Source organism: Lytechinus pictus, chromosome 16 (genome assembly GCF_037042905.1).
Source record: "Lytechinus pictus isolate F3 Inbred chromosome 16, Lp3.0, whole genome shotgun sequence".
NCBI lineage: Eukaryota > Metazoa > Echinodermata > Echinoidea > Temnopleuroida > Toxopneustidae > Lytechinus > Lytechinus pictus.
In genome coordinates, this window is record NC_087260.1 from 8,445,412 (window position 1) to 8,575,578 (window position 130,167).

Genomic DNA, 130,167 nt, shown 5'->3' on the forward strand with positions numbered 1-130,167 from the left:
AAATAGAGAATGAAGACGTGATTGGGTGCGTACTTTATTCAACGCAATAACGAGCTTGGATTGAGAGGTTTTCTCATGCAATCTGAAAGAAGGCTCATCTCTCTTTGTTTAATGAATTATATCGCATGAAATTCAAGCCAGTTGTATGAAAAATGCTAATCTATATTTACATAAATTGTATACAATAGGATTTAGTAATTTCACATTATACTCAGTTAAAGTGCCATTAACATGTTTGTGGGACACGCTGTAGTGTACAATGATTGGTATGATCATGGAGCTACTCCATGTTATGATAATCCTCTTTATAACAGGTGGTGTAGTTTTAACATTGCTGTTTTTTTTAAACAACACACAAACAAATAATTCTTGTTGTGGCCGTATGCTCATGATTGACAACACTCAAAATCTGAAGAACAGAAAGTGGTTGTAAACAAAGTCCTTGATAATTGTGAAATCAATTCAATCAAATCCACGTTTTATAAATATTAACAGTACAATGCACCCAAAATTCAAAAGTTCATAGCGAAACATGATATCATCATTGGTGTCTGAGCTTACATTCAGTGAATCAGAGCAAAGAGTCCTGCAATTGTTCAGTTTTCCGTAGATTGAGAATTGCAATTAAGTAATTGCAGTATACACGGTAGACATGGTAGAGCAAGGCTATTTTCAGCCCGGCGTATGATCGGTGTCAAGTGTTTACAGCATTTTAAAAGAGATATATTTATATACTGTAACCTCTGCTTGTCATATTTACATCAGCACCCCCAGTCAAGAAATCGATCCCCTGGCCCGGGGGGGGGGGCAGGGGCAGTTGCGGCCAGAAATTTTGTAACTCGCTTTAAAGGACAAGTCCACCTCAACAAAAAGTTGATTTGAAAAAGAGGAGAAAAATCCTACTAGCAAAACACTGAAAATTTCATCAAAATCGGATGTGAAATAAGAAAGTTATGACATTTTAAAGTTTCGCTTAATTTCACAAAACAGTTATATGCACATCCTGGTCGGTATGCAAATTGGCAGACTGATGACGTCACCCACTCACTATTTCTTTTGTATTTTATTACATGAAATATGAAATATTCTAATTTTCTCCTCCTTTTCAAGTGAAACAAACTTTTATTTTTTCCTGAACATGTGGAATTACCATTATTTTAACAGTTTATGGTTAAGTTAAGTTGGTGCTTATTGTCAAATCTTTAAAATTGAAAAATTGTATTATTCAAACAATAAAAAACAAAAGAAATAGTGAGTGATGGACATCATCGACTCTCTCATTTGCATATCGCTGAGTTGTGCATTTAACTGTTTTGTGAAAAATAAGCGAAACTTAAAAATTTCATAACTTTCTTATTTTAAATCCGATTTCGATGAAATTTGCAGCGTTATGTTTGTTTGATTTTTCTCTATCGATTAAAATCAACAATTTTCTTGGGTGGACTTGACCTTTAAGTAGTGTACTTATACATGTAATTGTGTTTATTATGTACGGTATATTCAATTTTACCTTCAAAATGACCACCCGATAAATTATGCATGTCCCCTTTCGGATAACATACCATGATATATATTCCATCTTACTTGAAAAATCTTTAATATTTGTGACATTATAGGACGATTGATATACATTCAATAGACAAATGCATTTAAATCGAAGAATTTAAGTTGTAAAATAAATTCGAATTATTGAAAGTTTTCACAAACTTTTATTTTGAGTATTAAAAAGACGATTTTATGTTTCATATTACCATCATGTGTGTGTAATATTCCAATTTGAAATGTATATTTATTCGACGTATAATTTGAAACTCCAAATAAGAATGATCGCATATCAGAGGTATAGTCAAACTTTAACATATTCCGTCAAAATATCCAAATGCATTATTTACGACATTCTTTCAGATTTTACGCTAAAAATGATATTTTCACGCAAAAGTGCACTTAGCATCCACCCGGACGTTATTCCTCAGTATTTCCGCAAGACTTTAAAGGAGGGAGTGAACTGTGTGTGGTCAATCATTGACTGTGTGTTATAGATGCATATAGTCTTAAAATATACGTTTTCAGATATCTACTAATACAACAGATAATAAATTGAACTATAATTGTATTTGTATAGAGAAACTAAAATGTTTTGAGAGGAAGGGTAATTGTTCTACTATAACTACTGCGGTATAAATGTACTGAGTAGTTAATTAGCATGTTATCATTCAAGTGGGTCTATATTACTAGACTACACAAGCTTTATGGGTCAGGAAACTGGCCAGGTATGAATAGTTGAGGACTTGAGATGGCGCTATTGGTTCGTATCTGCTTTAAGCTTGGATGCCAAGCTGGGATGCAAATTTTGCTATCCAAAGTATAAAAACTCTTAGTATGTACTTACACATGTCATTATGTACATAATGTACGGTATGTTCAAGTTTTCATTCAAAATGCGCACATTGTAAAATACACATTGTCTCCTTTCGGATAACATGAAATGAGATATCTTCCATCTTATTTAAAAATTCTTTTAAAATTTGTGGCATTAGGACATTAACTATACATTCGATGGATAAACGCATTTAAATCGAAAAAAATAAGTTGTAAAAAACTTCAAACTATTGATAATTTTCACAAACTTTTATTTTGAGGAAATCGCGGTTTTATGTATCATTGTGCCATATATGTGTGTGTAATATTCAAATTTGAAATGTTTATTTACGAGACTTATATTTTGAAAAACCAAATAAAAAGAATTGCATATCAAAGATAATAAAAAATGTTAAAATATTCCGTCAAAATATCAAAATGCGTGATATCCAACATTCTTTCAGATTTTGCGCTAACAATGACACTTTCACGCAAAAGTGCGCTTGGCATCCGGCCGTATACGCAATTTTGGGGTATTTTTACAAGACTTTTAGCTGGGATGCCAAGCATGAGCAAGCATTAACAAATTTTGCCGTCCAAAGTATAAAAAATCGTTTTGGCCGGTCTACTAAGAAAAGAAGATAAGTATGCTTAAGACCTCAATTTCCTGCCTATTTAAACAGTTTATAATGCATAACTTCGCGAATGGTCAGTTTATGTCTTAAGTACCCAAAATGACCCTCGTAGGTCAAAACTGACAGAATAAATTATATGAGGTCGATCTTTATGATCCAGCCCACATAAATATGGATTTCTAAAGACATCCAATCATTGTTCTGATCAATATTTTGTAACACATTTAGGACAAAAAATCATGAAAATTGTCATTTTTTGTGAAAACATGGCCAAAATGACCACTTCTTTTGAGATTTGGCAAATGAAACCACTTTATCTGGAATCTGTGTGCATTTTTACTTAGGATACACCCTTTTAATTGGATGTGGTTACAAAAGCATTCTGTTAAGGGACCATTTTCCAAAGAGTGGTCAAAATGGTCATTTTTGGTCAAAAATTTGCCAAAATGGCTAAAATGTCGTGAGTACGGTAAATAAGACTGACATTTTTTAAATCAGCACACAATTTTACCCCGGATAAGCCTGTCACACCTTCCCCACCAAAACTTCTGAATAAAGTCCCCTATCTCCTAGACTATATCAGTGAGTGCCGCCCTTCAAATCAACATACGCTACACCCACTGGCGGATCCAGGGGGGGGGGGGGACACATCCAACTCGTGCCCCCCCCCCCCCCCACCCTCCGGCTCCCTTGAAAGCCGTAATCACAATTATGAATGTATTAAAGTAAATATGCCATTTTTACCCAAGTTTGCCCCCCTCCTTTCCCCAATCTCTAATCCAATGCCAAGCGCCAATCCACTCGTCTTCAGATGAATGGATTGGCAGTGGATTAGAGATTGGGAGACATGTGCCCTCTATGTTAGCTTTGAGAAAGGGAACTTCCATGATTATACCAAGGTCCAATCTGGACGAAAGTTGATGAATTCAGGGCACTGGGGACGATTTTTTTTGGCTGGGGGTGCTGAAGTAGACCTCAAGTCAGGGGCGGATCCAGCTTTCGCCAGTAGGGGAGGGGGGCAAAAAAAATTCACCCATATTTTCCCCGATCGGCCACTCAAGGTTATTTTTTGTTTGTTTCTTCGCAACAGTCACTTCTGAGCTATATTCTTATAGTAATCTCATAAGCCATATCTAAATAGTGCGAGCGCGAAGCGCGAGCTAATTTTTGTGTGGAAATTTCATGTATTTTGTCCTGAAAATCGAACACTTTGGGCAGTGTTTGTGATCCTGAACAAAATGCGTAGGTAACTGATCGAAAAGGACTGATTGTAGTTAGCCATGAAGCAATACTTATTCAAAAATCAAATAAAGTGAGCGCGAAGCGCGAGCTGAAAATATTTGATATACCGATCTGCAAAAGGATCACTTTAAGCACTAATTCAAGCACTTGTAGGAAAATTGGGTATTATGGATCGCTCTTATTAAATGATGCGAGCGCGAAGCACGAGCTGATATTTCTATTACTTTTATTTTGACTTAGGACCGGGACACTCTAAGGACATTTTGTCATCATATGAAAATAATGAGTTTCTTCATATTCCTCTTCCTAAGCGCGAGATATTCCATTCTGAAAAAAAGACAATTTGATTATTAGGAATTCATGAAAATATTTTTGTATTTATTAATCTAATAAGCCTATAATGAAAGCTCGAAATTTATTGAAATTAAGGCCTGAAAACTGGACATTTTAAGCACTATGATGTAATTATGAATATGATGCAAGGGTTAATCTATTTTTAACAAATAATGCGAGCACAAATCGCGATGTCATGAAAAGTGGATTTTAAGTAGTTTGTTACAGATTAATTGATTATTATCATAAAGGAAATTGTTTAAGTATACATTACTCACCAATCAAAATGCGAGCGCGCAGCGCTGGTTGGCTCATAGGTTTTGACAATCAAAACCTGAAAAGGGATATTTTGATAACTTTATGGAATACACGAAGAGTATATAGGTACCTGACAAATCAAATAACGCGAACGCGCAGCGCGAGCTGAAAATACTGAGACAATAAAACATACATTTTGCAGCACTTTTTGAAAATCAATTTGTAAATCGAACAAAATAATGAAAGTTCGATGTCGGATATGAAATATATTTTGACTTCAAAACGTTATGTTTTAAGCTCCATATGAGTCTATTGAGGAAGAATCTTATGTATAGGCCTATTATCAAACATGTAATGCGAACGCGAAGCGCGAGTGAAAATTTGATATAGTGACATGAAAGATTTTTATGATTTTATTTTCCAAGTCTTCCCCTCACCTTATTTTTATTCACTCTTCCTCCTCTTAATTTCTCATCTCTTTTCACTTCTTTTTCTTTTTCAAAAATTCCTTTCCCCTTGTTTATTTTTTTTTGCTCCTCCAGATTTTCACCCAAACTTGGGTCGTAGATGTATTTACAGGAGACCTGCATGTTATGGTGCAGTCAGAGGTCACATTGTAAGGTCAAAGGTCATTTTCAGGTCAACGTTAAAGTTTATACGCAAGACTCTCTTATGACACATTATTCCACAACCGTCATTCATTTTTTCACCAAAACTTGGGTTGTAGGTGTATTTAGGAGACCTGCATATCATGGCGCAGTCAGAGTTCACATAGTAAGGTCAAAGGTCATTTTGAGGTCATTGTTATGACATAACTCCGCAACCTTAAGTCACTTTTGAACCAAACTTGGGTTGTAGATGAACTTAGGAGACCTGCATGTCATTGTGTTCAAAGGTCACATGGCAAGGTCAAATGTCCTTTTTGAGGTCAAGATTAAAGTTTACGTTCAATCTAGACTCTCATGACAAATGTTATTCCATCCCAGTTATTTTACAATGAATTTTTGATACAATTCTGCTGTGTGTGCCCTCGCAAATCACAATATTTCTGGTTACATTCACAAGTGGGCGAGACACAACATCGCCTATGCCTTGTTTATAATGTTGTCTCTATATACTTTTTACAGGCAGCATGAATAGTCATGATCTAAAGTCAGCCGAGACGTATGGTAGGTTTAGCAAAAGCTATTTGACACAACTTCGAAAGAGGGGCATGATCGAACTCGGATTCGACGAGGATGACATCGTTCTCGACGTCGGCTGTGGAAGTGGAGAAGCTAGCAAAGAAATATCAGCCATGGTTAAGAGCGTAACAGGTATTGTAGGCAACGATGGAAGACTGCTTATTCCATGTAAACTTTTAACTTATGGATTATATGGACAAACAAGTTGCAAGTTGTTGAAAAAAGCAATCTTTATTACTGATGCTATGATCATTCATTTTCAACAGTGTGGTCAATTATCATACACTTTTCTGGCTTTCTAGTTATACTGTTATGAGTATCGACCAGGTAAATTCGTCTAGGGGCTGCAACTTGCTTAAAATAACGATTTTTTTATTGCAGGGGGGACGGCTTCTAGAACATAATAAATGCATTAAAAATGCCCGTCGAATCACGATTAACTGCTGAGAGGTCTTTGCCGGAAATTGATGTAGCAGGACAGCAGATCGTCCAAAGATACTACTACTACTACTACTACTACTACTACTACTACTACTACTACTACTACTACTACTACCTCTACTACTACTAATGATAATAATGATAATAATAATACTGATAATAATAATAATGATAATAATAATAATAACGGCATATTCACCCAGGGTAGCCAGTTCCGAAAACTTTTCTCGCAGCGGGCCCTGCTATTATTATTACCCCGGCTATGGGAGCTGACCAGAAATCGCAAATATGTCGTTTGTCCAGAGTCACGGACGACACTGCTGCTTTGATTCACTGATTTTTGACAAAGCCTGCATTGTCATAAAGGGCTTTTGACAATAGACTCTCTCCGTTCCAGAAAGCGTCTGCGCAGTATTTGCGAAATATAGCTCACTCATGCTGCAGTTACAAAACTTTCATTTGAATATAATCTTTGTCGTCGTGATCAATTTGACTTATCATCTCATTTCACTTATGCTTAATATGCTATATTCCTAATGTTTTCAAATAAAGAATATATTTGACCAGTAGTTTCAAAAGGTGGTAAATAAGAGAAGCTATTCTAAATTTTCATTTCTCTTAAAGTCTATTCAGCATGGTTTGCCCAAATCCGCTTGACGTTATTAAGGGCTGTTATATGGCCATTATTTTTGGACGTCTACTGCCGCCACCATCCCGCTCAACGCAAAAAATATATATTATTATCATTTTAATATTGTGTGGGCGCATCGTGGTCGAGTGGTTCTCGCCTTTCAAACAGAGGGTCGCGAGTTCGAATCCCAGCCATGGCGTGTTTTCCTTCAGCAAGAAATTTATCCACACTGTGCTGCACTCGACCCAGTTGAGGTGAATGGGTATCCGGCAGAATGAATTCCTTGAATGCACGAGCGCTGAAAGGCAGCTCGAGCTATAAAGCCGGGGTAATAATAATAACAATGCGCCTCGGAATAGATTGTTTCTAGATAGATGGCTGTTATATCATTATCATTATGTCAAAATATCTTTTAAAAATGAGATTTTTGTATCAAAAAGGTAAATTACTTGTCCACTCGCTCAGAACTTTCTCCTAATGAAACAAAAAATTAGGCTTACTATATTTTGCCCCATACGCGATGTATGGCTCCATGTAATCCCCTTTTCGAATGCTCTTTACACCACTGGCTGTCGGCCCCTATATATCATTTTATCATAATTCTGATGCATGAATGTTATTCTTCGTAATTTTCTGAAATAGCATTTGATGCATCTCCTGTCATGGTCGAGACCGCGAAGACACTGAATGCAGCCGACAACATCGACTACCACGTTGCCGACGCCCACTCCTTCGACGACCACCTCGACGAATGGAACCACACCTCATTCGACAAGATCGTTTCCTTATTTGTTTTCAACTGGTGTCACGACCCTCGGAGGGTTCTTCGGAATGTCAAGAGTTGTCTGAAACCCGGTGGACGAGCTTTGCTCGTGTTCGTTCTACAGACGCGGATTCTGAGCTTGAAGTGCTCGTACGGGGAGACGGCAGACTCGTGGATTCGGTGCCATAAGAAATGGGGACCATACATGAAGGTAGTAGTATTGGGCCAATGTCGTGTTATGATTATGTTAATAATAACGGTTACACTTCGTAATTCCGAAGGTTCTTTATTCCGAAGGTTCGTAATTCCGAAACACGTAAATTGCCTGTACCTCGATGTTCGTTAATCCGAAAACGTAAAAGGGTTCGTTGATCCGAACATTTGTGGCGTTATTCCGAAGGTTCGATAATCCGAAAACGAAATAAGGTTCGATGTTCCGAAGGTTCGTTAATCCGAAAACGAAATAAGGTTCGATGTTCCGAAGGTTCGTTAATCCGAAAACGAGATAAGGTTCGATGTTCCGAAGGTCCCGGCCGAAGGTTCGTTAATCCGAAAACGAAATAAGGTTCGTTAGTCCGAAAACGAAATAAGGTTAGTTAATCATTTAGTTTTCGGACTAACGAACCTTCGGAATTACGATACTCATTTCTTTTTTGGATTAACGAACCTTCGGAATTACGAACCTCACTTCGTTTTCGGACTAACGAACCTTCGAAATTACGAACCTCATTTCGTTTTCGGACTAACGAACCCTCGGAATTACGAACCTTCGGAAATACGAACATTCGGAATAACGAACCTTCGGAATATCCGAACCTTCGGAATAACGAAGCTTCGGAATAACGAATGTATGCGAATAAACATGGTTTTTTTAATAGCACTCGTCACTGTTGGATAGGCACCCGACTGCAGGGCATCGGTAGTGTGATACAATATAAGCCTAATATCTTAAATAGTGTGAAGCACTATAATGTCTTATGATCTAATAGCATGATGTAATATGATATCATATAGTAGCATGATTTCATATTATGTCATAATAATAGCATGATGTATTATAGCACGATATATTATCATTGTTTGTTTGTTTATTTATTTATTTATTTATTTACTTATTCATTCATTCATCTGTACATTCATTCATTCATTTTGACAGGATAAAAAGATCAGAATGAGACTGTTTGGGACACCGTTTCATAAAAGCGATTGAATAGCTAGTATAGTGACGTCATAGCAACCGTACAATTGGCTATACGATCTGAAACCACTTTGGCCTTTACTAAAAAAAAAGTTTGCAATCAATTTTATATTAGTATGCTTACAGTTCATTCCACCCCTCAAATAAAACGATACGTTTCATTCACATTTTCAGAAAATAATGAAAATATGATTTGTTCCCAAATCGGATCTTAGACCAATCGTATGTAAGGTGTGCGGAGGCCTTCTTCGGCACCCACTTTTTAGAGTTCGTATTTATCAATTTTTACTTCCTTATATGGAACGGCATACTTGCACGTGTTTTACTCACATTTCATTACTTACTACAGGACTACGTTCATTTCCAAAAGGACTGGGAAAATGGGGAGGATTTTTTGGAGGTTGTGAGATCCGTAGGGTTTGATGTCTGCAAATCGGCAATCGAAGAAGTGTGTGTACCAAACCAAAGTGCGGCAGAAGCTAAAGGTAACACAAAATCTGTGGCGTAACAGGGGTCGGTGGCCAGGGGGGGGCAAGAGCCAAAAAATTCCCGGTCATATCATGGTATGAACATGATTTTTTATGATTGTGCCCTGACCATAAGGGCGAAGCTCAATGCGTGATAAGTACCCCCCCCCCAAAAAAAAGGGGGGGCACATCGTGGCACGCGCAGCAAAAAGTTGCTTCATATAAGTTCCGAGCGAGCAAACCGAGCGAGAAAAAAAATCAGCTTCATATGAGAATCTTACTTTGAGATTGATTTTGACATGGTATTCAGAATATAACATCATATCTTACATCTTCCTTTATTCCTTTTCTTTCATCCTTTCTTTTTTGTTCTCAGTTGTAGAACTTTTGGGGGCCTATGCTATGCGGATCGGGTCCGGGGCAATGGCGGCCCCAGGATTTTTAATCTCGGGGGAGGCAAAAGAACATTTGGGGGCGGGTCAACACACAAATATTTTGCCTATTTCTCAAAATCGAGCAAGAAGCGCGTGCTATTATTTTTTAATGCAGACCCTACTGACTTCAAAAGTGGCCTGTAAAGAACTAGCTGTTTGCATCGGGTCATGAAGATGATATCTCACCAAATAAAGAATGCGAGCGCGAAGCGCGAGCTAAAATTTTTGACATCCTGAGATAATAATTGAAAGTTCTATAAGCAATTTTTGTAATCATGAACTGGATGGCTATCTAATTAAACTTTTAATGCGAGCGCGTAGCACGAGCTGAAATTTTTTTATTTATGAAAATTGTGAGTACGCAGGATGCGTATCTCGCAAAAACGAATATTAAAAACTTTAATCACGAGAAGCATATTGACTTCAACATTGGATTTTTAAGCCCCATTTGAACAGATAATTTTCTTATCTGAGTCAACAGCTGCGAGCGTGTATAGCGCAGGCGACATTTTGAATTTTGTATAAAATACCTGAAATATTTTTGTTACTAACAAAAACTATTGGGAGCTAGCAGTGAATGGATGAGAAAATTTTCAAAATGTAAGAAACGAAAAGGCTGTTTTGGAGCACTATACAGCTTTAGTAGGACGCTTATGACAACATTTACTGTACATTTTTTATTTTTCATAATTTCGGGGGTGGGGCCAATTCACTGGAGGCAAATCCCTCCCGTGTCTCCACCTTGGTGCCGCCAATGGTCTGGGGCGGATCCCCCGGAACCCCGTGATATTTCTTAACATTGCAGATGGCCACTGTTCAGCAAATCGCGGGTACATACACAACACATATTGACTTCAACGCAGTAACGTTGTGGATAATAAACTAAATGTTTTGAGGCAGCACAACAGAGCAAATGTGGAAAAATTTGTAAAAGTTTCCAGCGAGCGAAGCGAGCCAGAAAAAATGGCCTTTAAAATGGTTAAATTCTACTTATTTGATAGTAGCTTTTGAAATTTAGCCAAAGTAAACAAGCTTTTTTACGGTAAATCTAGCCAGCGCAAACCTATACTTAGGTTAAGACATAATACAGGGTGATATAACTAGCCCTTGGCTAACCCTACTTTGGCTAAGGATTTTTCCCGGGATTGTTTGTCCTGACTGTGACCACTATTGCATAAAAATTTAGCAAGCTTATAACAGACGCCATCCACCTTTCTTCCCGTTCTTTCTAAGTTTCAATCCTCGGCAACCTGGTCGTGTTATTAGTTATTCTCTTTTTTTCTCGTCCCTTTTCTCATTATTCTGATTTTCCAATCAAGCTTTTGGTTCTACCTTCATTTCCCGTTTCTTTCGGCCTTTTTCTCCCATTTTCCCACCATTCTTGCCGTGCCATTGAGTCATATCTTTTGATTTTATATCCCTCTCTTGCTAATCATGCTAATGTATTAGTATTTCAGGAATTTTGAACTTCCTCACATGTTCTTTCCTTTTCCCGCTTCCCTTCAATTTCCCTATTTATGTTCTTTCTTCCCCTTCCTTTTCATTTTTTCCCTTTCCCTTCCCCCTTTTCCCTTTCCTCTTTTTCTTTCTTTCCCTTTCCCTTTCTCTCTTCCCCGGGCCCTTTTTTCTTTTTCCCGTTTTTTTATTTTCCCGGTGAAATCCGCCAGGGGGGCAGCTTGCCCCCCTGCCCCCCCCCCGCCTGTTACGCCACTGCAAAAAATGATATCCTTTTTAATTTCATTTGCCTCTTGTAACTTTCTTTTGAGATGAAGAGAAAATAAAATGATATCGGAATATTGAAACTTTGCAGCACACGCTCGCGTTTGTCTCATCTATTAATAAAATCATTATCGGTCAATATCTAGAAAAAAGGAATATAAATATAGCTCGCGCTACGCGCTTGCAATGTTTATTGAGATACATATCTTGTTCTTTTTTAATATGTGTTTGTTTGTTCAGATTTTCCAGTATGAATATAAACTTTTTATTTAGCTCGAGCTTTAACTGTTTAGTTAGATATCTATCATGTTCAGGATTTTAGAATGGTCAGTTTTAGGTTGGATATCATTTTCTGCTCGCGATTCGCGCGCGCCTCTTTCATTTATTAGGTCCATCCTATTTGTAGTTACAAAAGGTGCCTAGAATGTCTAGTTTTTATGTCTATTACAGGATTCATCTCGCGCTTCGCTCTGGCATGAATAATTGTTTAATAGATACGCATCTTATTCAAGATTGAAAAAAAATGCTTAGAATGCTCAATTTCCAGGTTCAACTTCATGAAATTCCCCAAACCTTTAGCTCACGCTTCGCACTCGCACTAATGTTTTAGTCTTATCAAAGCTAAGATGTACTTGAAACTTCAGTCTTTAGTTAGCCTCTCAAAAATCAGCAAAATCAGCTGGCCGATCGGAGAAAATGTGGATGAAATCTTTCTGCCCCTTCCCTGTTGGCGAAAGCTGGACCCCCTCCCCATTTGACAGAACATGTGACTGAGGACGAGAAACAACACTCTCATCACTCGTGTCATTTGGCGTAAAACGGTTGGATTGGTCGTGGGACGTAATCGACACCGATATCTGTCGGTGGTCAAAGGCCTCCACCCCCCTCCCCCCTCACACACACACACGAGAAAAACGCTATCTACGCCCCTGGACATAGGCCTACAGTACAAGACTTTATCATCAAAATATTGCATTCTGGGTAATGCTCCATAATGTTTGGGGCTGGTGATGTCCAATGTGTGCCGGATTTGACAGAAGTATGTTTCTTCTTTTAAAAAATATTTCCCATTGTTTCTCAACAGCTGGTCTACGCACACTCTTGGGACATCTCAGTGCTATTCCAAACGATCTACGGGACGAATGCGTGGATGACGTCCATCGATGGCTGTGTGACGTCACACCGAAACATGAAACCGGTTACATGATGGGGCAGGGCAGTTGCATCACTGCAATTATAAGCAACGACCAAATGACATGAGAGATGTTTGTTTAATTGTTTGTTTTTTTAAATCCCGAAATCATAAAAACACAAAATAACATAAACAATAATGATAATGCTACACGGTTGGATAGCCCATTTTGGAGTTTTTAGCATAACAGCTCTGTTCTCACACTGGGCCAAATATAATGACAATTATAATAATAAATGCTATAACATAACAGAGTAATTCAATAAAACACTATATCAGACTGAACATGAGTTTATTTATTCTACGGTGAAATAAAAATATCGATCCCCTCCAAGAACTATTCTGAAAGTAACCCCACCCTTAATATTGGGTAAAAGTGCTCCATGGGGTAATTATTGGGCATTTCTTTGGGGCATTTTTATTTATCCAGTGCGATGAAAATTTTGCCCATTCTAAAGTAATTGCTGCTTATTTTTTTTTACCTTACTGGTCAGGACAATTGTGTCTCCCGCTTTGGGTAAAATACTGACCCAAATTGATTGGATACATAATTACCCTCGTGATGGTAAAAAAATTTACCCAACATTTTTTTTACAGTGTATAACCCACCCATCTAACAGGTGATTTTCATCGTTTTACATAAATACTCAATTAAGTCGACGTCTGTTATTGCGATGAAAAATGTTTACGGCTACTGGACTTGCATGTAATTATCCAGCTCACATTTGTCGCATTTTTTGTGCAGTGGTATATGAATTTTACAACTTTTGATTTTGAGGGAACCATACATGCACTCCATCTGTTATTGATTTATTAATTACATATTATTATTTAACAGATTTCCGTTGGATAAGCTTTTAATACATAAGAATTGATTCCATCCAATCCGACTCTTTTATTATTCTTTAAGACTGTAAACTTCTTTCAAAACATCTGTTTCTGAAACTGAAGATAGCTTAAATTTATTTCATGACAAATGTGGGTATAACAGCTTTCCCCATAACATATTTCATAACCTTATATACGCTTGTGAGCATCATTATCTGCATGTAAAACATTGGGAACATTGGCTGAATGGTTATTAAAATCATTTTTATAAAGGTCATTTTATTTGGAATGGATTGCCAATAATAATAAGATAGAGTCCGGCGCTGGATATTTAGTAAATGAAAACAAATTAAATGAAATGTTATCTATTACGTACCCCGCCCCCCCCTCCCCCGTCTTTGAAATAACATTTTGAATTTTTAACCAAATATAGATCTATGCGTGTGTGTATGCGGGTGTGTGCGTGTGTGTGAGGGTGTGTGCGTGTGTGTGTGTGTGTGTGTATGGACGTTGATGTATGTGTGTATTTTTTTTACATGTAGGTTGAATTAGTTTTACCTAATAATTTTAAATCAATTTTAGTGTAAATACAATGAAGTTCGGTTTTCTATATAAGGCTCAGTCTTTTCTTTCATTGTATATTGATGTTACTTGTTTCAATTTAATTATTTATCCCATGTCTATATCTGCTTTGTTTGTGTGTATATAATTTATGTAAATATTGAATAAAATGAATATTGAATTAAAAATTGAACTAAACATGATTTACAAGTTTACATTATGAGACAAATTCGATATAGATGATTGAGAAGTTTTGTTTGGTAGGAGAGGTTATTAAAGAGTTGGCAAAGTAGTTTCAGGCAGCTTTTCGCCAAAGCATTTTCTTTCAAGATTTCTCTTTTCAAATGCTACTTTATTTTTGAAGTGTCATATTTTTCTTCAATATAGATCATTATTAAAAGGTCAAGTCCACCCCAGAAAAATGTTGATTTGAATATAAAACGAGCATAACACTGAGAATTTCATCAAAATCGGATGTAAAATAAGATAGTTAAGACATTTTAAAGTTTCGCTTATTTGTCACAAAACAGTGATATGCACAACTCGGTGACATGCAAATGAGACAGTTGATGATGGCCCTCACTCACTATTTCTTTTGTATTTTTATTGTTTGAATTATACAATATTTCATTTTTTTACAGATTTGACAATAAAGACCAGTGAACTTGATTGAACCCTATAGTATTAAACAATGCTTATTCAACATGTTCAGGGAGGAATTAATCGTTGTTTCGCAGGACAAAAGGAAGAAAATTTTAATATTTCATATAATAAAATACAAAAGAAATAGTGAGTGATGTCATCAGTCTCCTCATTTGCATACCGACAAGGATGTGAATATAACTGTTTTGTGAAATTAAGCAAAACTTTAAAGTGTCATGACTTTCTTATTTTACATCCGATTTTGATGAAATTTTCAGTGTTATGTTTGTTGGATTCATGTCTTTTTATTCAAATGGACTTGGGTGGACTTGTCCTTTAACTTTTGCCTTATGTTTTATTTCACCTCGTTTCTTCATCTATTCAAAAATTTATTGTTTCTTTCTCACTTGTTTAATTTTGATTGACATGTATTTATTAACTACACCCAAAAGAAAGCTCGTGTCATCTATATTGTCGATTTCCTTCACAACAGACTAGCCAACATCCATGATTTTTGAAAGGGATTAAATCTACATCTTTGAATTTTGACTGTGACGAATTTGGGATTAGAACACTTATGAGAGGTCAATATTTCAAAAGGTCATGGAGTGGACACTCACTAAGACCATTATGAATTAAGAATATCACTTTATCAACAGTTTTTAGGTTTATATGGTTATCATGGTTATAGCATTGGTCAATATTTATGACTACTTCTTGTAGACCCGAGATGGCGTAGTTGCTATATCATGTCAAATCTCATGTTTTGATTTGAGGGGCTCACTTGTCTCTGGGCAACTTTTTTTGAAAATTAGCTTTGCGAGCCCTGGCCCATAATGTATATAATAATGTTTTACTCTCCTACTTTTTCTGTCGTTTGAATTGATATTTATTAAATATTGGTATTTACATTGTCGAAAAAATTGGGATATATTAGATAATAAACCATATCTAACAATCGAAGTTAATACACTTTATTTAGAGTTGCGCTTCCAGAAGAGAAGGTTTAACTTTCCAAAAATATTATTGCCCCCCCCCCCCGGCACTGCCATTGGACAGTGCTTGGGCAGCATCCGGGAGAAGAAAAAAAAAACGCTGAAAAATTAGTGGTGTTTTTCGCGGGTAGGCACAAAACGCGCGGAACGCGAATAGACCGAGTGTCAAAAACAAAACATATAGAGGAAAAATTAATATTTCACGATGGCCTAACTCGAATAGAGTATGTAGTTTGCGAATCTGGGACATCTCCACAAAAATCCTCGTTTATAGTGTGCAAATCTGAGATATCTCCACAAAATCCGTGTTTAGGGTGTCGTAAAGGTCTACCTTGAATTCTCGTTTAGGGGGCTGGGGTGTGTGTGTGTTTTGAAGGGGGGGGGGCGGGGACGATTCTCCCGGATGCTGTCCACTTTTCAATGGCAGTGACCCCGCCCCCGTACCACTCTTAGTATAGAATAATAATAATGATAATGATAATAATAATAGTAATAATCAAGGGCGCCGGAAGCGGGGGGTGGGGGGGCTGGGGGGGCACTTGAAAGTGGTTCACCAATGCATGCTGGCATAAACGCGCGGTCGCCCAGGACCGCTCAGACCGGACCCGATATCACTAACGCGCGTGAGTTCACGCTAGTTACTCGAGCAACATATGGAATCTATGTCATAGCAGTCAAGCCCAGAAACCATAACATCTCGATGTCGTCATACATTACTCTAGGACCTACTCTCAATCTTCCATTTTTTTTTCTTCGGAAGAAGTAAAATTGATAGGCGAGAAATTGGAAGATTGAGAGTAGGTCCTCGAGTAATATTTCTTGAAAATGTGAGTAGTTCTGTAAATGACTGTACAACAGGCTTGAGTTGTTGGATTATTGGAGATCCCGGGGAGAAGATCCTAGCTTGAGTCGGCGAATTGAGTGCAGAGCAGGAGTACTCATCTATCAACTACTCAAGCCTCTTCAATTCTTCAAACTTTCTGGTTTACTGTCTTTTTCAGGACTATGCTCATTTAAAAAAAATACTCGACGATCAACTGTCCACTTCATCCCCTATCAATTTCACTTCTTCCTCTATCCACTTTTTCGAAAACTCCACATGGTGTCCCGTCAACTACATCCGCTATTGGAATGTAATTGTTTTCTTCTAAATAATGTTACATAATGTACATTATGAACTGCGGTAGTTTCTTAATCAGTTTATGATTATTTACAAATGAATATTTCCTGGAATTTGATATTCATCATTTCCTAGTTATGGTCACATTTTCCCCAGAAAATATGTAAAGAAAAAAGAAGATTTTGAAGGAGTCATCCAAAAGTGCTTCCCGGCCATATAAAACATGCAAAAGGAAACACATAAATCGAAATGTTTTAAACTTCAATGATTTTTAGAAAAGTATTAAATGTTAGACAATTAAGCTTGTCATATTTCTTTTTCCTCCAGTTACAAAATATGAAACGTGTTGCCCATGCATGGATAATCAGGGACTATCTCCGATGCTGATGTCAGAAATGATTTGCATAGAATGGGGATTTAAGTGCTTATCGACGTCTGCCACGTCAGAACAGTATGCCATTTTGAATTTGAAAAGACAGTCATTAGAATGTCTTTCATGTGTTTCTGTTGTTACGCTTCTTCTGCTTAATACACTCCTTGTTCTGACAGAAATCACTTGAAACTTATATTGTGCTCTCTCGCGTCGTCCGTGTATGTAAATGTACATAAATAAATGTTTCTGAAAGGATATTGCATGAAAAATGTTATTTCTGGTATTGTGAGTCAATATAAGGGTAATACGTAATTTAATTGATCAGACATGAAAACCACATTCCGAAGCGATCGTTTTGCGCGTAGATTTCATAGGTTTTCATAAATTGTGAGTATAGTTTTTCGTAGTGAATTCTATGTTTAATTCTCAAGAAATTTATTTTTTGAATGCTCTTAGAAACGCAACTGTTATACTCTATTTTACACAAAGTCTTTACCATGGGGGTCCCACACCCTCTCCCGCTCGATCGCTTCGGTATCTCACGCTGTCAAAAATATTGTGCCCCCCTTCGGGATTTTGCCCCCCCCCCAAAAAAAAAAAAAAAAAAACTGAAAGTGTTCCGGCGCGCCTGGTAATGATAATAAAGATATATTTACCCAGGGTAGCCACTTCAGTTCCGAAAACTGTTCTCCCAGCGGGCCCTGCTACTGTTACCCCGGCTAAGCTAGGCTACTTATTCAGGTGCACACAGCTTTTTGGTGAATTATTTCCTGCCGGTACCCATTCACCTCACTTGGGTCGAGTGCAGCACACTGTGATGGGTGAATTCTTTGCTGAAGGAAAGTAGGCCATGGTTGGGATTCGAACCCACGACCCTCTGCTTCAAAGTCCGGAGTCTAATCCACTGGACCACGACGCTCCACATTCCACTATACGTGCTTCAAGTGAGAGCTTTAGGATGTGGTCATCTTCAGCAGCCGAATTGTTTGAAAAGATCTATTTATATTGGATGAAAGTAGGGTCATCTGAGCTATCCCAATTTAAATATAAAAAAAAAACAAATCAGAAAACGAAGATTCAATTCAACGAATGGGTTTGCTTTAATTACTCAAGGAAATATCTCGATATGGATGGATGTCAACCATGTGAGTTTATAACAAGACCAGTCAGACCAGTTGAGTTGCAGTTTACAACACCAGTAAGACCAGTGGCGTACCTAGGATTTTCCACAGGGGGGGGGGGGGCAAATTCGTCCGCCAAAAAATTGTCAAGCCAAAAAAAAAGGTCTTCAAGTTCAAAGGAGCGGGCCAGGGATCAGTTGTGACTCGTCAGGGGGTGGGGGCAGGGTCAGGGATATGTCCCTTGCATGGGTTGTGACTCGTCAGGGGGCAGTCTGCCCCTCTGCCCCCCCCCCGTAGGTACGCTAATGAGTAAGACCATTCAAACCAATAATAATAACTGCAGTAATCAAGACCAGTGTAATTTTGAACTAGAATAATTTCAGTCCGACCAGTATGCCCAGTTAGACCAGTAAACGGATGTTCCAATATCCAGAAATACCAGCTGAAATTCTACTAGGTCAACTAGGTCAGTTGAAGGGGTTCTTCATTCTGGGAATAGTTGTCACCCCCCCCCCCTTTCTCAGACCAGATCATGCATGAATCTGATATACTCTACCGAAATAGAATAAGAGATTTATTCTATTAAACTCTATTATACATATTTGAGGCTTTATATACCTATATAGGTCAGTGACTCACTATCGAACAGAGATAGATATATAGCTAATGATGTTTGTCATGATAATGCCGTGTACTCATGCGTGCTTGACGGTAAGTGCAGATATAGATGATCCGTACTTGCGACGCAATTATTTAAAATTCACCTGCAAATCAAAGGTAAGTATGTGCCTGCAGTGAAGGGTTGCGAACCAGGGGCGGATCCAGCTTTTTATAAAGGGGGGGGGTTGGGGTGGTATGCGAGGGAGCATAGCGACCGAGTCCAAGCGAGCGGAGCGAGCGAGGGGGAGGGTGTGGGAGGGGGGGTGTCCCCCCTCCCACAGTAGGGAAAAATTTTGAAAATCTGTGTGTGAAAATGGCTTTTTCTTGCATCTAAAACACCACTCTTTTTGGTATAGAGGTCGTTGCCAAATTAACCCCCATGAAAATTTGTAAAATTAAGTTGCATTTTCCTGCAATGTAAGGCCAGTTAACAACACAGATACAAAGAATTTGGGAAATAATAATAATAATAATAATAATAATAATAATAAATGAAATAAATACATAGAAATAGAATAAAATAAAATTACAGGTTTAAAAAAAAAGATAAGATTTAAAAAAATGGTCCCCGGATTTTTTTTTTTGGGGGGGTTGCAACCCCCCCAACCCCCCCTCTAGATCCGCTTCTGCGAACAAGCCAAGGCGGATGCTGCTGTATCTATTCAAGCAATCATAGAAAATGGTGCATGAACTTGGGATTAGACATTGTAAACCTGGACTGAATGCGGAACACATAGAACTTGAATCTTGTTCAAGATCCTGTTGCTAATAAGAAAATATTATAGAGGCGTATAGGCCTTCGTGGTGAAAGGTGATCAATCGATCGATATAATCCCTGCAGACGGTCGTGTACAACTGAACTGTACTTTTCTTTGCGAGCGTAAGAAACCCTTTCACAATTGGGTGTAGCATTTCTTGCCTGGAATATCGATTGGTCAGCGCTGCGTGTATTCTTCAAGCGAGTTTGAATATCATATGCCCATTTCTTCGATACATCGTCACCATGTTGGTTTAGCATTTGGTGACCATTCGACCGACTATTATGATTTATCCTAGAAGTCTGCATATGTACAGAGACTAATAATGGATTATATATGGAACAAGGAGAGAGCAACATTTTTCGTGTTATTTTGTGGACTGACCATCTTCACTTTCTTCATCATTGAGGATGATCTCCAAACCAACATCAAACGTTCGAGAGATAAAAAACCGCCAAGGATTGGAGACTTCCTACAGAATACAACAAGATCCAAACAGGAAGGTAATATGTTCACGAATGATCGAGACAACTAATTCAACTTTTAGTAATATTATTTAAAGGAAAAGTCCTCCCTAACAAAAAGCTGATTTGAATAGAAAGAGAAAAAATCAAACAAGCATAACATTGAAAATTTCATCAAATTCGGATGTAAAATAAGAAAGTTATAACATTTTAAAGTTTCGCTTAATTTCTCAAAACAGTTATATGCCCATCCTGTTCGGTATGCAAATGAGGGGACCGATGACATCACCCACTCACTATTTCTTTTGTATTTTATTATATGAAATATTTTGATTTTCCCCGTCATTGTCATGTGAAACAAAGTTTAATTCCTCCCTGAACACGTGGAATTCCATTATTTTAACATTTTGTGGTTCAAGCAAGGGGGACCTAATTGTCAAATTCTTAGAAATTGAAATATTGTAGAATTCAAACAATAAAAAACAAAAGAAATAGTGAGTGAATGACATCATCGACTGTCTCGTTTGCATGTCACTGAATTCAGCATAGAACTGTTTTGTGAAAAATAAGCGAAACTTTAAAATGTCATAACTTTCTTATTTTACATCCGATTTTGATGAAGTTTTCAGCGTTATTCATGTTAGATTTTTCTTTAGTTATTTAAATCAACTTCTGGGGTGAACTTAATCTTTAATATTCTCTCAATCAAAAACACATAGGCCTAACCTTAAATGAACGATAAAGTCATAATAACATTCGAAAAATGCGCAAGTTGTTCAAAAAGTGAAAAATGATTAAAGCTACGTTTTCTTATGTCAAAGTGTTGATTATCATGGCGACTGAAGATTGATTTTACCTTATGGGGGTCATCGTATACTTTCGGGGGGGGGGGGTAAGATAAGATAAGATTGATTTTATTTATACACAGTTAAAAAGCCCAAACAGTTCAACGACTGATATCCATTGGGGCCGGGTGGAACATAACATACAATTGACACATTATAAAAACCAGTGTCTAACGAACAATATAAAATAAAAAATTATAAACATGACCAGAAACATCAATGAAATATTACAGAGGGATCAAACGAAGATGAAGATATGAAAAGAAGAAGACGACGAAGAAATATGGTATACCGTTCACAAAGACATCGAAATGAACTGTGGTTGCGTATCTATCGAGTAATTAAAATAAAGCGGTGCATATACAAGGTAAAAGCGAATGTGAACAATTAAAATGTCAAGGACTATAGGACAAGGTATATTATTGTTTCTGTAATGGACAATCGAGCATAAGAAAATGAATACATGATTTATCAGTGCTAATAACTAAACACATAAAAATGTACGATAACTAAACACTGAACACAGAAAACGATAAAAACTTGATAAATAGTAATACTTAAAATGTAAAACTGATTGCAAAATTATGAGTACTAAAGCGAAACCTATGAAACAATTACAAACTAGTAAAACTTCTAGGAAACAATGATTAAAAATGGTTATCTGATAACACAAATTAAACAGAATGATCAGTGGTGTAGCTATGGGGGGAGGGGCACGTGCCCCCCATCGGCTGCCCCCCTCCCCCCCAAAAAAAAAAAAAACGGAGGAAAAGGACAAAATGGAGAAAGAAAGAGAAACGTAGTGGGGAAGAAGAAATTATTGTATATACTATCATATTATTTTACATTATATTATATATCATATTACATAAGAAATGTATTTTTCATCACTTTATGAAACATAATTTGCTTAGGGCGTATAGAGGGCCTATAAGTTTATCATTCCTGGTGCTCGCATTGTCTGATTAATGAGATATATAAAGTATATAATCATATTGTACTAAAACATCCCGTTTTCAAGTCAATAAACACCAAATATATTTCCTCGCACTTCGAGTTATCATTGTTTTATGTAGTGACATATGCTTTTTTTTCATGACTATATACTTAAAGTGATTGTCCCCTTTTAAGGTCTGAATATGAAATATTTCCAGTCCGTGATTACAGTCGTTATCATTCAATGATAAGTATGTAACTATATAGTAATAACAAACATTAGCAAATAACCCTTTACTATGAAAGACACCAAATATTTTTTATCAATGATTGATCTTTTACATAATTGTGTTTAGGTTAATCCCTAATAATTATGGCTTCCAAATGGAGAAAGATTGGTTTTAAGGTGAGTTTTCTAACATGCAACAAGTATTATTATGCAAATGATATGGAACCCATAAACATCGTTTTTGGAAATATAAACCATATCATGAGGTAGTGTAATTTGATCAAGGTTTTACGTTTTTAAGCATCTACTATAGTATTAGTACCTCTCAAACACATTACCATACGGCTGCAGAAAGCATGTTACTTAGCAACTGGTACTTATCATGGGCGGGTCAACATGGTACATGTTCCTGGGTTGTTGTGATTAATGTATTAATGCTTGAATAGAAAAGATGTGGTGGCTCATATAAATTATAACCATAAAAACACCCTATAAGTATTGGTTATTGAGGAAAAATGATACCTAGCAACAGTTTCTTTGGTGCTCATTGGGCATGTTTGGTCCACCTATCATGCCTATGGAAACATTCATCACATAATGAATCTATGGGCCAAAATTTATTTCTGAGCTCTTCTGAGTAAATCATAATGATCTGAAGTACGATAAACAATTGTTTCTATCGAAAAGGGTCTCTTAGCAACCGTTGTTATGAATAAATGGATCAAAACTGTTGGGATACAAAGAAATATGCTTTAGATTGAAATTTATGTGAAACTGTTCCTCAAGCCCAATAAAGCTCAGTTACTAAAGTAAATATGTTGCCTAGCAACCGTTGCTATATTTGGGAAACTCACGTTGGCACCCCCTTCTAAACATGTTTAGGATAGCTCACTCTACTTTTGTGCCAATTGTCATGCTTGTACCATTTTCTGAACATTTTTTTTTCACCAATCACCTAGACTATCTTGTTCTCATCCTATATACAGACGTACCTGCAACCAAAGAGGGGTGCGAGGATACGCGTCTTATGCCGAACAAAACCTTCCCAACTATAGCTCTTGCCAGCTTTCCAGGATCGGGCAATACGTGGGTCAGACACCTTATCGAGGCATCGACCGGATATGCCACCGGAAGCGTCTACAATAGCAGGATTCTCGCAAGCCAAGGTATTGATCCATATGCGCCCTATCCGAGGGGCACTTGGACACTTTTAATCTAGTCTCCTCTGTCTATTTCATTGACATTAAGCTCACCTCGTTATCAAAGGACAAGTCCATGCACCCCAACAAACAGTTTATTGATTACAAAGAGAAAAAAAATAATCAAAATCGGATGTAGGCCTACAATAAAGAAGTTATGGCAGTTTAAAATTTCGCTTAATAAGAAAAAAAAAAACAGTTATATGCACATCCTGGTCGGCATGCAAACGAGGGGACTGATGACGTTATCCACTCACCATGCTCACTATTTCTTAAGTATTTTATTGTATGAAATATTTTGATTTTCTCCCCATTGTCCTGTGAAACAATGTTTAATTCCCCCCTAATCATGTTGAATTACCATTGTTTTAAGATTTTATGGTTCTGCCAAGTTGTGGTCCGTACTGTCAAATGTGTAAAAAATGATATATTGTATAACTCAAACAATAAAAAACAAAAGAAAAAGCGAGTGAGGGATATCATCGACTCTCTCATTTGCATATCACTGAGTTGTGCATAACTGTTTTGTGAAAAATAAGCGAAACTTGAGAATGTCTTAACTTTCTTATTTTACACCCGATTTTGATGGAATTTTCAGCGGTTTCCTTGCTTGATTCTCTCTGTTGATACCAGTCAACAATTTCCTGGGGTGGACTTGACCTTTAACGTGAAACTCTTATTTTTCGGCTTGCGTCTCTTTTTTTTACAGAGTAAAACCTCCATTCATGACATAATTATGGATCCACCCTTCCCACCAGAGGGGCTGGGGGCCGATGCCCTTAAAATAACAAGGGGTATATGATACAAACTTTTTCTTCTTCTCGTATTTATCAAGCCTTCGATTCAAGGGTAGATCTTCATCAGGACTATAGTCACCTTGTCTGGAGACATGTCCGCGGTAAATTGCCAATACGTCCACTGTCATTAACTCGTCCACTCACCACATGGTCTACCTTCATTTAGTCTAATGCCATTCCTTCCATCAACATTTCGTCTAACAGCCATTTGGTCCAATAACCATTTGGTCAATCATCACTTCGTCTCATTCCCAGTTCATCTTTTACCATTTCGTCTAATAACCAGTTGGTCTTATACCCATTTTCTTTTCATTCATTTTGCACAATTAACACTTTGGTTTAATTAGGCCACCTTGTATATGGGCTAAATGGCTATTGGACCAACTGCCACTGGTTATTAGACGGAATGGCATTAGACTAAATGAAATTAGACCATGTGGTGAGGGGACGAACTGATAGACCAAATGATAGTAGACGAGTTGGCAATTGGACGAAATGACATTAGACGAATTGGAAATAAACCGTCTTCGCGACGACTCTTCAACTGACAGAGGTGTCTCGAACACCTCGCGACGACTAGAAAAGGGTCCAACATGTCTCAATACAGTGGCGTATTAACTATTAAGCCAAACTTTTTTTTTTTTTTGGGGGGGGGGGGCTTGATATGGCGTATCGCGTAATATTGATAAGAAGTTCCGAGCGAGAAAAATGTCGCCTATGTTCGCTCAATAGATGGAGCATGTTTCATTTTCTTGCGAAACTTTGGACACCCCCATAATCTTCATAGCAGATGTCTCGGAGTCCTTGCAGAGATGTGCAACTATAGCCAAATCTGGGCCCCGTCTTACAAGGAGTTACGATTGATCCAATCAACCACAACTATGGCAAGCCAGCAACGTCAACCTCTAAAATACATGTTTGTTCAAAAAAAATATCGATATGATGTATGTTAATACATTCACTGTATTCTTGGCAATTTAGTATGCCTCTCTTCGTTTTCAAAGGACCTTGTGCAAATTTCCTAAAGAAAATAATTATGACATTGATGGATTTCTATATATTTGAGGCTGATCGGATCAATGGTAACTCTTTGTAAGACGGGGCCGTTGTTGCATGCCTAGTGAGATACACCCTTCTGCATGTTTACCCTGGCTCAGTTGGTGCTAAATAGAGACCTTTGAGGCCCCATCTTACAAAGAGTTACTATTGATCCAATCAATCGTAACTCTATGGAAATCCATCAATGTCATAATTTTTTCTACAGGAAATTTGCACAATGTCCTTTGTAAACAAAGAGAAGCACAGTGAATTTTTAAGAAAAAAATGAATGAAATGAATAAACATCCTGGTTAGAAAATATTTTGAACAAACATGCTTTAGAGATGTTGACGTTGCTGGCCGTCCATAGTTGTAATTGATCGGATCAATCGCAACTCTTTGTAAGACGGGGCCCCGTTTTTATCTTATTATCATCATTATCACGTGATCTACACTGCAAAAACTCTGGTGTTGATTTAACACCAGCCCGGAATCTATATATGTCCACACCAGAGAAGTGTTAAACAACATCAGTTCATTTTGGTTTAACACCAGATAGGTGTTTATACAACATCAATTAGTATTAAAACAGCATCGGTTTGATTCCAAACTGGTGTTGTTTCAATACTTCTCTGGTGTGGACATATATAGATTCCGGGCTGGTGTTAAATCACCACCAGAGTTTTTGCAGTGTATATGCTGTGGTTTTTAAAAATGTTGATTCTATTCCCAAAATTTATACATAAATCCTTGTTTATGAATTCCATTCACGACAGGTTTTATTGGTGAAAAGGAAGATTTCCGAATTGGAACGACTCTCACGGTGAAGACACACTATAGGCTGAAGGGCACAATGGTCGGTGCCGTGTTGATTGTACGCAATCCATATCGAGCTTTGTTATCAGAATATAACAGAAGAAAGGGTGGAAAGACGGGACACGCCACCTTGGACGATTTCCAAACTGAAGGTAAATTGTTGATAGATTGGCAATGTCTATCATAATTCTAGCTCGACACCCAGGTCTATGGAAAGCCAAGCTTGACGATAATCGTCTGGAAGCATAATCAGAGAGTTTTCGTTCGTGTTCAAGAACGCAGTAAATGATTTTTTTTAATAAAAAAATAAATAAAGCTAAATCTCTTGCTCTTTATATAATTATACTCACTTTCAAAACTTTACCTTATATCGGCTAATTTAGTTTGCAATAACCGCATGCAAATATTATTTTCAGGGTTGAAATGTTCTAATTTGTTTATCGCTGCATACGGTATATTTCGTATATATTTTAAGTAATGTTAAGTTTGTCGATTCATTATAATCCCTCCCTATTTTCCGTTTTCATCCTCTTCTCTGCTATCCCTTTTTGATTTGAATTAATTTATCTCACTATTAAATGTTGCCTTAAACTAAGTTTCATTATTATTACTATGTGAAATTTTACCATGTGAAAATACTTTTGTAATCCAATGCACAATTTAGTTCTCAAACTACGACGCATGGAGATATGTACACTTATTGTTTATTTTTTTTTTAAATTCAAATAAACCATTTATCTGTCTATCTAAATGTATTGAAAATGCCTGCATATGAAAACGAAAAGCTGGAGGTCTTTGTCGAAAATTGGTGAAACGGAACAGCAGCTTCGTCCTAATAAGTTTCGGAGCTGACGAAATATTGCAAAAAGCACATAGTTGGAATGGGACAAGTGCGCGTACACACATTGGTACATGAGTGTTGATCATAGAGATATAAACTAGTAATATATCTCTATATGGTGCTGATAATGTTGATGAAAAAAGAGATTTGTTTATTGGATATTTTCATGTATTACAACCATGTCGTGATTAAAGTGTCTCAGTTAGTAATGATAATGCTCTCTACATATGGGTTGCCGAACTGGGGGCAGGTTTCCAAAACCATGTAAAAAAAACACCTTGATTTAAAGATTAGTGATTGTGATTTTTTTATTTGCATGTTTAGCCCCCCCCCCCCCCTTTCCCCTTTCACAACAGTTCCGCGACCCCTACTCCTCATGCTGCCGGCTACGAGAGTGAGAAGACAGGGGCGGATCCAGGATTTTTCAAAAGGGGGGGGGGCACATTTTCCCGAGGAAAAGTTTGACAAAAAAAGTCTTCACTTTTGAAAGGGGGGGGGGGTTAACGGCATTTTTACGTTACAAATTTTAATTGTGCCTCTCAAATCAAAAATAGGGGGGGGTACGGGCCGGCTGTGCCCCCCCCCCCCCCCCCCTTGATCCGCCAGTGGTACAAGATACATTAAACAGGTGTTAACGTTGTTCTCATGTTCGATCTAATACCACTTTCCATGTACTTTTTTTCTCTTGTGTAGATTGGCATAGATTTGTAGAGAAATCATGCCGGAAATGGATCGGACTTTCTGAATATTTCATCACGAGATGCGGTACCAAGGGGGAAACGTGCAAGTCAATGACGGTCGTGTATTATGAGCAACTCAAACTTCACATCGCGGACGAGATGCGACGGATCCTAGCCTACCTCGATGTGCCGGTCGACGAGGAGCGTCTTGCGTGTACAGTTGCCAATGCGGAGGGAAAGTTTCACAGACACAAATCAAATACAAGTCTGGACCCATTCACACAAGAAGAACGGACTAGGATTGATGGATATGTGAAAAGTTATCTCGATTTAACTGACAAGTGGGACCTACCGAAGCCGCCGCCATCTGTCGTGTCATATCCCACTGATTTGCATTTATGATATTATTTAAAGATGGAAAAAAATTTTTTTCATTCTCTGCTCTCGGCTGTTTATTACGAAGCATTTATGACAAGGTAAATACAACCCGGTAATGCCGCATGGATGCATAATGCAACCCCAATAATGTCGCAGAGTGCGACATGAGGGAGACTTCGCTCCACGTATATACGTAGGGAGAATGTAAGAATACTCTTATTTGCATTAAAAATGCCGTCAAATGACAAAGAACAGTTGGGAGGTCTTTGTCGAAAATTGGGAACCGGAACCGCGGTTTCGTGCTACCGAGTTCCGGAGCTGACGAAAAATTGCAAATAGGCCCTAAATGTAGTTTGTCCAGAATGAGAATCGGATTTTGAAAGAGTATGCGGGCGTGCGGTCCCAAAATCTGAAACCATAGAACGCGGCCTGGATTCGTTTCCAACTGGATATCGTGCGTGCACACTGTGGATGAATATATAAAATTGAATTTTGCCATTTTGCTTTTTATATTTCAACTTGGCGAGATAACGTTTCTCTCCACTTTGACGTACGTTTCAAACATTTCACTTGACGAGTTAACTCGTCGACTTGACGAGTTAACGTACCTCGTCATGGTGACATACAATTTGTGTATGCCGACTTGACGATTTATCCTTTGCTTCAAACGTAAATCCTTTCTTCATTTTATTGTAATGAATATTCATAATTTGCAGTTCCCATGCCTTTGTTTGTATATATTATTTATCGTTGCTTTTTACTCATTGAACTTGATGCTAATCGTTGTAATATGTATAGGTATGAAATGAAAAGAAATAAATATAAAGATCGTATCTGTTTTTATCTGATATTATTTTGGTTTCTCTTATTTCGTAGATATATTTTTGGCATCCACGTTTAAAACAATATACATACTCAGTGGCGTAACTACGGGGGGGGGGGGCATGGGGGCTGGCAAAAAAAAAAAACGGGGAAAAGGAGAAAAAGAGGGAAAAAGGAAGAGAAACGTAGTGGGGAAAAAATATATTATTGTTCATTATAATGTTATATTGTGTTACATTACATAAGAAGAATTTTTTCATAACTTTATGAAACATTATTTGCTTCATTGTGTCTTCATTGTTCCTGGTGCTCGCATAGACTGTTTAACAAGATATATAATCCTGTTGTACTAAAACCTCCCGTTTTCAAATCAATATACAACAAATATATTTTTCATCGCGATTCGAGTTACTATTGTTTTATGTAGTGACATATTCTTCTTTTTCATGACTACTTAAAGTGATTGCCCTATTTTAAGGTCTTAATATAAAACATTTCCTGTCCGTGCTAACGTTCGCATTAGTGGTTTGGTGAGATTTCTGCTCTTCACGAACTCCTAAAATCAGTCCTTAAAATGACAATTTTTCTGATCTGAACTAATATCAAAAATTTTCAGCTCGCGCTTCGCGATCGCATCATTCGGTTAGTGAAATATGTAGGGTCTTAGTGAATTCCTACAAACAAGCCTTAGAATGCCCCTCTTCAGGTCTGAATTTCCTAAATTTTCAGTTCGCGCTTCGCGCTCGCAGTATTTGATTAGTGAGATGCGTATGATAATCATGATTACAATGACTTCAAAAAGTGCTTCATGATCTGTGTTTAGATGTAATTCTAATTTCTAACAAAATCAGCAAGCGCTTGGCACTCGCATTAGATGACTATGGTGAGATATGTATACTCTTAAAGGATTCCTAAAAAACATAGTCCTTAAAATATCCATGTTTGAGGTCAATATATACAAAATTTTCAGCTTGCGCTTCGCGCTCGCATTATTTGGTTAGTGAAATACGTGCGGTCTTAGGGAATTTCTACAAACAAGCCTTAGAATGCATCTCTTCAGGTCTGAATTTCCTAAATTTTCAGCTAGCGCTTCGCACTTGCAGTATTTGATAAGTAAGATGCGTATGATAATCATGATTACAATGACTACAAAAGGTGCTTCATGATCTGTGTTTAGATGTAGTTCTATCAAAATCAGCAAAGGATGGCACTAGCATTAGATGACTATGGTGAGATATTTATACTCTTAATGGATTCTGAAATATAGTCCTTAAAATTTCCCTGTTTAGGGTCAATATATACAAAAAAATTTAGCTCGCGCTTCGCGCTCGCATTGTTTGTTTAGCGAGACAGTTATGTATCATGATTACAAAAAAAATTGCTTATAATGTCCGTTTTTAGCTCTGAATATCAAAAATTTTCAGCTCGCGCTTCGCGCTCGCACTATTTAATCAGTGAGATACATATCCGTTTAATGGCACTGCATGTCCTTAAAATATCTCTATTAGGTCAGTACTGATACCTGACAACTGAGCGCGCTCCCTAAGTGACTCGAACTTTTTGCTGGTGCCCCCCCCCCAATGCCGTGACCCACGGTACGCCACTGTACATACTGTATTAAAAAAAAAACTTCTGTGTGAGCAGCCTAATAATGAGTCCATCTGTGACAGCAGCCTGTAAATCAGCGCAAAATGAATATAGTCATGATAGCGGGGAATCGTAAAGCAAAGATCGCCCTCTATCGATTAATGTTGCACCTCAATATGCGTGATGTGAATATATATAGTCCAGGATGGAAAATGCGAGAGTTTCTGCATTTATAGGCCTATTGATAAATCAACAGTGTTAACAATATCTTTTCATACAATTCATAAGGTTTAATCTAAAACTAAACAAAAAATTACATGTAATCAAACATGTGAAATAATCTTCAAACTTCCATAGCAGACCATGTAGGCCATCATAGAGCGCCAACTATCTTAAAATCAAGTTATTCTTACTCATACACAGTGCTAAATACAGCTCACATATGTTATTATTTAAAGGTCAAGTCCACCCCAGAAAAATATTGATTTGAATAAATAAAGAAAAATCAATTGAGCATAACGCTGAAAATTTCATCAAAATCGGATGTAAAATGAGAAAGTTCTGACATTTTAAAGTTTCGCTTATTTGGTGCCCCCCCCTGAAAAAAATTGGCAGAGCAAAAAAAAAAAGAGAAAGAAAAGAATAAAAGAAGAAGGACAGAAGAAAAAAATAAGAGGAGGAAGACGAGTGAATGAAATAATGTGAGGGGAAGACTTGCAAAAAAAAATCTTTCATGTTACCATATAAAATTTTTGCTTGCGCTTCGCGCAAGAATTGCCTGTTCGATGATATTCATATCTTGCTCAATAGGCTGATATGGAGCAAGTTTTGAAGTCAATATACTAAACATATTTTAGCTCGGACATCGAGCTTTCATTATTTTTTTTTCATTTACAAATTTAAGTGCTCTGTAAAATGTCCGTTTTATGGTCTACATATCAGCATTTTAAGCTCACGCTGTGTGGTCACATTGATTTGCCAAGTTCATATTGTCTACGTGTATTCCATAATGTTCCATTAAACAAATGTATTCAGAAGGCCCCAGATTCTAGGTCTAAATCTAAAACATGCGCGATAGCCTGCATGTTCTTTATTTAAAATGTACTTAAATTATCCTGTTTCACATCAGAATATCAATAATTGTCTGCTAACGCTTCACGATCGCATTATTAATGATACCCCATTAACTATATCCTATTTATGATTTACAAAATATGAATAGAGTGTCCCGCTTTTAGGTCTAAAATCTCAATTTTCTTCCTCTCGCGCTTCGCGCTCGCATCAATTGTTTAGTTACATACCTATCCCATTTATTAATACAAAAGTGCTTAGAATGACAATTTTTAGGTCAGAATGTCAAAAAATTTTGCTCGCGCTTCGCGCTCGCATTATTGAAATATATACCGTCTCCGTGGGTAACTGTAAGCAGTCCTTAACAGGTCCCTTTTCGATAATGCTAGAACAGTTAATAAAATCTTTTGCTCGCGCTTGGCGTTCGCAGTAACCATCTTGTTCAGGATCACACACAACATTGCCCAGAATATTACATTTTCAGGACAAAATACATGAAAGTAAAAAAAAATCGCCCGCGCTTCGCGCTCGCACTTTTTATGAGATTATTTCATGTTTATGTTGTTTTATAAGAATAAAACTAAGAAGTGACTGATCGGGGAAAATATAGGTGAAGATAATTTCGGGCACCGTCCCCTATTGGCGAAAGTCGGATCCGCCCTTGTGACACATACACACACACCGGAAAAATGGTGCCCCCCCTGAAAAAGCAAGGACCCCCAGTGCCCCCCCCCCCCCAGGGAAAAAATCCTAGCTACGCCAGTGGTTGGTCCAATGGCCATTTAGCCCATATACCACTTAGTCTAATCAGACTAAGTGTTTGTTTGGCTAAATGAATGAAAACAAAATGGATATTAGACCAACTGGTTATGAGACGAAATGGTCATAGACGAACTGGTGCTTTGACGAAGTGATGATTGGACCAAATGGTTGATTGATGAAATGTTGATGGACGGAATGGCAATGCATTAGTGTAAATGAAGGTAGACCATTACTGTGATTAGTGGACGAGTTGACAATAGACGAATAGGCAATTCCCCCCCCCCCCCCAGCACTGGTAATTGGGCCGCCTCTTTCCCAGTCTCGTTTTATAGCGTAATGATTGCTTACGTGTTCCCATCACAGACGATTACTCTTTAGATGGCATGTCATCAAAACTTACCGAGTAAAAATAATTTATGACTAGGTAGGGAAAAGCTATGCACGAGCCTTTTTATGTCCTCAAACACACTGACGGATCCAGGGGGCACATCCGGCCCGTTCCCCCTCCCCCTTTGAGAGGCATAATAAAAATTTGTAACGTAAATATGTCCGCTAAATATTGTTGTTATTATTCTTACTATTTTCTCCAAGCTCCCCACGGTATCACTTTTTTTTTAAATGTCGCATTTTGAAATTATACTACATTATTGTTGTTTCTCTTTATATATTCATCATCAAATTTTAGTTATTTTGAATTATTGGTATCACAACGCTATTTAATTCTGTTTATTTCAGAATTGAAAAATATTTGTCCTTTATTTTATTTAGGAATGGGGTGGGGGTCCTGCACTGCAGACTCTCACTCCACTCACCCGTGATAATTATCCTCCTTTTGGTAGTCTGTTTTATCTAATTAAATTTAGTTTGATTTGGGCTTAGTATAATTTACATATTAAAAATTCGTGCAAAGAAAATTTCTAAAGAAATAAGAAAAACATCTAATTTCACATATGCTATAAGAGACCAATTATTGATTTGAATATGTATTGAATATGTTTTAGGGTTAAACATGGACAATTAATTGTTAACCATGATTTGTATATGACGTATCTTTTTTTAATGTTTCTTAACTATTATCTGTAAGGGCCTCTATGTTACTATATATACATGTATATCTCTCTCTGTATGTCATATTTATTCATGTAATTGATCTGTAACTTTGTGTTTCAATGTAGTTGTCCATAAAAGTAATATTAATTTCATTAAGAATGATCCAATATGTGTGGACTTTAATCAATAAATTTAGAAACTATGCCGTTTTAAGTGTGCCCCCCCCCCCCTTCGAAAGCAAGGACCCTTTTTTTGCTTGTAAAAATTCCCGTGGACGAAATGACCTGAAATGTTGGGTGAAAACTTTTTTTTTTGTCAAATTTTTCTCAGGAAAGTGTGCCCCCCCCTGGAAAATCCTGGATACGCCCCTGCAAAAACGAATACGAGTAATGTCCCCTGTGTGGTCATAATTACCAAGGCGTGCTCCGTTTCTCTTTGATAAGCATGATAAATTCGGATAGAAGCATGGAATAATTTAAAATAATTAATTACTAAATGGGGGGAGGGACATTAACGTCAAGATTCATGACGACTTTGATTTTATTTAGCCGAGCGCATGAGAGTATACGAACTGAAATATTATTTTCTTCCCATTAAGTTGAAAACGAGACATTTCAAGCACCATGTCGTCCCCATGAAGAGGATCGACATATCTCATTTTACTGGCAATGCGAGCCCGAAGCCCGAACGATTTTTTTTATTTGATGTAGCAAACTGAAAACGGTTTGTAATTTGTCCATTTTCGCCCTCCTCTTTCTCTCTCTTTTTTTTTAAATCCGTTAATTTCTTATTTTCTTCATATCACTTTTCTCTCGTGTAATCTATTTTCTCTTTATTTGCAACGCCAATAGTGACTGCAGCCGCTTGCCCCCCCCCCCCTCCCCTGGACCCGCCTGTCTATGGCACTCACTCCTCTATTTTTGTAAAGGAGGAGGAACGGCTATTAGGATCCCAGATCCGCAAATTTCCCTTTTACACTCTCTCTTTCGGCCCATTTATTTTCTTATTCCCTTTTAGTTAGTGCTTTATTTATTTGTTTCTTTCTTTATTCTCTTTCCATTCTTTTCCCCTTTGTCTTCCTTTATTCTCCCCTCTCTCTCTCCCTCCCTCTCTCATGCTCTCTCTCTCTCCCTCTCCCCCTTCTCCATGGTGATTCCCTTTATTTCACACTCATCCCTACTTGGACTGATCCCACATAATCTTAAATCCATAAAATTGTCAGAGTGGCTTTTAATCTCTTAAAACACTCGGTCCATTACTGAAACAGTTCCAATTAATTTTAACTCAGGTAATCATTTTCTTCCTATCAATACTCATTTAGATTTTAAAAGGAATGTAAGATAAATACGCGGTAACTTTCGCTCTCTACTGTTTACACATCTAAAGTAGATGCATGCCAATATATTTTGTCTCCATTCATTTGACCTCACGAATATACTGGTAATAAAAACCAATAACAGTTTTTGTCAAATAATAGCTAATAATAGCTAATGTTTATATAGCGCTTTTCCCATAATGGCCCAAAAGCGCTTTACAGCATATTATTACCCCGGTCATCGGATCCTTGCATGCCCGCATACAATGTATGCACCTTCTCCACTCCCTGGGGAGCATTCCAACAAGAGTTCCAAGACTCAGTTGCTATAGGCATACCACATAAGCTTTCGCATCCTATCGGGTACCCATTCAGCACCTGGGTCGAGAGTGGCAAAGTGTGGATTAACGCCTTGCCAGAGGACGCTAGACCGTGTTGGGATTCGAACACACGACCCTCTGTTTCCAACTATTCAATACTTCATTAATATAATCATTTCAACCCTCTCCTTTCGGTATTCTAATTTATTTCAAAAGGTTTCTAATATACGTTTCACGAAAAATCCCCGTTCTTTGAATAAATTAACTCCATGATCCGATGCGCCCCTCTGCGACTTCCAACTGCGGCCCCCACCTCCCAACTACCCCACCCCTCTCTATTAATATTACCCCATTACTCCTCCAAGCTAAGAGTCTGAACTCTTCCTGATTGTTTCATTAACTCGCTTCATGTTGACAAATTTGCTTGCAGACTATTCGAGTGTATCGAACTGTAAACGATACCTGGAGAGGCGTGTACATTCTACTATACAGATCATCAACATCTTAGTCCATTGTATACGATCCCCTACTGATCTATCATGTTTGCCGACGCAGGACAGATTCAAGAACACTGTAAATATATGTATGTATGTATATATATATATATATATATATATATATATATATATATATATATATATATATAAATATATATATATTGTAAAGAAATGAATGAAGAGAACAATGGTAGGCGTAGCTTAAATCAAGGTTCCCCAGAGCTATCTACCCTATATATATATATATATATGTACGGCATTTACTAAACCTTTTGTGATTATAATATATATATATATATATATATATATATAATGTGCAATTAATAGATTATATATATATAATCTGAAAAATCACTTGATTAATGAAGTTTGATGATTAATATGAGTTTGGAATAATAAAAAAAGTCAAAGAAAGTTGTTTTAGTAAAGTAGATTTATTGCACTTTGATCCTTTTGGGGGAACCATTCTCGACTAGCACTTGTGCTAACTTTTGGTTCTCCCTTTAACAGCATTTCTTTTGGTACAAAATCACCCATACCATTTAAAATTCATGTTCATGCATACGATCAATTTTTATGGTGATTTGCTTCTTGTCAGGTGAAACTGCATCAAGACAAACCACATGACGTTACTCTTTCGTATTATATATGCTGATATCACATGCGGTATCATATTATGCTTTTATATAGACTATGCTTATGTTATGAATTGCATTTATAATGATGATTCATGTTATACAAACACATTCTTGTAAATATGTTAATGTTGTTAATAAACTTAACTCAACTCACACACACATACATATATATATTTTTTTTTTTTTTTTTGGGGGGGGGGGCTCACACGGGTATAGTGTCATTAGTTTACTCATCAAGTTTATGGATACCAGATGGGCTCTTCTGTAGGCAGGGTCACGGCTACCAGCTATATTACGTTATTATCATCATGATCGACATAATCAACATCATTATCATCATCATCATCATCGTCGTCGTCATCATCATCATCTTCACCCTCACCATCTTCGTCATCGTCATCTTTATCGTCATCGTCGTACTCAGTAGAAGCAGCAGCATAGTCGTTATTGTTAACATTATTCCTTTCCTATTAATTATGCAATTATTGATGAATATCTATTTCCTTTATTCAATTTATCCATTCATTCTCTCGGTAATTCATACATCCATCATTCATATTCGTAATAAATTAGATCATGTCAAACCTACTGGCGTACAGATGGGGGAAGGTGTGTGTCAGTGCCCCCAAAATGTTCCACGGCCGAGAAAAAACAGTAGAAAGGGTAAGATATCTTATCTTCTGAGTATTACATCAAAATCTATCACAGAATTAGGTTTTTAGTTAGCTTGCTCGCTTGGGACTTTTACGAATTTTTTTCACACACATCATTTTGTGCTTGGCGAGCACATTTTATTTATTTATTTATTATTATTATTATTTTATTTATTTTTTTATTATTTTTTATTATTATTATTATTATTTTTTTTTTTTTTGGGGGGGGGGGGCTCATATTCCACGCTACTGTTCAAAGCTAGCGTTCGATTTCAGTTTAGGTCAGTTAGATGTAAAGAAAGTACTCAAATCTGTTTTATATATTAACATAACATAATAAGTAACCATCTTCAAATTTAGACCGAAGCTTCATTCTCTTGTTGCGCTATCGGTTGTTCCGCTGAACTACATTGGCTATAAACATACCTAGTAATAGCCAAATATCAGAAATTGTGTAATAAAATAAATCCCGAGAAAAGGCGGTTAAGGCCTTTTCCTGTCTACTTCAGATTAGTCAACCATTCGTTATTCCATTCTTCCGTTCATTCTGTAAGTCATACATCCATTCAAAACATATTTTTGTCATGAGGGTGTTCACGCACTGGTGCATCTAGGGGGGGGGGCACTGCCGGCCCGTGGCGCCACCCCCCCCTCTATGAGGCACACTCCAAATTTGCAGTGTAAACATGCCGTTCCAAAACAAGTGTTGGTTTTTTTGTGTGTTTTTGCCTGTCAAACTTTCCCCGGGAAAATGTGCCCTCCCCCTTTTGGAAAATCCTGGATCCGCCACTATATGATCACTTTCACATTTCCAAGTTCCAGTTGACGAAAAAAGTAGATTTGAATATGGAGGAGTGTGTGAGGGTGTGTGTGTCTAAGAGAGCGAGACAGAGAGAGAGAGGGGGAGGGGGAAGGGAAGGAGGCGAGGCAACAGAGGGAAGAACATGAAGATGATTTATTCAAAGAAAGAGGCTCTATCGTATCAGAAAGTTATTCAAAAGGGAATTCGGAAAGGATCTAGTGGCATATGACACGATAAGATTACTGAATCATTCAATAGTTGGACGAAAACGGGCACCAGTCTCATATCAGTATATTCATGAGGACAAATGGTAATTATACTGGTAACTTTTGTAGTGAGTTGTTGAATTCAGAGAAATGCGTTGAAGCACTGTGATATATATTCATCTACTTTAGATGTGTAAACACTATGGAGCAATCTAGTTGCCGTTTGTTGATCCTGAATTCGATTCGAAATGTAAATGAGCATTGATAAAAAGAAAATTTTGAGTTCCATTAATTTGCAAAATAATGTTTTAGTAACGGACAAATTAGGGTTTCCAAAGATAAAGAGCCAATTTGGCAATGTCATGGATTAAATAATTGGGATAATATAAGGAGGTATATAGACATAATAGTAATAGACATAATCAAAGCAATTAAATCAATGAAATGGAGATGGGCTGGCCACCTTGCAAGATCACATGATAATAGGTGGACCAAACGCATCACAGAATGGAGACCATGGCTAGGATCACGAAATCGGGGTAGACAAAAATTGAGATGGACGGTGACGAGCTCACAAAATTCATTGGCATAAATTGGATTGCATCAGCACAAGACAAGCACCTTTGGCACCAACTTGAGGAGGCCTTCGCCTTGCAGTGGGCTGAACATGGCTGATATGATAATGATGATGATGATATTCAAATGAAATCAAAGGAATCACGATGGATAGAATATAGAAAAAGAGGGGGAGGGGTGCTCCATACATTATACACATAACCATGGATGGCAATCTTGAGGAAGGGGGGGGGGGTCGAATTTGAAAAGCAGCCTATATGGGCGAAAGTTGTCCCCCCCCCGAAAAAAATCTCACAAAATAACATTCTTTCATCATGTCTTAGTGTAAAATACAAGAACGACTAAAGGTACAATAATTCAATTGGAGCGGGTATGGTTTTGCGATGTGAAAACAGAAGGTATTTCGATCTCTACCTTTAAACCCTCTTCGCTGTGCATGCTGTATATAAGGACCACTTCTTGACATCGATTGCTTAATCAGTGCATGGCATCAAAGAGCGAGAGAGAGAGACAGACAGAGGGGGGAGAGAGGGGGAAGTGGGGGGGGGGGTGGAAACGAGGGTTCACTGTTTTTCTCGTTAATTCTTTCACGTTTCACCCCCATTCTTGTTCTTCATCTCTCCCTCTAACTCATCCTTTTTCTAAATTACCCCCCCCCTTTCTCGCCTCCTCCCTCTCCACCGGGATTCTTTTTATCCAGTTTGACATTCTGAATATGCCTAAATTCATACCTACTTATAATCTCACTAATGTTAAACCCATGACAATATCAACATTGTCAAAGTGACTTTTTTAATCTTTGGAATTGAGCTTTTTAGCTTTATGTGTTTATCCTATCAATCATTATGAATTGCTATATCTCATAATAGTATAAAATGCATAATGCATTTGTTAATATAAATTTGGCGAATAAAACAAATGATAGACAAACAAACAAATCTCTGAACCCTTGGTCTGCTACTGAAACAGTTCAAATTAAACCCCACTCAAATAATCATGTTTTTCTGTCAATGCTCATTTACATTTCTAATTGAAATCAAGACCAATAAACGCCAACTACAGTATTGTGGTCTAAAGTGTTTACACATCTAACGTAGATGCCTAGATATCGCAGTGCTTCAACGTATTCCTCTGAATTCAGCAATCCGCTACATTCTACTATTATAATTTATTATTTATAGGATTCCTTCCATTATTTTGACCTCATGAATATGCTGAGAAGGAATACTATAGCGCCCGTAAGTTCCTGCGACTATTCAATCATTCATTAATCTAACCATGCCATAGGCCCCTCTACTTTCAGTATTCCCCTTCGAATGACTTTGTGATTATACGTCTCAGGATAGTATAGGGCTTCGTTTTTTTAATAAAACAACTCCAGGTTGAATGTTCCTATGCTTTCCTCTAAGCCCCCCCCCCATCTCTCACTCCTTCTCCCCCTCTCTCTATCTACTTCTCTTTAATTCATTATCTATATCTTGCTTATGTCAATAGTGGTGCACCGGCACTGGGAAGAAGGGGCTACCCTAAAATCTCCGGTCCATTAAAGGAAAAAAAAGTAGTATTCCCTTCAAACTTTTTAATTTCGTATTACTGTTTGACCTTTATCTTATTACATAATATAATCGGCCACTTAGCCACCCCTTTAACAAAGATCTTTGTCCACTATACGCATCTGTTTAACCCATCTTTCACATCTTTCTCTCTTTGTCTGGCTTCGGGTACCCCCCCCCCTTGTACATCTTTCTTATTGCTGCTAAACATGATAAAAAATTAAAACAAACTTTTAATAATATTATTGTTGAGTTCCACAATATTGCATAGAAGCATGGAAGATCTCTACATAGTCATATGCATTTCAAATAGATAAGGGTCGTAAAGATATAAAACCATTAAAGTTTAATTCGCATGTAGCCTTTGCGCGCATGTGACAGGATACCGGGAATCGAATGTTAAAGTATGATGAAAACATCAATATATTTTAAATGGTGAATTTGATTTTAAAAAGGTGGTTTTTATTCAATAATTTTCACACCAAGAGAGGCGTCACTTATCATGGTTATACAGACCACAACATGTTTTGTTATTCGTAATTACATTTACATGCATGTCAGTGCTGCCCTAGATATGTCTTCGTGAAGAAAGTATGGCCATTTTCATCAGTTTTCTATATAAATGCCCATGGGGCACGTACATTGTCCCAGACTTTATACCCATGTTGCCCTTTCAATCATTATTTTACAGTACACAAGTTATAGTCTCCAATTCAGACTCCATCAATCAGCAGAAGCCTTCCCCGAATCTCACATCACGCCCGAGACGTAAATACCTCACGCTTTCCATCACAACAGTGTCACAATGAAACCCCAAAGCCAACGCGCGAGAGATGGGATAACGCAATGGATTATGGGAAGGAAATACCAAAACACCCATGTTTTCCCGCCAGGCCGACCAAAATGGGTTTGTGATGACAGACTAGTTATTAGGAGCACGCGTGCTTGAGAGAATGGTCTGATTGAAAATTAGCCCTCGAAATGCATCTAATCAGCGTGTGGGGGTATATACGTGGATGCAGGCTTCCATTTATGCATGGCTGGATGACATCTTGACTTGGCTTCATCTCGGCATACATGCAGCATCAACACAATATTTACATTTATTTGGCGACGAAGGCTGCATGGCGATTGCATCCAGGCTGTGTGGATACTATACTAAATACTATACCCGTTTTATCTGTGCATACTATGCAGGAAAGGGCAAACTGAGAATGAAAAAAAGGCCAGAACAGTAATTGATTTATGATCAGTTTTGATACATAGGCCTATACCAAGGCACCCGCCGTCCTTAAAACCAGATCATTTTCCATGAACTGGAGTGGAAACTGCTTTAATATTTTCCCAGGGAATGTGGCACATTGCTAACAATATTTTCGTACGCTTGCTATACTCGACGAAAGTCCGACACTTGCACACCACAAAAAACAACAACTAAAATACTCAATTATTACGTTTCCCATCATGTAAAACAGACGCATTTACTGAGAAATTATTTGAGATCCAGTATAAACAAGATAAACAATAATTCCTAAAAATAAATTAGATATATAATACGTTACATTTAGCGTATGGCCTACAGAAAAAAACATTTAAGCACAGCATTAACACAATATGAGTAGGCCTACAGATCAAAAGACATGAAATATACAGATTGATAAAATGACAATATAGGTTGTTATATTTGTGTGCCATATCTTTGAAATTTTGAGCGTTATGCTTGTTTTATTTTCCCAATGGTTAAAATCCACTTCTTTCTTGGGTGGACATGACCTTTGATTAGAGGTTTGAGGCAAGCTCCCGTGCTAAGCTATTGGTTCCACGAGTTCCAACTATATTCAGAATGATCATTATGGTAAAGGAAAATATATCACGCAATGCGCGTGTTGGTTTGTACACGGCTTCTTAAAATAATCATAATTATTTTCCCATTTATCGCCCCTGATCACCCTTACACTACAGTGTAGCTTCCACCGGGTCTTTCGGGATGAAATTATAATATAGGGCCTATACAATAGACTGTTATATATATATATATATATATATATACAGTACATGCTTTTTACTGCATGAACTACTCTTTTAATAGAATGTGAAAAACCCCTAATTAATCAAAACCAAAAAGTCCTGACAATGTTTGTTTGTACATAATTCAATGAGGACTATAAACTCTTAATTTCAATGATTTTTAATGCATTCAGATCGGCTGTAAATAGTGAGGCTGAAAATTATATTTAGATAAGTCCTTGAGGATTTGTATGTAAAGATAAAAGATTGAATTCAAAGTCTTTTGAGATTTAGAAGTGTATCCATAGGATTTAAAATCAATCACATTTTCGACTGGCTTATATTCACAGCCAATCTGGATTAATTTTTTTCAAACCTTGAAATTTAGGGTGTATGTATTGTCTTCGTTAAATAGACGAGTGTTAATACTCAGAAATGCATCGTTTACTACTCCAGGATTTACAATGGTCATTCGTATCATACTGGCTTTCCTTCAACACACTCGGTATATACACCATGATAAAGTCATTTTAGTCAGCTCAGCGCGGCAGCGGGAATAAAGCACGCATCGCGAACAGTTGCCTTTTGTGTGGAATGATAACTGATGCTGTGTGTTGTGCGATGCGACGTACATTCTACACACATTCACCGATTTCATGTAAACAACAGTATCCATGTCATTTTATCCAGATGTTTTACGAGATCTGTATTCCAAAGGCGTCATCGCCTAATGCAAAATGCATCCGAATTATCACGTGTATATAGGCCCCCTATATACCTGAGTTATTGAAAGTGATATTTAGTTGATGAATTATGACAATGCAAAACAAGGTTTGTAGATAGGTGTTTGCTTCATTTGTAGTAGGCCTAACACTATCAGAGTCCCGAGCCATTTCATTTTAACGAACAATATTTAATATATAAGAACATATTCAGTCTTCAAAATATCTTACAGTCACCTAACGCACTACATTTTCCCTGCTGAAAAGAACACATAGCGCAATCAGTGTGTTCACATATAGTGGACGTACTAGGGGACAATATTATTCACACTGTTAAAATATGCTCATATTCCACAGTGTGAAGATATTTTCACACTGTGGACACCTCGACAATGTGCGTGTTAACATAGTCTACTATGTGAATTTGTAATTCACACTGCCGAACAGTGTGAAGGTGATTTCACATTGTGTTCCACACTGTGAACAAACTGTGGCACACACTGTGGGGCACTGTGTTATTTTTTCGATAGGGTTGGTTGAGTAAAATCGTATCATGTCGACCTAATGAAGGTACCGTTATAGGCCCGTATTCTGAAGTCAGGTTTAACTAAGACCATGGTCTAACTCTGTGCTAGAATTATGGGAAGCCAAAAGTGTCAAAATTTTTAATAAGTTGTATGTTTCTCATATTTACTGTGCGCTTTCCTGATTCTTCGATGGTGAAGACAATCATCTATTTATAATTTCTAGACAATCATGAATGATTTGAGAGCCAAATGAGATGAAATATAAAATCTCTACTATTAGTGATTTATGTAAGAATTGGCTATATCCATACTTAAACCACAACTTTAAACCTGAATGTAAGTTAAACCCGACTTCAGAATACGGGCCATAATGTTTGTTGAGTAGCATCGTGCCATATTTGCCAAAAACAAAATCATTTTACACATTATGCATTTCTCATATTTACTCAATCGCTTCACAGAGAAAAATAAACGCTGTTTGAAATGTTATACAATGCTCTTAACTATATGAACCATACAGTAGTTAACAATTCAAACAACCATGCATGCTTAATTAAGAAATGGATATAAAAACATAAACTTTGTTGTTCAAGATTTTTAAACGCTTGTTTAAACCGTTTAAACAACTACTGTAAGGTTCATATAGTAAAAAGCGTTGGATAAAAAATTAAAAACAGTGTTTTACCGTGCATGTTTTTACTCGTGTATAATACACGTCTGTTTAATGTGTCAACATCTACTTAAGATGTAGTGGTTTCTGATTCCTATTAATGGACATGTATAAAGCAGAAAAGTTGATGATTGATACTTGACGAAACATGAAATATCTCTAGGCCTATACTGGCTTTTTGTCTCAATTGTATGGGTACAACCTCTCTTGACTTCATTCCAAAATTGCCATTCCAACTGTATTTGAATGTTAAGATTTTTTTTAGCCATCAAGGACCATTGAAAAAATGAAATTTATGCATTTTATTACATAACATAATGGGCAGCTGCTCGTGTATGACGTCACAAATCAGACTCTTGAAATTCAAATAACTTCCCTCAAAACCTCACCAATATGTTGGGCTTTCTGGTATTTTTACAAGTAACGTACTTTTCGTCAGGGTGAACTTCCCTTTAAATATTAATAAATTGCAGGTTTGTGATTGACCTGCCATGCGTTCAGAATAGAACAATGGACCAGGTATATTTGTCAACATGAGTTTTATCTTGAATAAAAAAAAATCACGATTATACAATAATATAAAGTGTGCAATAAAATTTTACTTGTTATTTTCTTTGTATTAAAAGATTGCCTATTAATGATGTTTGGCTATTCTTATCTTAGTGATTGTCATTATTTTTGTCTCCATCACCCAACCTTAGTATTCTAAATGAAATGTGCACAGGGTTGTAAAAATTATATAGGCCTATAGAAGAGAACACCTTGTAAAAAAGGCAAAAAGAAAATAAATTAGGTCTACCGTAAATTCCCCCCTAAAAAGTTGGTCACGTCATTCTTTATAAATACAATATGTCGCAGAACCGAAAGGGGGTGGGGGACTTCAACCTACCCCCCTTCCTTTCCGCTGCCTCTGATAGAGTGCTTTTAAATCCAGTCCAATAAATATTAGGAAGAGATATGATTAATATTATTGGAATATAATATATACAAGGTTTGAATTTAATTCATCGACCGTTAGTCACTTGAAATTATGCGCCCTTCAGGCCTACATTCAAACAAAATTACTACGAACATGTCGAAACATCCATTCAAATGTTTACATAAAACCATACAGAAAAGTCAATACCCAATTTAGTTCACATTCGTGCTTAATCCAACCAATACGCCGGTGAATGAGTCTCGCCAAAATTAGTGGTCAAAATAAATCAAAATTTTAGAATATATTCACCAATTTTTTTTACCATTTTGTGGTCGGGCACGTCATTCACCAACGCATTAGTTCTTATAAGCAATTACTTTTACGAGTGTATATGACATAAATATAATCAAAATAGCAAATTTAACTTGGTAAACACTAAAAGTACACGTACAAGGTAACCAAAATATCACATCTTCAATAAACATTATAAATGCGAAAATTGACACATTACATTACAAACAATTTTACGTATATACAAATTCTATCAAATCGGATAATCATGTACTTTTTATATCTCCTCATAATTATGTTTTAAGTCATTCGAATCTATATCCAATTCTCTAAAAATAGTTGATTTATACAAATGTGAAATTTCATGGAAACTAGCCAAACTTGGCGAGTAAAACAATCTGTATAAAGTAGGTAGGATGTCCGGACACCGAAGCAGATACATGTATAAAACATGCATCATCTATTCCTCCGGACTTTCTCAACAGTTATGCATTAAATAGCAAACATAATTATGACTACTAATGTCCATTGTACTATTGTCTAATATAATTTTCAATCGAATAGTGAAATACTGACCGCAAGTTCTCGAGATTACAGTCTTGTCCGGAGAAAACAAACTGTCCAGATATAATTTTTTTTTTTTTTACTATCTACGTATAAATCATACTTTTTACTCAACTTATACATTCTGTAAGAAATAAATTTATTTTGGTTCACTGTAACTACACTATAAAGTGTGTTATGACCAGTGGTTTATAATGACACAAAAAAATCGGTAACGGCCAAGTCTTGGTGCATGCCTTAATCCTTATATCTTGCGGGCGAGCCAGGCGAGTGATAAAAATGAAATGTCAAACTAGTGAGTCTAATTATTTTCTTTTTTTTTGCATAGATTTAACACGTAAATCTAAATCGGCAAGAAATTTAATGAAATAAATGGAAATGTCATCTTTAAAACATACAATACAATGAAATATAACAGAACATATTTTTATATATACATATACACTATACAGTATATTTCTATAAAGCAGGGAGTGGGTTAACTTAAGCCCCTTCCCCGCCCGGGGTGGGGACACTCATGTATAATGGCAGGAGTGGTATATGCGGCCCTTCCCTTTCCAAATCCGAGTGCCCCCCCCCCCCCGAGTATTTCGCCGTCCAAGGCGAGCTAGGGTGGGTAAAAAGCTACCAACTCGTTCCGAAAACTTTGGCATATCAGATGGGGCTGCTTCCCCCTTTTGTAAAAGGATGATAACGAGAGCATGCATGCGTGCAAAATTATCATTATTGTCTCACTCTGAATGTGAAATATATATTTTTTTGAAAAATTGTACATGAACATGCTAAATACTTAACTTTAATAATTTCTGTGCAAATGTTAATGTACAGTGAAGAGAATATATTTCATACTTTTGATATAAAGATGAATAACTGAACATTTCGTCACTGAGTTCACAATAATGAACATTCAGTATCCATATAGCAACATACTTTTGTAATGAAATGCATTTACAGCGTAGAAAAGTTACATTCTTTCAATCCTTCAAGTTTTCGTATAAAATAATGTGCCCGGATATGTTTGGATAATCGTTTATTAGACAAAGGCGTCAGCTAAGTGAAGAATATGAGAAGCGCTTTCATGAAGAGGCAAAATATTTTATTTCAAAATGTTCTTGGCTTATACATGCAGAACAATTTATCAATTACACAGAAAATAAATGTGTATACGTCGTTAAACACGAAGAAGTGCATGACCAATACAGGTATAAAAATCATTTCTAGAGATTAAAGATAACATAATCATATTTCTGTTTTAACAATGATATGTATATATTGATGAACACCTGAAGCACTATGCATGGCGTATACAAGCTTACACGAGAATGGATTTAGTTGAGGCAATTAGAAGGAAAGAGAGGGTTAAATCATTTAATGAACTATCAAATTGCAAGGCCGTCATGTTTAAAAAAAACAGGAAAAGGAAAAGAAAGACTTTTGAAATACTTCAAAGAAAATATATATTATAAAGGAGAATTTATCAAAAATTATTAAGGTTGGAGTGAAAGATTGTATTGAAATAATTTACTTGTGGCTGCTCCTCCATTATTTTTCTCAAGTCATTTTTAAAAGGTTTCGAAGGAATCGTAAACGATTGGGTCTATTTACAAAAGTAAAGGTACCAGAAAATGATAGTCACAGATGCTCACAAGATTCCTGGATAATAAGGAATTCACGGCTATTTCACCCAGCTGTTGAGGAGATCAATCGGGAGTGGGAAGATGATAGTAGAGTTCTTCTCTGCAGAGATTGTGTTGAGGGTTTGAAGATATCTTAGCTGCAAAGCTGCAGGAGATTCGGCCAGGGTGTCAGCAGCTTCCTTGAGAGCCCTGGAAGCATTCTGCTCTCCCTCTGCAGCAATGACCTTTGCCCTAGCCTCCCTGGAGGCTTCGGCCTCCGCAGCCATGGCTCTCTGGAGCTGGACAGGCAGACGGACATCCTTGATCTCTACTCGTTCCACTTTAATTCCCCAAGGATCGGTGTCCTCATCAAGGTTGGACTGCATGTACTGGCTGATACCCTCCCGGTCGGACAGGATCTCTGCCAGGTTCTTGGTGCCCAGGACATTCCGGAGGGTCGTCTGAGCCAGAAGCCTGGTAGACTTGTTGGCATCTTCCACATTGGCGATGCTGATGGTTGCATTCTGGACGCGGAAGAACACCACCGCATCCACAGAAATGGTCAAAGAATCCTTGGTGAGGATCTCCTGAGGGGGGACGTCAAAGGAGATGGTCCGGAGGTCGACTTTGGTGTAATCCTCGATGCAGGGCAGGATGAAGAATAGACCCGGGCCTTTGGCACCACCGGACAAGAGGCGCCCAAGCCTGAAAATGACAGCTCTCTCATACTCCTGGACCACTTTTATGCAGATGAAGAGTGAAAAAGGCAAGGTGCATATGACTATGAGCCAAGAGAGAATGGTGAGCAGAAATCCACAGCAGCCCATACCTTCCTCTGAAGCGTTTGCACCAATGACTTCCACCTGGCCGTCGTTATTGGCCCGATGGTTAGCATTACCTGTGTCCGCCATCATCAACCCAACTTCCAAGTCGTTCTTCTGTCTATTGTTGCTCATTAATGAATGTGCAATAGTTCAACGGAACCAGTATCAGATATGATGAAGAATCCTTAAAGAGCGTCTGATTAGCTCGACAGTCTACGCAAGCGGGTATGAATGATTGATTGCACGGATAACATCAATAACAACTCTCCTCCCGCGCTCAATCCACCACACACACAGTACAAGGGGCGTATAATGACGTAATGGATGCCACTCATATCAGTGCACAACGGATTGGGCCAACATCCATCCACATTTCCTTTTGAGATGCCGTCGATCGTCTTCAAATCTAACAATTCAGATTATAGATCCAATTTTTTTTTAGATAATGTATATTCCCGAGACACAAACTGTGTGTATATTTATTATCTCAAACTGAGGCGATATGAGATGCTAAAATGATGAGGTCGAACCGTCAAACCAGTCAGAGGCTTTTCTTTGAATGACTGTGGAACGTTTTATACGCCAGGCCAGCGAGCTAGCTGAGCTGGTGAGCTTTATGCATAAATTTCCTCATCCATACCATTCGTCGTGCATGTAGATAGCGTTCACTGAAAATGACCGTTCCATTATATTTGTAGGGGGAAAAAATTTGATACTGATGGGATCATTAATTATTTTCATGTATGCATATTTCATCATTATTATTGTTACGCTAATATAAAGGACTTATAGTATAATTTCACCTTTTTTACTATTTAATTGGAGGAAATGGACTTTTATATAACGTAAATATAAACAGATACCCTGCTGTCAGCTTTGGAATCGTTTCTCAATATTACCAAGTCGAGAGCCAGGAATTAAACTTGTTGTTGGGGTCAGAAGATAAAAAAAACCTGTAAATAAGTGAGTAAGTGAATTTATTCGAACGATAATAAATTGTTGACGGTTAGGATTCTCTCTTGCAATGATTATGTATAAATCTAATGTAAAATCAAGTGTAAGGCTAAGCTTTTATATGAATGGCTCGCGCAACCGTGACACAACTGTGTACGAACGTTTAGCGGTTGTTGGATATCAGCTAGTCCGACACTGTGGGCGTGGAGTGTATTCTCGGTCCGTTGTGTCCGTTGTCAGTTAGCAACGGGGTACGCCAGCCGAAGTCGACTCGGCTCATCATGTCTAGAATCTAGACCGAAAGCTTCGGTCTCTTTGACGAATAGTGTATTGGTTTTAGCGTGCATAGGTTTCAGACATCATTCCTGTTCAGGCCTGCCATCCTCACCTTGGTGTCTTGCGCTCCTCTAATAAACTGAATCGCGCCCATGAGATCTTTCAAAAGAAAAGGGTAATAAGGCCCTGTACAGCTTGACAGGTACTGGTGCTTACCGGAGTGGTTTGTCCCCTGTCATTGTTTCCTCACTGTGGAAAACATTCTGTACGCCCAGAATGTTGTACGGAACTGAGGCTCTTAACCTACCGGATAGAGATAAGAGGGCCTTGGATGTGATGCAGAGCCACCTTTTCAAAAAGCTACTTGGTCTTCCAAGGACAACTGCACAGGAGGCTGTTCCTTTGCTTACAGGGATTCCCCTTCTATCTGACTCAATTAATCTCCTACATCTGCGTCTTTTGGGAAAGATTATCTCTCTACCTCAGGATAGAATTGAGCACAGGATCTTTTCGAGTGTTGTCTGCCAGGAGCCTACTATTCCTACCATTAAAGTCCTCAAGGTTCTTCTAGAGAAGTACAATCTTCCATCTCTACCGGATCTCCTGCAGCAAGGTTGCTCGTATCTGACATGGAAGAAGAGAGTAACAAATGCAGTGGAAAGTAAAGTCCTTGCATCCCTCTCCGAAGAAACCTCCCTTAAGTCGTCCCTTCTTCTGTTCCATGATATTGACTTGGTGCTTCCCTATCATGTATTCCCGTCCGTCATTCACCCTGCACATCTCCGGATAGCCATCAATATGAAAGCTCAGCTTCTTACCAGCACCTATCTCACCCAAAGTCGACTGTGCAAGATCTCCAGACTAGTTTCCGACCCAAGTTGTCCTGCTTGCCATGCACCTGCGGAAACTGTCTTTCACTTTGTTAGTGAATGCATAGCCTATACCCATCTTAGAAATAATCTTCTGAATCATTTTCAAGAGGATGCCATTAAAGTGCTCTCAAGCTTTTCAAATACAGACTCCTATCTTCATGTTGCAAGAACCAGACTTATCCTCCTTGGTGTCATTGGCAATGTCTCGTATCAGTTTCCTGACTTTCATCCTGTTACTCTTCAATTTGTGTTTGATATACATTTCTCAAGACAGCGCCTTGTTGATCAAGCGGCTGCAAACAGTGACTAATAGCTCATTATTTTTACCATGCTGTACTGCAACTAAAGGCTTGCAGTTCTCCGGTGAACGGAGGAATTCAACACAGAAGAAGAAGAAGACTCTCCTATACACAGGACCAACATTCGCGTCCTTTCCGTCGTTTCCGATGGACGGAGTGTTTTCCAACTGCATTCACACCCGCACTGAACACAGCAGTGAGGCACGCTAACACAACGCTAGCGTCAGTTTTTTTATTTTTTGTTAGACGTTAGATGATCTATGTACATGTAGGCTATAATTTTTATAAAATTAAGTTTGGATAAAAATTAAAGGCCAGGGAAGTGGGAGTTGTGCGACAGCCGAAGACCAAGTATGCCAGTGCAGTGGCAGTGTATCCTGTTACCGGACACCACTTTATTCAGTGCTTTAAAAATGACAACTAGAGGAAACTAAATCAAGAAAATTTTGCACTTGCTATTCAAAATATGAAAATTATGAATATTATGATAAAATTATTGGAAAGAGTTCCATATGCACCCCCCACCAAAAATATCAAAAGATTGTTGAGACTTCCGATTCATTCACTTCAGATTTTTCTATCATTTATTATTGTTGCTTACCTTAGGCTTAGGCTTAGTTGGGACTCGAACTCACCTCGATTTATCTGCAGTCAAGACCTTTCCCGCTATGCTATTTGCTAGCAAGAAGCGCTGATACCGGAAGAGGTATTTAAACGATTATCAGCCGATAGTTTGACTAGTCTTGACACACAGACCCTTTACTGACTAAATAAACCGATGTCTATGAACAAAAACACGCACTAGATCCTTCTCCAAATTTGACGGAATAAGGCCATATTTTGGTATGTATTTCCACTCCCCATCATAAATGTTCTATATTAGGGCTAGATATATTTTCTGAACCTTCTCCATGTTTTTATTTTCAATTTTAGTGGGGGGTGCTTATGGAACTCTTACCAAATTATTACATATTTACCAACCGTTTTCTTTGCATCGCACTTGTCTCATACCCCTCCACGAAAAACAGATATTTTCATGCGTGACAAATTACATCATGATTCCGGACGCGCACCGGACGGGTAAAGATATTCTTCATTAAAATGATGTAAGAAAGAATTTGTGTGATTTTTTCTTCATACATCATATCATGCATAATTCTTAGCTTTTGTTTGTTTATTTCATATCGAATCTGAGCAGATGTTGGTAATAAATTCGTACGTGTTTGATAACTAATTTTATTTTGACTTCTTAGCTGCATGTTCCATGGCACTTTCCAATATTATGCTCGTTCATATCGTGACGCTCATCAGGTTCTATTGATGCGCTGTCGATCGACGGATTTTATCACTGTAAACCTTGCGCACGGATACCTTTAGAACTAGCCGTCGACGATCACCCACAATACACCACACTTCATCATTCGATCAAAGGCGAGATTGAAATTTGGCAAATCAGGCCCATTTTTTTATCAGAAAATATGTCAATTGTTAATGCAAAACTACGTTATATGATATTTTAAGCATTTTCTGTCATTTTAGAGATAAATAAGGTAAAAGTTGGATTTTTTCGCCTTGTTTTTACAATCTTGTTACATGTATTGCTCTGTGAAATTGAATTGCGCAAGTCTTACGGTACAAAATTGTTTTCGTACGCAGTAATATGCGCGTCCGGAATCATGATAGTGTCTGGTAATACAATACGTGACTATAAGTCACTGTTCTTTTAATGAGTGAATTTTAAGTTTATTTTTCCCATTTTGGTGCAGGCCAAATGGAATTTTAATCTTTTTTTGGTCCAGTTCTTTTTATATATTTTTAATTTTATGAAATAAAGACAAAAATCGATGAGCCCCATCGGGGGATTTAGCTTTGACTTTGTTAACCCTAGCCTTGAGGACTCCGTGATGATATTTTAAAATATTTTTACATAGATCTAGGCCTATACTTTTACATCACGGAGCCTTGAAACACTCCCCATACATGTACATGTACATGCCTAAGCGAGACATGTAAACACAGATGGATTTCCCTAGGAAATCCATCTTTAGAGCTAGAAATCACATAAATTTGTTGGATTTTATTTATCTAGACACCTTCATAGGCTAATGCGTATGAAGGTACAAAAAATCTGTTAGTATAAATTTGAAAAATGAGAGGTTTCTTTACCAGACCGGTCTCGATCCATTCGTAAATACCACAAATAGGCTTGACCCTTGAACCCATTCGTTATGACGTAGCTTCGGTGAGCGATGTTACAAAATGCCATTTTGAAGAACAATTTATCTTAAGATACAAATTATTATTTAACAAATAATAACATTTGAATTTTGATTATAGATAATTATAAATTATTATTATAATTATAAAACTGTACAAAAACGTAAAAATTACCATATGATTGTGATTTTTTGCATGGTCAGCCCCCCTCCCACACTTTTGGCTCAGCCCGCTTCCCCCCCATTTTGAAAACCATTCCGTGGCCCCTGCTGAGTAATTATAAGTCGCTTTTTCTGTTGGTGATATCAGTTTTTCAAGATATTAATTATGGTATATAATATTTATAGAGATATTTGACCGTGCGCAAAATTAGAAGAACGCGCAATCACACACATGCGAGGTGAGTATGCTGTACTAACCTCGCACAGCGTTTGTGTTTTGACTATGGATATTTAATTTTCTCTGCCTCACATGAATTTGGGGTGATAAAACATGCCAAAATCTTCTCATATCATTGAGTCGATCACTTTCAATCTATGAATTACCGTGATAATGTCTAAATTGTTTTAAAAATAAATTATTAACGCTTATCTCCAAATCTTGGCCAAGCTGCTCCGAAGATCCTTTCATACTGCGGTTGAAATCACACAAACAACAATCGAAATGTGAATAATGGTCTTGATTCAAGTCGTCAGCGTATAATAGGAAATTGTGCAAAAACTTAACAGGTTGCACCTCATGTAACAACTTATAGGTGAAGTACGCCATCTTTTGACAAGATGATAAAAGGGCAACAAGAAAAAAAATGCTGAGCGCCTAGAATGCAACCAGCAATACAAGCTTACAATGTAAACAAACAAGCGTATAAATGATATCGCGTTTGCGATGTTTTGAAATCAGCAGTGAATGAATACGTGTGAGGAAATTGCTACTGGCTCTAAATCACCAATTTTGAGACTGATAGACGCATGGACAAGAGTGAAATTAGGGAGAAATGTAAGAAGATTACTTTTTGATCATTTGTATTAAAAAAAAGGTCATATTGTTGAATGAGTTTTATGATTTGATGACACAAAGTGATACCTTTGTCACTCGGAGTGTCAGAACAAGGTACCTGGCTTGATGGTTCAGGTAGGTGTAGTGTAGTGGAGTGGAGCCTACACGAACCATCACTTGAGGTACAGTGTAGGCTCTAACGAAGTCTAAGTTAACTCTTCACTTTACTGTACCAACCACAAACTGGGCTTTAAACATGTAGTACCTTTATATGCATGCAGTTGCAATTGAAATTTAGCTGATAAGCATGCTTTATACTAAGGGTTTAATAGGTGTAGATTTTACCACAATGTCTCTTCTAGTTTTACAGAATGCGAAATGTTTTACCAAATACATAGCACGAATGGGAATTCGCCATTTATGTTGCACAATACATTGGAAGTTAACAAGGCTTTAGTATAGATGAAACACAAAGCCACTACAAAACCACCAATTTTGTCCATTTTGGACAGCTTTGCTCACCCGGAAAATCTTATCGATACCATTTTCTTTACAGAATATAAATCATATAGTTCATGGATACAACTATAAACCCCTAAGCAAGAATGCCGTCCAAGTTGGAGTTCTATGCCTTCCCGCGGCTGAAATCGGCCAAGAAGGAAATAGACAACAATCACATGGACTACAAGAGTGGCGCCACATTCTCCGGTCAGTTAGACGGGCGCAAACGCATGGGGTATGGTGTCTTTGTGTGGCCGAATGGAGACCGATATAAAGGAGAGTACGTGGATAATGATAGGCACGGAAAAGGCGAGCAGGTGTGGTCTGACGGAGCAAAGTTCACTGGGGAATTCGTCAGGGACACAAGGCATGGAGAAGGAGAGCACATTTGGCGAGATGGAGAGGTAAGCTGATTGAATTGTACTGGAAGGAAGTTTTCAAATATGTTTATTTTCATTGACAAGTTCACCCCCTTTTATGCTTATATCAAAACCAACTTTTCGCCCATGGGAACTTCCCCTTTGATATTGATTATAATGACAGTATTATACGTACAATCATTTGGGGAGGGCAATTATTCAGTCATTCTCCAATTTTTTTTCCATATTTTATCAATATTGAGCCATTCTCTAAAAACATAAACAAAACTCATTTGTTTTACTTTTCCCACAGGTTCAGAACAATCTGTGACCAACTTTTTTTATTTTTCTAATGGGCAGTTGGATTGGTTCCATGTCAGTTGCTCCGGCGAGAATTGCTCCAATGGAAATTCTGCATGTTATTGTTAAGCAAAACCTAAAACCTAACTAAATAAACCCTAATCCTTATCTTCTCATTTTTCTGAACCATAAAATCTTTATGACAATCCTAAACTCTAACCCTGTGCCCTCTGAGATAGTGAGACTGGAGCAAATGTCATGTCACTGTTGGATTGGCCCCCTAACTTAAAATGGAGGGACAGCATGTACACATGTATATTTAAATCTGTCTCAACCTTTTTTATCAGCACTACCATAATCATGGTCTGATAGCTATTCCCAAGAAATTCACTTCCCAACAAGCACCCCCCTCCCCCTTAAAAGGGGGAGGGGGGTGTGGAGCGTTGTGGCCCAGTGGATTAGTCTTCGGACTTTGAAACAGAGGGTCGTGGGTTCAAATCCCAGCCATGGCGTAATTCCTTCAGCAAGAAACTGATCCACACTGTGCTGCACTCAACACCCAGGTGAGGTAAATGGGTACCGGTAGGAAGTAATTCCTTAAAAAGCTGTGTGCGCTATGAACGCCTAGCTTAGCCGGGTAATATAGGAGCACCCTGAGCACCTAACAAGGTGGATATGTGCGCAATATAAATACCCTATATTATTATTATTATAAAAAAAAGGCTCTCCGTTAAGTGTGGTATACTGGACGTAGAGAACTACATGTAGATGAAACATTTAGAAGACAATTTTGAAATGTTTTTAATAGTAAGGCCTTCATTTTTTTTGTTTCAAATATCTCGCATCAAATCTTTGAAATCTTTGCACCCCTTTGCCTGTAAAGAGTTTCAAGGGATCGTACTTTAAAGACCATCGTCACGGACAGGGGACATACACATGGCCCGATAAGTCATGCTTTGTCGGTACTTTCTACAAGAACAAGAAGGAAGGCTATGGTATCTTCAAATTCAGCAATGGCAATGAATTTCAGGTAAGTGATATTGAGTAACTTCTACCATTTTCTCACAGTTAAAGTTCTCCTTATTAGGAAGAGAAGTTGTTCTGCATGTAATGGACATAACAAATCTTTGTTGCATTGCCAGAGGGAATCTACATGCACATGTGTATGCAGCATATTAATCTCAATAATCAAGTGCTCATAATTGTCTTATTATTCATTCAGTCTTCCTCAAACTTTCATTGATTTGTTTCTTTGATTTTTTCTCTTTTTATATAAAAACAACTGTTTTTAAGAGTTTCATTAAAACTCCTTTAGCTATTGTGGACTTTTCAGGCATAATGACATGTAAGTACTGTAAAGTGCTGATTCTTAATTTTCTTTGTTGATCACTCATTTGTAACATTATTCCTAGGGTTTGTACATCAATGACGAGAGGGAAGGGCCGGGCCTTTTTTCGTACCCCGATGGAACACATGACATTGGACTATGGCGAAAAGAACGACTTGTTAAACTCTGCAGCCCTATAGAGGGTGCCTTTACAATGGCTGAGCACACCGACTTTGAATACAACCCAGCAGAACACGTCTTGAACCTTAAGGTCACTGATCCCCGGAACCCAACTCTAAACAGTACCCTCAACGTCACTTCCAACGATTCAAATTCAAACGGACAAACAGAGGAGTCGTTACAAGCCATGATGGAGAAACTCTCAAGCGTTAATTTCCAGACGACCTTTGACATCTTTCAGTCGAGCACGGGAGAGAGTGTAGATTTGAAAACGCTGACGTATGACAGGGAAGAGTATGATGAGGCGTTCTTCGGTGACGATTGCAAGGAGTCGGAGAGTAACCTGACAGCTCTTAATAACACGCCTTCCTTGATTGAGATGCAACTGCATGCGCTGAAGCATAGGAACAGAGAGAATGTTGTCACGTTTCCAGTTGATGCTCTTATTCATGGTAAGTCAGTTTGTTCTTTAGGTTGTGTTTATGCGATCTCATAGGTTAGAACAAGCACGCTAAAAGGGGAAGACTGGACACTTCAGGGATTTTTTGGAACACTCAATTTCGCTCATGGGGAAGGGCGTCCACCAGCATTTGGCAAGTAAATCTTCGCACATTGGCACACGGCTGTGTATAAAGCATGTGAGGAAAATGACAAGGGGTTTGGGAGAGGGCAAAAGGGCGCTGCTTGGGGATAATTCCACCTCCCCTTTCACAGAAATCTCTAAGATATATTCATCTGTGATTTTATTAGGTTTACCCTGGTGTATTGCACCTGCAAACCTCAATAGTTCTTACTATGATTCAGTACTTACACCAGAATGGTGTCCGTACTCAGAGAAGAAGACGAAGAAGAATGGATTGCTAGACTTTCTCACAAAATCTCACTAGTGAATCCTTTATCTTGTTAGGGGACCGAGGTATCTTCACTAAGAAAATGAGTTGACGGTGATGATGATGGTGATGATGATGGTGATGATGATGATGATGATGATGATGATGATTATAATGATGACCAGTGAATCCTTTACCCTGTTAGGTGACCGAGGTATCTTCACGAAGAAGGGTCCTATCGAAGAGATGTCCGAGGAACTTATTGAAGCGGCAGCTAAAGGAGACTATGATACCGTCCATTCTCTACTATCTAAGGGCGCTGTCAATGTCAATGTGGCTGATAGGAATGGCCATGTCAGTCTCATTGGAGCTGCGGTAAGTTAACTTGATAAATTTTTTCACCATTAGTTAACTGGAGGGGGTCAATCTGATCTACCCCCCCCCCCCCCAGGGAAATCACAGTTGCAACTGTGAAATGAAAATTAAAACAAATATTCATTTGTAATATTCATTAATATGATTTTTTTTCTAGCAAAGCAACATGATATTCTATATTTCATGTAAAGTACATGTGTACAAATGAAACGTAATTCTAAATGGGATTCATGTATCCTTTAAGTGCTAAGTATAAGGTATTTGTATAGTGCACATATCCACATTGTTAGATGCTAAAGGCACTCCTATATTATTCTGGCTAAGCCAATCTACCAACTCCTGTGCTCACATCATTTTGAGGGATTACTTCTACATACGTGTATAACTTACTTTCAGGTTCATATGCACAGAGATGTTATCGACTGTCTCCTTGACAACGGGGCCGATGTCAACAAACTGAACGATGAAGGCCTCTCCGCTCTTGCCGCTTGCCACGTCCTCTTCTACCCGATCTCCTCCTTCAAGTACAACATCGCGGAACGCTACCTTCCCGTCCCTCCAGGCGAGGAGCGCATCCAGGTGAAGATCCACATGGAAAGTCCTGATGAATCTGGTGTCCAGGACAATGCCCCGAAAGCCGGGCAGAAGCCTCAAGAAGCAAGAGCGGAGTCAGGATCGGTGCATAACGGAGGCAAGGTAGATGGGAACAACGCAGATCGGGATTTCTTCGACATCGAGAGCCCCGAGAAAGAAGTCGGAGACGAACTGGAAGAGGGAGATGGATTCATCCCGGAGTGGGACCCTGACAAGGAGTCGGTGGAAGAGCGGCGCAGCCTCAAGAAAGCTGGCAGTCTTCTGAGTCAAAAGGTACGTGCTTGAATAGTCCGTAGAGCGTGCAGAATGTATGAGGTGTTATAGAGGTGTTTTGGCTCCGTGGATAAGTCTCCAGAACCTCAAGGTCCTGGGTTCAAATCCTACCATGGCCACTGTGTCCTACAGGCATTTATCTACACTTGCCAATCTCCACCCAGGTGTATTAAAACTGTTTGAAAATCAAAAATTCATCACAAAAGACTGCTCTTCAAACTTGATTAATTAACATTGCAAGTACTTGTGCGATACCATGCCTAAAATGAATGTTGCATAGTATTACTATTGTCATTACCGGGTATTCTAATACCAAACTTTGCTTTTTCTTCATAGCAGCTTGGTTCCCTCCATGGATCATCGTCAATCATCACCTCGGTCAATGACTTTGAGACGGACCAAAGTCTGAAAGGTTTTGGTGTGAAGGTAACAGAGGACATGATTGAGAGGACCGCTACCTCGATGAGTAAGAATCCTAGGATAGTCAGCCGAGGCATCTCAAGGGAGGAGGAGTATTTAGATGATGCAAGGAAGAGAGCTATTGATATAGCAGAGTGAGTAACCTTATACAGTCAAAATCCAATCCTAAAGTGTTCATCATACGCCATTGTACAACGCCTACTTAGCTTGTTGTACGCGAGCAAATGGGGGATTGAATGTCAAACATTCGTACCGTTGCACACACAATGTACCATCCAAAATGTACCGTTGCACTGCTTTAGGAGGTTACGTCACAATACAATTCAATTCATCGCGCTCAGTAAAAATTGAAGGTGAAATATGCGTATAGCCTGCTGGCTAAATGCGCAGTGCTGCCCGAGATCACGTGCGCTTGTGGGATTTTCGGGGATTTTGCTTTTCGCTTTCAATATTTTTGCTCCCTTTTCATTGATTACTGCAGGGAAAAACTCTTCCTTTTTAAAAATATTTTCTCTAAACTCCGAGGCGTTGTACAACTCAAATAGCGATATTCATATTCATGCAATGGTGCGAGATTTCGCATTCGGTGAAAGAAAGATACACTCTATTCACCTCACCTCATGCGAAATCTCGCAACATCGCACTCATGCCTATTCGCTATTTGTATAGAAAGCGTATACGTTCTCATGAAATTTGGCTCACACAAGGCCGATCAATTAAAATAATTAAGGCTTGCTTGAAATTATATTAATTTCATTACCCACATGCATTTCCTGGTGTAGCTAGTACAACAGGAAACAACATGTGGGGCCACACGATAGAAGAATGGGCATTTTTCTGTAATTTTTCTGATCTTCAGTTTCTCATTACTCTGTAATTATGCATTTTCCTGAAAAATTTGTTTGGAATGGAACATCATTTATTAATAAGTTTTCTAATATGCTTGTTCCACTTTATATATGTTTTTCATTTTGCCTCCGACGAAGATTCTGCTAGGATCGAAAGCTTAGGCCCCTTTTGACTTTCTAGTTTTATAATATTGTGCAAGTTTTGTTCATTTCTGTAGACATTTTATTTTCCATTGTTACCAGTACTAGAATTTATCTTTAAAAGGCTAACATGTTTTTTTTTAATGTATACATGATCCTAGATAAAGACATGATCTACAACCGCCTACTTAATCAAATCCCAAACACCTTTCCAAGGAAAAAAAAATGACATGGGGCTCGGGGTGATTTCGCTCGAGATGCTCAAAAGAGCCCTGTAAAATAAAAAAAGGATTGCCAAAGATCCCCATTCGCTGCAATGTTAAAGCTGAAATCCAATGTTGCAGATTTAGGTAGTCAGTTGTGCGAATTAGCCTTTTTAAAATAAAAGAAAAATTAATATTTTGCCCGCCCCTTTTTGTCCTAGACATTCCAAGATGGAGGCTACAATCCGATTGCTATTGAAGCGAGGTGCCGATCCCAATGCCTCCTCTGTCCCTATGCCCGTTCTCTTCTTTGCCATCAAGGCAGCGGATGTCGATGCAGTCTCTATTCTACTGCAAAAGAAGGCTTCTACAGAAGCTAGGCTTTCCCCTGAGGTATGTCTGTCTGTCTGTCTGGGGCTACATTGGCGGCGGAACAGAGGATTATCTTTTGTGTTTGGGGGGGACGCGAATTGTTGCGTCCCCCCCCCCCCCCAAACACAAAAGATAATCCTCTGCTCCGCCGCCAATGTGGGGCTACATGTAGGTAAACAAATGCAGTCTCAGCAAACACGGTTTTAATCAGACAGTCTTTAAAAGCAATGTTATTTGTCCCCATTTCATCTTAGATGTACTGTAGATCTGGGTTCTCTTTCATAAAGACTTGTTATAATAACAAATACAAAATTTCTATAACAAATTTACCATCAGCCAATCAAATGGAAGGATTTTGCTAGCTTTTAACTGTTATTGCAAATTTGTTATTGTAACAAGTTTTATAAAACGGGCCCCTGGTTTATTTATATAAACCTAATTCTGTGAAATCTAGACATCGAAGCTGAAAACTTTCACACAGAAGATCACTAACACCGATAAGCACATGTGAGGCAGTGTATTTTTGTTGCTTGGGGGAAAAACCTGACATACGGTTGATATGCCATGTTTGTTTTGATCAATTCTTAGCGATTACACGTTTTCTACCAGAATCATTCAGCAAATATTTTTATTCATAAATACTTATTTGTGTGGTCATTTGATCAGATTCTGTTCCAACCCATCACATAGCATTATAATGATTGGGTGGCAACCTTGTTTTTCCTCTGAACAGAAAGAAGGCCTTACACCTCTACACATAGCCAGTGCAATCCGAGGCATAGAAGGCGTTGAAATCACGAAGCTCCTACTCGGATCTGGAGCTAGACCCAACACAAGAGCTCTGGATAAAGATCTTCATGAATATCCTGTAAGTCAAACTCAAATTTTGAAAGGAGATTGCAATGCTGCCTATGACCTAGTGTTTCAGACAAAGTTAATGTTACAAGAGATTGGCTATAACACTATACTATATCCAATCAGATACTCATCTCTTTGACGTGGTATGGAGGCTTGATATTTATTATTTTAAATTGAAATCGGGGGGGGGGGGGGTTCCATAAAGATTTAAACGTGACGAAACCTGCATCATCGCATTGGTCAGATCATGATATGAGGAACAATCGCTTACTTGCGTTAGATACCACGTTTGGTATCTAAAGTAACTCTTAACTGTATGTGAAACACCCTCTTATGTTTGGTGGGTATATTGTTTGATAGATCATCTCCTCAAAAATGATAACCTGCAGTTAGAGATGGTGCTCTTGTCACCCCAGCATTACTAACTTACAGCAATATCCTTACAGTTGCAGACCTGCCAACCAGTACGTTTTAGCGGTATTTAGTACGTTTTTGCAACCAAAATACGGCAGTATGTTTTTTCTTTAAAAAATATGTTTTTTGTAAAAAACAAAAAATCATCTCTGTATGTCTCTATTTCATAAAACGTACACAAATATGGTTATTAGATCAATGTAATTTCAGGTAACTTGTTTTTTTTTCAATCATTTTGTAAAAACCAGGGTGAGATATACACAAGTTTCAATGGATTTTTTTTTTATCTGCAAGAGCAGTGCGCATTTTAGCTTGCATGCAGCTTGAGGCAGCTTGAGGATGATAATAATAGCTGGATTTATAAAGCGCTTTTTGCCAGAGGATACAAAGCACTGCTATTATTACCCCGGCTTTAGCTCGAGCTACCATCACCGGCGCTCAGTGCATACAAGGAATTACTCCTGCCGGGTACCCATTCACCTCACCTGGGTCGAGTGCAGCACAGTGCGGATAAATTTCTTGCTGAAGGAAAGCACGCCATGGCTATGATTCGAACCCATGACCCTCTGTTTCAAAGGCGAGAGTCAGAACCACTAGACCACGACGCACCCACATGATGCATTAGGCCTATTTTTCAGAAGAGCCATGGTGCAGTGGTTCCGACTCTCGCCTTGTAATCAGAGGGTCGTGTGGTTGAATCCCACCGCGGCCTAGCATCTTCGGCAAGGTGTCATTCAACACTTTGCCACTCTCCACCCAGATGCTAAATGGGTACCCAGTAGGATGAAAGTCATTGTAATATGACCAGTACTGTGTGCGCCTCACCGGCAACTGGCTGGAATACGCCCCAGGGAGTGGAGGATGTGCATACATTATGTGCGGGAATGACTGATTAAATCCAATGACTGGGATAATGATAAACCTTTAAGTGCTTTGATATGTACAGTGTATGTCTTATTATTTTACCTGTATTTATTATCATTTCAGGAAGATCTGTCCCCACTGGATCCTGATGTAAAGTTAAAGCCTGGTCTTGATGACAGTGTCTTTGCCTATCTCCTAGAGCTTGAGGAAGCCGGTGATCACCAGGGTGGTCGTACTCCTCTTCATATTGCCTGCGATAGGGATGACGATTATGAGGTAAATGATATCACTGTTCGCACAAAGCATCCATAGGGGCCCCAAAAAGAGAAAAAGTGAAAATAAAGGTTGGAAAAATATGTGAAGTAGATTGTGAGATATTTCTACATTTTTGCTAAATTCTATTCTTTTGTTGTCTCACTCTATTCCTATTTCATTTAATTGTACTATCAATGTATCAAGATTGAATTTAGTTAATTTATGGAGAAAACATTCAGAAATTTGTGAAAAGGAAGAAAGTTAATGTTTACATGAATGGATGATTGAATGAATGGATAAACAGAAGGACAGGCTGGATGAATTAATTGATAAATAGAAAGTAAATGAATCAAGTAATAAATAAATAAATTATATGAATGATTGATAATAAATTCTTGTTCTTAGAATTGCCAAGGTATAAATCTAGACTGTGTGCAGTTGAGAATCTATCTACTTTATTTTTTTCTCTCTCAGCTTGCTCGTCAAGTGGTTCATCTTCTGTTAGAGCATGGGGCCAATCCCAATGTGTTATGCAAAGGACAATCGCCTCTTTCGTTGGCTATCGCTAGTGGCAATGATCTGGTAAGACTTGATTTCTCAATTCTCTTATTAGTGGGTATAGGCCCTGTCACATTTTTACGCGCAAGCCTTGCGGGTGATTGCCTGTGAGCATGTTCAATACTTTTTTATGTGCAAATCAGGGCCCCAACTTACAAATAGTTGCGATTGATCCGATCAATCGCAACTATGGACGGCCAGCAACGTCAAGAAGTATTATGCATATTTGTTCAAAATATTTTTTAGCTATGATGTATATTCATGCATTAATTGTTTTCTTAAAAATTCACTGTGCTTCTCTTTGTTTACAAAGGACATTGTGCAAATTTCCTGTAGCAAAATTTGTGACGTTGGTGGATTTCCATAGAGTTATGATTGATTGGATCAATCGTAACTCTTTGTAAGACGGGCCCCTGATTTGCATGCGCTTCTGCGGTCAACTGTGTGTGAGATACTGTCAGTGCGGATAGCACATATAGTTACCCACGGGTCAAACGCCAGGCTTGCATGGAACGATGTGACAGGGACTTACATATCGCAGGGGAAAAATTACTGAGGAGCTGGAGGGCGATTTTGCCCCCGAAATGCTGAACAGAGTCCTCAAAAAATGCATTCATTGTAATGTTAAAGGGCCCAGCAACTGACAAATCATGGGGAAATTGAATAAATACGAAATTTGCAAAAGGCCAGTTGACTTGCATAATATAATCCGTCCGTCATGAGCGCCCGTCAGACTAATGCGATAAAAATTCGGACAGCACGAATTTGACCGAACTCGTGATGGTTATATACTTCGGATCATCGCAGTTCCAGTTTCCAACAATCCCAATTTCTAGACTCATAGCAGGTCTCTTGATTGTAAACCAAAATCGATAACCTCTGTGAAGTTACACATTTCAAAGTGAAGACATGCAGTTTACTTCTGGTTGGTTAGTCTACTAACTATTGCTCTCCTATAGACCTCCCAGACATGCTGGCGTCTATTACATAACACCCCCAGGCATGCAGCCGAGTGAAAGACTTGAATCCCTTCTTTTTTCTGAGATTAGCCTTGATTTCCCCATAAATTGTTAATGAAAGGTCACTTTAAACCTTATCCAATTTATTTAGGCAGTAGACTATAAAAAGTAGCCCCTGAAAATAATAGTAAAAAAAAGAAATTGCCTGTCATATGCCCATCACACAAATCTTAACCTGTGTACCACGTTGGAGGATTGGGTGGGTGGGTCTGTGTTGAGGGGGAAGGGGGAGGGGGTTACATGTTTTGCTCCTTCCCTTCCCCCGTTGCATTATTTTTGGTACACAAGTACACGATTTTTTATAAATATTAATTATAATATTGATCTAATTTGGCAGAAGTGTTATTAATCGAAAAAAAAGTCTTAATGTCAGAATGTAATATGCATGATAATAATGTTTCTGTTTTATATTGTGCTCAAAACATCAGAACTTTTTCCTCCAAGCATTTCATGTTATTTCCCCTGTCACTTGGTCGTGGCATGCCTGCACACAATATATTCACTGTCTCAACTAGGGGCGGATCCAGGGTTTTCCAAAAGAGGGGGGGGGGCACATTTTTCCGAGGAAAAATTTGACAAGCAAAAAAAAAAAACGTTTTTAACCCAAAATCAGAGCTTCCAAGTCTCCCGGATCCTGCGGGAGAATACTGGATTGCGATCCAATCCCCCGTTCTCCCGACCCCATGCCAAAATCTCCCGGATTATCAGGATTTTTAGCTGTTAAATTGTAAAATTCATACAAACGACTGTTTTACGAGTCTAGCATGTTCAACTCCTTAACACCCACGTGTTATCACATTTTCATTTTACCCAGTAACTTTTACCAGTTTTTGTATAATCGTACATTGATTTCTAATGCAAATGAAGATAATTTTACTGGTGAAGTAGTCTAACAAGCCATTTTATTTCCGGGTTCTACAATGTGTGTGATGAAAACACTTCAGCGGTACTCCATGCACATGGCCCCCGATGCGCCCCGGCGCGGCTCCAGCCGGCCGTGCTGCGCCAGGAAGCTACGAGAAGGGAAGTTCGTTCACGAGCACTGCGAGGCATTTTTCGTAAGCTTGTGTGCGCTTTATTCGAGCTGAAACTGTGGATCAACAATGGGATTAACAAGTGAATTACTTTTACACCCTGACTTTCAGTTTCAGGAATATTTTATTGACAATCCTGAAGAACCAGAACTTCAGAAGCAAAGTGGAGATTTTTCGCCTATTTTCACTTGGGTTGATCGGATTCGAACATTTTCTCTTTCGTGAGTGAGCTAGCCTGGCGCTGGCTGGCTGAGCTGTGCGAAGCACGCCACGTCCCGATTCATCCACACTACAATCGCATCGTCATTGACCATGGAGATCATGAAGATGGAGTCATCCAAGACCAAGACGACAAAATACTTTTCGAAGTTTAAAGATAATTTTCAAGCGGAATGGGACTGTGTGACAATTTTCACAGGAATCCCTCAGAGACTTTAAACAGTCCACATATAAAGCTCTTTTAGTATTTACCATGTTTACCACTACTGTACTGCAGCCCATTCCCCCTCTGGCCAATTAAAGGTATTTTCATGTTGAATGCGTTCTTTTATGAATTATTTAAAAAATCTACTGTATTGCCTGAAGTGTATATTTAGTCAATGACAATTCATGAATTCTCTCTAATGTGCATTTAATCTATCAGAATTTTTTTTGATGGTTTAGACAGCTGTCAGTTACTATCAAATGTTGTTTCTTAATGTGTTTTGCTACCCAAAGCTCCCATCCGTGGGACAACGTTCCGCCGCTCTCTCACAAAATCATACCTCCGCGAAATCTACTGGATTCTATCTTTCCAATGTCGGCAGCTCTGCAAAATTAAGGATATTTCGTCCCAGAAAAAATTTGACAAGCAAAAAAAAGGGGGGGGGGCACACTTCTGTTTCAACAGCATTTTTACATTACAAATTTTAATTTTGCTTCTCAAAAGGGGGGGGGGCACGGGCAGGCTGTGCCCCCCCCCCTGGATCCGCCAGTGGTCTCAACTCCCTGGTGGGCATTCCTACCAGAGTTGTAAGATTCCATAGCTAGGTGTGTAGGTTTTCACATCCTATTTTGACACCTGGGTGGAGAGTGGCGAAGTATGGATTGACCCCTTGCCAAAGGACACTAGGCCATGGTGGGATTCCAACACACGGCTCTCTCTGTACAATGCAAGAGTCAGTACTGCCTCGCCATGCTCCGCATGCACCACAGCGCTTCTGGACCAGCATTTTTTGAAAAGGGATATAAGAACTCAGTGATGTCTGTCTTTCTTTTTAGGCAATTGATGAGTTGCTAAGCTGTAAAGCCAATACCAGTCTACCACTGGGTCAGAGTATAGGAAGTGCTTTGTGTGTAGCGGCTAACACACAGTTTGAATATAGAAGAACCCCTCAGCAGAGAATAGCATTGGTATGTATGGAACACCCCTTTGTCATAATGGACTATTCCTGTAGGCAAGCACGATGGCATGCCATTGGGTGATTTTGATGTTGAAATTTGGATTGCTCCCCCTAGCTCCAAAACTTATTCAGAGTTTGTAAAACTGATCCAGATCACATTTACATCTCAAATACTAGTCAGTGACTTTTCGGGACCATCTTTATTTTACGTTTGGTGTTATAATCGTGTAAAAATTGACCTAACACCAAAAGGTCAACACCGTACTTGAAATCACCCATTGACATTGGGTTTATAAAGATTATTTATTGGAATGATTCTACACACTTTTGTTTCATGATAAACGAAGGTAACTGGTATCATTTCATCTCCGTTTTCAGCATGCAAGGTAAACTAGATTGATGTGGGGTATCATGGATAGAATAGTTGATCCACTCTAAAGTGCGAGTCAGAAAAAAAACTTTACACTTCGAATTTCGTTGAAAAACAAGATCCATTGAATTTTACCATATTTACTGCAGCTCTTGTACCATTCTGACTTCAATGGCATCTGGGTCCCGTAACACAAAGGTTAGTGATTGATCGTACGCTTGCTTTTCACGATTGATTGTACATTGTAGTCAATGGAATCAATCGTAGAATAATGTTCTACGATCATTGCCAAGTTTTGTGTTACAGGCCCCGGGATTCACTCATTGCATTCGTGCCTTTGGTGCAAATCAAATTGTACATCACTCCATAAAATACCTCCAATTTTTTTTCAAGCGTTAACATACACCATGTAAAAGTGGTATCAAATCATTCTGGAGAAGATACTGATGGGGGGAGAGGTGTCAAAACTTGGTCTGAAAAAGCCAAGTTACTATAGTGATTATGTTTGTTGGTATTATATTTCAGATTGACAAACTAGTCAAGGCTGGAGCAAATATCTTAGCTCCCATTGCTGTAGGACCTAAACGTCAGATGGGTACGGCTGTAGACTATGCATACTGGATGTTCAATCAGGTTAGTATGTAGTAGATTTAACACTCTAATTCTCTAAGATGTAACACTTATATGTATCTACCTCAACAAGATTTAACACTTATCTCTATAGGATTTAACACTTATCTCTATAGGATTTAGCACTTATCTCTATAGGATTTAACACTTATCTCTATAGGATTTAACACTTATCTCTATAGGATTTAACACTTATCTCTATAGGATTTAACACTTATCTCTATAGGATTTAACACTTATCTCAGCAGGATTTTGCACTTATCTCTATAGGATTTAACACTTATCTCTATAGGATTTAACACTTATCTCAGTAGGATTTTGCACTTATCTAGTGGATGTAACACGTATCTGTATAAGATTTATCACTTTTCTCGATGGAATTTGTCACTTATCTCTATGTTAGTTTTGCTCGATTTTGTGAACACTTTATTTTCTATTACCAGTCCCAGGGTTTGTTTTTAAAATGGCTTTCCATACGCTCAACAACATATGCTGGAAAAGGCACCCTGGTCGATGTTTCATTAAGCTGTTCATAAGTTATAAGCAACTTTGCGAACGACTGGTGATCCTTTTCTGCAGTAAATGATATACACCTAATTTTCATTGATGTTGATTTAGCTCTTAAGAAAGGATCACCAGTTATTCTTAGAGTCACTTGTAACTTAAGGAACAGTTTTATGAAACACCTACAGAGGGTCTGTTGCATAGAACTTTTGCCATAAAAAAAAACTGTGGCAAATAAACAAAAACTCTGGTATACCACCAAAATATGCCATTTACAATAACACATTGGAAAACTCTGGCTAAAAAGTTGCCGGAGTTTTTTTCTAAACAACAGGCACAAGGTATGACATTTCCTGTAACACAGTGGGTGCGTCGTGGTCTAGTGGTTCTGACTCTTCGCCTTTCAAACAGGGTCGTGGGTTTGAATCCTAGCCATGGCGTGTTTTCCTTCAGCAAGAAATATACCCACACTGCTGCACTAGACCCAGGTGAGGTAAATGGTTACCTGCAGGAAGTAATTCCTCAAAAAGCTGTGTGCACCAGAATTGGTAGACTAGCTTAGCCAGGGTAATATATATAGGAGCGCCTTGAGCACCTAGCAAAGTGGATACGTGCGCTATACAAATCCTATATTATTATTATTGAGATGTTATTTCATTGCTATTTTGCCATTTTAGGATCGACGGATTGCCCACATGCCCTACCACGCCTTGACCCATGCAGAGCGTGACACCTACAACGCTCGCAGGAAGCTGCTAAGTCACCTGGGTGAGATCCTACGAGAGGCCGCCGTGAAACGAGAGAAGGAACGCCTAGAACAGGAGGAATGCAATGGCATGAGAAGTGAGCTGAATTCTCTTTCAAGTTCAAGCGTTTATTTCTCGTGTGTCAAAAGATCAGTTAAAAGATACAATTTAACAATATTATCCACAAGGATTGAGTTACTTGATACTTGATGGAGTCATCCCTCTGGCAGCTCATACAGGAAGCTATACTGGGATGATGAATAAAGTTGAATTTGCATTAAGTATTTAGTATACATATACAAAATTGATAGCTTGATTACACATGATATAGAAAACATGAGAAGTGAGACACTAATAAAGAAGCAGAGCCTGCAATAAAATTTAGGGCCTCTATCTAATTATATTTATAGTTGGCAATGTTGCTTATTTCTGATATTGTATGAATTTAAGTTTTGAAATTTAACATGCATCTAAAAGCTTATTATAAATTTCATTACGTATAAAGAAGGACAAGACTACTTTGCATTTCAACGATTTTATAAATGATAATGATATAGGGTATTTATTTAGTGCACATTTTTCCATCTTGTTGGTGCTAAAGATGCTTCTATGTTTGATACCCTGGCTAAACTAGGCTACCGATTCCGGCGATCTCAGCTTTTTTCTTCATTTTAGGAATTACTTCCTCCCTGTACCCATTTACCTCACAATGGGTTGAGTGCAGAACAATGGAGATCAATTTTATGCTTTACACATTGCACTTTATACATTACTAAACACTTATGATACACAAAACAACGTAGTAGAATAAATGACAATACCAGGTAAAAGAAGAAAGATAACTCTCTGTATAATGAAACTCAAGCCTACCTATAATTATTTCAATTCAATTTCAATTCAATCTTTAATTCGCAAATAGGATAAAACTACAAAGAAACATCAAATAATGTGATTAGATAATAAAATAAATTGCGTGGCTTTCCATGAAGGTTATAAGAAACCTGTAAGGCTGGATCGCCAAAACATAGTAAAAACACAACAATGTTAATTAAAGAAAAACAGAATGTCATATTATCATAGTAAATACAATGTAGGAACAGGGAGAAAAAAAACTTAGAATACAAAAAGACACGAATTGAAAGGGGGGGGGGGTTAAAAACGGTACAAGTAATTATTTGAAAAGGTGATGAGGCCATCCATGAACAAAAAATCCAATGCATACTAACCCCCCCCCTCCCTCCCCCAAAAAAATCTTTGTTAATCACTCAATCACGCAATTTCTTCCAGAATCCTTCAGCTCATATTTTTTTTTATTCATACATGAAGACGCCTGGGTGGTAATTTGATTGGATTCTGCGCAAACTCGTTTTTTAATCATCACCACAACTGGCATTTTTCTTGAAACTTATCCTATAGGTGTAAGCCCAATTCATGACTTCTTTTACACTTGTGCTGAAATAAAAATTATGACACTGAAGATCACTAACACAGATAAACACATGTGGGACAGTGTTTTATTAATCGTTTCTTATTCTTAATCACATTTTTATACGCCCGTCCTAGACGGTATCACGCTCGGTGTCCGTCCGTTAACTTTTCCTTGTAAACGCGATAACTTCAGTTTGACTTAACCTAGGCTCATATAATTTTGTGTGTATGATACTAGCATGGATCCCAGGAAGCCTACCGTAAGTAACGGTGTATTAACCGCACCTTTTTCTCGGCGGGATATAAGCAAAAGTCGGGGGTGCGGTTTATACACGGTGACGGGTCTGAGCCCGCCCGCGTAGCCCCTCCCGAACATGTAAGAAGTCTGCCAGTTCACAACACATCGAGTGGCCGGCCGTAGCCGCCCAGTGCAATGTCGTTTAGAGGGGTATGAGCCGCGGGTAATGGGTAGCGATTATTATGATCTTATGATCAAATACTGTCGTAACAAATGCACCCACCTTCATGACACTAATTTCGACTTTATTCTCGATTCAAAGCAGCGAAGTTCCCTGGCTAAGTTCATAGAGACGCCAAGCATTCTCGGTAATAATTTGTCACAGCTGAGCGAGAGCCAAGAGCTAGCTTGCGTTGTATTTTGGTTTTAGTGCGACTTAAGCTGGCGCTATTCATTTAATTTAACCCCTCAAAGTCCCGTTTCGCGCCAGCTTATTTTTTTCTTTCCCGTTTGCTTTTCATAAGATACCATGTACACCGTGCACCACGCACGATAGAGACGGCACAAAGCCGTCAAACAACTGGAAAAAATACAAATTTCTTTGTTTCTTGAACCTTCCTGTAATCCCGTATCCAAAATTCATGCTAAGACATCGAATGCTAGACAAATTCTGAAAGTGATTGTGAGGTTGTGATGCAAGAAATGTGAAAGACACAGATCACAATTTGATAAGATGTACTGGTAGTGGTACCGTATCGAAGTTTGAAATGTACATGTACAAGAAAGGCAGTGCTGTGTGTGTACACTGTGACTGTGAGGTGAGTGAGTGTGTAAATTGCCAATATTGGCGGGACCTTTCTTTCTTGCTAACATTTGTAGATGAATTGATCAAGAACAGCAGATTTCTGCATACTGGTAATCTCTTTGAATACTTTGAAATCTTTAACTTAGTTTTTTTTTTTTTTTTTTTTTTTTTTTTTTTTTTAGTCCAAAGTTGGGGGTGCGGTTTATACACGGGTGCGGTTAATACACCGTTACTTACGGTATCTCTTTTGAGGTCAAAAGGTCAAGGTCACACTGACATGTTTTCATCTTACCCTTCTGCAGTCCTTGTAAACGCGATAACTTCAGTTTACCTTAACCTAGGCTCATATAGTTTATTTTGTATGATACTAGCATGGATCCCAGGAAGCCTTTTGATTTTGAGGTCAAAAGGTCAAGATCACAGTGACATGTTTTCATCTTACCCTTCTAAAGTCCTTGTTAATGAGATAACTTTAGTTAAACTTAACCTAGGCTCATATAATTTGGTGTACTAGCATAGTTCCCAGCGATTCTATTGATTTTGAGGTCAGAAGGCCAAAGGTGAAGTCGCCACCTTACACATTTCTTGCTTGACCAATAACTCCATTTTCTGTGTTACAGGCGGGCGTATTATGTGCTCGCCTTAGCGACACTCTTGTTCTTTTATCTTATCCTATAGGTGTAAGCCCAAGTCATGGCTTCTTTTACATTTGTGCTGAAAAAATTATGACACTGAAGATCACTAACACAGATAAACACATGTGGGACAGTGTGTTATTAATCGTGTCATATTCCTAATCGTCACAATTAACAACCGGTATTTTTCTTAAATCTTATCCTATAGGCGTAAGCCCAAGTCATGGCTTCCTGTACACCGGTGCCGGAGCCATGGCTTCGGACGGTAGCGTGGGCAGAAGCAAGAGCCCCTCCAGGATCTCCTCTAAGGGGGGCGAGGGAGGGGGACCCGACGGGAACAAACAGGTGGCCTTTCAGGCGACCACCAAGGATAGCAGTGGTATGGTACAGCCTCTAGTGGATCGGGATGAAGAGATGACTGTCAGGTATAAAAAGATTTTGTCGAGGAGGGTTCAGACTCCTCTGGGTCCTGTCTTACAAAGCGTTGCATTTGATCCGATCAACCTCGAACATATGGAAGTCCATCGATGACATCATTTTTTCATCAGGAAATTTGCACAATGTCCTTTGTAAACAAAGAAGAGCACACTAAATTTACAACCAAAAAATGAATGCATGAATGCACATCATATCTGGGTCCCGTAACACAAAGGTTAGCGATTAATCGTATGCTTGATTTTCATGATTGATTGTGTATTGTAATCAATGGAATCAATCGTAGAAAAGTGTTTCTATGATCATTCCTAAGCTTTGTATTACGGGCCCCTGGAAAATATTTCGAACAAATATGAATTTCAGATGTTGACGTTGCTGGCTTCAAAGTCGTGGTTGATCGTATTTAATCGCAACTCTTTGCAAGTTGGGTCTCTTTCATTAAGCTATTCATGAGTCATGTACAACTAGGGGAGCGTTCCGTCAGCATTTCTGTCCGACAATTTGTCAGATCTGACAACTTTCCTTGATTTTGATTGGCTAAGTATCTATCTTCCTATGTTACTTGTCAGATAAAACAGGGCCCGTCTTACAAATCCAATCAATCGTAACTCTATGGAAATCTATCAGTGTCATAATTTTTTCTCCAGGAAATTTGCAAAATGTCCTTTGTAAACAAAGGAGACCACACCAAATTATCAAGAAATCAATTTATGGATATACATTCATATCTATAATTTTTTTTGAACAAACGTGCATTTAAAATGTTGACTTTGCTGGCTTTCCATAGTTGTGATTGATTAGATCAATTACAACTCTTTGTAAGACGGGCCTCAGGACTTGCTGGATAAAACGTCCGACAAGTCCTTTCATGAAACGTTCCCCCAGGGGTGTGACATTTCAGTGGCCCGTTTCATAAAACTTGTTATACTAACAAATTTACAATAACAGTTAAAAGCTACTGAAATCCTTCCATCTGATTGGCTGATAGTAAATTTGTTATTAGAAACTGTTCTTTCATTATTATAACAAGTCTTTACGAAACGGGACCCTGCGTTTTAGCTGATTTCACTAATTTCTGTCTTTCATTTTCAGCCCATTTCAGCTTTTCTTGTACTTCGGTGGTTGTAATTGATGCCCTTTAATTCATATGCTCTTTCTTGTGTTAAATGTGAACTAAAATCTTAAAAGCAATGCATTCGGTGGTTGTAATTGATGCCCTTTAATTTATATGCTCTTTCTTGTGTTAAATGTGAACTAAAATCTTAAAAGCAATGCCTTGAACCTTAAGCAAGAATGCAATGTCTTATATACCAATTTTTTGCCAAATTTCGATGCAAGATGAAGTCAAGTGCGGTGATTATGTTGTGATGTTCAAATTATTCTCTTGTTGTCTCTTTTCATTGCAATATTCATAATGTTACTGGTATACATATGCCTTTTGCCTTATGAGAGCAAAGCATGTCATACCGACATTTGCAGTTTTTTTCTGAGGAAGTGTTGAATTAATTTGGAAATTGAAAATGCTTTAACATGATTCATTATATTTGTTTGTTTATTTACTTCGTGAACGAAATGCTTTAATTCTGTTTGGTGTTTAGATTTTACATATACATGTGTATATCCTATATCTATCGCATAAAAACAAGAAAATGCTCAAAGCAATTATAAAGGAGCATATTTATGAAAAAATTTCACTGAATCAACAGTTAATTGTCAAAAAATTCTATCTGTAAATTATCTGTCATGTACGATTGTATTCTCCTTTCTTAATTTTCTTTTCCTCTCTTTCTTCTCCTTCTTGATACCCATTTATATAAAGAAGAGCGGTTGTAACTTGAATAATTGTTGATAGTGCAGGAAACTTAACATCTCTCTTGGTTTTTTCTGCATTTTAATTGACCTTTGCCCCTTTTTGCATGCATTTACCCATAATCCTTTGGGTGTTGGTGTACAGTGGTGGTGGGAAGGTATTAATGACGGTGGATTTGTCGCAAGGTGGAGACCAGTCCAGGACCCAGCGACTTGTCAAGCAGGCCACCAGGTCTCACATCAGGTTGGCCCTGGAGTCTATATTACTAACACGTGTGACATACATTAGACCTGGTCCAGGAGATAATCTTAGTCTATATTACTAACACTTGTGACGTACATTAGACCTGGTCCAGGAGATCATCTTAGTCTATATTACTAACACTTGTGACTTACATTAGACCTGGTCCAGGAGATAATCTTAGTCTATATATTACTAACACTTGTGACGTACATTAGACCTGGTCCAGGAGATCTTAGTCTTCATTACTAACACTTGTGACATACATTAGACCTGGCCCTGGAGATAATCTTAGTCTATATTACTAACACTTGTGACGTACATTAGACCTGGTCCAGGAGATAATCTTGGTCTATATTACTAACACTTGTGACGTACATTAGACCTGGTCCAGGAGATAATCTTAGTCTATATTACTAACACTTGTGACGTACATTAGACCTGGTCCAGGAGATAATCTTAGTCTATATTACTAACACTTGTGACGTACATTAGACCTGGTCCAGGACATAATCTTAGTCTATATTACTAACACTTGTGATATACATACATTAGACCTGGCCCAGGAGAAACATCTTTGTCCATCTGTGACCAGTCGCCCACAAATCAAATGAATTAATTGCCCAAAATATTATTCAGCTTGAAAAAAAAACATATTCTAAGCTTTAAAGTGGATATATAACTTGTCAATATTGATCAACAATAACCCTTACAAGTATCCGATTGCATGCAGAAGAAATACAGCAAGAGCTTTAAAAAAATAAGGAAAAAAAAAATCAAAGTTTGAAGTTTGGTGTTCACTCAAGCAATAGCATGGATTACTGTGCAATAATGATGAAACTTGCAAGTAATCGAAAAAAAAAATTCAAAGAAGCTCTTCTGCCTTGTCTTTCATTCAGCTTTACAATTTCAAATTTTGACAGTATGAAGCTAAAGAATTACTCTTTCAGATAAGCTAATTTTTTAATGTTTTGCTTTTTGAAGACCACATGATTAATTTGGCTTTTTACCAAGTTGAAGTATGATTGCTGTTGACTAATGACAGACTATTTATCTTAGACCCTATTCTCCTCTACTAGTTTCTTGGACTGGTTCCCTTAAACCAGTTTAGGAAACCAGGGGGTGTTACATGAAAGTTGTCAGCACTGACTAAATTGTCGGAGCTGACTATTGCAGTGAAATCCATGCTTTTGATTGGCTGAGAAGCTCTGGCCTCTGACTGTTACTATGGTAATTGCCAGAGAAAGACATCTTGTCAGTGCTGACAACTTTCATGAAACGGTCCCCAGTTTACAATATTGCTTTGCTAAAGTGTTCTCATCACCATCTCCTGAAATGGTTCCCAGAAAAACTTGACGTAAAGTAGTCTTGTTGCTATGGGAACACACTCGGTGTGGTCACATGTTTCGCATGAAATTTGAAACCGCAGCGTAGGCAGTCTCCACACAGTGGATACTGAATAGTGTACTCAACATGCATGCATAATTACACTTCCGTGCAAAGATCGCTTCCCCGAAGAACAGTTGTATCCTCACCTTCATTTTAACTAGTTTAATGGAGCAAAGCAGTCTTCCAAACTAGTTTGGGAGATTTCTTGAGATCGCTTCCAAGACGGCTTCGATTATTCCCATTGGACGATAAACTGGTCTCCACTAAACTGATTTCCACTAAACTAGTTTAAGAAAGTATATGAGAATGGGGTCTTAATGACCTCTGAGAAACCCTGACATGACTTCTCTTTTTTTGTGTGTGTGACGTGCTGCACTTTTATAGATATACACTCTCTTGCACTTTTTGTAGGTATTGTCTCATGTATGATGTAGTTCCAGCTGTTTGTTAACCCAAGTGTGTGCTTGAAATGTTTATGTTTACATGTATTTCATTTAACTATAGTTATGCTTTTGCAACTTAATCTCTTACAGAATTTTCTGACATTTACTATTTTTTAAACACCTTTTTAACTTGAGATATTATTAACGTACCCTCCATTGTCATGTTTATCTGTACGTTTTTGTTTGTTTGTTTGCTTTTATTACTGCGTTGAAAATAATACCACTTATCAAATATGTGACCAGGCACCTCAAAACCAGCAACAGGTCACCCAAAAATTAATTTTGAGATTTTCTGTGAGCTGGAAAAGCACATCCCAAGCTTTAAAGGGGAATCTAGCCTTGGCCATAAAATGTTGTGTTGGGAAGGAGAAAAATAAATTAAACAGAATGGTGAAAGTTTGAAAGAAATCGGTCAAGCAATAAGAAAGTTATAGCTGCTTTAAAATTGAGATCACTAATACTATGTAGATTTCAAATTGGCAACTGGGTAAGTAAATTATGACAAGGGGCAAGGACAACTTTCCCATAGGCCATGTACTTTATTATCAGGGATTTGTGGTTTTCTCCTAAGTACCCATTCCCCTGGGGCAGTAATCTAAATATAACCCAGGTAGTATATTATTTTATGTCCTCATGAAAGAAAAATATAATTTGAAATAAAACTTTTGGGGAAAATGACATTTTAGCCATAATATGTATTGGAGTACATGGAAGAGTAGTCCTTGCCTTACATCACTATGCCATCCCATATGCGGCCAATTTGAAGTCTCCATGGGTATAGTGATTACCAATATTTACAACTTTTAAAAATTTATAACTTTCTTGTTGTTTGTCCAATATCGTTCAAACTTTCACCTATCAACTCGTCTGATTTTTCTTTTCCTTATAAAAACAAGTTTTTATTTGGGTTGGATTCCCCTTTAAGATGACATAACTTGAAATATAAATCAAGTCAGTGAACGATTGTACATTCATACAGTTTATTTCTGTGTTATGTACATAATGTTTAATTTCACATCAATTTATTAATTTGTGTTTGTACAATATTCCTTGCACAAAGACTATTTTATTAACAGATTTTGGCGCAAATATTCACTGCTGAATGATATGCGCCGTATAAACTAAAACAGCAACAATATATTTTGTGAATTAACTAACCTTTCATGAATTTGAATGATAGGTTTAAAAATCATTGTGTTTTTAATAGCTGTGTGCACTCTGAACGCCTAGCTTAGCCGGGTAATAAAGGAGCACCTTGAGCACCTAACAAGGTGGATATGTGCGCAATATAAATACCCTATATTATTATTATTAATATAATCATGGTATTTTGTCATCCGGTTGCTGTGCCATTAACCTGTTATGAATGAATGAGTCTATGACTTGATATTCTCTCCGCAACCAAAATTACTCAATTTCGGTAGCTTATAACAGTGCAAAATTTATAACATGTTTGCTCCCAATAACATTTCATTTTTTCATGGGTTGATAATGTCAATCTTACTCCCATACCTTTCATAACATGTGCAGTGTGATTTTACCCCGTTTCACAAGAACCAGTAGAGTTACTCATTTTTTTTTTAAGGATTGAATGAATTTGCTGATCACTCCTCAAATTGTCAATATTTATGTAGAATCTACCCCTACCCTATTTCGTAGTTAAAAAGAAAAATTCAAATAATGATATCACACAAGTAATCGTGACCAGAAATTACAAATTTTCATAAAAATTGCCAAATTTAATTTCCTGATAGGGGTTTAATTAATTTCATCGTGTTTTCAAATTAGGGAGTGAATGATGAGCTTCACCTTCAATGTTTTTATTCAGGAACAACACAATGAATTGCACTGAAAATTATTATTTTTGTCTTTCTCTATCACATCCCACATACACGTACATACGATTGCTTGCAATCAGGATAAATTCAAGAACGCTGATCTATGACATGTATATAATATATGCAAAAGGGCGGGGTCGGAGAATAGATTGAAAGTATGGTGTTGAGCTGAAAGTATGGGGGCAGGGGAGCTGGTGCAAGCAATCACAATAATTAAGATGGTTGATTTTACATTTGGATTCCTGTACATGCTCAATGAAAAAGTGCCCCACCCATGCCCCCAGGGGGGGGGGGGGCAGTCAAATGTATTGCTGTATACATGCATGACCAAATTATTTCCAAACACCCCCTTAATGAGTTTTTTCTCTGTGTGCAAAATAACCTTAAAAAGTTTTTTGCGGGCTTTATTTACACAATTTCGCCCCTTAAGGAGGTGTCACCAGAATATGACCTCGGGGAAAAAACATACCCTAAATATGTTGACCCCATGATTAACCATTGACCAGTCTTTGATAACCACCCTTTTTCTTGAAAACCAGATACCCTTAACGAGTGCATCGCAGCCCGCGGCCAAAACTGATAAACACTCCTTTAAACACATTTTTTGGCACATGCATGTGTACAGCAATATATTTGACTGCCCCGGCCCACCCCTCTCCACCCACACGTTTCTGTGGCCCCTGAATGAAGTGAACAAAATATTTGGCATACTCATAGATAGATTGAGTTAACCTGTAGAGATAAATGTTCATGCTACTGTATTGAATGTATTGGTATGATCATTGCTTTGCAGGAAACCACTGTTCCGTTACTGCTACGAATGTGGACGGTCGATAGGCGTACGTCTGTCTGCGTGTACGCGATGCAAGGAGGTCTACTACTGCAGCAAGGCGTGTAAGATCAAAGCCTGGAATGCTAGACACAAAGAAGAGTGCCTGAGAATAGGAGGTAAGAGTTCAAACTGGTGTGAAGTTTTCATGAAGCTAGAAAAATAATGAAAATTTTGGTGAAAAATTTGTGCTAAATCCATTAAAAATTAATAGAATTTGTATATTTTTCCAAAATTTTGGTTTTGTGACATCACATGTCAGCAGCTTATTAATTAGATTAATGATTATAAATTGTATTCATGAAATATTTTTATCTTTGAGTGGAAATAATTGATTTGACATGAATATGATAAAATGCAATTTTCTCACAAAATCAAGAGTGATTTATTATATTTAGCAAAATGAATATAAGGTGAGATTGCTTTCGTGTTTGTCAGAAATTTTTCCTTTGATATGGAACTGAATTAGAGAGTAAAAGATTGACCTGTTAAGGTACCCGTAATACTTCCGAAAGCGATGGCTATTTCAAATGAATTGCTTTATTCCAGAGAGCTCTACCAGGGTTCCCAGCCAATCAGGGAAAATCATTTTACTTTTTTTCCAGTCAGGGAAAAATCAGGGAATTTGATAAAATATACCTCAAATCAGGGGGAAATGCCTCAAATGAGGGAAAAATCAGGGAATTTTGATCGGCCCAAAAGTCACTCAGACTCTTTTATATTTTGTTGCATATCAAAACAACATCCATTGAATGACTGGTTATGGTGGTACTAATTAGTTTTATATTGTTTTTATACTGAAAATACATGTAATTCACTGCAACAACTCATGCGAAACTGGGAAAGGGCTTAAATAATTATCAGGGAATTTTTAAACTTCATCAGGGAAAAAATCAGGGAATTTGTTTTCTTGAAAAGCTGGGAACCCTGTCTATACTGTTTTGCTTGAATTGTTCTTTGCAGGTCGCAGTCGGAGTCCAAGCCCAACGAGCCATACTGGTGTACCCGGCTCGCACAACTCCACCAACAATTCCAATCAGTCACTCACACAAGGCCAGGCACAATCTAATGCTAAAGGACTAGGGGGAGGTGGAGGATCCATTGCTAAAGGTCAAAATAAAGGTCATGGGCCAAATGTGAAAGGTCAGACAGGGTCAAATACAAGGGGTCAGGAGGGGTCGAATGCCAGAGGTCAGCCGGGTAAGACGGGAGGTGTGGACACCAAAGGGAAGGTTGCGGGTAAGGGGCCAGCTGGGGTGGCTGGAACGAGAGGTCAAGTCGCTGATAAAGGGCCAAAGGGCAAAGGTCAAGTAGGGGGTGGAGATAATCGGATGGTGGGTCAGACCAATGGTCAGTTTGGTGGAGGGAGTGTTGGAAGGGAAGCGGTCGACCATGCCATGAAGTCGGAATGTACAGAGAACTATAGCTATAATTGAGTGCGCCATATTGGTTTATATGTCTCGTCTCTCTAGCCATGGACCTACAAAGGAATGGGACATTCTTCTGTTATTTGATGACTTCATTGAACATGTGACTGTCATTGTCGTCTGAATAACATTTTCTTCATGTATGTCTGCTATGATTCTGTGACGTTCACCATCAATTAGGCCATGGGTTGAAAGAAACACTCCATGGTTCCATCCATCCATTAAAGTGGCATGTCAGAATCTGACGTTGCCCATCAAAACGTGCTCTCCTCGTGCTCCCTTTCCTTTTATAGCACCAGTAAGGGCCACTGTCCCTAAAGCTTTCTTACGAAGAATGTGGCCCAAACTGCATATCTGTCGAGTTGCTGTAGTATGTAGTAGGATTTGGCCTTTTCAAGGAAATTTATATTGCTATTATTTGCGAACATGATCAGTCCATGGTTAAACATTAATATTGCGTGAAAGTGTATCTGCAGAAGGTAAGACCGTACTCACTTATAAATCCTTGATAATCTAGGTGCAATTTTTTTTTTTTTAGTTTCCTTTTCAACATAATTGTATGCACTGACAGGATGTAGTGCCCACAGCATAGATATTTGCAAACCTGACCTACACAAATTAGTTATGCAATCCCTTGAAATAGGTAATTATTCAGGAAAGTAAAAAATAACACAGGTGCAATGTCACTGTGTCCAATGAGATCATCCCTTTGAAATGGCTTAGTGGCGTTTGGAGATAAGAGAGATCTCCTCACCCCACGAAACGATCCTCATTTGCATTATTTCTTCATTTTTCAATGTGCTTGATGTGTGCAAAATAATTCAGGGGTTAATAAAGGGGGACTTCCCTCCGAAGATGTTAACTGCACAATGGGGGCTCCTCTATTGTCCTCCTGTGCTGTAAACTAATATTGATGCACTGCATCTGATGAAACATTTGATTTTATCTTATGAACTTTTGTATCAATTACAATGGCTGTTCGCTCTTAATTGGAAAGCCTTAATGTTTTATAGAGACAGTCAGGGGTCCATTCGTTTTAATCATTCGTGCTTTATGATTTTTTTTACGATATAAAATTTGACAAATAATTTATCATTCTAGTAGTAGGTATATGATTCAAGACTACATGATCAGAACATTGCATTATGGGTAAGGAGACTGGTGCGATTTGAGCAATTCAGGACTGCAGCTGTAGCATGTCGCATTTAAAGGTCTCTCGAACAGTGATATGATATGATCAAGATGAGATTAGTGATATTGATATAAACAACAGTGTTGGTCTGCATGTAAATGTAGGCATCGAATTCTATCAAAGGTAGACTTGCATAGCCGGGGTAATATAGGAGCATTTTTAGCACCTAACAAAATGGGTATGTGCGCTATATAAATCCTATATTATTATTATCATTAAAGGCCTTTTTTTCCCAAGAAAAAAAAATTCAATATGGCGGTGCTGTTCAAAGTGACTTTGGTGTATTGCCTTTAATGGATTATCAAACGGTATTTAATCATGAATAATTATTTATCCAATAACAATCATATTATATATATGATTTTCATTCCTATGCCAAATGATTTCTGTAATTTGCATATATTTGTAACATTCCATCCATTGTATATTCTTTAGGAAATATTGTACATGTATGTATTCATATGATGTATGTGTATTGAGTGATGTATAATTTATTACACTATTGTTGGTGTGTGTTTATATGTACATAGTACATGTAGATACAAATTATTATAAATTGCATGATTATCATCAATGTTATTGATGATAACCGTCGTGGTTATGACTCTTGTCTTTCAATCTGAGGGACTTGGGTTCGATCCCTAGCCATGGCATGTTTTCCTTTAGCAATAAATTCACCCACATTGAGCTGCACTCAGCCCAGGTGAGGTGAATGGGTACCCAGAAGGAAGAAATTCCTTGAATGCTTGAGCGCCTATGGGTAGCCAAGCTAAAGCCGGGGTAATAATGATAGCAGGGCCCACTGGGAGAACAGATTTCGGAACTGAAGTGGCTACCCTGGGTAAATATACCATTAATAATATTATTATTAGTATCATCATAATTAATGTTCAACTTGATTGACCATTGAGTATGGGTGTACTGATGAAGTGTCTTATTACACAGTTGGACACGAATAGCTCATAGGGGGATCCAACCCAAATAATTATTTTAGAGAGGAAAAAGAAAAATAAAAGAAGTTGATAGGTGAAAGTTTGAACAATATCGGGCAAACTGTAAAAAGTTACAGACTTATAAAAGTTGTAAAAATTTGTAATCACTATACTTATGGAGACTCCAAATTGGCCACATTAGGCAAGGACTACTCTTCCATCTAGTCATATACAGAAATAAGTTAAATGCCATTTTTTTCAAAAGTGACATTTCAAATTATGTACATCTTTCAGGAGGGCATAAAACAAAAGTATGTTTTGATTATCCCCAGGGGAATAGATAGTTAGGGAAAAAAAACAATTCCCTGATAATTAAGTACTTGGCCTATATGGGAAAGTTGTTTCTACCACTATAATTTACTTACATGTACCCAGTTGCCAATTCACAATTTACATATTCTTAGGGATCTCAATTATGAAACAGCCATAACTTGATTACTGTTTGTTTGATTTCTTTCAAATTTTCACCATTCTGCTTAACCTATCTCATCCAAGATTTTATGGCCAAGGTTGGATTCCCCTTTAATCCTTCGAATGGTCTCGAGAGTTGACTTTTATTCCTTTATTTCAAAAAAATGTTGACTAAACTGAGTCAAACGGCAACGACAAATACAAAAAAATATATATGATGATTGTCTTTATATAATCTATTCCTACACTTTAAAAACTCAGGTGTTGATTTAACACCAGCCCAGAATCTATATATGTTCACACCAGAGAAGTATTGAAACAACACCAGTATACTAATTGATGTTGTATAAGCACCTATCTGGTGTTAGACCAAAACCAAACTGGTGTTGTTTAACACTTCTCTGGTGTGGACATATATAGATTCCGGGCTGGTGTTAAATCAACACCAGTGTATTTGCAGTGTATATTTTCTCTATTCTGAATCAGTGTCACCTCTGTATGTTATTTCCTGACATTGTTTTGATAGTTTATTTGTTTTTATTGATTGTGTATAGTGTATATATGCAAAACATTGGAAACGATATATGTATTTTAAAATTATACACATACCTTTTATCGTGATTCTGTATGGATTATCTGCCTCATGAATATTCATCACCTTGATTCTAATCATATATTTCAGCCGTCCAGATTATTTATTATCAAAGCTGATGAGGAATATGTTATATTTGAATAAAGCTGCAGTGAAAAAAAAACATACTTGGTTGTGTAGTTGTATTGAATTTTGGGGGACTTTGATTATTTTTATAATATGGTTTTAAGGAAATGTCCACCCCAACAAAAAGTTCATTTGAATAAAAAGAGAAAAATCCAACAAGCATTACAATGACAATTTCTTCAGATCGGATGCCAAATATAAAGAAAGTTATGACATTTAAAAATTTTGCTTAATTTTACAGAACAGGTATATGCACATCCTGGTTTGTATGCAAATGGGCAGACTGATGACGTCACCGACTCACTAGTTCTTTTATATTTTATTATGTGATTTATTCTAATTTTCGTCCGTTGTCATGTGAAAAGAAAAATTTCCTCTCTAAATATGTGGAATTTCAATGTGTTTTAACATTTTATGGATCAGTCAAGTTGGTCTTTATTGTCAAATTGTAAAACATGAAATATTGTATAATTCAAACAATTAAAAACAAGAAATAGTGAGGGACATCATAGACTCCCATTTTTATATATCACTGAGTTGTGCATATAATTATTTTGTGAAAAATAAGCAAAAAATTCAAATATAACTTTCTTATTTTGCATTCGATTTTGATGAAATTTTCAGCGATATGCTTTAATTTTTCTCTATTGATTAAAATCAACATTTTTCTGGGGTGGATTTGACCATTAAAAACAATGTAGATAAAATGCCTTGCTTCTTATATTATTGTCGGGATTATTGTGTTTCTATTCACAGTCCTTTCGAACTTCATATCAGTGATCATTTTAATATCAATAACTATATGAACTTAATTTATAAGAACAGCTGTGGTATTACTGAAGCGTTTACGTGCCTCTTGCTGAACTTCAGATTGAAGTCATTGTAATTGATATTTCATCAAGTTTTCAAATGCATATGCTATTCAGATATTAAGTGTACATGCGCTATTTAATTTTGAACCCCCAAAATGGACCTTGAAATAATGAAATGAAAATGAAAGCATATGTATCATCGTGCAAGTTGACAGAGAAAGACGGGGGGGGGGAGTCAGAATAAGAGAGAAAGTTGGATGCAAGTGCAAAATGGGAACAGAGATTTATCATACCAAAGAAATGTTTTTTCCTTATATCGAAAACGAACTTTATTATGCAGGGAATTTATTATGAGGAAACGTCAATCGAAATGCAAAACTTCCATATTTGTTTGGGGCATTCCCTGTCGTCCTCCCTGAAAGGTTTGGAGGGGAAAGTGCCCGCCCCGGGTGACGCTGACGTTCAATTTAAGTAAGATTTCAATCAAAAGATAAAGAGTTGCTTATATTCTCGTACAATATAATACAATAAAATCATATCTTACATTTTCAGATGCTTTTCTTTCTTTCCTCATTTTCTTTTTTGCTCTTGGTAGTAACTTTTGGGGCCTTCCATTCTTTTGAACACCATTACCATGGATGAAGTCCGGGGCGATGCCCCCTGAACCTCTCGAGATTCAACACAATTTAAACCTTAAAGATGGCGCCGCTATTTTCAATGAAATTACTGATATAGGGTTTACAAAACATTACTTCAACGCAGTAGCGTATATAATAAACAAAACATTTTGAGGGAGTTCAACATGGGAAATGTGGGAAAATTTATACAACGCCACGAGCGAGCGAAGCGAGCCAGAAAATGTTTGTCCTTATGAAATTGACATTCTTAATGTTATCAAAAAAGTATCTAGTCCTTGGCTAGGGCCATAGGCAATGTTTGTGCGGTATAGGCCTTCTTCCAGAACCTCTCGAAGTTCAGTATTTTTTTTTCCTGATTGCGACAGTTTATTGCGTGCAACTTAGCAAGCTTTTAAAGACTTCATACACAAACGCCATTCCATTCTTTCTTTATTTTCAATCCTCGGAAGCCCGGCCATGTTCCTAAATTCTTCTCTGCTTTTGTCCTTTTATTTTTTTTCATTTTCCCTTGCATTTAAGCTTATTCATTTCTCACATGTTTTTACCCCTTTTCCTCTTTCCTTCCTTTACCTTTTACCTATCTTCCCTTGATTTTCTTTCTTTCTTTGTTTAATTCTTTATTTTTTTTTCTTCCCTCATTACTTCTTTCTTAATTTCTTTATTTCTTTCTTTTTTTTAAATTTCTTTATTTCTTTCTTATTTTCCTTCCTTCTTTCCTTCCTTCCTCCCTCCCTCCCTCCCTTCTTTATTTATTTATTTATTTCTCCCTTTCCCCCTTTCCCGTTTTTTTTCCCCGGTGAGCTCTGCCGGAGGGGGGGGGGGCAGTCTGCCCCCGCCTGTAACACCACTTTTCATATCGCCATAGAAACAATGAAAACTGTCACGAGCTTCATTATAAAATGCTTTTAGACACGATGGAAGATAATAGGCATTATAGGGAAGCCTCTTATAAGGGTAGAAAAAGCGGGAAGGATGCAAAATAAAATCAAGGGAAATGTAAAGACCATGACTTCTTCACTGTAAAAAATATTGGGTAAAATTTTAACCAGCACGAGGGTAATTATGTGTTTAACCAATTTGGGGCAGTAGTACCCAATGCGGGAAACATAGCAATTACTTTAGAATGAGCAAAATTTTCATCACACTGGATAAAAAAAATGCCCAAAAGAAATGCCCAATGTTGGTTGGACACAGTAATTACCCTCATGGAGCATTTTTACCCAATATTTTTAGAGTCTTCTCCTTCTTCTTCTTCTCCTTCTCCTTCTTTTTCTCCTTCTTCTTCTTCTTTATTATCATGGAAAAACTTAAGGATGTTTTTTGTTTGTTTTGCTCTTTATGTCTTGAAATTTTGGTCTCTGAAATAATTTCTGTCTACGCAAATAACTTTTGGCGCAGGCTATTTATGTCATAACTTTTCTCATTTTTTCTCGTGCTACTTATAAAGGAACAAAATGGCCATCACACATCTAATTGAAACCGTTTTGGAGGCAATACAGTAACTTTTTGGAAGTAATATGATGCATTAATCATTGAAATGAAATTTTGTAATGTTCGTACTGAAATATTGATTACTATTTCTATACAGTATTTTTAAATCAATATGTTACATTACAGTTCTCACATTTATTAGTTTGTCATGTTTTAAAATATCATAATTGCACTAGTTAACATAATAGAAATATCTCTCATAAAAAGATTCTATGAATATGAATAATTATGTAATACATTACAAACACTCTTTAAATTGTGGCGACGCGTACTTTATTATGAATGTATATAATCTCCATCACAAAGTGATGGTTTCTCTTTTGTATTTTCCTACTGTCTGGCCCCTCTATCCATCTCGCTTTCATTGATACAGTCACCTTTCTTTTTCATTTAACTTGCTTGTCTCTTTCCGCATACTGTACGTCATTCCATTTCGTCAAGTATATCTTAATAATTCAACTTTCTTATGTAATGTAAATTATGTGTTAAGTCTTATGCATTGTAACTTATGAATTGTACCTGTTCAATCAATACATTATATACATGTATATTCACCCTGCCTATTGCCAGTGAAGGGAGTTTGTCCCATCATCACTGGTAGAGACCTGGGTTTATGGTACATTCTGTATTTGATTATGAAATAAAGATGATTTATATATTATATACTACATTCATTTATTATTGGAATAAAATTTTGAATTGTTTGTATAAAAAATTGATTACACTCATCTAATTGAAACCTTTTTGGGGGCAATACGGTAACTTTTTCAAATTGATGTGTTACTACTTCATGAATTTATTATTGGAATGAAATCTTAAACTTTTCGTACTGAAATATTGATTACTAGTCTTTTCTATACAGTAGCTTTTTTTAATTAATATTAATACTACATGCATTTATAATTATAATGAAATTTTGAATTGTTTGTAATGAAATATTGATTACTAGTTATTTCAAGAACGTAATCGCGTTTCTACTGAATTTCAAGTATTGTCATTTAATGTCAAATTGAAGCTTTATGTACATTATTTACTTGTAGCCTTTATGTTAATGGGTATTCGCATTCACTCCACTGTATATTTTTTTAATGTAATAATGACTTTATATTATGTTTAATATGTTTATTGACTCAAACAGAAAAAATATCCGATATGGACAAATAAAGACGAAATTTGTAAGATATATATTTTTGTGCCACAGTTGCACAGTTTAAGGTATCGTTTGGCTTAAATGAGTTTATAAGTAAACGAGTACAGCCATATATTATTTTTATGGGATTAAGTTGACATCATCATGTGTGTCGATCCCGGGGGATGGGGGGATATATCCCCCAAAAAATTCAGGCGGTGGGATGGTCGGTACAATCACCCCCACCCCAATATTTTCGAGGGCATGAAAAAAAGGTATATCTCCAGAAAAAATCGATAAATTTGTTGAAATACATAAAATCAATAAAAATCGATAACACAGAAATACACACACAAAAAAAAAACATATTCGTTCTCCACATCAGTTTTTTTCTGAAGTTGACAAGTCTGTTTTGAAAACAGTTAACGCACTCATTTGTATGTGATAAGTGAACTTGCTGATATATAGGGTAATTTCATGAGCCATGAATAAATGTATATGTCGATGGTGCATAAAAGCAAATTGTCTTAACAACAAATGCATTTTTTAATGTTCATATACTGTTAAAATAATGGTAATTGCACATGTTCAGGGAGAAATAAAACTTTGTTTCACTTGACAAGGAGGAGAAAATTTGAATATTTCATATTTCATATAATAAAATACAAAAGAAATAGTGAGTGGGTGACGTCATCAGTCTGCCAATTTGCACACCGACCAGGATGTGCATATAACTGTTTTGTGAAATTAAGCGAAACTTTAAAATGTCGTAACTTTCTTATTTTACATCCGATTTTGATGAAATTTTCAGTTTTTTGCTTGTTGGACTTTTCTCCTTTTTTTCAAATCAATTTTTTGTTGGGGTGGTCTTGTCCTTTAATGTAAGGAAGATCCCCACTTACTCACCCTTTTCATGATTTACAAAACATGAATGGAGTGTCTCGTTCAGTAGGTCTAAATCTCGAAATTTTCCGCTCGCACTTCGTTTAGTGATATACCTATTCTGTTTCAGTTACAAAAAGTGCTTAGAATTTCCATTCTTTAGGTAAAAATATCAAAAGATTTCAGCTCGCGCTTCGCGCTAGCATTACTTGATTGTCGAAATATGTAATGTCTGCAAGCAGTCTTTGACAGGTACTTTTTCCATTAGTTCATTTCTGCTCGCGCTTCGTGTTCGTAGTAATTATTCAGTTACATACACATCTTTTTCAAGTAACAAAAATTGCCCAGAATGTTCAAATTTTAGGGAAAAAATGCATAAAATAAAAAAAAAATATAGCCCGCGCTTCGCGCTCGCATTATATAAATAAGGATTATTAGTATGATATTATGTATTTATGTTGATGTATAAGAATAAAGCTAATAAGTGACTTATAGGACTACCCCTTCAAAGAAACAAACAAAAATCATCTTCGAGCGGCCGATCGGGGAAAATATAGCTGAAAAAATAAAATTTGAATCAGCATTAATTCGAATGACACATAAAGACCTAAAATTCCATCCCTACTATCTGCAGATAAGGCATGAACTTCTCCCTGCCGATATCCAGCGCAGAATGAATTTCTGTCTCCTTTCAGGGATGAAGCTACCTTCAAAATGGATGGACATGGACGCATATCCCACTGGCCTACCTAGTAACTACATGATGTCCCCTTAGTCCAGGATAGAAGAGGCATAACCTTGTTTTTTCATATATACAATATTTTTTTATGGTTTCTTGTCAATTCGAGGGTGCTGATTACGAATCTGAATGATGCCACATTTTCCGCAAATTGGCAAAATCCAATATGGCCGCCAAAATATGCATATTACCCATGAAAATCATAAAATTTGCCAGCAAATTGGTTATAAAATATATGTAATTGTGTTGCAGGAGTGAAATACTCTCTGAAAAATACAAAATATTTATTTCTTGATATTCAAAATGGCCGCCACAGACCTCTGTATACCCTATTATGTATGAGTAGGGAAAATTAATTTTTCACAAAAATGATCATTAAACTGCAAGTAATTGTGATCTATGGACGAGGTAATATATGAAAATCATCAATGCTAACATGATATATCATTTATTATGTCATAAAATAGCTGCCACTGGCCCAAATAGTATCATTTTCTATGGCAAAGGGGCCAACAAAAATCGCAAGAAATGCATATTATTATAAGAAACGAGTGGAATACTGACTAAAACACAATTGCTAACAAAATATATTATTTAATATGCCCTGTATGTGATAAATGCTGTATTTTGATATTCAAAATGGCCGCCAAAGGCCCTAACAGTATATTGTACAATGAGAAAGAGGGCCAAAGAAATCACAAGAGTAACCACTGAAATGCATTTATTTGTGATGAATAAATGAGATACTGTCTAAAGAACATAGTTTTCAACGAAATATATCATTACGGTTAAAAGTTTGTGTTTATTACTGTATTTTGACTTTCAAAATGGCCGCCATTGACATTGATTGTATTATGTACAATGCGAACTAGAAAATAAATTTTCACACGAGTGAGCACCATAAATGCTCGTAATTGTGATCTATGAGTAAATTAAATTTGTCTGAAAGCATAATTTCTAACAAAATATATCAGTTCTTCTGCCAGGTAGGTGATAAATACTGTATTTTGAAAGTCAAAATGGCCGCGGCTACAGGTCCCAACAGTATTATGTACAATGCGAATGGGGACAAATGATTTTAACAGATTTTGGCTTTGCTTGACTACATGGTGTTGTATGAGTGAAATATTGTCTGAAAACGATTACTAACGAAATATATCATATCATCTAAAATTTAGGTGATAAACGTTATATTTCAAAATTAAAAATGGCCGCCATATGCCCTTTTGTGAAAATTATCTGTCCTCATTCAAATTGTACATAATACAATAAGGACCCATGGCGGCCATTTTCCATTTCAGAATGCAGCATTTATCACCTTAAATGCACCAGATATGATATACCTCGCTATTATAAGAACCATTGTTTTAGACAATATTTCACTCTTACTTCACAATTATATGCAATACTTATAGTCAAGCAAAGCCAAATTCTGTCCAAATTATATGTCCCAAATTACAATGTACATAATACTTTTAGGACCTATGGCAGCCATTTTGAATTTCAAAGTACAGCATTTATTACCTCCATGACCGATATGTGATGTATTTATTTAGAAATCATGTTTAAGACAATATTTTTACTCATACATCACAGTTACATGCATTTTATGATTCTCACTCTTGTAAAAAGTAGATTCCCTATACGCATGTAACGTAATTTAGTTAGGGCTTGTATCAATTATTTTGGATGTCAAAATACAGAATTCATCACTTACATGGCAGAAGAAATGCTATATTTCATAAGAATCATGTTTTCAAATAATGTTTTATCATACAACAGGATTTTATGGATTTCATAATCAAGTAAATCAAAATTCTTACAAAATTACATGTCCCCATTTACATTGTAGATAATACTATTAGGGCCTATTGGGGCAATTTAGAATTTCACAATACAGCATTTATCTCATGCATGACAAAAGAAATGATATTCATATTTTCAGACATTATTCTACTCGATGATCACAATTACATGCATTTTTTAGTTCTTACTCTTGTGAAAATTAATTTCTCCAATCACATTGCACATAATGTATAATGGGCCTATGGCGGCCATTTTGAATGTCAAAATACAGCATTTATCACATAAATTGCATTTATATTTCGTTAAAAATTAAGTTTTTAGCCAGTATTCCACTTGCTTATCTTAATACTAGTAAATGCATTTTATTACTCGCTCTTCTGATTTTCTTTTGTCCCCATTAGCATTGTACATAATACTGTAAGGGCATTTGGTGGCTTTTTGAATATTAAAATGCTTAATTTATCATGTTTATTACATACATGACATAACAAATGATACAATTCGTTAGCAATCGTGTTTTCATCCATTATTTCACTAAAAATCACAATTACGTGCATGTAGTACTCACTTTTGTGAAATTTAGTTTTTCCCATTCATATTGGACATAATATAGATTACGTGGGTCTATGGCGGCCATTTTGAATATCTAGAAACTATTTTTTTTTTGGTCAAAAATCGTTTTTTCAGAGAGTGTTTCACTCCTGCAACGCAAATATATACATTTTATTACCAATGTGCGGGCAATTTTATGATTATGGGTAATTTACATATTTTGGCAGCCATATTGGATTTTGCCAATATGCGGAGATGCTCAAGGTTACACGAGTGGCATCATTCAGATTCGTAATCAGCACCCTCGAATTGACAAGAAACCATAAAAATATTGTATATATGGAAAAAACAAGGTTTGGTCAATTTTCTATGGGGCCAATCCTGGACTACTTGCTATGTGAGACTCATATCTCTGTGTTCAAGTGGCTATATCGCACATTTTTTTAGCCAGTTGTATAAAATAGATGCTAGTTTACGATTATAAAATGATGTGTAATATGATTTAGTAACTTTTACATTATGCTCATTTCAAGTGCCATTAACGTTTTTGTGGGACACACTGTATGATGTGATGAAAAGAGTCACGGCCAAGTGATCTCGAATACAGAATACACTACACACCTCCAATGTTTCCTGTATAATTAAAATATATAGAACAACCTTCGGAATACGTGTGCTGTGTGTAAAGTTCATGATACTTTTCACGTTTTACAATGATCGTTGTCATGGCTACCACCATTATTCTGCAATAAATCAAAGGTTTGGAATGGCACAGAGGAGTCTGAGCGACATTGCATCGAGGAATCTTTGCAATCAATCAGAGAGCTAGGAGGTGGCTCCTGAAGAGATGAAGTAAGAAGAGCTCCAAGATCTACACATTATACTATCTGATATTTTTTTTGCAAATATACCCTGGGCTATCCAACCGTTGATAGTGGCCGGAAAAATAGGTTACAATGGAATGTAACAACATATGCCTAAGTATTCTGCTCTTCGGCTTCGTGTCATTCCTTTTCGGAGGTAAGTAATTATAACATTTTGTGTAATTATGTTACGGCCTGTAAACCAGGGGATTTTCGTGACTGAAACGGGGACGGATTTAAAGTGATTGGTTAACATTGGTTTGACTTTTAAAAAATCTGAGCTAGAAGGTCACACTTGTCACCTGTGTGTGTGATATGTTACAAAAATGAAGCCCAGAAAATATTACGTTCGAAAATAATTTTTAGTGCTTCAAAAATTGAAATATAAAGTGACCGAAAACACCATCTTAATTTCATCCCATACACTTATGTGTACTATTTAGGCGTCTATAAGATGTCTATTTACAAAATCGGGGTTTGCCTTGTAGTTTTAGCTTTTCATTCTCAATAATGGTTGTTTTCAGGGTTTATTAGTTCTAATACATGCACTTGTACACATGTTTCATCTTGGTTTGATAATTTTTTAAATCGGCTGCTCACAAAGTTAAACAATACCTTTAAGAACAGAGCAAATTTATTGAAAATATCAGTCCAATGACAAAGAGCGGCTGGGAGGTCTCTGTCAAAAATACTGGTCAAACGGATCAGCAGTTCCATCCTAAGTTTCGGACCAGACAAAAAATTGCATATAAATGTCGTATGTCCACAGTCCAGGACGAAACTGCTGTTTTGATTCACCGATTTTCAACGAAGACTTCATGGTTCTTCATTGTCATGAAGGGCATATGACAATATAGATTTTCTTTGTTCCTGATTCCGTCGTGAGTCGTGGAAGCGAAAACTTCCAATATAAAATATCTAAAAACATTAATTCCAGGATGTTTATTTCATTTTCTTTTAACATGTTTAAGTGTGACGGGTTTTGAGTAGGCCTAAATTATTAGCTGGTTATTTCATTTCATTTTGTGCCTCTTTTATTTTAGTACGTTCTAATTCTTTGAGCAAGCATTCGACTTGCAGAGACGATCACGGGCTCAACTATACCCTACTTATGTTTGAGGTCTGCCCTGAGCGCCCCGATGGCAATGGGAAGATGGTGGCTACAATCCCCAAGTTAATCCCAGTGGCACATCCTCAAAATGGATCATGCCCAATCTCCGGGAGAGCGAGGATAACGGGACACCGCTTGTGCAGATTTCCGGGTAAGATATACATTGTCATACAGATAGGAGGGGTGGGGTGGGATTGGGAGCATGGACCACACATCTCCAACCAAAAACTCCAACTAAGAATAAATAAGGAAGAAATGGCAAGGAAATAAGAGGAAAGGGGTAAAATATATTATTTTTTTATATGTAAAATGATATCATTCACAAAATAAGATTGTTTTTGTATAAGAAAAGGTGAACATTTTTTGCTCGTTCTCTCGCTCGCGGCTTTTTTCAAATTTTGCCCCATATGCCATGTCTGGCCCCCTCAATTTGTTTTTTATCCCTACGCTACTAATGGTTTATACGGGGGTTTATACCATGTAAGGTTTAAAATAGTCTAATTACTGGGGACACTGAAATAAAAGCCTGTTTGGTGCTTTATTTGTCCTAATTCTTCATTTGCTGAGGTCAACTCCCCGGGGAATACTCCCGAAGGGCAACTTTCCGGAGACGACTATGAGACTGGAAACTAGCTTAGTGGAAACAAGTTTAACGTGTAATAAGAACGGTCGAAGCTGTCTTGAAAGAGATCTTCCAAACCGGTTTAGTTCAGAAAACCACATCGCGATGTACTGGTTTTAGCGGAAGTGAGGACACAGCCGCAGCGCTCTTCGGAAAGCGATCTTTTCGCACATTTCGAGTGCGCTCCTCCACACACTAACTGTATGTGGAATGCCTACTAGTCTGGTAGGGAGATAGGGTTCCCATGCACCCCATTGATATATTTTTTAACCTACATTTTTGTAATCCTTAAGATGTCTAGTGAATGAATTTCGATGTTCCCAAAACAAAATATTGTCCCATGGGGTTCAAATCCAAGATGGCGTCCTAAATGGCCGCCATATTCATGGAATTTTGATTTTTGTACATAGATTCCGACACAAACATTAATTTGCCACAAAATTAGTGTCATATGAAAGATAAATAAATTGTCTACAAGTTTATACTATTCATCGGTGATGAAAAGATAATTCGGCTGAGATTTTCACAAGAAAAGAGAAATTTTGAGATTTTTTCCAAAAAATTGAAAATTTGCGAAATAGATGATTTACCATAAATTTGATGATAATAATGGGATTGCCTCGAAAATTTCTAGAAAACTTTCCCAATATACAATTATTAAGTGAACGAAATTCCAAATTGATATCATTTTTCTTTACAAACGTATAATGTCTCAAACTTGAAAATTCGATTTTCAGAAATTTAGCTTTTTACTGCATATCACAGACTTGGATATACTAATGTATATTGTCACATTTTCAACCCAGAAAATGGAAATAGGCCTTAATAAAAAGCGAAATTAGCTATTATTTTGTTGGTAGAATTAACTACAATCCCTTTATTCTTCAATTTAAAGTCGGTTGATATAGTTTTTGAAAGAATTAAGACTTTTGGCCAAAATCTGTATGTTTTTGGTAAAAAAAATTGCACATGCACTGTTATTGATCAGATTTATTATGAATAGCAGTAATAAATGCACAATCTCAACATTCGATATGAAAGAGGAGGTATCAACGAGAATATCGGCAGGCTTCATGCCACCATAAGTATCTTCATTTGCTTCAGATATAAGGAAAATATGCTAAATGTATTAACCGATTTTGCGCTAAAGTGAGGCCAAAAAGCAACCTCAGTGTGGCAGTCACACCCATGAAAACGATTGCAAAGTGATTATGGTATGTCATTCAAATAATACAATAGCTTGATCAGCCTCTCGCATCGATTGTATTGGTATGGCTAACACACCGTAATGTACAGTATGTGCATGGTAATAGAAATGTTTATGATTCAGTAGGATGTAAATACAAAAAAGGCGTTCCTGTTACATCATAAAGAAATCTATTTAATAAAGTTTCTTGTAAAGCAGTTATAAGATACACTAGCATTGCAGGTAATAGAGATGAAGTTCTGACACATCAATACACAACTGAAAGGAACATGTCAAAGCTACCCCCCACCTTATCTGTATTTTGAATCCATGGCCTGTATTCCAAAATCAGGTTTATTTTTTAACACGGTCTAACTCTTTTCTAAATCTATGAAGAGCCAAAATTTAAAAATTCTGTTTATATTTTATATCTGTTATGTTTACTACTCTCTTCATTTTTCTTTCATAATGAAGGAAAAAACTCAATTATCATTCTCAGACAATTATGAACAATTTGGGGTCAATATTAATGGAATTGACTCTCCACAGTGAAAGGTCATTGGGCGAAATTCTGTCGTCAATCAAAAAGTGATCATAGTCGAAAACCATATCATAGTTCAGATGACCAAAGATCTGACATGGTATCTGACGATCGTTAACCAAAACAAAAGAAATCACGATCAAAATCAAAAGGTCGAAAGACCTAACCGATCAGCGAAATGGACACAGCACACGATACTATCACAGATCATGATAATTATCAGTCTAAAGGCAGTCCATCCAACTTTGCATAATTTGACACAATACACACAAATGGGCCAACCACAGTTGTAAATTCAGAAGGTACAGTAGCATTTGCTAACATTGACATAATATGCCCACAGAGTCGGTCAACATAAGCTCTACCTAAGAGTTGACTCAAGTGCAAGTGCTAACACTATCACGGTACGTGCCGCCAAGGCAATATAAAGTTCAAAGTGGTAATCATTAGTGAAATAATCACCAGTAAAACTTGTAGGTTATGGTGAGATTCCAATTAAATGTAAAGGCACACTAGACATAAAATGTTACAGTTTAAAAATGGTCAAAACAGACATTCTATGTAGCAGATGTCAAGGTTTCAGCCATCCTAGGGTTGTAAGGTTGCACTGACCTTGGAATTATCACAATTCACTCAATGCACAATTATGAAACACCTACACCTAACCCTAAACAAACACCTATCACAAGTGATAAGGATCTCAAACAAGCATTTCCAGAGCAATTCGGTGGTATTGGTAGTTTCAAAGGAAAAGCGACTCGGATGCTTCATGTCAAGGACATCGCTTAACCTACCATAGACGCACCACGCAAGTGCAGCACACTTGAAGGACAAGATCAAGGCTGAACTGGACAAGATGGAGCAGCAAGAAGTCACCAGGAAAATCGAGTACCACACCGATTGGTGCATGACCACTGTTGTGAAGAAAGACGGTTCTATCAGAATTTATCTTGACCCAAGGGGGTTAAACAACGCCTTGAAGAGATGCCCACACAAGGTATCAACCTTAGAGGAGGTCCAACTTACCTTTGAAGGGCCCCGGTACTTCTCCAAGTAAGACACAAAAAGGCTGGTTACTGGTCAGTTCACCTGACTGAGGAATGCCAAGACCTCATCACTTTCCGAACACCATCTGGAAGGTCCTGCTTCCAAAGATTACCATTTGGTTATGCAATAGCCAAGACAACTTCCAGCAGCACATGGATAGGATTGTCCAGAATGTGCCAGGCTGCATATGCATTGCAGATGACATAGCTATTGTAGGGAGAACGGAGGAGGAACACGACAAGAATATGTACTTATTCAAGGAGACAGCAAAGCAAGAAGGCTTAGTGTTCAACAGCTCCAAGTGCACAATCAAGAAAGAAGCTTTCAACTTCTTTGGCTCCAAGTGCACTAGATCAGATATCTACCCAGATCCTAGCAAGGTAGAAGCCAACACATCACCCAAGTACTATTACCCAAGGACAAAGAGGATGTTCAGAAATGCCTAATATTGTTCAAATACCTAGCAGCATACATTCCTAATTTCTCGGAGAAGTCAGCACCACTTCGATAACTTCTTCACAAGGAAGTACCGTTCATCTGGGACGATGATCATGAACATTCCTTGAACAGCATAAAATGCGCAGTATCATCAGGTGCATGTCTACAATTCTATGACCCAGAGAAAGAGACAACTGTCGAGGTAGATGCATCAATGAAAGATCTAGGAGCATGCCTGCTTCAGGAAGGTAACCTGTTGCGTTTGCATCCAAAGTCTTTCCACTGCACAGTCCAACTACTCAAACATAGAGAGGGAAATCTTAGTCCTAGAGTTTGGTATCAAACGCTTCCATACATATCTGTTCGGGAAGGAATTCACAGTCATAACCAATCACAGACCACTGGAAATTATATGGAAAAAAACCTCTTAGAAGTGCACCACCACATCTACAGCGATCGCTTATCAAAGTCCAAGGAAATAGGTGTCAAGTCAATTACCGACCTGGGAAAGACATGATTCTTTCCGATAGGTTGAGTTGACTTCCTAATCCCAAGGAAGCATGCGATGTACCGCTAGATGTCAGAGTTAAATCCATCTGCTCTGAGGTTAAAGATTCGCATACTATACGATCGACTTATTACTCTTATTACAAGAGGACAGAACTTCAGAGAGAAACGGCTAATGATCCAATTCTCAGATCATTATGGCAGGTAGTTACTCAGGGTTGGCCAGAAACAATCCAAGAGTTACCGAAATCCATGAGGCAGTATTGGTCGTACAGAGATAACATCGGATTATCACATGGATTTCTCTTCAAGGGAAGTCAAGTCATCGTACCGAAGTGACTGAGGAATGATATCCTTAGACAGCTTCACCTAGGACACATGTGAATCGAAAGTACCAGACAACTTGCTCGTGAGACAGTGTTCTTGCCAAACATCAATAAGGACATCGCCCAGTTGATAAAGCAGTGTGAAACATGCGAGAATATCAAGCAAGGCAGAAGAAGAAAAGAAGTGGAATATCAAGCACATTGCTTCTTCTCCACACTATCCAAGATCAAACGGATTAGCTCAGAGGATGGTTCGTACAGTCAAGAATCTGTTGACAAAATGTTCTCAGACTGACAAAGACAGTCAACTAGCAATGACGAACCTGGGAGCAACACCAGTCGAAAGTAACTTGAGATCACCAGCAGAAATGTTATTTGGTAGACCCATCAGAACCACATTGCCAAGATACTATTTCTCAAGAGATTCTTCTACCACTGATTTTCTCTTGAATAGGCAAGACAAGATGAAGGAAGTGCATTATCGACATGCAAGTTCTGATCTACCACATCTGCATGTAAGACAGCCAGTGAGAGTTCTACATCCAAGAGACCACACTTGGATACCAGCTAAAGTATCCAAAGTCTGTGAGGAACCCAGGTCTTACGAAGTTTCAAAGCCAAACGGAGGAATCTTGAGAAGGAACGGATCACACGTAATGGAAATTCCATCCACCATCCCCACTCCAAAGCAGGGCTCGAAATTAGCAGTTGCCCGGGTAACATTGGCAACCAAAACTGCCATCATGGTTGCCCGGATGGCAACCAAGAAAATTCCGGATATTTTTTTTTTCTCAAAGAGAATAAAAATCAGAATTTAGCAGCAAGCAAAAATGCTTTTCCAGTTCAAAGTTTACAACTTCTGGATCAGGAATATATTTTTCAAGATCACATTTGCACAAAGTTTTAGCTAAAAAAGATCGCCCAAATCTAGCACATGAGCCTGCCAATGAGTTCCAAGATTGACTGCCTGTCTGTCAAAGTTTGGCTAAGTCCTCCCTAGGAATCATAAAGCTTACATTTTGACATGATATAAGTGGATTGTTGCAAGTTGTAAAATACAATTTACAGGAGGCCTTTCCCTGGTACTGATTCGTCACCACAATTTCTACTTTTGCGTTTTTGCATGGTTAATATGCTATTGTTAGTTCACCAATACAAGTCTAAATCTACAATCTTGCACCTAAAAGTGAAAATAGTAAATAGATTAATAACACAACCATACACATCTCATTGTACCAAAAAGACCTTTATCCCTTTATCATTTTTGGCACTTTAATGTAACAGAATTGTTTAATTTAAATCGTACTCAGAATACCCTCAAAACATTTGAAATTTGTTTTCCTATGATGTCGAATTAAAAAGTTCTGTTAAGTTTTTCGTCAGAATCCAAGATGGCCGTCAAGGTGGCGGCCAAGGGACACTGTTTAAGTTTTCAGAACATCAAAATAAATTCATTCAGTATACAACTCCAGGATTAAAAAGGTGTAGATTAGAAAAACTTATCAATAGGGTGAAAAAGGGTGGTAAAGATAATGACAATATAGTACACTTAAGTCTGTAAAATGCAGTAAAAAAAAAGCTAAATTTCTTAATTGTAAGTTAGGAAAGTTTTCTAGAAAGTTCTAATATATGGTAAATCAGGTATTTTGCAAATTTTCATATTCGGAGGAAATAATTTCAAAAATGCACCTTTCTTATTAAAATCTCACCCGAATTACCTTTTCATCACGTATGAATAATATCAACTTGTAGAAAATTTATTTAGACACTAATTATATGTTCGAAGATAAACCTGATTTCGGAATACAGGCCATGGATTCAAAATACAGATAAGGTGGGGGGTAGCTTCGACATGTTCCTTTAAGTTGTGTATTGATGTGTCAGAACTTCATCTCTATTACCTGCAGTGCTAGTGTATCTTATAACTGTTTCCAAGAGACTTCATTAAATAAATTTCTTTATGATGTAACAGAAACACCTTTTTGGTCTTTACATCCTTCTGAATCAGATACATTTCTATTACCATGCTCATTGCATACTGTATATTACGGTGTGTTAGTCATACCAATACAATCGATGCGAGAGGCTGATCAAAGCTATTGTATTATTTGAATGACATACCACTAATCACTTTGCAATCGTTTTCATGGGTGTGACTGCCACACTGAGGTTGCTTTTTGGCCTCACTTTAGCGCAAAATCGGTTAATACATTCAGCATATTTTTCTTCTTTCTTAGCAAATGAAGATACCTATGGTGGCATGAAGACTGCCAATATTCTCGTTGATACATCCTCTTTCATAAAATGTTGAGATTGTGCATTTATTACTGCTATTCATAATAAATCTGATCAATAACAGTGCATGTGCATTTTTTTACCAAAAACATAAATTTTGACCAAAAGTCTAAATTCTTTCAAAAACTATATCAACCGACTTTAAATTGAAGAATAAAGGGATTGTAGTAAATTCTACCAACAAAATAATATATAATTTTGCATTAATTAAGGCCTATTTCCATTTTTTGGGTTGAAAATGTGACAATATACATTAGCATATTCTAGTCTGCGATATGCAGTAAAAAAGCTAAATTTCTGAAAAAAATTGAATTTTCAAGTTTGAGACATCATAAGTTTGTAAAGAAAAATGATATCAATTTGGAATTTCGTTCACTTAATAATTGTATATTGGGAAAGTTTTTTTAGAAATTTTCGAGGCAATCCCATGATTTTCATCAGATTTATGGTAAATCATCTATTTCACAAATTTTAAATTTTTTGAAAAAAAATCACAAAATTGCACTTTTCTTATTCAAATCTCAGCCGATATATCTTTTCATCACCAATGAATAGTATCAACTTGTAGACAATTTATTTATCTTTCATATGACACTAATTTTGTGCCAAATAAATGTTTGTGTCGGAATCTATGTACGAAAATCCAAATTCCATGAATATGGCGGCCATTTAGGACGCCATCTTGGATTTGAACCCCATGGGACAATATTTTGTTTTGGGAACATCAAAATTCGTTTACTAGACATCTTAAGGATTACAAAAATGTAGGTTAAAAAATATATCAATAGGGTGCATGGGAACCCTATCTCTCTCCCCTACTATACGCTACGGTCTCAATTTTCTTGCGAAACATGTCATCCCACTGAGAGTACATAGGAACAAGACCGCTTTACGCGAAGTGGTTTTGAAAACCACTCTCGGATGATCAAATGGATCGCTAGCAGAGCGATCTTTCAAACTAGTTTCCTGAACTGGTTTCCAGTAATCCAGTTTTAGAAAGTACTGGGGTTGTTTGCCTGTGAGACAATGCATCAAGGTTCGACCAAGAAGAAAACCTCCTTGGTTCAACAAAAAGCCCCGGCAAAAGGCTTTTATTTTCGATGCAACACCACGTCTTTTTTTCGGGAATAGACCAGTTCGTAGTTACTTCAGGGACAATTTTGGTCAAATGACCTTTCATTTCATTCATTAAGATAGGTAGATTTCAAAGCAAGATATTACATATGCATGCCTTACATAGCGGGATGAAGAAATTGAATAGACCAGTTGACTAGAATAGCACATCAATGAACACTCTATGAAGTTATTTGTTGCATTTCTACTTTGAATGCATACTAGAGGATGTTGTACAATGTACTTGGCAAACTGTGAAATATACCAGTCATTCGTGGACGCATTTTTTTGTGGATGGGAATGAAAAACACAATTCAAAAGAATATAAGAATAATCAAGACATCGAATTTGGTGCTTATCTCATTAAATTTTAAACCACCATGTCTCTTTAGTACAAATGACCTTCCTCTGATCATGCGTACAATATTTTGATCATGCGCAGAAAGGAACTACGAACTGGCTTATACGACACGCACAATGAAGAAGGCGTGGTGTTGCTTGGAAACTTCGGAACGCGTTGGAATCAACTTTGTTTGTTAGAGCTTAATGCATTATCTCGCAAAGATGTACACAGTAAAATAGCCTGCATGATTTCCGAGGAATTTACTGATAATGTTACATAATCAGTTGTATTTTTGGAGAGAAAAAAAACAACAACCTGATTTTGCTTGTTTTGTAAACGTTGGAAAAATATGTAGATACTATATGAAAATCGTTTCTGGTGGTTCTTAAAACCTACACCAACGTTATTGTTTTTATTGTTCTTGTTGTACATGCTCCTAATCAAACGGTTTTGTATGATGATTAAAGCAAGTGGGAGATACAATTGGATGCAGATAACTAATCGGCAGGCACGTACAGACCCTAATTGGTTTTCGCAATGCAGTGCATAATGCAGGGTCTGAAGTAATGAGACTATAGTCTATAGATTCACTATGTACTGTGGCTGGCTCTATCAGACCATAGAGATATATCAGAGATAGAGTTTGGCGTTTAGTCTTCACTCTATACATAAATAGGTTAAGTGTCAAAATGAATCTGTGCTTGCAATTCCGCAACAACAACAAAAATCACGTAATCACAATGTTTTATGAATAGATTGCCTTGGTAACCCGTGTAAAGACTGCTGGTGTGAGGAGACTCTGATAGGATTCAAATGCCTCTGCGGGGATGGATACGCCAGGGGGAAACCTGGTAGGTATTACCCTGACTGAAATTGTAAAATCACTTGGGGGGGGGGGGCACACGGATTTAAAAATGGTAGGGGCGTGGAGATCCGAAATCTGAAACCATACCCTTAAAGGACAAGTCCACCCCGACAAAAAGTTGATTTGAATAAAAAGAGAAAATCCAACTATCATAACACTGAAAATTTCATCAAAATCGGATGTAAAATAAGAAAGTTATGACATTTTAAAATTTCGCTTAATTTTACACAACAGTTATATGCACATCCTGGCCAGTATGCAAATGAGGGGACTGATGACATCACGCACTCACTATTTCTTTTGTATTTTATTATCTGAAATATGAAATATTCTGTTTTTCTCACCCATGTCATTTGAAATCGAGCTTTATTCCTCCCTGAACTTGTGGAATTAACATTGTTTAACATTATGTAGTTCAGTCATGACTCAAGTTTTACATTATTGTCAATTCTGTATAAATTGAAATATTGTATAATTCAAACAATAAAAAACAAAAGAAATAGTGAGTGATGGACATCATAGTCTCTCGCATTTGCATATCACTGAGTTGTGCCTATAACTGTTTTGAGAAAAATATGCGAAACTTTAAAATGTCATAACTTTCTTATTTTACATCCGATTTTGATGAAGTTTTCAGTGTTGTGCTTGTTAGATTTTTCTCTATTTATTCAAATCAACATTTTTCTGGGGTGGACTTGACCTTTGTGGAGTTATGGGTGGTGGTGAGTTTTGAAGTGAGTTTTGTTTAAGTGTCTGGGGAGAGAGATGAGGGGGAGAGAGTATGGGGCAAGGTGAGTGTATAGGGACGTTTTTTAGGCTAATAACCTTCCTCTAATTAACCTTAAAATCTTTAATTCTCTTTTTTTTCTTGTATAATTATGTGCAAAAGATATTATTTCTATTCTGTTCAGGGAAAAAAGTCAGCTTTTACAAAGTCTGTTTTTTTATTTTTGTCGATTGATATGTTCCCCCCCCCCTCTGCTTTCACATTTTATGGAAGAAAAATATTATTGAGCAGTTAACTTCATTGTAATAATTTTGAAAATTTGTAATCTCATTGATATTGATGTATTTATTTGTTTCGTATACATGTACAAAAGCTTGATTTATATGAATTGTGATTGTAAACTTATTGATTTGAAAGAGGAAGAAAATAAAATATTATTTTAAAAAAAAATCAATGTGGAGGTGCCGTGGAAGAGTGGTCTAAGGCGCCGACTACACATTTGAAAGTCCGGGATTCGATCCCAGGCGACGGCACCTATACCCGTGAGCAAAGCTGCAGTTAATCGACAGTGCTCTTTTATCCTGTATTCAAATAAATGGAAATGGTGTATGCATTCTGGGGAACTAGGTGTGGACTTGTTTAAAAAAATTGAAAAAATAATAATAATCATGCATGAAATGAGGGATCCGGGAACTGATGGCCCTCTGCAGATTGGGGCAGTTTGGAACTGTAATTTAACTTGAAATTCGGATACGTCCTGGACAACTGACGGGTGAAATGAGGAGCTTAAGAACGAGAGAGTACTGGTTGGTCAATTAAAAGGGGTGAAAATTATATGCTTGGTAACTGCTGGACAAGGCGTGATGCTGCCATTTTGTGAGTGCCCCTCCCCCCGACTCCCGATGTCATGGGGAATGCCTATACTAATCATGGTATGAAGAATGTTACGCATGGATGATTTCAGCCATTCAACCATGGCAATGGCACAAAGTTGCGTCTCTCGATTTTGTTTCAAAAGACGCCCTTGACGCTTGATTGAAACTTGATAATTTAAATCATTATTCCTGAATTCTTCGACAATGTCTAAACTATCATTTTCGAGAGATAAAATTAGCACGGAAAAATAACCATCTTGCATGTCTCTCGATCATCGTAGAGAACAATGAATATTCATGTTATTTGTAAAATGATCATAGTGCGCAAGCGCAATGAACACAAAGTCCGTAGGAAAAAAAAATCGCGGGCCGGAGTAGAAAATACTGGTGGCAGATGCCGGTAACTACCGCCTCGATAATGTTTTGAGGAAAATGGGAAATGCAGGGAAATAATAGAAATATACTTCTTGAACATTTTCAGGTATTGCCCAGATGTTTCTCAAGCGTATACCTTCCAGCATTTCCATTTAAGCCCCGCCCCCTTACTTCCCAACATTTTCATTGCAAGTTTAATTTCCCCAGTACTTCCCACGTAGATGGGAAAAACCTAAATTTCCCGAGAAAATTGCAAAGTTATCAATGGAGGTTCATGGTTGTATGATTTTGCTGCCGGGCTGATAAAACTAGCTCGTATTAACTCAAAATTCGAATATTTTGATGACAGTTCAGAATAAGCTGTAGATTTCATGGTTATAAGTATGGGAAGCAAACTTCTTTTACCTTGAAAGAGTTCTTCACAGGTATAGGAGACTGTTTTCAGACAATATGAGACTGCCACCATGCATTCTTTGCTATATTTTTAAAATGCAGCCTGTTCTATAAGCTGCCCTCAAAATTTTTAAATTTTGAGATATTGTTCTTTATGAAGTAAATTTAGTTTTGAAACAAGGACTTTTTGTTTGTTTACATATTATCTGATCACACACTGACTCTGATTTACATTTTGCATCTTTTCTTTGTCGTTTAGATATCAATGAATGCAGCAGTAATCCGTGTGGTGATCATGGTGTTTGTCATGATCAAAAAAATGGTTACACATGTGAATGTAATGATGGGTGGACTGGAACATACTGTGAAACGGGTGAGTATTTCCTTCTCATTTCCCCATCCATCTGCTTTGAAATGAGTAATTTTCATCGTTTACATAACTATAAATCCGGCTTTCCGAAGACTAGACATATGTCTGCATATTAAACCGTGTACCGGCGCGAAACCGTTGGACCCCGGCCCCATGCAAAACTGTTCTGCAGTCGCTGCTCTGAAAACTTCTTAGCATACATGAACTCTTCTGAAAAAAAAAGTCGAATGTAAACCTTTCCACTTAATTTTTTAAAGATAAAAGAGGATTTAGGAATATTTACAAGCTAAAGTGTCTAGTTTCGTTCAGACGTAGTAAAGTTTTATGTCAATTCCATCTCCTTCTGTTATGTTATTAAAAACCGTAAAAATTAAGTTCTTTAATTTTATATGTACATGATGTAAGGACAAGCCAGATAAAATCAGTAGGAAACAGATGGTTTGTGCTTCTGAAAAAGATATTTAATTTTGGTAATTATATCATTACAGCTTACATTGATTCGGAAAACGATTTTAGGTAAATGTGATGACGTCTTTCATTGATTGAAGTTTTTATTTCATTTTAGAAAGATGTATTTTATGTTTCGGTTGATTCAAGCGGAAAGAAATAGTTGGCTTATTTATCCTTTGTGGTGAAATGGCTCTATTCAAATTTGAAAAAGTCTGTATTTTTTAGTCTTGGTATGAAAAGGCCATTATACAGTGCGTCCCAGAAAAAACGAGACCGAGATTTAGCGATGATTTATCATAACTTAATCTCAAATACAATAGACAAATGACCTACCATTGTAAAGCTTAGAATCTCCTCTTTCATCTGAAATTACTTAGATTATGTCACTGTACGCATGAGTGAGTAAAAACAATTTGAAGAGGGGATACCAAAAAGTCATTTGGCGGGCTGTATCTGGGTTTCAAAAAGAAAACCACATTTTTAAAAAGTTCAATATCTGTTTTTTAATTTGATACCTCAATTACAGAAAATGGTCAAGAAATAACAAAGTTCTGGTTATTTGAAAAAAAGCTTGAATTTCAATCATTTCATAAAATGAAGAGGTTTTACAGGCTAGCGTTCAAACTCACTCGACACTCCGTTTTGTTGACAATCAGCCATGCATTAAGTCTTTTGTTAACCGTGCGATAGCTTCTGTGGGAAACCGCTGAAAGCACGTTTATTTATGAAATTATGGAAATACAAGCATTGTTTCAAGGGAACTGAACTTTTTTACTTCTTGACCATTTTCTGTGATTAAGGTATCAAATAAAAGAGCAGATATTGAACTTTTTAGGCATGTGATTTTCTTTTTGAAATTCAGACACCTCCCGCCAAATGAGTTTTTGGTATCCTTTCTTCAAATTGTTTTTGCTCACTCATGCGTGAATGAGGAATAATCTAATTAATGTCAGATGAAGAGGAGATTCTAAGCTTTACATTGGTAGGTCATTTGTATATTGTATTTATGATTAAGTTATGATAAATCATCGCTAAATCTCGGTTTCGTTTATTCTGGGACGCACTGTATATTATTCATGACTGGATTGGTGAGAGGGGACATTTACTCACTCATGCTGAATGTGAGCGAAAGCTTTGTTTCAAAGTAAATTATATTTCGTATTATTTTTCTCTAAGTCAAACAATAAAGTGTCGACATCGAGTGAATATTGAAAATTGTGAAAAACAAATGCAGAAAATCCTTTGAAACCTTCACATATGAAAATTTTAGTACGTGACCAAAAGGGATGTCAATATATCTTTGAAATTTTGCTTGGAAAGAACAAAATATTTTTTTTAATATGTTCAAAAATGGGATCGATAATTAGATGACCTTTCCGATTATATTAATATTGAGAAAAAGCATATCCTGATATTTCGTTTTGCTTCAGATCTTTTCAGTGATCTCTCAACAGTAAACTTTCAGCTGTCTTCAGAGTCGTATATATACGGGAATCTTGCTGGAAATGTTGCTAGGGGTTTTTCCAAAGACAGCATATTTCACTGGTCGAGAAGACTGCTGAGAGACCTTGCCAATTGTCGGTCTTTCATTGGTCTCACAAAAGTCTCTGTTCTGTGGAATAGGGGCCTTCCATAGTTAATATCCGGCTTTCCGAACACTAGCAAAAGCGAACCGTATACCGCTGAACCAGAAGAATAGATTTTTGCATGTCAGCCACTAGCGTACCTACGGGGGGGTACTCTGCCCCCCTTGACGAGTCACAACCCATGCAAAAACGTATCTTCCCCCCCCCCTGACGGGCTTGAAAAACCTTTTTGCCCCCCCCCTGACGAGCTTTAAGACCTTTAATGCCCCCCTGACGAGCTTGAAGACCTTTTTTTTTTTTTTTTTTTTTTTTCTGGTACGAAATCCTTTATTTGTGATCTGATCGAAGACCTTTTTTTTTTTTTTTTTTTTTTGCTTGTCAATTTTTGTCTGGTACGAAATCCTTTATTTGTGATCGAAGACCTTTTTTTGGCGGACGGTTTTGCCCCCCCCCCCTGTGGAAAATCCTAGGTACGCCACTGATGTCAGCCCTCTTCTCCATGTTCGGCTCAAATCCCCTTACCCATTAAAAAAGAACCAAAAAACTTGGGATATCATAATCCCTCAAAGTGTCATTTCTGGGACATTTACTTTGTGCTTTATTAAACACGATTCTAATTGTTCTTCATCCTGCCCCCATCTTTTCGTTTTCTCTATACTGTGTATTTTTGTTTACGCTTACCTATAAAGGGACCATATACCAAGGAAATTTACTGATATTTATGTTGTCTTCTTTTCTGTGGTTTAGATATCAATGAATGCAGCAGTAATCCGTGTGGTGATCATGGTGTTTGTCATGTTCATATAAATGGTTACACATGTGAATGTAATGATGGGTGGAATGGAACATACTGTGAAAAGGGTGAGTATTTCCTTCTCATTTCCCCCTCCATCTGCTTTGAAATGAGTAATTTTCATCGTTTACACATAACTTTAAATCCGGCTTTCCGAACACTAGACCTATGTCTGCATATTAAACCGTGTACCGGCGCGGAACCGTTGGACCCCATGCAAAACTGTCCTGCAGTCGCTGCTCTGAAAACTTCTTAGCATGCATGAACTCTTCTGAAAAAAAGTCGAATGTAAACCTTTCCACTTAATTTTTTAAAGATAAAAGAGGATCTAGGAATATTTACAAGCTAAAGTGCCTAGTTTCGTTCAGACGTGGGTCCCTATAGTTGGAGTAAAGTTTTATGTCAATTCCATCTCCTTCTGTTAAGTTATTAAAAACCGTAAAAATTAAGTTCTTTAATTTTATATGTACATGATGTAAGGACAAGCCAGATAAAATCAGTAGGAAACAGATGGTTTGTGCTTCTGAAAAAGATATTTAATTTTGGTAATTATATCATTACAGCTTACATTGATTCGGAAAACGATTTTAGGTAAATGTGATGACGTCTTTCATTGATTGAAGTTTTTATTTCATTTTAGAAAGATGTATTTTATGTTTCTGTTGATTCAAGCGGAAAGAAATAGTTGGCTTATTTATCCTTTGTGGTGAAATGGCTCTATTCAATTTTGAAAAAGTCTGTATTTTTTAGTCTTGGTATGAAAAGGCCATTATACAGTGCGTCCCAGAAAAAACGAGACCGAGATTTAGCGATGATTTATCATAACTTAATCTCAAATACAATAGACAAATGACCTACCATTGTAAAGCTTAGAATCTCCTCTTTCATCTAAAATTACGTAGATTATGTCACATGTACGCATGAGTGAGTAAAAACAATTTGAAGAGGGGATACCAAAAAGTCATTTGGCGGGCTGTATCTGGGTTTCAAAAAGAAAACCACATTTTTAAAAAGTTCAATATCTGTTCTTTAATTTGATACCTCAATTACAGAAAATGGTCAAGAAATAACAAAGTTCTGGTTATTTGAAAAAAAGGCTTGAATTTCAATCATTTCATAAAATGAAGAGGTTTTACAGGCTAGCGTTCAAACTCACTCGACACTCCGTTTTGTTGACAATCAGCCATGCATTAAGTCTTTTGTTAACCGTGCGATAGCTTCTGTGGGAAACCGCTGAAAGCACGTTTATTTAATGAAATTATGGAAATACAAGCATTGTTTCGAGGGAACATAACTTTTTTACTTCTTGACCATTTTCTGTGATTAAGGTATCAAATAAAAGAGCAGATATTGAACTTATTAGGCATGTGATTTTCTTTTTGAAATTCAGACGCCCCCCGCCAAATGAGTTTTTGGTATCCTTTCTTCAAATTGTTTTTGCTCACTCATGCGTGAATGAGGAATAATATAATTAATGTCAGATGAAGAGGAGATTCTAAGCTTTACATTGGTAGGTCATTTGTATATTGTATTTATGATTAAAATATGATAAATCATCGCTAAATCTCGGTTTCGTTTATTCTGGGACGCACTGTATATTATTCATGGATTGGTGATAGGGGACATTTACTCACTCATGCTGAATGTGAGCGAAAGCTTTGTTTCAAAGTAAATTATATGTCGTATTATTTTTCTCTAAGTCAAACAATAAAGTGTCGACATCGAGTGAATATTGAAAATTGTGAAAAACAAATGCAGAAAATCCTTTGAAACCTTCACATATGAAAATTTTAGTACGTGACCAAAAGGGATGTCAATATATCTTTGAAATTTTTCTTGGAAAGAACAAAATATTTTTTTTAATATGTTCAAAAATGGGATCGATAATTAGATGACCTTTCCGATTATATTAATATTGAGAAAAAGCATATCCTGATATTTCGTTTTGCTTCTGATCTTTTCAGTAGGGGCCTTCCATAATTAATAGCCGGCTTTCCGAACACTAGGTCTGCATGTCAAAGCGAACCGTACCGCTGATTGAGGAGACATCAGCACCCCCCCCCCCCATTTTCCAGTGAAGGTGTACAAAAACGTCAAAATTAGAATTTTTTTGATTTTTTTTCATGTCAGCCCCCTTCTCCATGTTCGGCTCAAATCCCCTTACCCATTAAAAAAGAACCCAAAAACTTGGGATATCATAATCCCTCAAAGTGTAATTTCTGGGACATTTACTTTGTGCTTTATTAAACATGATTCTAATTGTTCTTCATCCTGCCCCCATCTTTTCGTTTTCTCTTTACTGTGTATTTTTGTTTACGCTTACCTATAAAGGGACCATATACCAAGGAAATTATCTGATCATACAACACAGACTTTGATATTTATGTTGTCTTCTTTTCTGTCGTTTAGACATCAATGAATGCAGCAGTAATCCGTGTGGTGATCATGGTGTTTGTCATGTTCATATAAATGGTTACACATGTGAATGTAATGATGGGTGGAATGGAACATACTGCGAAAAGGGTGAGTATTTCCTTCTCATTTCCCCATCCATCTGCTTTGAAATCAGTAATTTTCATCGTTTACACATAACTTTAAATCCGGCTTTCCGAACACTAGACCTATGTCTGCATATTAAACCGTGTACCGGCGCGGAACCGTTGGACCCCCATGCAAAACTGTCCTGCAGTCGCTGCTCTGAAAACTTCTTAGCATGCATGAACTCTTCTGAAAAAAAGTCGAATGTAAACCTTTCCACTTAATTTTTTAAAGATAAAAGAGGATCTAGGAATATTTACAAGCTAAAGTGCCTAGTTTCGTTCAGACGTGGGTCCCTATAGTTGGAGTAAAGTTTTATGTCAATTCCATCTCCTTCTGTTATGTTATTAAAAACCGTAAAAATTAAGTTCTTTAATTTTATATGTACATGATGTAAGGACAAGCCAGATAAAATCAGTAGGAAACAGATGGTTTGTGCTTCTGAAAAAGATATTTAATTTTGGTAATTATATCATTACAGCTTACATTGATTCGGAAAACGATTTTAGGTAAATGTGATGACGTCTTTCATTGATTGAAGTTTTTATTTCATTTTAGAAAGATGTATTTTATGTTTCTGTTGATTCAAGCGGAAAGAAATAGTTGGCTTATTTATCCTTTGTGGTGAAATGGCTCTATTCAATTTTGAAAAAGTCTGTATTTTTTAGTCTTGGTATGAAAAGGCCATTATACAGTGCGTCCCAGAAAAAAACGAGACCGAGATTTAGCGATGATTTATCATAACTTAATCTCAAATACAATAGACAAATGACCTACCATTGTAAAGCTTAGAATCTCTTCTTTCATCTAAAATTACGTAGATTATGTCAAATGTACGCATGAGTGAGTAAAAACAATTTGAAGAGGGGATACCAAAAAGTCATTTGGCAGGCTGTATCTGGGTTTCAAAAAGAAAACCACGTTTTTAAAAAGTTCAATATCTGTTCTTTAATTTGATACCTCAATTACAGAAAATGGTCAAAAAATAACAAAGTTCTGGTTATTTGAAAAAAGGCTTGAATTTCAATCATTTCATAAAATGAAGATGTTTTACAGGCTAGCGTTCAAACTCACTCGACACTCCGTTTTGTTGACAATCAGCCATGCATTAAGTCTTTTGTTAACCGTGCGATAGCTTCTGTGGGAAACCGCTGAAAGCACGTTTATTTAATGAAATTATGGAAATACAAGCATTGTTTCGAGGGAACATAACTTTTTTACTTCTTGACCATTTTCTGTGATTAAGGTATCAAATAAAAGAGCAGATATTGAACTTATTAGGCATGTGATTTTCTTTTTGAAATTCAGACACCCCCCGCCAAATTAGTTTTTGGTATCCTTTCTTCAAATTGTTTTTGCTCACTCATGCGTGAATGAGGAATAATATAATTAATGTCAGATGAAGAGGAGATTCTAAGCTTTACATTGGTAGGTCATTTGTATATTGTATTTATGATTAAGTTATGATTAAGTTATGATAAATCATCGCTAAATCTCGGTTTCGTTTATTCTGGGACGCACTGTATATTATTCATGGATTGGTGATAGGGGATATTTACTCACTCATGCTGAATGTGAACGAAAGCTTTGTTTCAAAGTAAATTATATGTCGTATTATTTTTCTCTAAGTCAAACAATAAAGTGTCGACATCGAGTGAATATTGAAAATTGTGAAAAACAAATGCAGAAAATCCTTTGAAACCTTCACATATGAAAGTTTTAGTACGTGACCAAAAGGGATGTCAATATATCTTTGAAATTTTGCTTGGAAAGAACAAAATATTTTTTTCAATATGTTCAAAAATGGGATCGATAATTAGATGACCTTTCCGATTATATTAATATTGAGAAAAAGCATATCCTGATATTTCGTTTTGCTTCAGATCTTTTCAGTGATCTCTCAACAGTAAACTTTCAGCTGTCTTCAGAGTCGTATATATACGGGAATCTTGCTGGAAATGTTGCTAGGGGTTTTTCCAAAGACAGCATATTTCACTGGTCGCGAAGACTGCTGAGAGACCTTGCCAATTGTCGGCCTTTCAGTGGTCTCACAAAAGTCTCTGTTCTGTGGAATAGGGGCCTTCCATAGTTAATATCCGGCTTTCCGAACACTAGGTCTGCATGTCAAAGCGAACCGTATACCGCTGAACCAGAAGAATAGATTTTTGCATGTCAGCCACTAGCGTACCTACGGGGGGGGGGGGGGGCAGGGGGGTACTCTGCCCCCCTTGACGAGTCACAACCCATGCAAAAACGTATCTCCCCCCCCCCTGACGGGCTTGAAAAACCTTTTTTGCCCCCCCCCCCCTGACGAGCTTTAAGACCTTTAATGCCCCCCTGACGAGCTTGAAGACCTTTTTTTTTTTTTTTTTTTTTTTCTGGTACGAAATCCTTTATTTGTGATCTGATCGAAGACCTTTTTTTTTTTTTTTTTTTTTTTGCTTGTCAATTTTTGTCTGGTACGAAATCCTTTATTTGTGATCGAAGACCTTTTTTTGGCGGACGGTTTTGCCTCCCCTGTGGAAAATCCTAGGTACGCCACTGATGTCAGCCCTCTTCTCCATGTTCGGCTCAAATCCCCTTACCCATTAAAAAAGAACCAAAAAACTTGGGATATCATAATCCCTCAAAGTGTCATTTCTGGGACATTTACTTTGTGCTTTATTAAACACGATTCTAATTGTTCTTCATCCTGCCCCCATCTTTTCGTTTTCTCTATACTGTGTATTTTTGTTTACGCTTACCTATAAAGGGACCATATACCAAGGAAATTTACTGATATTTATGTTGTCTTCTTTTCTGTGGTTTAGATATCAATGAATGCAGCAGTAATCCGTGTGGTGATCATGGTGTTTGTCATGTTCATATAAATGGTTACACATGTGAATGTAATGATGGGTGGAATGGAACATACTGCGAAAAGGGTGAGTATTTCCTTCTCATTTCCCCCTCCATCTGCTTTGAAATGAGTAATTTTCATCGTTTACACATAACTTTAAATCCGGCTTTCCGAACACTAGACCTATGTCTGCATATTAAACCGTGTACCGGCGCGGAACCGTTGGACCCCCATGCAAAACTGTCCTGCAGTCGCTGCTCTGAAAACTTCTAAGCATGCATGAACTCTTCTGAAAAAAAGTCGAATGTAAACCTTTCCACTTAATTTTTTAAAGATAAAAAGAGGATCTAGGAATATTTACAAGCTAAAGTGTCTAGTTTCGTTCAGACGTGGGTCCCTATAGTTGGAGTAAAGTTTTATGTCAATTCCATCTCCTTCTGTTATGTTATTAAAAACCGTAAAAAATGAGTTCTTTAATTTTATATGTACATGATGTAAGGACAAGCCAGATAAAATCAGTAGGAAACAGATGGTTTGTGCTTTTGAAAAAAGATATTTAAGTTTGGTTAATATATCATTAAAGCTTACATCGATTCGGAGAATGATTTTAGGTAAATGTGATGACCTCTTTCATTTAAAGAAGTTAATTTAAACAAACCATTCGTCATCGAATTTGGAGATGAATATTTCTTATCAGTATCTAGTGAAGTTTTTAATTCATCTTTAGAAAGATGTATTTTATGTTTCTGTTGATTCAAGCGGAAAGAAATAGTTGGCTTACTTATCCTTTGTGGAAAAATAGCTCTATTCAAATTTGTAAAAAGTCTATATTTTTCAGTCTTGGTATGAAAAGGGCATTATATATTATTCATGACTTGATTGGTGATAGGGGACATTTACTCACTCATGATGAATGTGAACGAAAGTATTGTTTCAAAGTAAATTATTTATCGTATTTTTCTTTAAGTCAAACAATTAAATATGGATATCGAGTGAATATTAAAAATTGCAAAAAGAATAAAGAATTTTGTTTGAAACCTCCATATGAAAATATTAGTACGTGACCGAAAGGGATGGCAATATATCTTTAAAACTTTGCTTGGAAAATACAAAATGTATTTCTTTGATATGTTCAAAATGGGATCGATAATTAGATGACCTTTCCTATAATATTAATATTGAGAAAAGGCATATCCTGATTTTCCAGTAAAGGTGTACAAAAACGTCAAAATTAGAATTTTTGTGATTTTCTTCACTGGTCAGCCCCCTTCCCCGTGTTCGGCTCAAATCCCATTAACAAAGTACAAAAACTTGGGATATCATAATCCATCAAAGTGTCATTTCTGGGACATTTACTTTGTGCTTTATTAAACATGATTCTAATTGTTCTTCATCCTGCCCCCATCTTTTCGTTTTCTCTTTACTGTGTATTTTTGTTTACGCTTACCTATAAAGGGACCATATACCAAGGAAATTCCCTGATCATACAACACACACTGATATTTATGTTGTCTTCTTTTCTGTCGTTTAGATATCATTGAATGCAGCAGTAATCCGTGTGGTGATCATAGTGTTTGTTATGATCATATAAATGGTTACACATGTGAATGTAATGATGGGTGGAATGGAACATACTGTGAAACGGGTGAGTTATTTTTCTCTATTTTTTTTTCTCCATCTGCTTCTAAATCAGGACTTCGTTTACGTTTTAGATGCAGTTTTCAAGGCGCTTATACGTACGTTTCTGCGAAGGATTTGCAAAGACGCGAATATCAAAAAATGAAAAGTCCATCATTTGTATTTTAACTGACATTGTGCACAAAACATTAAAAAATGATACTACTCGCGAATGCCAGCGACCCCAAGCAACTCCCGCGAACAATTTATTGCTAAAACTCTTAATAATCCTGATTACAGGGCTGCGTGTGAATATGTGGATGAAAGTCCGGCCATGTTATTTAATTAACAGAATATTAGCATGATTGTTGAATATAATCAGAGTTGGCATCATCTGCACGATTTAATGACAAGGGGGGCAGGGGTGGGGGAACTGTACCCTCTTTTATTAGCTACTGTACAGATTTTGAAATTCGAGAGAGGCGGAAGGCATGCACGTCACCCGCCCCCGGCCACCACGCGATTAAACATAAATATGCGTCTAATTCTAAACAGGTCTTTTTTTTTTGTTGAACCTCTTTAGAAACTGAGGATGGTATAGTTTAATGTCTGTCTTTTGAATAACATATATTTGATATAATTATTTTTTATTTATTTTAACCAGACATTGTTTTTAAACTTACTTTAGCCATCTGTCCCAGTGGTTGGTTCTACCACGGTCAAAAGTGCTTTTTTCGAGAGATAGAAAGGATGTTATGGACGGCTGCAAAGGAATATTGTGGTAAGAAACGCGTCACACTGTCAGGCGGGATCGGGACGAGACAGGCGTCGCTGCTATTGGTTGAAACTCAAGAGGAAGCTGACTTCATTGCCAATAAGTTTATGCGTAATCATGAGGCCTACCCTCGAATCTGGATAAACTGCAACGACGAGCTCACGGAGGGTAGATGGGTCTGCGAAAGCGATGCTTCGGGAACAGTTTTGCCTTACAGGAGTAAGAAAAACGCACATTTGCATTTTTGTATCATTAACTTTGGGATCTTTCGTTGAAATTTGGTTGTTGTTGTTGAAGAGTGCCGTGGGTTCCACGTACGGTACATCGTGCTTTCGTGGGCGTTATGTTGGTCATGAAAAGGACCACCCATAAGCAAACTCGACATGTGCATTCTTGTCGTCTTCAGCCCACGAAAGTATACATGTTGAAACCCTCTACACTATTCTTCTTCTTCGCCATGAAAACCATCAGAAGTTATCTTGGTGGTTGTTTAATTCTTTTCACAGTAATCAATTCCTCTTTGATATTCTCCCTATTCATTCAAATCAGTTTCAGCTCAGTCCTCTTTGAAGTGAACGGAAGTTCACCGAGAAAGAAACATTTGTTTTTATTAAAAACAATCCCGGGATTCAGGAGGGGGCTGTTGGCGGTTACACGAGCCTAATTACAACTGGCAGGCAAAAGATATTCATTCGAGCAAACCCATTCTCAATTGTTGAATTTGATATTGCTGATTGACAAAAATGAATGAATATGATTGACAATCTAACACTGATTCTAGGGAGGGTACCTACTGAACTTCCTTTTTCCAAATTGGAAAGATATATCACTACTTTCGAACTATTTTTTTTACTGGCGGAAGAATTAGGGCCATTTTACTCTCTCAAATGATGAATTTGATCCTGTCAGATGTAGTCTTCATAAATGCTGATTTATTTTTTTAAATGAGCCGGTCGAGGTACCCTTTTCTGGTCAGATATGGAATGTCAGACATATATCCTATCCACTGGTAGTAAACATTCAACCCTCGAATTTCCTCCTTATTTTTTATGAATGTTCTAAAGTGCTACTTTAACACACGAGTCTGGGAAATTATTTAGGCCTGTGATACCTGGATATTATGAACCAGAGCCATCATAATCGAGAGAGGATTGATTGATAAAACTAGCACCTTATATCTGTATATAATGATAGCCAAGCGAGCCCAAAGTCGATGACGATTATAATAGGGTTTATTTAGTCAGACTACACCTCATGAATATTCATGACCACAGAAAAAAATGCGGAATTTCCGACGCATAGATCTAGATCAACCCGACTGGACTATTGACGCAAGTTCGTGTCTCGCCTTTGATGTTTAAAAGTTTCCTTATTATTAATTTTTTATGCAAGACTTACAAGTCCAAAAACCTCCAAAATAGATTTCCAGACTGGCTTCGATACGGAAAAAAGGAGCGCGTTAAGTCGCCATCCTGGTTTCAACCAATTAACATGGCGCATTATTTTCATGGACTTCCACGAATTGTTCGTGGAACTTACCTGCTCTGCTAGGACTATTTTCATAGAACTTGTTGAAATAACAAATTTGCAGTTAAAAACTACGGAAATCTTCAATCTGATTGGCTGATAATAAATTTGTTCTAGAAATTGTGCATTTGTTATTATAATAGATCTTTATGAAACGGATCCCTTCTCTCCAATGATGGTGCATTTGGTTAAATTATTTGCATATTTGCAGATTCTTTTCAGAAATATGAATAAAAAATAATTGCACTTGAATTTACCTTTTAAAGGTCAATCAGATTCATTTATACTATTCAAGTGCCAAAAAGATAATTCAACCATGAACCATATATTAAAATGAATTTTATGGAATCTATGATACACATACTGGGGCAACGTCTCGGGGGGGGGGTGTTGGCAGAGTCGACATCCATGTTATTTCAAGTAATGTAAACAAAATAAAAACAGGAGAAAACATAGAGAGATGTCGAAATAAAAGAAAAGTTTCAAAAAGAGACCATATCGTCGCGAGATATCATACATCAATTTAATTGAATAAAGAAAAAAAAACGACATCGCCTTTTTGTCGATTCGCCCCCAGCATCCCTGCCTTGAATTCCCGGAAAATAATGTGCACATGTGGTATTTGGAAGTAGTGCTTCGAAAAAGCACGAAATTGCTTCATATATAGATTCTCATTTGTACCAGACTCAATTCACATATTTAACAGTAGGGCAAGACGAGGTCAAACTGCCTTGTAGGCTGATGTATCTTAGATGGGAGGGGATGGGGATCAGTCCCCTGGGAACAGCATGTTACTTATTTAATTCATGTTTAATAACCATTCAAATATTTATTTAGTCATAACGCCATTTTGCTGTTATATACTGTCAATTATCATTTATTGGTATACATTGTATTTGTAAATTTGTTGGTAACCAGCGAGCACCAAATTTCCATTTGATTGGACAATAAATAAATTCAATTCAATAAATGTGATTTTTACTCAACCTTTATTGATTAGTTGTCTACTGTTAATTGTCTGTAATCATGGTGTTTCATTTTGATTAATTTAATGATGACGATTCAATTAATTCGTTACAGATTGGTTACCTGGCCAGCCCTCTGGAACTGGGGATTTTGCAGTTTTGAAAAATATCACAAAAGACGGAGAGATGAATTACGGTGTTGGATGGTTCGATTGTTTTAAAAAATATTGTGAGAAGCCAGCTATGGTTGTGTGCCAAGTACGCCTATAAGCATCCACACGTTACAGAGACCGTCCACTCGCTGCGCCCATTAGGCGATGCTGTGTTGTGTGTGCACATGGTTGCTTGTGTGGGTGTGTGTGTGTGTGTGTGGGAGGGGTTATAATAACCTACTTCTGGGGACATTGTCTTACATTTTACCAAGAAGATTCTATGACTGGAGTTCCAACAGGCAACAAATTTATTCAAGCAGCTGTTCATTTCTAAAGAAGCACAAAAGAAAGAACGGCAACAATAAGGATCTTTTTGATGTCCGCCTTCGAAGCCGCCAGTTTCAATGAAGAAATCCGAGGGGTGAAATTTTACGAATATTCATTTGTATCAATTTTTTATGTTTCATATTAATAAACAAACTGAAATTTGAATGCATGACAAAACATCAATAACCAAGCACTATGATTACGACGAGATATTTGCCCATATTATATCAATTAACCTTTAATTAGTGAAAAAAGAAAGAATTTTACCTTTACTGAAACCAGATTTTAACACTTTTCCGATAGTTTGCGGCGAATGAAAATTTCAAATGTGGTCGGTGGAATATTGTTATTCATTACTGTATATGCCAGATGAGTGCCCGCACATGCCCAGTCGAGCAAATTTGAGTCATATTTCAGGACATATTGCATAGTTTATTTTCTCATGCCTTCTAATTTTGTACTACACATTATAACCAGACCAAGATGCGGCGAATAAGTAATTATCATCACAAAAGCATATTTCTTATGTATGACCTATAGCTGCGGAGTCATGCGGGAATCATTTGTCTACACAATTGCAAGAGATGTTGAGCAAAGTGCATGCCTGACATACTTTCTGCTGGCGGTTTTTAACCTTGTTTAAAGATATTTTATTTGCTGTTACTCCATCTCATTTGAAACCTCCTTGATTTTACCCATCAACCAACCGTGAGCGTCCTACAACCGACATAACAATGAACTCGTGAGGGCGCTTTTGATGTGTTACAACGCCTCTCTTCTTTCCTCCGTCCAACTCGAATTTAAATCTCCAGAAATCAACTTCTGCTTTTATTATTTTTTTGTCACATTACCATAGGACATTTACATTGTGATTATTAATTGTTCCGTTTTCGAGATGTTTGCGGAAAAAGCTACGCCACTCCCTTCGCTTCTTCCCGAAAGACCAAACCCGGTTTTTTTTACGTTCAACTGACATCCGTAACGTAGACGAGAAACCGCTTTCGGGAGAGGAACTTTACAAGAGCATCTTAAAGGTCGTTCAACCCGAGAATATCTCTAGTCTTCAAGAAATTCGTAACTTATGGAGAATCTACCTGATTTCATCCGAGGATAGAGCTTCTTTGTTTTCAAACGGCCTTGATCTATATACGTGGTTTTTTTTGTTGCAATCCATGACGTCAATCCTTTTACGAAGGTGATGGATGAGCATGTTACCAGGGTTGTAGTGAAAGATATATTAGTCTTTCTTTAATTATTGATGATGTCATCAGAGGAGAAATCTTGGCTCGAAAGCAGGAAATAAAAGGAGATATTCATCTGCAGCGCCTTGCGGGTCAACGGTCAGCTGACATTGTTTAAATGGGGATAGGATCATCTTCATCACCCCTCCAACCCACCCTCTCCCAAGAAAGATGAACTTTGGTAGCCTGTTCACCGGTAGAGTTTACCATGATGGCCGGCCACAGCAATTCAGCAGGGGTCGGGTGAAAATAATGCTCGAGATGCTTAGAGGTTGGTCAACATGCACCCACCTGTATTAGTGAAGTAAAGTGTCTTAGGTGCAGCAAGTTATGGCTCATGAAAAGTGCTTGTCCTAGCAATGAAAGTGCTGATGTGTTACGTGACAACGCGGCATCTTGTGATACCATGGATACAATGTGTCCGCCCGATTCCGAACCAATCACTCAACAGAAAGAGTCTTCTTCGAGTCATCAAGAAGCGGAACGTCAAACGAGCCTCGCGGATTTTCTGACAAAACCATGCACAGCAGGGCAATCGTATCTTCGCTTCCTCCTCGGAAACATGGTAAAGCTGCAACTGATCGTCAGACATCGTACGCGTCAGTTGGAGCAATCTCTAACAACCGAGAGCAGCGACTACAGAGAAGGCAGCTAAATAAGAACTTAGAAGCAGCACAAGTGAGCAGCAGCGAAAGCGAAGTTGACGCCGTAGGTGAAGATTCACCCTCAACATCATCTTCATCTGAAGTTCCAAAGGCTGTTTCGAAAACCCGCCAAAGGAAGGCGAAAATGATCATATAAAAACAAGTAAACTTTGAAGATATATGTTCCTGGAAGAATTTTATCTTTAACCCTTACTCTAAAATTTAGTGGTCGGTGCTTAAGCGCACTTTATATCATTGAATGTGAGAGGGCTTAGGGATCCTATGAAGCGAAGTAAGATATTGTGGGGTAATTGTGCAATGGTCCATTTATAAGCCGAATACAGAAACGTGCAATAAGAGTTATTACCAATTCCTCTCCAAGAATCAGTACACAATCTTTGTTTAAAAAACTTAATTTACTCACTTTCAGTCATATAAACAGCTATCAAATTGCAAATTTCATGTACCTATTTCTTCACAATTCTCTTCCCTCTTTTTATGATGATTTATTTGTGAAAAACAAATATGTTAGTAATTACATTACCAGACAGTCTGACAACTTTATTTGCCTAATTTCAAATATAATTTCTCACGAACTACAATTGAATATGTTGGACCCACTCTCTGGAATAGTTTACTCAATGATCTTAAATCATGTCCTTCACTCATTAACTCTTTTAAACGAAAGTATACAAAAATCTTACAAACTCATGAATTGTTCCTTAAGCCGTTTTGTTGTTTGATTTTGTGTTTGGTTAGTTCTTTTTTTTTTAACACTATTTTTTCTGCTTACAACCGTTTGGGATTTGCCTTTGATAGGCCTTTGGCCTTTGTTAAATTCCACACATTTGTATTCTCTGTATTTTGTGTGATCTCATGTATTATATGCCTTTTATCACTGTAATTGTATGTATTGTCTTTTTATGCAAATGTGAAATAAATTTAATTGAATTGAATTGATTTTTTTTGGTTACATCAACAGAAAAGTGATATCGTGTTTTTACAAGAAACATACTGGACAAGTGATCTAGAACCTAAAATTAGAAATTAATGGAAAAGCCAATGTTATTTTAATCATAGAACGAACCATTTGAAAGGGGTTGCAGTTCTGATAAAAAATAATCCATATATTGACAAAATAATTAGCAAAGCTAAAGGAGATGGTAGAATACTGAATTTATCTTTTACATGTCAAGGTGATTGTTTTAATTGTGTTAACGTTTCTGCACCTACCAAACGATCAGAGAAAGGTTTGTTTTACAAAAAATGTATGAGTTGGATCAAAAACGTTGTAATTCCAAATGAGAGAATAATTTTTAGTGGAGTTTGCTCAAAATGAAAAATTAGACACACAAGGAATTTTATACACATATGGTACAGATGATTATATCCTAAAGTTGAAAAAACAATACTTTTTGCTAGATATCTGGAGAAAGTTATATCCAACATGTAAGCAATATACATGGTAGCCTCTTGTCGAGGCCCTGGCGGCTGCGTCCCGAGCGAAGCGAGGGATTTCGTAATTCGCGAAGCGAATTAGGCCTGGCGCGAGCCAGGGCCTCTTGACATCTGGGCTGAATTATATATTCATGAGGAACGTCTTCCTAATGAATATACATGAGTTGTAATATCACCGGTCACCTAGTAAACCAATGAAATGTCAAAGCTGTTTCGTCCGGGGTTCGGAATACTATAGTAGTCCACTATTCTGCAGGGGATTCAATTAATTGCGGGACACTAAAGGGGATATAACCAGCAAAAAGCGACAAGCATTGGTACTACTACTACTACTAGTACTGGCCGTAAAAGACCAATCACCGCCCCGAAACTTCCCGGGAGATACTGGTCAGCCGCTGGTCAGACTCAGTCAAAGGGAAACAACTCTACTCCAGCATTCCCTCACTGCACCGCGGAGAACGATAATCGACACATAGTGGAATCGCATGAAAGATAACATTTTTTCCATATCCTGTGGGTAGATTTACAAAAACATCTCGTCCTTTCAGTGCAGATTTAATTTTATCGACTTGCAAATCCTTAAATCGGTCAATATATAGCATTTTAGAGGCATATTCAATGCTCTTTGATACTTTCGTCGTCACTCTTCGCCAAGAATCCACGGGTCGCCATTCAAGATGAGTCATGAATATTCAATATGACGTATTAGCAGCCCGCGCTCTAATTGGATGATTTTCACCGACCAGTTTTTGGTCGGTATATTGGTAAAAACAATAAAATAACAAAAGAAAGTCGGTGAAATTCGGCCCAGATGTCAAGAGGCCCTGTCTCGCGGCGCTCTGCTTCGCTCTCTCCCTTGCTTCGCCAAGTTCGCTCGGAAAGCAGCCGACAGGGCCTCGACAAGAGGCTATATACATGGAGGCAAAATTCCCTGAATTTATTTTCTCGTTTGGATTATTGGCTTATTTCAAGAGACCTTAACCAATATGTTCACTCATACGGATATCAGACCTTTATTTACTGTGACCATAATGCTATTTCATTGAAATTAAAACTTATTACTGATGTACGAGGAATGGGTTACTGGAAATTTAACAGTAACTTACTTAAAGATGATAAATAAAGGTTGAATATTGAAAATCTAATAACTAAATGTAATTAAATTGAAATATGAAAACCTTGATGCTCAAGGAGAGTGGGAAATGTGTAAAGTTAAGATGAAAGAATATACAATAAAATATACTATAGATGTACAACGAAAAAGAAAAGAAAAACTTGTTCATTTGGAAAAGCGATATTTTCATTGAGCAAAGAAATGGACAGTAGTCCTGATGATAGAAATGTCGAAGAAATTAATAAAATAAGGAAAGATATAGAAACATTGTGTAATCATAAATGCAGAGGAGCCTACATAAGATCGAGAGAGAAGTGGATGGAGGAAGGAGGAAAATCAACAAAATACTTTCTTGACCTTGGAAAAAAGACAAGGAAAAAAGATAGAAGTTGATTTCCTAGAATACAAGGGTAAAACCATCACTGATAAGGTGAAAATATTACAGATTGCGTGAATAATATGATAATTTATACCAAAACCTTAATTTTAAAGTGATTTGGAGTACGAACAGTATTTATTTGATACAGATATGCAAATGTTAAATGGAAATGAAGCGTCAAGTTGTGAAGGCGATGTAACCGAAAAGGAATGTACTAAGGCTTTGTCAAGAATGCATAACAAAAAATCACCAGGCAGCGACGGCATATGGCAGTCGAGTTTTATAAATGCTTTTGGAGCAAACTAAAATATATCTTAATGAGTAGCTTACGGTCACAGAAAGCAACACTTGTCTCCAAGTCAGAACATGGCCATGTTGGCGTTATTATTTATAAATAGAAAAAAATATTCATAATCGGAGACCGATATAAATCCTACTTTCCTAATTTTGGATTACAAAATGCTTGCACAAGTTCCTGCCCAACGTTTACAAAATGTAATAACGAGCATTGTATCTCTTGATCAAAGTAGTTTTATAAAGGAAAGGTCTTCTGCCAAAAATGTACGTCAGGTGCAAGATATAATTGATTATTATCAGGGCATCAAGGCCCCGGGGATCATTATGTTTTTGGAATTCATCTTGAAAATTCTTTCATTCAATGGATGCAATCGATGTATAAAACGCAAAAGGCCGGGTGTTAAATCATGGCTGGATTTCTGACACGTTTCAAATTAAAGGGGGAGTGAACTGTGTGTGATCTCTCATTGACTGTGTGTTATAAATACATAGTCTTAAAATATACGTTTTCAGATATCTACTAATACAATTAAGAATAAATTGACCTATTTGTATAGAGAAACTAAAATGTTTTGAGTGGAAAATTAATTGGTTTGCTACTTGGTAACATAATTATTGCGGTATAAATGTGTTGAGTAATTAATTAGCATGTTATCACTCAAGTGGGTCTATATTACTAGCCTACACTATGGGTCAGGATATTGGCCAGGTATGAGTAGTTAAGCACTCGAGATGGCGCTATTGGTTCGTATCTGCTTTAAAAGAGGTGTAAGGCAGGGGTGCCCCCTCTCATCACTACTTTTTTTTAATAATTGTTGCAGAAGTTTTGGCAAGGAAAAGTAAACAGAATCACAAAATTGAAGGTCTCAATTTACACTTTTCGCAGATGAATAATGATCAAGTAGAAGTTGAAATATCCCAATTGCCGATGATAAGGCAATATTTATGAAAAATACAATTTCTCTTTCTGTATTGATGGAGGAATTAACACTTTTTTGGGTTCAAATGCTGGGCCAAAGATTGATTTGCAAAAAAACAAGCTGCTGAAGCTTATTATTGATATTGACCCAGGACAAATATAATGTAATGAAGAACCGATAAAATATTTAGGTATATATGTTGGGGAATATGAGACAGAAGTTGAAGATTATAATTGGCAAAGTAAACTAGATAAAATACAAAATATTATTAGAGTCTGAAAACTAAGAAATGTAACATTTTTTGGAAAAATTGGTTTTATCAAAACTTTTTTGGTATCTCATATTGTTTATCCTGCAAAAGTAATTAGAGTTCCCCAGATAATAATCGAGTCTCTAAATAAAATGTTATATACTTTCATTTGGAATTCTACAACAGAAAAGGTTAAAAGAAATGTTTGTATAAATAAAAAAAAATTAAGGTGTATGGTCCACTTGGAATTAAAAATGAATCGCTAAAGATTTCTTGGATAAGCAAGTTATTAGAACACAGCGAACGTAGCTGGAAATTTCTTTTTAATTATTGGTTATCTAAGATTGGTGAAATTCCTTTATGTTTTGAATATAATATATCTACAAAAGATATGAATTTTCTTTGTATAAAAGCAAATCTACCAAGTTTTCACCGTGATTTTTTGTAGCTGGTCTTAGGATATAATCGTTTATTTGATGTAAAAAAACATTGACAATAAAATAATTTGAAATAATCGTAATATAACATTTGATAAACGTATGTTGATATTTGAGAAATGGAAGCCTGCAGGTATACTTAGAATAAAAGATGTTATAAGAAATCGTCAGTGGTTAGCACCGAATATTTTGAATAAATCTATTTATTCTTCTCAACTTTTATTTGATTGAGAGTATGCAAAATTAAAAAAGTCTTTTCCTCTCTATTGGTTGAATAAGATGTTTGAGAAAAATTATCGACTCAATTGAAAAAAAAGGTGAACGATTTTTAATTTCATAAAAAAATGGAGTACAACTAACTTTAGATTTTTTACCTACAAGAAAGATATATTCATTATTATGTTCAGAAGTATCTGTAGAACCTGTCATTGTATCCTTTTGGTCTAATCTTTTTTCTTTAACCCGTTTCTTTTAATTGGAATCATGTCTTTTATCTTAAGTTGCATTTAATCGTAGATAACAGAGTTAGACAATTTAGTTTTAAAGTTTTGAACAAGGTATTACCCTCAAACGATAATTTATTTCAGTGGTGTGCAATAAATTACTCACACGTGTAACATTTGTGGGGTAGTTGAAACCACTTTTCATTTCTTACTGTACTTGTAAACATGTTCGATTATTTTGGAAGATTATAGAAAGTTTGGTATTTTATATTTTCAAGCTTACCCTTTCTATGGATGAAAAAAACATTGATTATAGGCTATGATCTACAAAATTCCAGCCATGCTATGTGTGACGTACAACCCCTGACACCATCGACGACAGAACTAGCCAAGTCCATGTTAAGTAGCGTGCAACTGTGCAGGTTCAGTCTGCAATTTAATATAAACAATAAACACTTGTTAAGTCAACATGTCTTGTAACAGATACATTTTCTCACATGTATCATGAAATTATTTCTTTTCCTTTTATATGCAAATAAATATCATCACGCAAATAAATATATATCTTGCTTGAAATACTAATATTTTGTTGTATCAAGTGTCAGTCTTTCAATATAGCAAATGCTTACATCAGCTGAATTCTCACAACCTTCTTCGATTAAATCAAACCTCTACTCAAGGCATTCTCCTGAGCCTCTACCAGCTTTGAAATATCTCAACCTTGTCTGACATTGCCCTTTTTTGTCTCACATGAACTACACTAATTATCATAAATGTACTCCAAATTTATACAGGCCTTTGTTTTAGTCATAGCCCTCATACATGTATAGTAACTGTAAACAAAGAACTCAGAGTCATATTTTCTTGTAATTAAAAAACCCTACAAGTATTTGGTGTCGTCAAACAATAAGGAATAGCGCACTCTACGACAAATTAACGTAAGTGCCCACGTACCCGATTCACTATCCATTATATAACACACATAGCGTGCACTTTCACATGCACTTTCATTCACATATTGAAACTCACCATACAGTAATTTGGCACTTCAAATAATCATACTTAAATCCCATGAAATTACAATTGAATCAGTTGTATAGATAATTAAACTATTTAACTTCAAGATTAAATGCTCGTGTACTCACATCATTGGGCTTGTATGCAATTTTAAACCAAAATCAATGGCATCGTCGGGCAACAAAACAACTCCAAACTCAGAATTTTTAGCAGCACGCTTTGACAACGCCCTCACTGGCCAAACTTGTATTTCGCTTCGATATCATCGCTTATGACGTCAGTCTCGCCAATTCACACCCGACACTATGTGTAATCTATTTTGTGTTATTGCTCAATTTATTATTTCTCTAATTATATAAAAAGCATATTCAAAGGTAAAAAGTTTTGATGTAAATTCATTTTGGGTTGAATTCAAGCTTACTATGATTGTTTACTTAGAAAGATTATGTTTTAAACAAAATAGAAAGTTTCGAAATTGAAAAAAATGTGATACTCAAAAAATCTTTCATTGTTTGATAGAATTTCAATTATTTATTGTTTATACATATGCATATGTTATTGTGAATAAATACCTCGATTTGAGGATAAAAGAACAAATATATAACAATGAAAATATCGCTCTAGTTGTTTAGGGGTCAATTCAGGGAATACTTGTCAATGTGCCGTTTTGTTTCCAATACATGTTAAGGGTAGGGTACACTAGCGTACCTACCTACGGGGCAGTCTGCCACCCCTGACGAGTCCCAACCCATGCAACGTACGTATCCCTGCCCCCCCCCCCCTGACGAGCTTGAAAGACCTTTTTTGCCCCCCCCCCTGACGAGCTTGAAGACCTTTATTTGCCCCCCCCCCCCCCCTGACAAGCTTGAAGACCTTCACGGTACAAATCTTGGACTTTATTCAGAATCTTGCCTCAATGTTCAATTTTTTTAAAAATATTTGGAAATTCATTCTAGGCGAGACGAACCTGCGACAATGAAGTCGACTAGTCTGCTGTGCTTTTGTTTAACTTTGTGAGCAGCCGATTTAAAAAATTCTCAAACCAAGATGAAAAATGTGTACAAGTGCATGTATTAGATCTAATAAACCCTGAAAACAACCATTATTGAGAATGAAAAGCTAAAACTACAAGGCAAACCCCGATTTTGTAAATAGGCGTCTTATAGACGCCTAAATAGTACACATAAGTGTATGGGATGAAATTAAGGTGGTGTTTACGGTCACTTTATATTTCAATTTTTGAAGCAGTAAATAATTATTTTCGAACGCAATTTTTTCTGGGCTTCATTTTTGTAACATATCACAGACACAGGTGACAAGTGTGACCTTCTAGCTCAGATTTTTTTTAAAGTCAAACCAATGTTAACCAATCACTTTAAGGGTGTGAATGTGCAGCCTATCAATCCCTCCAAGTGTTTTACCTTACATATTGCTTTTATGAAAAACCCTATCTCCTGAGGTTCTTGCCATTAATACCTCTGCCTTATGTAATGTAGAAAGTATCAAAATTCTTGGAGTTATACAATCTACCGGGACAATCTGATTTAAAATGGAATTTACATGTCAATGACTTGGTTAAAAGGTGCAATAGAAAATTGTATATGTCAAGGAAACTGAAAAAGTTCAATTTACCTTTGAAGGATTTAGTGACAATATGGGTTATATACTACCAATTTTAAAATATTGTGCTCCAGTTTTCCATAGCAATCTTACAGCAAAACTAAATTATACTATTTAAAGAATACAACGGAGAGTATGTAATAATTACATCACATACACAAATGCATGTCAGGTATGTAATTTACCAACACTTGAGGAGAGAAGACTGGCACTGTGTAAAAATATTTGCAAAATCACTTTCAACTCATCCTTTGTGTAAGAGATGGCTACCTCGGAAAAAAAAACATACAAACATATCTCTTCGTCGTACAAACAACAATCAACAATGTCTAATAAGAACAACAAGATTTAAAAACAGTCCATTGCCTTTTTTGGTTGACATACTCAACAAAAAGATGAGTGTGCCGACTAGGAAAGGCAATACACAATGGTCATCCCCATAAGTATACGGTCTCCTCTCCTTCAAGTCTGCCATGATCAAGTTACATTCATTCATTCATTGACTTTTATGTTTTATCTAAATTGTATTAACTTCTAAATGTATAGCCTTTTTAATGCATTTTACTATGGTTTTTACCATGCATTCAATTGTGTCAACACCAACTTGTAAACATGATTTTTCGAGCTCCTGCTGTTTTTTCATGTGTGATTGCTAACATGTTTGATTATCAATAAAGACCAAATTATTTGAATTGAATGAATTTTATGTCCTTGATAATTAATTTAAGTTAAATAATGGGAGATGCACAGTAATAGAGACAGCGGGTCATGTCTGTATGTCGTGTCCAATTTCAACAATATTG

General features: G+C 37.0%; 5 protein-coding genes across 13 annotated transcripts; 4 read left to right on the top strand and 1 right to left on the bottom strand.

The window, feature by feature from the left end:
* The first annotated feature begins 5,954 nt into the window (after positions 1-5,954).
* LOC129279183 (malonyl-[acyl-carrier protein] O-methyltransferase-like) lies at positions 5,955-14,575 on the top strand. Of its 2 annotated transcripts, none has more exons than XM_064111388.1 (4): positions 5,955-6,142; positions 7,725-8,059; positions 9,393-9,528; positions 12,748-14,575. In XM_064111388.1, the coding sequence occupies exons 1-4, from the start codon at positions 5,959-5,961 to the stop codon at positions 12,921-12,923; spliced, it is 831 nt and encodes a 276-aa protein (XP_063967458.1). In that variant the 5' UTR covers positions 5,955-5,958; the 3' UTR covers positions 12,924-14,575. The 2 variants fall into 2 exon arrangements, with proteins under 2 accessions (XP_063967458.1, XP_063967459.1); XM_064111389.1 differs by having other exon boundaries at positions 7,725-8,056.
* Positions 14,576-19,773: 5,198 nt separating this feature from the next.
* On the top strand, positions 19,774-28,969 carry LOC129279178 (sialate:O-sulfotransferase 1-like). Its single transcript, XM_054915281.2, has 4 exons — positions 19,774-20,416; positions 23,374-23,553; positions 26,198-26,389; positions 27,772-28,969. The coding sequence occupies exons 1-4, from the start codon at positions 20,239-20,241 to the stop codon at positions 28,158-28,160; spliced, it is 939 nt and encodes a 312-aa protein (XP_054771256.2). The 5' UTR covers positions 19,774-20,238; the 3' UTR covers positions 28,161-28,969.
* A 12,466-nt stretch (positions 28,970-41,435) lies between these two features.
* On the bottom strand, positions 41,436-48,914 carry LOC129278503 (band 7 protein AGAP004871-like). The gene has a single exon (XM_064111315.1). The coding sequence runs from the start codon at positions 48,258-48,260 to the stop codon at positions 47,364-47,366; it is 897 nt and encodes a 298-aa protein (XP_063967385.1). The 5' UTR covers positions 48,261-48,914; the 3' UTR covers positions 41,436-47,363.
* An 86-nt stretch (positions 48,915-49,000) lies between these two features.
* On the top strand, positions 49,001-80,925 carry LOC129278891 (ankyrin repeat and MYND domain-containing protein 1-like). 8 transcript variants are annotated; one of them, XM_064110920.1, is made up of 18 exons: positions 49,001-49,091; positions 54,299-54,647; positions 55,786-55,932; positions 56,315-56,861; positions 57,445-57,614; positions 58,011-58,481; positions 58,821-59,035; positions 60,315-60,486; positions 61,199-61,333; positions 62,725-62,877; positions 63,331-63,438; positions 66,728-66,859; positions 67,745-67,852; positions 69,031-69,196; positions 72,414-72,630; positions 74,595-74,693; positions 79,154-79,308; positions 80,153-80,925. In XM_064110920.1, exons 2-18 carry the CDS (start codon positions 54,348-54,350, stop codon positions 80,623-80,625), a joined length of 3,768 nt encoding a protein of 1,255 aa, XP_063966990.1. In that variant the 5' UTR covers positions 49,001-49,091; positions 54,299-54,347; the 3' UTR covers positions 80,626-80,925. The 8 variants fall into 8 exon arrangements, with proteins under 8 accessions (XP_063966990.1, XP_063966988.1, XP_063966993.1 ...); XM_064110918.1 differs by having other exon boundaries at positions 49,003-49,091; positions 58,818-59,035; XM_064110919.1 differs by having other exon boundaries at positions 49,017-49,095; positions 58,818-59,035.
* An 11,696-nt stretch (positions 80,926-92,621) lies between these two features.
* LOC135157016 (fibropellin-1-like) lies at positions 92,622-119,075 on the top strand. Its single transcript, XM_064111350.1, has 9 exons — positions 92,622-92,998; positions 93,885-94,103; positions 103,126-103,221; positions 105,865-105,978; positions 108,759-108,872; positions 111,214-111,327; positions 114,153-114,266; positions 115,713-115,826; positions 116,487-119,075. The coding sequence occupies exons 1-9, from the start codon at positions 92,935-92,937 to the stop codon at positions 116,846-116,848; spliced, it is 1,311 nt and encodes a 436-aa protein (XP_063967420.1). The 5' UTR covers positions 92,622-92,934; the 3' UTR covers positions 116,849-119,075.
* The last annotated feature ends 11,092 nt before the right edge of the window (positions 119,076-130,167 follow it).

Bases quoted from the DNA above. Each gene is read 5' to 3' on its own strand.
- LOC129279183 (XM_064111388.1), top strand. From the start codon at position 5,959: ATGAATAGTCATGATCTAAAGTCAGCCGAGACGTATGGTAGGTTTAGC. The intron at 6,143-7,724 runs GTATTGTAGGCA...TTTCTGAAATAG, and splicing joins CATGGTTAAGAGCGTAACAG to CATTTGATGCATCTCCTGTC. The intron at 9,529-12,747 runs GTAACACAAAAT...GTTTCTCAACAG, and splicing joins AAGTGCGGCAGAAGCTAAAG to CTGGTCTACGCACACTCTTG.
- LOC129279178 (XM_054915281.2), top strand. From the start codon at position 20,239: ATGGATTATATATGGAACAAGGAGAGAGCAACATTTTTCGTGTTATTT. The intron at 20,417-23,373 runs GTAATATGTTCA...TCCTATATACAG, and splicing joins AACAAGATCCAAACAGGAAG to ACGTACCTGCAACCAAAGAG. The intron at 26,390-27,771 runs GTAAATTGTTGA...TCTCTTGTGTAG, and splicing joins GGACGATTTCCAAACTGAAG to ATTGGCATAGATTTGTAGAG.
- LOC129278503 (XM_064111315.1), bottom strand. From the start codon at position 48,260: ATGAGCAACAATAGACAGAAGAACGACTTGGAAGTTGGGTTGATGATG.
- LOC129278891 (XM_064110918.1), top strand. From the start codon at position 54,348: ATGCCGTCCAAGTTGGAGTTCTATGCCTTCCCGCGGCTGAAATCGGCC. The intron at 66,860-67,744 runs GTATGTATGGAA...ATTATATTTCAG, and splicing joins CTCAGCAGAGAATAGCATTG to ATTGACAAACTAGTCAAGGC. The intron at 69,197-72,413 runs GTGAGCTGAATT...CTTATCCTATAG, and splicing joins GGAATGCAATGGCATGAGAA to GCGTAAGCCCAAGTCATGGC.
- LOC135157016 (XM_064111350.1), top strand. From the start codon at position 92,935: ATGGAATGTAACAACATATGCCTAAGTATTCTGCTCTTCGGCTTCGTG. The intron at 94,104-103,125 runs GTAAGATATACA...TTTTATGAATAG, and splicing joins CCGCTTGTGCAGATTTCCGG to ATTGCCTTGGTAACCCGTGT. The intron at 115,827-116,486 runs GTGAGTTATTTT...AACTTACTTTAG, and splicing joins TGGAACATACTGTGAAACGG to CCATCTGTCCCAGTGGTTGG.